This window comes from Propithecus coquereli, unplaced genomic scaffold, assembly GCF_000956105.1.
Source record: "Propithecus coquereli isolate 6110/MARCELLA unplaced genomic scaffold, Pcoq_1.0 Scaffold220, whole genome shotgun sequence".
Classification (NCBI taxonomy): domain Eukaryota; kingdom Metazoa; phylum Chordata; class Mammalia; order Primates; family Indriidae; genus Propithecus; species Propithecus coquereli.
The window spans coordinates 2,180,503-2,310,279 of record NW_012147190.1 but is presented as its reverse complement, the minus strand read 5'-3'; the positions used below and the strand labels follow the sequence as shown (position 1 = coordinate 2,310,279).

The window sequence follows — 129,777 nt, the reverse complement described above, 5'->3', positions numbered from 1 at the left end:
AAAAAAAAAAGATAATATCTTCATGGCTAGAGTGTGAAAGAGAGATTAACAAAAGATAAGGCTGGAAAGAAAGGCTGTGTTCAGTTCATGGGGAGAAGGAGTTGTAGACCATGTTAAGATTGTGGTCCTTATGCTGTCTGAGGGAAATGAAAGCCAGATAGGGTTTTAAGCAAGGAGATGACATTAATGAATTTACTATTTGATAACATCTTCTGATTTCAACATGGAAAACAGATTGGAGGGGAACAAAATTGGAAGCAGGAGGACAAATCGTGAAACTGTTCAAGTAATCAAGGCAAGAGATGAGGGTGGCCGGGACAGGTGTGGTGGCAATGGGCCCAGAAAAGCATGGATAGAACCAACCATATGTGTGAGTTAAAATCAACAGGGCTCCATAATTGATTGGATACATGAGATGAGAAAGAAATCAAAGGGTTGGGCAATAAAAAGGATAGCATTGCCATTTCATGAGAGAGGAAATAGGGGACAATAGAATGTGTAGGGTTAAAGGTATTGAGTCTATCTGGAGGCAAACTGAGATTGATGTTCTTAGGAGACACCCAAGTGGCAATGTTCAACAGGCAGTTGCATCTTTCTTGAAATTTCTCCCTACTTTGGGACTAGAAGTTTGAAACATATGGAAGCCTTTTGAGAACCTTATTGTTCTATTATTCTAACACAAGACAGAAAGTAATAAAGATGAGAGGGTTCCATTATTTCTCTGGAAATGTAAGAATGTCCAGCCCAAAGCAAATATGAGAGAGCAACTCAGTCCAAAGAGATGAATGAAAATTCTCCATCTCTGAACAGAGAAAGGATCAGCCACTTAGCAATTATGTTCTCAGAGATCACTTACCTTTTACAGAGAGTCAAGGCTGTCATTTGAGGAGGAAATAATTTGCCCTCTGGAAAGACTTCTGATCAGGGTCAGTCATCCTCTTAACTTCACATCAGTCAAGGTGCCAATTAAACCTGAGACAAAAGTGCTAGAGACGTATATGGGCCCTAACAACCACCTGGTCCAATTCCCTCATTTTATAGAGGAAGGAAGTAGGGTTCAGGGAGCTTAATGACTTGTCCACAGCCACGCAGCTGGTAAGTGGGATGGAGGAGCCAGATGTCTTGGTTTGGCTTGCCCTGCCCTTTAAGATCTAGATAAAATCCACTTGAATATCCAACCCGTACCCTAATGAAAACCCAGTGCCCCTTCCCCCACAACTGCTGCAACTCCTATGGGGTTTATGTTTCTCCCAGTCATCTCTGGTTCTGACTTCCAGCATTTGGTATATTTCTCATTCTCCACTCTGTTTTATCTTCTCCCTTTGACATTGAGCCAAATAATTCGGACAGCCTCTTTTTCTTGACTTCTAGACTTCGGCTCCCAATCAAATCATACCTTTCCTAGTTGGCAACTCTATCTTGTAAACTTTTACTAACAGTTTTAAAGTAACATGGAAGAATATTATATCATATTACAATATTATATATTTTTCTAAGTAAATATTTGACTTAAAAAAAAAGTCCTTGGTCCTTTTCTGCCAACACAGGCACCAACCTGCTATCATTTTAATCTCAATTTCTTGTGCTTTTGCCCACTAATTCTCCCTCCTTCTTCTTCTTTTTCTTTTTCCCCTTAATTCTTGTCCCCTTGCCTTTCACTCCAAGTGCTGATAAAGAGTATATTCCTCCTCTAAGGAAACTCTGGGGGAAGCTATTCTAATATCAGTTTTTCTCACCCCACTTCACAAATCTGCCCCCCCACTCTTTGCACTAAACCAGGTGCCTAGTCCATTTGATCTTGAGGCAGCTGCTCCCACATTTCCGGGGTCCTGCTCTCTGCCTGCCCTGATTCGGTTTTTCCCAGGTGTATTAGTCAGCATGTAGCTAACGTATGGTACCATGCAAATGTCTGAGTGAGGTGAACCGAGCCAGTCAATGTGTGCTATTGTCTTTTAATTGCTTTCAGCCCTATGGACTTTGAACAACTTTTTTCACCTCTCAGCTCAACACTGATTTATTCAGCTTCTGTGAGCAATTTATTTACTTTTAATTAGACCCAACTTAATTATTTTGTCAGTAAAACAAAACAAAAGAATCTATAAAACAGTTTTTAAGTGAAATCGCATTTCTGCCTAGAGGGATAGTAAAAATGAAATTATGCATCTTATTTTACCTGTCTCTTGCAAAGGAAAGATGGCCTGCCTTGTCTTTTTATTTCCCAAGATCTTTTGACTTTCATTAGGAAGATACCTGGGAAATCAGGCTTGGAATAAAGGGGGAAAAAAGGGAAACAGTAGTTGCAGTTTTCAATGGAGAGCAGATAGAGTGTGTATAGGGCAGTGTTTCTCCAGGTGCGCTGTTTGGCAACCCTTACTTTAGCACGACGTGGGGGCTGGTTAAGAATGCAGATTTCCCACACCCATTTCCAGAGCTTCTGATTCAGGGGGGCTGATGTGGGGACAAGAGGTGGAGACTCTCACTTGCCTATTCTTGCACTTTGTGGACTCCCGCCTGCCTCTGGCTACCCAGTTCAGATTCAGTAATCACCACTTCTGCTTCTCCAGGATGCTGGCCTTGTCCTTCTCAGTCATCTGTATTTTCTTTCATCTCTAAAACCTTCTGGTGCTTGCTGTATGCCATTTGTTCAAATCCCCATTGATAGCTCATCTGGTTACCTTTCTGTATGTGTATATCTCACCTCCCCAACCACTTTATTAGGTCACGAACTCTACATCACTGCTCTTCCTCTCTGCACTTTGCCTAGTACCCTGCTTTTAGCACGTACTGTACTGCACCAGCGTGAACAACCTTTCAGAGCCCAAAAATCCCTTTTGTCATCAAAGAATTCACAACTTCTGCTTGCAAGTAGGATGATGTTAGTATTCATGGACTGAGGAAACTGTATTATTGCAAATTTTACCACCAAATCAGTAATGCCTTTGAATAAATTTGCAATATATCAATCTCAACAGTATGCTTAAAAATAGTGGCTCCCATATGCATGAAGCATATAACATGTTCCATCTACAGACTATATCAGGAGCACATATGAATTCTCTGATATCCTGCCATCGGTAGCCTACCTCAGGGCAATGTGTCGGGGCCAGGGTTTAGGGGCAACTCTCTGGCCTCAAATTTGGAGTGAGGCACCCAAATAGAAGGGTGTCTGTGTTTGGAAATTATTGAATACGTTTTTCAGTTAATAAGCCAATAATGACAGGTCCAACCATATCCTGTTGCCAAAAAATTACTCCAGTAGACCTCACTGGATTAGTGCTATACCCAACCCTCTGAAGAAATGTCATTTAATCTGGGACCTGGAGAGATAATGTTCTGTAAATATTCTATGTTAGAAAGACAAATACTGCATGTTCTCACTCTTACAGCAGAGCTAAAAAAGTTAACGTCGTGGAGGCAGAGAGTAGAATGGGAGGGGTGGTCAATGAGTACAAATATATAGTTAATAACCTAAACATCTGTACCCCCATAATATGCTGAAATAAAAATATATATATATAGTTAGACAGAAGTCTAGTGTTCAATAGCACAATAGGATGACTACAGTTTACAATAGTATATTGTGTATTATAAAATACCTGGAAGAGAAGATTTTAAATATTCCCAACACAAAGAAATGCTAAATGTTTGAGGTGATAGATATCCTAAATATCTTGATTTAATCATTGCATTTTGTATGCATGTATCAAAATATCACATGTAGTCCATAAATGTGTATAATTATTATGTATCATTTAAAAATGTTTTAATAAAAAGATTCTGTGTGCTTCCCACATAGCCTAGCCCCCATGCAGTTGGGATGAGGCCATGAAAGTAGTTCTGGACATTAGACTAGGAGCAAAGCGGTGCAGTTCACTTCTGGGTCCCTGTATGGCTATATTTAAAGCCACATAGTGAGATTATGAGGTGGAGGAAGCCTGGATCCCAAAGTCATTGGATGGAAGAGCGTCACCTACACCTGCAAACTCTTCGTGGGTTGTTCTAAGTCACTGAGATTTAGGGCTTTGTTTTTACAGCATAGCCTAGCCTACCTTGACTAAGACACTAGGCAAAGAGTGAAGAAAGAGCTTTTAAAGGAAAGGAACTATTAAATGCCTACAAGGGTGTGGTGGGGAGAGAGAGAATGCTTGCATGCTTCAGAATCTGGAGAATATTGAAGACGAAGGAAAGATGTAGGCAGGGCTCGGTCATACGAAGCAATGCAGGCCACAGTGGGAAGTCTGGATTTTATACAAACACAACCATAATCATTAAGAACATTAAGAAGAAGACTGACATGGTCTGATTTCCACTTTAGAAAAGAATAATTCTGGCTGCTATATGAAGACTAGAATGGAAAGGAAGCAAGTAAGGATGCAGGAACCAGTTAGAAGTCTATTGCAATAGTCCAGGCAAGAGAGAAAGTACGTTTTGTTATATTTGAAAGCAATAGAAATGTTGAGAAGCAGATGGATTTGAAAAAATATTTAGGAGTCAAAAATGGATAGAAATTAAAAGAGATAGGTTATAGTAAATGAAGGAGAAGTCAAAGATAACTCTTAAGTCATTCAGGTAAATGGGGATGCTATTCATAGAAATGAGACTACTGGAATGAAAGTGAATTTGGGAGGGAATCAAAGCATTTTGGAAATGTTCAAATTCAGCTACCTAGAAAACAAGTAGAGATGCCAAATAACCAGTGGGATACTCTGATGCAAAGCCCATGAGAGAGATCTGAGCTCCAAATACACCAAATGGGAGACCAGCTAGCCAGGTAACTAGTGACAACCTAAACTCTCATGAATTTGGGGGGATGTTGAGGTATAACATGGCAGACTAGAAATATCTTCTTGTCTGTTTAAAAAATATTTGTCCTTCAAAATCTATTAGAAGGCTCTTATGGGATGGGGAGCTAAGAGAAAACCAATCAGAGCATTAGCTCAAAGGCTAGTGATGGAGGTTAAGCAAGGCAGATTGACGATGCCAAGGCACGAGAAGGTCTCCCCTTCCATCATTCCCTTCCCACAAAGGCCCATTCTAAAGGATTTCATTTGTCATGTGCTTTAATTATCAACCAAAGAATTGTATCCTTTGATTAATGTTATTTAAAGTGATGCTATTTCTTTCTCACTCTCCCATTCCTTTCCCACTCTTCATAGTGGGGGACAACAATCTCCATCCCACCCCTGCACACGTTTCTTACTCAATATTTTTTCCTCTCTAGAGGAAGGCAGCATCTGGCATCCTAACTGTAGGACAGGTTCTGTAGTCTGTTAATGAGACACAATTCCAGCTCCTGCTCTTCCCATTGGGAAGGACAGGGCACTTTCCGGTGCTTCTAAGAACTGCTTACATACAAGCGCTGGATGTAGACTCCCGTGGCTGAGTGCAATGCAGATGAGGATTCTGAACTTCAGCCTTCCCCGAGGTGTCTCGCCTCTCCAAACCCCACTGCAGAGTAAGGTCTCCCCTTGGACTAGTCCTTTCCCACCAAGGCCTTGCTGAACTTTCCTGGAGAGGTCCCAGTACTAGAAAACTTATTGAGAGTCTTTCAAGTGGTGATTTCTGTTTTCTGGCACATGTTTCTACAACTACATGGATTTTCTTGAATCTAAGATGCCATCAGTTTAATAATACTTTGAGTGTGTAAAAACAATTAAATAAATAAACACTACCATATCATATTATGTGAAATAATCGAGGTTCAGAATATTAAAATGTGAATAAAATGACATCTTGGATTCTAGTAAATATAGCTTTTATTGAAAGGGAGTAGGAAGACATTACGGGCTCTGTAGAGAAATCATCCTATTCCCCCAACATTCATTTCTTCATCTGTAAACGGGTTTGTGTAAAATCAGTGAAAGACTACATAAAAGCAATGGCCATTTCCTCAAGCAAATCCAATCAAGATAAGTAGAAAAAACAAAATGGGTAAGAAATTGATAATAAGATTGCTTTATTCCAAATCCTTCCTTGATCTACCAGAAGGTTTGCAAATGGATAGGCCATGTTTTTGGACCGAGTTCCTGCACTAGGCCCCAATAGACCAGAATAAAAATCAAAGTGGAGTCACTCATACTAAAGTTCTGTCACCAAACTGAAACTATGTTGTTATCTGACCTTGCAAAAAATCAGGAGAGAGGGATAATAGCCAAATTTCCCAAACAGGCCAGTTTCAATCAGTATAATGAAGTTCCCTCTGCCTTTAATCCTTACAACAAACAGTAACCTGAAGTAACCATCAGTTATTTTTCTGTTGTTTCTCTGTTCTGGCCTTATAAGAAAAGTAACTTTGAAATGACCAATCCACTTTTTATTCCTTGTTTCTGCTTTCTTCAGCCCTTTCTGTCTATAAAACCAATTTCCTCTGCTCAGCTCGTTGGAACACTTACTCTGTTTTATAGAATAGGTTGCCCAATTCTAGAATTGCAAATAAAGCCAATTAAAATCTTTAAACTAAACCTGTTGTGATTTGTCTTTTGACAGTGGGATTTATGCCTGTTGGTGAATATATATTAATATGTTAATATATATATAATTAATATATTAACATTTATTTCTAGGAGTGTGTATTTAAAATCTCTCAGCTGCACTACGTAAGCTCGGGTGGAGAGGGATGTCTGTGTAGGTTTTACTCACCTGGTACAAACAAGGGTTCAGTAAGTATTTGTTGATTCAATGAACAACTAGTTGTTTGACTCCCTAACTGTGAAAATGGAATTTGCTAAAGATGGGGTGTATTCGGGTTCATAAAAATGAAAAAGAAAGGAACTGGAGTCCATTGGAAATGTGAGCCAGGCAGGGAGGAGAAAACGTTTGGGAAAGAGAAACAAGCTTCCTCAGAAAATTGCAGTTAACACAGTATTAGGCCATGGTCTACTATATAGAATTGTCCCCTCCCATCTAAAAGACATTCTCCCCAAGGACAATAAAGGTGGTGCTTGAGAGGATCACTGCTTCTAGCCAGAGGTGATCTGAGTGCAACTAGCAAAACTAGGCAACCAAGTTTATTTTTAGTAGGAGGTGCCATTTCAGAAAAACTAGAGTGAGAGACTTTACAACTGAAAGGACCTTGGGGAGTTGGTTTAGGCCCCTCCCTACAATTTCTGAAACCAGTAATAAACCATACCTCAGATAAAGGATCCCACAATCCCCTTTGTTTCCTGCTCCACTGCTGGGAAGAAATACTTTATCTGGAGGAAGAAAGGGCAGAGTGTTAGAGAGCTGCTTTCTGGCCCCTATGCTGCCTCCCTCCAGTCCTTTTAAGTGCTTCGGCCTGAATAAGTGACATCATATCACTTCCCGGCTAAACTCTTCAGGGCTCCTTGCTTTCAGCATAGTAGCCTCACCAGGCTTTCTGAGCCGGTCAGTCTCTCCAGCCTCAGCTGTTGCCCGTCTTCGTCCCCGCAGTTCCCTGTACTCTATTAGCGTAACTTTCCATTTCTGGAACTGATTCCTCCACCTCCAGCACCCTTGGCCAACCTCTCTACCTAGCTAACTCTTACGTGTTTCTTCAGGTAACTGTTTAAATAAATGTTCCTTTTTCCAGGAAGCCTTTCCTGACTGTGTCACTGTGTGTGTGTGTGTGTGTGTGTGTGTGTGTGTGTATGTGTGTGTGTGTGTGTGTACACATATATACGTATACATTTTTTTCCTGAATCATTGAGACATCTTGCTATTTACCACTAAATACTTAAGTGAGGATTTCCTAAGAACTAGGATATTTTTGTATGTGACTATCATATAATCATCAAAATCAGGAAATTAGACATTATTAAAATACCATGAACCAATCTGCTGCTCATATTCAAATTTTTCCCATTGTCCAATAATGTCTTTATATAGTATCTATTTTATCTCCCCCAAGTCTAGGATTCAATACAGGATCACATTTAGTTTTCACATATTTTTAGCTTCCTTTAATCATAAACAGTTCCTCTGCTTTTCTTTGACCTTTTCCACTTGAAAAACACAAGCTACTTATTTTGCAGAATAGCCCTCAGTTTGAGGTTTTTTAATGTTTCTACACCAAAGTGACTTGTGTTCTTCTCAGCACATCACACCAGAAGGCACAAGGTGTCAGCTTATCCCAATATGGGTGATTCTTACTTTGATCTCTTGGGTACGGTGGTGTCTGTCAGATTTCTCCACTACAAAGTGATTCATTTTAATCATTGTAATTAATAATATTGGGGAAGGATATTTTGAAAACTATGGAAATATATAGTTCCTCATCAAATTTTCATCCACTAATTTGGCATCCATGTTACATCTGCTTTATTTTTAAGGAAGCTTATTTTACATTGTTAAAAAAGAAAAATAAAGATTACGATAAATGATCTTTTAAAGTATCCCACCTGCATTTCTCATATCAATCCAAGCTCTTCATTTAAGATAATCTTGCCACCTAAAAGTGAGAGAAGTCTGATATGTATGGTGTTATCCAAGGCAAGATTTCTCGTTTGCATTTTCAACTCTATTTGTGAATTATCTTTTCATTTCATTTTCCTTTGCATTAAAAAAAAGGAATCCATGAAGGGAGCATATTTTTTATAATGAAAAAGAAGATATAGGATATTATTTCTGGCTTGCTAAATGTCATCATATTGCTTTTAGTCACGTTATGATAGACATCGTAATTGCATTTATTTTTTCATGCTTGCTACAAGGGCTTACTTAGGCTCTGAAGAGCTTCCCACAGCGGTGGGATCTGTGGATTGAAAATCATTTGGATTGATTAAAGCCATGAGGAGAATTATGATGAGGATCAGATCATATGGGCATCCAGAAGATAAAATATTATCATTTAAAGTAGAAATAAAACTCTTTTTCCTAAGTGATCGTATTTACAATTACAGACTGGGTTGTTCATCGTAAGATTAATAATACTCGACATTCTCTCATCCACTTATTCAAAAGAAAATCATCCTATGAGCTTACTAAGTGAGAAGGCCCATTATACCCAAATTCTAACTTTACAAAGTATGTCTTCGAAGAATACCCTTCTGGGTCTTTAAGCAAAATTTGGCCAAAAGGAACTTCTAGAGTTTCCTTGTAGGTTCCATTAAAAGTGCTCAGAAACTGGAACATCCTAGATAAAGCAGCACTCCTTGTCATCTGGGAGGAGCGTCTGCTTGACCAAGTGCTTGGTTTCAGAACCTACCAAATGGAGTGGAGAGAAAAGAAGGGATCTCCCATCCCCACCCCCAGCCAACCAGATCAGAAAGAGCCATGGAATGAGAGTAGAACAGCCCAGTCCCCTGAGGCCCAAATTTCCTAGGAAAGGGCCTGTCTCCTCTAGTCCACGTCATCACTCTCCTTTGAGGTTCTGAGTCCACATGAGTTTCTCCAAAATGTCACCAGTATCAGAAAATTTGAGAGCTGCAGAAAACCTAAAGAATAAATACTTTCCCCTTAGTTCCAAGATATGTCCCAACATATTTTTATGTACTGTCCAAATTGTTCCTCGCAAAAATCTTGTGGAAAAAAAGTATAGTAAGAATAGTTTTTCTCATTTCAGGGTGGAAAAACTGAGAAGAGAGAGTTCAGTGTTAGGAATGTACCAGAACTAGAATTCTGATTCGAGTCATAGCCCACTAGGCCACGCTTCAGCATTTCTCTGACGGCCCCAGCTAGGCCATCAACACCTTCCACCCCACTTACATGCTTCCACGGCACTTACCGCAGTGTGAGTTGTTTGGTTATTTACGTGATTATGTGACTGATGTCTCACCCTAGATTCTGAGTGTGTGGATTACAGGGATTGAGCCTACTTTTCTGACACCATACCCCAGTGTCTACCCTGCGTGGATGGGAACCAGTGAACAGGCCGACGTGTCATACATTTCTGCAGACCATAGTGACTTCACGTGTCTGTTTTCAGACCTTAGCCTGCTGCCAGGAATGGCCCTCTCAGTGGACTCCTCCTGGCACCGGTGGCAGTGGCGGGTCAGAGACGGGTCCCTGCAGTCTCCATCGGAAACCACACCACTGATCTCTCCAGAGAAGGGGAGGCGGAGCTACAACCTGACACAGCAGCGGGTCGTGTTCCCCAACAACAGCACCTTCCACCGGGACTGGGAAAAGGTCTCCAGGAGCTACCCTGGCAACAGAATCTGCACGACCAAATATACCCTCTTCACCTTCCTGCCCCAGAATCTCTTTGAGCAGTTTCACAGGTACAGACCCACCTGTTCAAACAAGACACGTTTTAATCAAATATTTGCCATTTAAATGACCTGAGAGCCACCCCTTTCCTTTAATATCCAAATACATGTACCTTAAGAAGTTTTCATCATTCATTCATTCATTCCACAAATATTTATCAGGTCCTACTCTGTTTCAGGCCATGTGTTGGATGCTAGGAATACGTGAGAAAAAGAGTGAGAGAGAGAGAGAGACTGTCCTCATTGAGTGTATGTCTAGTGAAAGAGATAGACATTAATGTTTTGAATGATATAAATTGATATAAAGTTATAACTAGAATAGATACTTCCAAGGAGAGGTATATGGTGTTAATATAGTGAATAATAGGGAGATCTGGTCTAGTTGAGGAAGTTGGGGAATTGAAGTATAACCTGAAAGAAGAAAATGTATTAACTGGGTGAAAAGGGGCAGAGAGAAGTCATAGAGGGGAGGCAGGAAAATGTTCTTGCAGACAGACCTGCATGTGTAAAGGCACTGTGGCAAGGGAGAACAAGATGCACTTTAAAACCTTAAAAACATAAACCACTCTTTTGCGATAATATATGGGATCATTTTTAATTAAAGGTCAAAATATGTGCTTATATATCATCCTAAATTTTGTAATTATTATTATAAGCTACCATTTATTGAGCAACTAATATGCTCCAGAACACTCTACTATGTACCTAGCAAATATTATACCATGTAATATTTATTTATTTCTATATATTTATTTATTTTTGAGACAGAGTCTCCCTCTGTCACCTGGGCTAGAGTGCCGTGGCATCAGCCTAGCTCGCATCAACCTCAAACCCCTGGACTCAAGCAATCCTCCTGCCTCAGCCTCCCAAGTAGCTGGGATTACAGGCATGTGCCAATACACCCAGCTAATTTTTCTATTTTTAGTAGAGACGGGGTCTCACTCTTGCTCAGTCTGGTCTCAAACTTCTGACCTCAAGCGATCCTCCCTCCTCGGCCTCTCAGAGTGCTAGGATTACAGGTGAGAGCCACCACGCCCAGCAATACCATGTAATATTTATAAGATCCCTTTAAAGTAGGTAATTCTATCCCCATTTTACACAAGAGGAAATAAGCTCAGGAAGGTCACAAAACTATTAAACAATAGGAACAGAGTTTAAATATAGATCAGTTTGGCTTCAAAGCACTTTCTGTAATGTTTGAGGTGACATTGAAAGAAGAGTGTCATTTTACTTGATAAGGGCCAACAGTGGGGAAGAATCAGAGGAGAGAGTGTATTTTTCTTCTCCATGGATTTTACACACACCATCCTTGCCCCTTCCAGATGGGCTAACCTCTATTTCCTGTTCCTGGTGATTCTGAACTGGATACCCTCCATGGAAGTCTTCCACAGGGAAATCACCATGCTGCCACTGGCCATTGTCCTGTTCATCATCATGGTCAAAGACGGTGTAGAGGACTTCAAGAAACACCGCTTTGATAAAGAGATAAATTGTTCCAGCATTCGAATATATGAAAGGTAAGGGGGAAATCATCTCTCTGTGTTCTCTTGTGCAAAAAGGTAATGCACACTCACCAGCATGGTTAAAGGATTGGTCTCTTTTCTTTCATTATATTTCCTTAAATTCATCTAATTCAGAGATTCTCAACTGGGGGAAATTTTGACCCTAGTGGTCATTTGGTAATGTCTGAAGACATTTTTGGTTGTCATACTGGGAGAAAAGGTGCTACTGGCATCTAGTGGGTAGAAGCTGGGTGCTGCTAGACATCCTACAACACACAACACAGCCTCCCCCCGCCCCCAACCAATTATTATCCAGTCGAAAATGTCAATATGCTGAGAGTAAGATTAAAACCTCGTTTTAACTTGTGTAAACACTCATATTATTAAGCACAAGGATGTTACATTATTAAGAGTGGATTGAAAAGCTCAAGAATTAAACTCTAGAATGACTGAATCATCTCAGGAGATTAAGTTCAGGAGAAATTCTTTGAAGGATGTCAAGCAATGTCACCCAAACAAGAAAATCTATGCCATTTTTAAAGCCTCTGAGTTTCTTGGGTAAAGATAATGCTTTTAAAACTTAACCAGGTAGGTTTTAGGACCCAGAGTTAGTACACCTGTTCTTGGCTGCCTGCGAGTGGAAAAGGAAGATACCTGTGGGTGACGTCTACATTCCAATAGGTGGAGTCTCAAAGAAGTAGCAGGAAGTGGCCTGGTGGATACACACCTGTTCCCTGTAAGCTCCTTCCTTGCCCATTTCTCGCCTGCTGTTTGTGTGCTGGCTTTTCATTTTTAGTTTCCTTTTAAAAGAAGAGAGATAAACTGTCAGCAGAGAAGGCAAGTAAAAGATGAGAATTAAATTATGAGAATTAAAGAGACAGGATTGAGCAGAGATGAGAAAGGAAGGGAGGAAACGGCGGAAAAGGAAAGAAGACAAGAAACGAGTGGTGGTCTCCAATCTGCCCTTTGAAGGAAGGTCCCCTAAAGAGAACCCCAACAGACATCACTGTGGGAATCAAATTAAGACCAGCAAGTACACCGTGTTGTCCTTCGTCCCCAAGAACATCTTTGAGCAGCTACACCGGTTTGCCAATCTCTATTTTGTGGGCATTGCAATTCTGAATTTTGTCCCTGTGGTCAATGCTTTCCAGCCTGTGGTGAGCATGATACCAATCTGTGCCATCATGGTAGTCACTGCCATCAAGGACGCGTGGGAAGACCTCCGGAGGTTCAAATTGGATACAGTCATCAATAGCCAAGAGTGCCTCTGCTACAGCAGGTAAGGCAAAAACTCCGGGGAGGACTCACTACCCCAACTCAGTTCTTCCTGTGGTTGCTACCACTGCAGCTACTGCTTATAAAGGGATGAAGTAGGGAAATATCACTCTTTTATCTCAGGGAAGCTGTCAATTTTTTACAGTGAGGATCATTGTCTAAAATTTAAAACAAAAACAAAAAAGCATTGAGTCTGTCTTTTAAAATTAGGAGGTCTTTGTTATGTGGTTCTTTACTGCTTCAAATTTGTCCAACATCTAAGAATTTTACGTGAATTCTCATCCCTTCTTAGTACAGTGTCGCCACGAACATATTCGAGCATGTTTGGGGATGCTGGGAGGGAAGAGGCATCTCTGCTTTTAAGGGGAGCGGTCGAGTGTTGTGTTACGAGAACCAGGGCAGGAGACGCACTGCCTGGGTGGAACATGGTTTCCAGCTCTTCCTAACTGCATGACCTTAGGCAAGCGAAGTAAATTCTCTCAGCCTCATTTTGTCATTCTTAGAATTGATACATTTCCTGGAGTGGTCGTGAGAATTGCACAAGATAATCCTTAGAAAATGCTTAGTACTACACCTGACATAATAAATGCTCAGTAAATGCAACCCGAGATTGCTTTATTTTTAGAATCTAAAACTCATTTTCTTCATCATTAAGCCCATCCTTGAGAGTTCCCTCCGGTGTTGTACCAACTAAAGCAAAGACTGCCTACCACCTGTCTTGTCACCTTATTTAATGTAATTTTATGCATGCTGTTGTTCTACAAAGGTTCGACTGAGCAAATAATTGAAGTGAACCCATGGCTCCCGTCCTTATTAGAATGAAAGGGATTTGCTTTGAGCTGTGCACTCCAGCCATTTAGAGACTGCTTACTTCCAAGGAAGAATTCTCTTCCCATGCGGAATGAAAGGTGACCAAGTTGGAGCTGGCAGCTGAAAGGGTTTATGAGCCAAACTCTACTTGGAAAGCTGTAGCCAGGGGAAACCTCCAAGGAGTATCTGATACGAGGACTTGACTGTCTCTAAAGAACCCCTACAAGAAACATCATGCTTGTCCCTCAGTGGCAAATGAGCTTCTGGCCTCTTTGCTTGGAGGGCCACAATTGCACATCTAGAAAAATTAATCTGAAGGATATTTTTTCTTTAGCTAGAGCTAATTGTCTTGAATGTTGTAAGCAGGTTGGACACCCAGACTTAAGATTTAATCATTCCTCACCTTTAAGTAAGAAAATTATAAGGAGAGGAAGAAATGACTGCTGGGGTGTGACGACTTTCTTTGAAGAGGAGATTTTTAAGAAAGCACCATTTTTCTTTTGGCACCAGTACACCATCACTTTTTGTTTTCTACCTTTCTCCTTTGTTGTTTTTTTTTTTCATAGAAGATGCAGAATGCCCAGCCAGGAAGCTGGTTCCTTGGGGAGGAATGCATGTGTGGGCCTTAATGAGCCTGGTCCTGTTCTCCCCGCTCTGCCAGAACATCTTAATATAATGGACCTGTTCTTGGGAATAATCTCGGTGTGTATCAGACCACAGACTCACCTGTGCTGGGAGCTGGCTGGACCAAGGCCAGGCTATTGTTCTGTTCTCAGAGTAGCTTCCAAGGAATATTAAGAAAGCTGAGGTGATAATAATCTCAAAAAAACAGACAGTCCGCCAGCTCACTGGCAGAAAGGACATAAAGAGTTTTCCTGGCAATATTTCCCAAAGTGTATTCAGTAGAATAACAGTGACAAAGAAATGTTCTCTGAAAAAAGATACCCATGGCCACAAAATGTATACCAGCCTTCCTGACTGGTGGCCCATAAAGAAGTAAGGAAAGATACATAGTAAAGAAATCTATTAATCTTTAATTAACTCAGTGTTGCTCTGAACTTACTGGGACTTAGAAATTTTTTTTAATACCTAAGTTTGGGAAATTTTACTTTTTCAAATATAGCAAAACAAGTGGCTACAGGAGCCAGATAGATAATTAAGTGAAATTAACTGAATATTTTTTAAAAGCAATATTACTCATGTACTTATAAATGGCAAACGACGCTTGGTATCAGTGTTGGGACAGTAGGGAATGGTGGGGACTGTGGCAAACTGGGGAGGCACAGCTGGCCACTCAGCGCCTGCTAGTTGTTATCATGTGGAAATATAGGACTAGTGCTGCCAGATTATCTGAGATTTATTGTAGCAACTAGAAATTAATATTTTTATTTTTATTTGAAATAACCTGATTTTAACTGATTTTATGTTAGTTGGTAACTGATGTGATTTTTTTCAAACACTTCAGACCTATTTTATTTGACCTAAGTTTCTATTTTGCCTATGAGCACACTAATTTGCAAACTTTACTTTAAAATATCTTAGAAATCTGGAGTCTCTGCAAAAGAGGGTTCTTCTTTTGAAGTTTGTCCTCAATATGGGAACCTCTTTACACATCTACATGTGCTAATTCTCAAAGGGGAAAAGAAAGATATTTCTGGTATTCCTCTTCGAAGGTTAAGAAAGCTTATACTTTAGATCCTCCTCACATCTCAGTGGCCCCCAGTTGGTCACTTGCCCATCCCTGAACCAATTCCTAGGGGGAGGGGATGGGATTGTGCTAATTAGGTTATACCTGAGCCACAATCCCCACCCATAGAGCTCAGCAAGAAGTAAGCTTCCCTGAAAGCATATGGGCCATTCAGGGAAGATGTAAAATCCAATGGAAAAATGAGATAGTTTCCAAGGGGGAAGGGGGAACAGATGTTGGAGAGGCCACCTCCATGTCCTCAACACTAAAATCTTAAAATATTTTTGAGCCTTGACTACTTGTAAATTGGTTTCCACATATTAACAGGAATATACACACTTTGGGACATACTATACTATATGTCCCTGAAGTTCTTCCAACTCATTGATTCTATAAAAGACCCCAGCATAGGAAGCTGGGAAATTCTAGATAAGCAAAGTTATTATCTTAACTGATTGATGCTAAAGGGCATGTCCTCTTGCCACATATCAGTGACACATGACGGATATCAGCAAAGAATACAAGATCTGAGAGGACAATTTTTTTTTTCTGAGAAGTAACACAAAAGCTTATATCTCACACACTGGCTTTATCCATTTCATCTCAGATTTACGCATTTGAAAAACTGATGCTCTTTGTTTTTCATTTGTATGCAATTGAGTACTAGAGCCCTAAGAGTTTTGCTCCTGTCCTAATCCCATGCATCATCCAGCCTAGGCTTGTTTATACTGTGAGAAAAATGTCTTTCTGCAAACAGCAGAAGCCTTGTTAACAGAATTACCATCCCATTAGAGCATTTTCTTTTAATATAGCAAGTGTGCTTGTGGTCTAAAGGTGACCCATTAATCAGATTTATGGAATGACTTCAAGGAGAGATTAGCTTCAGAATTGTATTAGTTCAGTTTCTCCCAGGGCTCAGTTTAATGAATCTAGAAACCATACCCAACCAAGACATTTGTATTTTTCCATCCAGCTTAGTAAATTTTCATTTGTATTCGGAAAACATGCAGTATGGAGGGAGGTATGGGAACCAAGGGAAGCCAGGGTTTTGTCCCCATATTATAGTGAAACAAAAGCCTTCCGGAGTTGCAGCAGCCAGTCACTCACTTATTCATCTGTTCAGCAAATATTAATTCAGGACTTAGTGTGTGCACTGCCATGGCAGACCCTGAGTGCCCTGAAGGGACTCTCAGTCCAGGGGTCACGAGGAATTTATAAGCAGCTACAGTGTCCCATGTGCTTTGGTAGCCTACGTTCAAAGGGACACAGGACTGCAGAGGATGCAGCAACTGGTCTGCCACCAAGAAACATCAAGGCTGAGGACAGTCTTCCCTGAAGAGGTGACATTTCGGGAGGGCACGGAAGGAGGAGCCACATTCAGCCAGGCAGAGGGAACACATTTCAGCTCACCGCTTATTCACGTGTCAATGAAAAGTTGCATGTGTGGTTTACGCTGGTGTCAGAAAGACCAGGACCAAGAAATATGAGAAATTTAGGAAAAAAATTACACAGATTAGAATTTTTAAAAATCTGACTTTTTACCAAGACTCGAAGAGTGTCCCTTCTGTAAGTCAGGTGACTACTACAAAGTAAAAATAATTTCCTGTGCTGTGGGAGAACAGCCAGGCCCTGACAACATGGCACTGGGGGCTTGGTCTGCCCTGTGACCTATTCCTATTTTTGTCTATGAGTTGCCTTTCGTGCCTGTGTCCTCAGGAAAACCTGCCGATGAGGAAACCAGAGGTGCCAGTCTTGGCTGTATCACTAATTAACTGTATGACTTAAATGAAGTCACTTAAGCAGTCAGAGCCCCATGTTTTCTCATCTTTAAATAGTAATCATAATCTCTCACTGGTATATTTTGTGAAAAGATGTGCAGATGACACTCAAGAGGGCTTGAAAACAATGGAGCAATGGAAACAAACAATAGAATACAATGCCACAGGAGGGGACGTAAAGCAGTCTCAGCAGTGATCTTCCTGGATGCTTGGCATTGAGAGCTTTGACATGGGACCTCGGCATCTCAGAGCTGCCACTTACCAAATATGTGGCCGCATGTAGTTATTTGATCACTTAAGCCTCCATTTCACCATCTATAAAATGGGGACAATCCTAGCACCCATCTCCCAGAGTCATGTGGATCCAATGAGATCATCCTTGTAAATCGCTTAACTCGGTACCTGCACCAGAAGTAGCGTTAAGTAATATTTTCAAATTTTCAATCATCTCAACTCTAATTTTTTCAATGCCAGTCCCAGCCTGAGCCTTCATCGTTCTTGCTATGTGCCCCACACATACAACAGAGAAGTTGCTAGTTTTATTGGTGAAAGCCAAGGACATTCACTGAGCGTCATTTACCAGTGGACAGGGTTACAATGATTTAAAAGCAAAACCTGTGCTGTGCTCTCTCATTTTTGTCTCCTGTTCTCTGTGTCAGGATTTTAAAACCCAAATTCAGGAAACCTCTCTGGAATCTGGCCCTCTTTCTCCCTGCCTACCCACAGTACACCTGAGCACACCGCCACCAAGATTCAGATTCAGAGATGGGATATAGGTGGTTTCATCTAGCCCAGAGCCTAAGCAGCTTGGTCCAACCCAACTTCTAACACAGAGCGTGCATTAGAATATCATGTTTGTGCAGCTGTAGTAAAGCAGCTATTTGGTTCCCATTCTTCCATTATTTCCTCTGAATAAGAGCTCTCTGAGAAACTCCCAAAAGGAGATGAAGTGACTGACAGTGCAGAATTTAAGCTTTGGCAAAGCCATCCTAAGATCCAAATACAATCATAAACCCACCTTTGCCCTAAGTCTACATCCTGGGTTGCTACAGGTGTTAAATCAGTTGATGTACAAAAAATGCTTAGCTTGGTGCCTGGTATTCAGTAGCACTCAGAAAATGTTAGCTAAAATATTGCTAAGGAGAGTTCTACATCCTTGATGACCAGAAATCACCATGAGCTTGGCCCAAGGGGAGTAAGAATGAATGACCACTGCCGGGAGTTTGGGATGGCATGAGAGAAGATAAACATCTTTAACCATAGAACTTGACTCCAAGCTCTAACAACACAGCAAAATGAGCTTTGGGGAAGACTCTGAAAAATGCACGCCACAGAGACTCATGTGAAGCATGGCTATGAAAAGTGTCACTGGCTGGAGTTTGCAGACCAGCAGACCATTGTGTCCAGCCCCCAGGTCTTTGCTCTGCATTTGGCACCAGCAAAGCGGGCTCCTCTCTGAAGCATCAATTTTGCAAGTGCTGATGCTACTCCCACTGCCTCGCCCTGTGCTCACAGAAGGCCATAAACCATTTGGGCCAATTCCGTTTGTCATTTCAGGAGAGAATGCATTATGTCCTCCCCCAAACTCAATGGGTGGGAGAGTCATAAAACAAGAATTCAAGTGTCCCTGAAGCTCTGCACTCTTGTCACCAGGCATGATTTTTATTTCAGCACGTGAGGATTTATAGGCTCTGTTTTGCTGTTAAGGAGCTCAGAATTCCAAAAGGGGAGGCTCCTGTTCTCAACCCGGCCTCTGCTAGGTTTACATCACCTTCTCTGAGCCCCCATATGCTTTGTGCCACATTCACAAACAGAACCACCAGGCCACATTGAGCCACGACACCCCCACATTGTCACTCGTGTGGCCTTGTAGACACACCCGTGTGACCTTGTGCAAGTTAATCTTTCTGAGCCACAGTTTCCTCATCTATAAAATAGGGATAATAATTATAATAAAAGCTATTTCATTATAAGGCAGCTAAATGCTCATGTAGGTTAAGTTCTGGGTTCATTGTAGGCACCTAGTACATGTAAGCTAATAATACAGGATCATATCATCATTAGAAGGCTCCACTAGGGTGTCCATTATAACAAAAGATAGATTAGATGCCAAAATGTCTAAAGGTTAGGAAAAGCTTTCTTTCGACTGCCTTGTGTTCAAGACAAATCTACCAAGAATCTATAAATAAATATTTACTGGACATGCCCCATGTGCTAGACATCGTACTCAGCCCTATATAGGTACAGAAATACAAGATCCAGGATAATCCCAGCCCTTAGAAAGCTTCTTACATTGTTTAAAATAGAAGATACATGAAACAGTTAGGAAACAGGACAATAACATGCAAGGAAATGTAGCAAAAAGATGTACACCATGGATGTCCCAGTGCCCAGGAATGAAAATAGAAAGGCAGCATTTGGATTTTCAGAGGTTAGAGGAAGAACATTTCGGGCGGCATTGTATGCCTCTGAGTACCCCCAGGCTGCTTCTGCATGACCTGTGGCCATGACCTTGTGGACAACGCCTGTGATTTCTGTGTCCTCTGAAGCATGATGTTTCCATGCCATTGCTGCTTGGTGACACATTCCGTGCTCAGTTCTGCTTTCCATATGTGGCAGCCACACAGTGAAAGAGGTCAGGGTGGGCTATCCCCAGACCTGGGACTTCAACATCCTCCCAGTATAAAGAACTTTCTACTGTACCAATGTTACCCAAATGCACCAGGCCTCACGAGCCTCTGGGTAAGAATTAGGTCTCATTAATAAAAATATCCCAGTGACAATGCCACTCAGCCCCAACCTGCTGACTTGAGACTTCAGTCCTCCCACCCTACTTCTCAAGCCTCCACGGATATATCTGGGATATATCAGATATGGTAAATATCAGTCATGTCCCCCAGTGTATCCAGCCCAGCCAGGGGTGCTGGTCCCCTTCTGCTCCTCTGACCTCAGCTGTTCCCTCCTGGTGCTTCCCTGGGCCCTCCAAGTCTAAACATGCCCTGCCCCCACAATGTGGTCTGCATCAGATAGGCAGAGGCAGGGGGTAAAGAATAGCGACATGGGGAGAACCCAGTGCACCCGCAGCCCTCTGCCCCAGGCCCAGGCTGTCTTTAATGTAACTCCTTCAGCTGCTATTCCATTTCCCAGGGCCAGGTCAGGGGCTGAGGCCTCACTCCTCTCTCTCCCTCCTACTCCCTTTTGCCAGCCTCCTCCTCCAGCCAAGACATCCCACACCTCCTTCCTACCAGCTAATGACAACAGCCTTAGCAGTCTCCTGTTCGCTGTCTCCACGGCAGCCATCCTGTCTGCTGCAAGCCAATAATAACTACAATGACAATAATAGCAGCAGTAAGTGCCATTTGCTGCAAGATTATTAGGCACTTTTCATACACTATTGTAACTCTCACTACAACCTGTAGGTTTATCCCATTTAGTAGATGAATAAACTAGAGAGTGAGAAAGTTAAGCAGGTCCAAGGTCACATTACAAGTACGCAGTAGTTCCAGGTTTCAAATGCAGTTCGCCTGATTCCAGAGCTCTTAACCACTCCGCAGCACTGCCTCTACCTCAACACACCACTGCCCGAACAAGGGGCATCACGAGTATTCCGGAATCAGCCCCCGGGCCCTCGGTTCTCCTCCTGGGAGCCATGAAGAGGGCGAGGCTCCAGCCTGAGCCTTGCTACTGTGCAGCCCGGCAGGGTTACTCCCCTTCTCACAGCCTCAGCTTCCTCGTCTGAATAGTGGGGGTTGAACTGGACAGGTACCAAATCCCCTCCAGCCTGGATTTTAAGAATACACATTTCTGAGAATTTGTCTCAGTAGCCAGAGTTTTCAGTCTACTGAATTTGGATCCCTCTTTTCTGGGCTTGGGTGAATGGTTCGGATTTTAGAGTTTCTTGTGTTTGCAGGGTTTGTGTGCCTGGGTTCAAGCCATAAAAGGTAATCATGATCATAAAATAGCATGAAGAAGAAAAGAGGCCTGCAGAGTGGTGGTTAGCTCTCACCAGAACAAGAGCAATCGTTGTTTTCATGGTTATCGTTATCATAAAAGCTTGCATTTATTGAGTACTTACTAAGTGGAAAGTCCTGAGCTCAGTTCCTTACAGGCGTCATAACACCAATCCTTTCAACAACGCTCTGAGGCAAGTGCACTTACTGCCTTCAACTAACAGATGAAGAAACAGAGGTTCTGAGAGGTTACGTGATTTGCCCCAGGTCACACAGGTCGTAAGCTGGGAACCTGGGATTCCAACCTTCTCTTAATCCCTGCACTGCTCTCATTCTCTGGGGCATTCCACTCCCTGCCCCCTCCCCCCCAATCCCCACCATCCAGGCTAGGACACTGGGCACTCCGGGCCTGGCATTCCGGCCTCCTGAAGGACAGCGCAGGTGAATAGCAAGTACCACAGGACAACTACCCCTCCTGACAAATCTCCTCTACTCTAGTGCCCTGAAATTCTTTTCATGAAACCCAGATACTTGAGAAATGCTGCCTTAAGCATCCTCTCCTCCTTCGTTTCCCCTCTTTCACCTGCTCCCCCACGGCATCCAGTCAGCTTCAAACCTCTCTTGCTGTTTGTTTACCTCTTAATAAGCCCTATCTCCTCTCGGAAAGCCGTTTAGCGCTGCACCACTTAATTTCTCCTCCAGGCGGAATCTGCCAGATGGAGCCTTCTTCCCAAGCCATGTTGATTTGTCTTATTTTTAAACAGCAGTAAACATCGCATGACACTGAAACAGCAGTCGGTTCCCAGGTGTGGACTCACTGAGCAGGGGGACAATCCAGAGTGTGTGGACGCGTCCACCTGGGGCAGCTGTTCCAAACAGGCTGAATTAATGGGGGAATGACTTCCCCAGGCGGCTCCTGGCCAGCTGCCGGTCGCGTCTGCGTGTCGCTCAGTGCAGGAGCACGCTGCTTTTCCGCTTCAGCTGGATTCAGCCAGTCATCACCTCCCCAGGCTCCACCCCCTTGGGTTATGCATCCCTGGCTTTTCCGCAGACATGCTTTTGACAGTTGAGCAGACAAGTGGACCCCAAAGAATCGAGAGACCAGCACAAAGTGACCCAGTACAAGAAGGAAATGTCCCTGAGGCCTCCATGTTTTATCCCTAAAATCCCTATAAAATTTCCTCTGATTCCATAACATAACTATGTTTAGGTTACTATCAATGTCATTCTTCAAATTTTGTACCAGGTGAATTATTAAACTATGTGCCCCCCAAAAAATCTTTTTTTAAAACAAACACACCAAAATGATGTTGACCCCATAGCTTCAGTATTTCTGGACACCCAGCAGGGTATCCTGGACGTCTGTGTGCTTCTGTGTGAGGAGCACAGCCCTGAAGACGGACAGTCTGTCTCGGGGAGGGCAGGCCCATGACAGGGACTGAGAATGTTCCTTTACTGCTGCATGTCATCCTGAAAAAGAGAGGATTACATCTAAAGGAAACACAGGCAATTATTACCAGCATGGCAGTGACCTCCCTGGGATCCAAGAAATAATATTAATATAAAAGAGACAGAGTCTAGTCTGCCTCACAGCTTGTGGGTGGCTCCATTGACCTTGTGATCCTACATCATAATGGGATTCGACAAGACAATGATCCAGCTCAACTCACAGAAGGGATTGTTCATAAAAATACATACGCCATAAGCTCATCTCCATAGCTCTCCACCTTCCAGCACCTTCATAACCCACATCCCATAATAAGCAATGGCATCTTTTATTAGAAAGGGGAAGAATGAGACTCTCACCTTCTTGTCTTTGAGATGCCTGTGTATGCAGGTACTAGCCGACTAACATTTGCCAAAACCTTCAGAACCAATGTGCTCTGGACGTGTTGGCAATTAGGATATTGCTCAAAGGTGTTCTCTCCCTAAATCCAATCTCAAATACTAGGTAGAATGCTGAGATTGTAGCAAGCAACTGATATCCTATGTTCCCAAAAGCATTATCCAATGGGACACAAAAGCCAAAGGAGGAAAAGAAGGCGAAATGCAGACAAGATGAGTAATAATGCCTTGATCCTTGGGGGAATTTTGCTGTCATATTTAATATTCTCTTTTTTAAAAGCACTCTCTCAAAAAGAAAAAATAAAACAATAGAAAATCAGTCCCTCCTTCACTCTATGAGATTCCTTTTCTCATAGTGCGTACGAACCATGCCAGTGTCAGAGCCTTGTGCTTGGATGGGTAGCAAGCATTCTCAGGGCTGCTTTGAAGGAAAAAAAAAATCATTCCAGCAGAGAGACCATAAAGCATTTGAAAGTTACAACAGCAATCTTGGTGGAGGAATATTCACCCTAAATATACACATAAACAAATGTATTTCCAAAATGACACAGGGAAACAAATCTGGGGTGACTGCCCCTATTCTTCATGTAAAAAGACAGAGATTGGGCAGACCAGAAGCACAGAATGACTGATTGAGTGAAAAGTGCTTGGAAATCTGTTATGTGCTTTTGAACACAAGGAAGAATTATTACCAAAATGCTACAGATGCGTTTTCTCCAAAATTCTCAGAAGTGGTCTCAATAGCTGTGTGGATAATATTGTCCATGGATTCATTTAGCTGTGGCTGCTGCACTGAGCACCCAGAGCCATGGGCACTGCCACGGAATTCTGTGGTTCTTCCGTGTCACAAGGCTGCTCCCCAGTTCTCATGTCCCTGTTTATTTTATAGACTCTGATCGGGTCTTCCCTTGGCCTTGCAAATGGAAGCACCTTTATTTCAGGGGGCTGGGGGAGTCCTCTGGGAGGAAATTTTATGACCAGGAAGATGGGATCTTTGGAAGACTTGTCTGGGGATCTCCAGAGGGTCCGCGGGAAGGGAGGAAGATACCAAACCCCACATCCCCCTCAGGGACTTTCGTGAAGTCAAAGCAGAAAAGTGGAATTCTATTCACATCTCTTTCTCTGTGGCAGAGTGGACTTGTCATGCCCAGGGCAGCTCAGATTCCAACAGAAACAATAATATGCCCAGAGGCATCCGTGGAGAAGCACAGCACAGGGAAGCCTGCCTCTCCAGCCAGCTGGGCTCAGTTGAAAAGACCACATGTGGAATACTGGTTTGGTTCTGAATCCCACATATACAGAGGGACGTTTCCTAATACAGACTTAGAAGACCCCAAACCTTCAGGACAGATCTGGAGACTGTGTCATGCAAGAAATAAATGAGGGCACGTGGAAAGTTACATTTGGCTTGACATGTCCAAAGCCTTCATGGAACACCTGATGAATGCCTTAAAATATTTAAAGAATGACCATATTAGCCAGAAGAGCAGAACCATTTAAACATTTGGCCAGGGAGAAGGAAGACTTCCTGAAATGAGAGCTCTTTGAAAACGGAAAGCATTGCCTTGGGAAGTAAGGCGTTTCTTTGCTGGAAGTGGAAAAGCTGAGGCTATGATACCACCTGAGGGGAGGTAGTGTACCTGAGTAGTGAAAACTGTGGGCGTTGGTGTCAAGCTGGACGCAGGCTCAGGTCCCAGCTCTGTTTTTGTGAGACGTAGGAAATTGTTTTTTGACCCTCAATTTCCTCATTTGTGAAAAAGGTATGATAATATCCACTCCTGTGGGTTATTTTATGCAAGTAAATGAAATGTTAATTAACACTAGTGCTTGGCAGGTAAGAAACAGTAAATTTGCTAACGTTGCTGCCACTGTTATTATCTCAGCTTGATAAACTGGATGGGAAGATAAAATACCTAATTTCCTCAGATTTCTTCGGCCTCTGATTCTACAGTTACTGTGGATCCCCCTCCACCAACATTCCTCGTGCCTTCTTCCTAATTCCCTGACTGTCCAGATGTTTCTGTTTTAGCTCCAGGCCAGGTCTTCCTAGACAATGGTGATATCCTCACCTTTCCTATTGCCACTCTTCTCCCCATAATCAAAAACAATCTTGCCTCTATCCCAGTTCCTTGAAACCCTGCTTTCTTTGGGGATAACTGGCTATTCTAGTAAATAATGCATATTAAGAGTACCACGTTAATACGACAGTGCAGTTACCTTCCTCTTTTAGATGTTTCTCCTGCTAAGAAGCAAGGGCTGAACACAGGACCTGACCAAGACCTGGCGGTCAATCAAAATTCTAAATGATCCTGAGGACAGCTCTTTTTCTAGCAGGATTCTATAGCTCATGCCTAGCTGCACTAGATAGATCATGATGGTGGTCTTCGGGGGCAAGGTAGAATACAGGACAGTCTCATGACGGGCTGACTTGGATGATATTAAGGTTCAGGTGGGACCTTCCTCTATTCACCCATTAATTTTCTGAGGAAACTTAAAGCTCACTCAGACCCCTGTCTTTCTCCCACTCAAGGAAAGAGCAGAGCTACGTGAAGAAGTGTTGGAAGGACGTGCGCGTGGGAGACTTCATCCAAGTGCAGTGCAACGAGATCATCCCAGCAGACATACTCCTCCTCTTTTCCTCGGACCCCAGCGGGATATGCCACCTGGAAACTGCCAACTTGGATGGAGAGACGAACCTCAAACAGAGGCGTGTTGTGAAGGGCTTCTCACAGCAGGTAGGGCTCTTTCTAAGGTCTTCAACTGCGAAGGCAAGGGGAGGAAGCAAGTCAACTCCACTGGTAAATTTGACTTAATTAACCTGGTGGGTAGAGGGGAAAGTAGTGGGTGCTTCCTGTCCCAGGCACTTTAGATACATTTAGTCTTCCCAGGAGCCCCCTGAGATGTTATTATCCCCATATTGCAGATGAGGAAACTGAGGCTTAGAAAAGTTAAATAACCTGCTGAAGACCTGAGGGTTTCTAAATGGAGACCCACTCGGTTCAACTAAGAAAATTATACTCTCTGTTCTAAACCAAGGAGTTCAATCTGTTCAATCACCCTAGGGACCACCCCCTTTCTGCACTCGTCCCATCCCAGGTCTGGTACTTCTCTCTCCATGAATCCTTTCTAATACTCCTCTGACCCCTCCTAAACTGCAGCAAGGTGTGATTAACTAGTTTTCTATTTCCGTGTGCCTTAGCACCTCAACAGTGTGTAAACATGATCATTGACACTTTTGTTTGATCCCCACCCTTGCGTAAACAGTATCTGAGAGCTCATGGAGAAATCATTACAGTTTGGTGGCTAAGAGCTCAGGCTCTGGGGTCTGACACAGCTGGGGTCAAAGCCCAACTCCCACCACTGATCAGCTGTCTTACCTCGGGCAAGTTATTAGTTCCCTCATCTGGAAAATGGGGGCAAACATGGCACCCTCTCCATCGGGTAGTTTTGAAGACTGAATGATAGGTACATGAATGCTTAGCATGAAGGCAGGCATGTTGCAAGAGACCAGGAAGTAGTTAGTATTAAGAGCAGTGGCTTTTGTAGGCAATATGTGTTGACTGAATGATGTGTGATATTCCAATTTGCAATTAAAATTCCCCTTGGAAGTGTTGATTTCCAATATGGTGTCTTTCTCTAAACATGGAAAAGAGTAAAATTCTGCCACCTTTCTTCATTCTGCCAGACTTTAGCTGAGGAGAAACTGAATGAGTCAGGGTATTTAGGAGAAAGAAGGCACATGCTTCATTCCTCAGAGATTTTCATGAGCTGGAGTTCAGTTTCCTAGACTGAAACTTCCCAAAAGCAGACAGCTCATGCTACCTCACCCTGTACTGCCTCTCTTCTCAAAAGACCCTTTTTGTATGAATGACTCAGTCCTCAGTTCTCTCATCCTTCCAATGGGAATAATAATGCTATCCCATAGTTGCGCTGTGAAATTCATATGGGATAAGGAAAACAAAGAACAAAATACAGGGTTTGGTACATAGCAGATACACAATAAATGGGAACCGTTGCTGCCGCAGGGGCTGCAGCGCCACCCACCACTGGAAACAGAAACCGCCATCACACCCTGCCGTCGCCAGCATGGCCCCCAGTCTCCAGGCTCTGAGTCAGTCCCTGAGCAGGGCCTGGCCTCTGAGTTTTCTCTCCTTTGTTTGTCACGACTATAGTCGCTGCATCACCCTGGTGTTCGCGAGAAGGCAGGGCGAGATCTAGTCGAAGTTCACAAAGTCATTCTAGACAAGCAATAACAGTCTATTCCTGGGCTCTGGGCCCTGTGGCCTGCCCTTTGGGCCACAGGTCTTCAGATCTTTTGAACTGTGACTCACAACGAGAAATACATATCACACACACACACGTGCATGTGTGTGACAGTGTGTGAGACTGGCGCCTTAGCCTTACCACCTGCAAGGCACCCTGAGACTTTCTGTTCTGTTTCTCTTTTGTTTAAAGTTCTAGGAGCAGGGAAGCTTGTATTTGCTGACAAATCTCCCCTTCAGCCTCCCCCCACCGACATCCTCATTCAATCCTGCATCATTTTTACTCTCTCGGGCAGTCATTCCAGTGCTGTTGCATTTCAACCAGTGACTTTTCTTTCTGTCTTTGGCAGCAGCTCCCAAGCTGTTTCTTGAATATTAATTAGTCAGGTAGTTTGGGATTTAACTGGAAGGAAGAGTCAGACAAAAGGGTCATTCACAATCCAGCGCAATAGACCAGCCAATTTAATAAGTCTCTCGAACTCTGACCCCGAATTCTCACAGGGTACTGGGTGTAATGATTTAAAAAATAAAAATAAAAAAGAGGTAAATGTATATGTGAAAGGAAGGAGGTTTATTTGAGCTCAAAGTTTTTCAAAGTTCTCTGTTCTATTCTGTCGCAGTTCTTGATTTTCTCCCTCATTTTTTCCAGTGTGTTTTTCCATTTCAATAATAATAGTAAACTTTTGAGCGCATACCAAGGGCTTTGATGGTCATCTCATTTGTCCTCACAACAACCCAGTGAGATGGGTACTATTATTGTCTCCATTTTACACATAAGAAAACTGGGGCATAGAGAGGTCTTGCAGCTTACCCAGAGTCTTGAACCGGGAAATGCTGGAGCCGGGATTCGAAGCCGGCTTTGCCCTTGAAGTCCGCAGTAGCTCATCTCCCCGGCCCTTGGACTGTTTCCTTGAGTTTGCCAAGAAACGCTTACTTTCGAAAGCATGCATTTATCATTTTCAATATTCTCGCCACATACATGTAGCAGGTGGCAGGAGGAATAAAAGTGGGCCCAGCCCACTCCCCGGGGCGGGAATCGTGACTGCTCTTTGCTCCGCTGCTTCCCACCTGTATGTTCGGTGCAAACACATTTCTGAATGCGGGTGGAACTCACTTCTGGCTAACTCTATACCACAGAATTTCCCAAATGTGTTGAGCAAAAATGTTGATGAGAGTTGCAAGAAATATAAACGCAAGGCCATATAAGATCAGAAGACAATAAACTATGAGTTTTTAAATACTGTGTACTGTAGAACTTCTCTGATACTTTAATAAGCCCCAAGGAGGAGAAGCGGCAGGTACTAGTATGTAGCATTTCTAAATATTTAAGCACAGACACCTTTTATTCCAAGGAACATACCCCAGAAATACTGCAGGAGGGGTGCGATCACCACTTAGGGATTTTCTGCAAATACATTACAGGTGTTTAGAGTGTATCATCATAACCACTGGGGAAGTCTTTTAAAAATATACATGCATCCTTCCCTATAACCACCACTAAATTATGATTCACCAGGACTGAGTACGGACCTCATCCTACATATTTTGATGACCCCTTAGATGACCTTGGGATGAACTTACCACCACCTCCTTGAAAATCCTTCACAACAAAAGGAAGGCAGCATCTCAAGTACTTCCAAAATCCCACTTATCATATTGAGAACAAAACTACCATCTACATGCCTCTTACTTGTGGCCAGAGCTGTGGCATGCATTTTCTCTTTTAGACCTGACAACCACCTTGAGAGGTGAGCATTATTGTCCCCATTTTACAGATGAAAACTCTGAGGCCGAGAAAAGGCAAATCTCACTGTCTCAGAGAAGATTTTGAACCCCTACCAATATGGTTTGTTTGGAAGTTTAATGTCTTAAATAATAAGTATTAATGGCTTTTGTTAATTTATTCTCCATCTGAATCACTATTGTCTGTGAGACCTTCACCTCGTTAAAAGGTTTTTACTAACCACAAAGATTTCTAGAAACTTCCCAGCCACACATACACCCACATTCATTTTCACTATTTGTGGATGATGAGAGATTACTATATTCTGTTAATACAAAGTCAGCAAGATGTACTTTGTCCCAGGTCCTTGGATCAACATTTCTCAAGGTAGACTCTGCCTAACACTTATCCCAAGAGACAGTTCTTGGAAAACATGGGCAAGTCAGATTGGAAAGCTTGTGAGCTGTGGACCCCTCTTGAAAGTTCCAATGTTCATTAACATATTAAGGTCTCTGAGAAGGCCTGGAGCCAATAGATCTGTTAAACTTTCTTTGACCCTGAGCTCTCCAAACTTATTTAACCTCAGAATTACTTTTTCCACACAAATATTATTAACATTCCCATGGAACTTTTGGGGAAATATTAACCTGGATTATGGTACAGAGAAGCCGACAATTCTCATGGCTTAGGCAGTTCATTCTTCTCTTTCCTGTTCAGGTTCAAATGAAATTATAAACATGAATGGGCTTCTTAAAAGAATCTTCCTCCAATGACATTACAGATTATTCTCAAGGTTGCTAAGGAGTTCAAAATTTTTTTATCAGAATTCATTTTGGACCAACTTTTTTTTTTAATCAATTGAAGCTTTTAACTCAATGGGCCCTCTTTGAATTTATAAAATTATTGACCTTTTTTGTTTAAATATTCCTTCTCATTTCCCATTGCTAAGAAAAGGAGATATTCAAAATTAGGAGGTATTCAAAATTAGGATTATACTAAAGTCCACCCAGCTGGCAAGAGGACTTTATTAGAGAATTAAATTGTATGGTTTTCTCTTTGGTAACATTCTGATACCTGAAACGACTTCTTTAAAGGGGTTTAACCTAGGGATTTAACACCTGAAAAGGAGTATGTGCCATTCACTTTGATAAATGGAACAGTTACCAAAGCCAAAGAGTCAGAAATGAGTTCTTGCAATTAGTATTTCAGATCAAACATGTTCTGGTTATCTATTATCCAAATCATTGAAGCCTAAGTCCTGCTGTCAGATCATATTCCAGTGCCACCCGGGAACTTGCTACGCCAAGTGTGACCTGTGGACTAGCAGCTGCAGTCAGCATCACCTGACAGCTCATCAGACACGTGGAATCTCAGGCCCCACCCCAGACTGAACCAGAATCTGCATTTTAACAAGACCCACAGCCATCCATGGGCACATTAAAGTTTGAAAAGCACTGGCCTTGGCCATCCCTGATGACTGTAATCATCGTGTTTATCTGTTCATTGCTCAAGTTAATTCTTCATGGAGTCTCCCTTTAGACTGACTTGCTTTCCACCGGTGGTTAGTGCTAATAAGCCATTTGCTCGGTTAGGAACAGCGGTGGTAGTTTGGATCCTCTGCGGTGAAAAGTGTGCACTGATTTAACGTATCTAGACAAGGGAGCATTTTGCTGACAAAGAGTTGAAGTCTGGTAGAGAGAAATTTATCACCATCCCAGTTCAGTAATGACAAGCCTCAAATGAAGCAAAAGGTAGCTGCCTGGCCTCTAACCTTGCCCGCCCTTGAGAACCAGAGAAAAGTCCTCTTTTCTGGTAGATTTGTAATGGGACCTGCTCCAGACAGGTTGTTCCAAATTTCCTTTAAGAATGATACTTAGTGCTTTCTACCTGTTGATCGCGGCTTAAATGTTGAACACAGATTACATTTTCTAGGATTCTTTTAAAATAGGGCTACGTAACAATATATAATAATAAGTAATAACAATAGATAACTGCATTGAGCACCAACTATGTGCCATAGGCAGTTCTTCTAAGAGTTCTATACCTATTATCTCTTTCTATTCCTCACAAATAACCCTGCGAAATAGGTGCTTTTATTATCCCATTTGACAAATGAGGCAAGAGCAGTTAAGTAACCCGGTTACTAGGTTGACTGAGCTAAGATTTAAACTCAGGCAGAGTTGGGTTGTGGTTTTTTTGTTTCTTTTGTTTTGTTTTTTACTTTTTATTAGGGAAATTCTTAAGTATGTACAAAACTACAGAAAATAATATGACAAATTTTTATAAACTCATCACCTAATTTCAACAATCGACTTACGACCAATCTTGTTTTATCTATGTCCCCACACTCTGCTGTCTGCAAATTATTTTGAATTTGAATTATTTTGAATATCACATTTCATCTGTAAATATTTCAATGTGGATCTCTAAAGGATAGGATCTTTAAAAGATATATAATTATACCATTATCATACCTTAAAAGTTAGCAATAATTCCTTGATATCAACTAAAAGTCAGTGACCAATATTTTCCAGTTTGTTCGAATGAAGATCCAAATAAGTCCAAATACTGAGATTAGTTTCATTAATCTCTTTTACTCTATAGGTTCCCCATTTAGCTTTCTCGTTTTAAATGCATATTTAGTTTTTGTTGCTTAATGAACCAGATTGTTTGCCCTGTAAAATTTCCCATAGTCTGGATTGTGCTATTGCATTGTCTCCCTGTGGTATCATTTAAGATGTTTCCCTGACCACTATATTTCTACAGATTGGTGTAGGAGCTAGTGCTGAAATCAGATTTGGTGTTTGTGCATGTGCATGCCAATGTTACATCACAGGAAATACCATGTACTACTGTCTTGAGGCACAACGTCTGACTGTTTTTCTTCGGTGTTAATAATCATTTATGATGGTTGTTTATTTTTTTTATGATGGTCATTAAGATCGATTAATTCAATGGGATTTACAAACTGCTGATATTCTAATTCATTTTTAAAGAAAAAATTCCCCTCACTATTTGGTTCTTCTGAGGTTTCCTCTAGAAAATACAGGGTAAGTGTTTGTTTCTTTCCTTTTATTTATCAGTTTTCAAAATAATGAGTTGGTTTCTCTAGCATCCTATGAAAGTGCCCAGTGAGTTTTTCTTTTTAGCATCAATATGAACTCCCAGATTTAAACATATCTGATGTATGTGAAATGAGTGCAGTTGTTATCTTTCCTGCTTACTCTGTCTCTAGCCAGTGGGAACTTCTCAAAAAGAGGCAGCTCCTTAGTTCTTTCGATGACCTCAGTAGTTTTTGACAGATCTGGTTCCTTTTAATAGGAAATGATATTTAGAAACCATAATAAGTACATGCTAGAGGTGTTCATTGCTATTGGGTTGACCATTATTTCTATGCCATTTAAATGAACAAAACTAGGACTTTTTTAAAGATTAAATGCATTAGAATTCATGCTGATATTTCAATTCCAATTTAGGACTAGAGGTTTTTACTCCACCTCATCAATATTAAATATGTAAGTCCTTCTCCCACATCAGGCAAAGTCCTTAACCACTGTGCTACACCATCTCCTTTTGATATTTGACACTTACAGGAATTTTTTGAGGTAGAAAATCAAGGAACTAACAACATTTTAGAGATAAGGAAACAATTTCAGAGAGATTGAATTTGTCAAAAATTTCCCAGATAATGTGGTGTTGAGCCCAAATGAGAATGCAATTCTAACATACCTTATTATTTTTCCCATCACTAAAGTAATTCTTACATGCCTTTATGTGTATTTTTTATTTCTCAAATGGATACAATTTTCCTATATATGAAAATACTAAAGCTATGTAAGTTTTAGGTTATAATTATTTATAATAATAATAACAGTCACAAAAAAAAAAAAAATAACAATCACAATGGAGTGACCCTGTGAAAAACTGTTACATTTCTTTTTTTACAGACTTCTGGCTTCCTTTTGGTGACCTCCTCCAGGCCTTCTACTAGGGTGTACACACACACACACACACACACACACACACACCAGACCCACACACACAACATCCACTCTTCCCAATGTTTAGCATTATTTTCACACTTCCATTAAAACATCTTTTTTCCATTTTTATCCCTTCAGGGCCTTATAAGAAAGCTCTGCTAGGTTATGTGAAAGATGTACTCATGCTAAGGTGTTAATAATGGATGATAGCTTAAAGTTTTTCTCCTTCCTACTACCTTGATATCCCAAGATAACATATTTATATTTCAATATTGGCATTCACCACCTTAAGCTCTAAGGATAATTGTGAGTATTTAATGTCAATGTGGAAAATATTTGGTGTTTCAAATGAGAACCATATCAGTCTAATACAGTATATGGATTAGTCAAAGCTCTTGGTTGCATGTAACAGAACCCTGATTCAAAGTAGCTCGGACAAAAAGGGAACTTATTGGAAGAATTCATGGGCCTTAGGGTCATGTGGAACAAGGAATTCAGAATCCATGAGTACAACGTTCATCTCTTGTCTTTGTTTCTCATTTCATTTGGCTTCGATCTCTCAAACCAGCTTCCTCCATGTGGAAGGAAACACGGCACCAATAGTACTTGTCTTGCAGCTTAACTTCAGAGAGGGACTAGCAACCTTCCCACATGGCCAGATTGAAAAGCATCCCAGGGAAAGTACGCACTCCTACAGCAATTAATTCTGGCCAGAAGGGAAGCATTCCGTGATTGTCATCATCCACATGAACTTTAACTTCATGGACAAAATTGGTCTATGGGGTAGGAGAGTTCTGAGCAGCACAGCAAGAAATATTCATTACATCTATTACACATCAGGGGTATATAAGCCTGACTTACACGTGACCACAATCATCCATCCTTGAAGAGAGGGATACCCTCGTCCTCTGTCCTATGGTCCTAGTGCTCTCCCTCTCCCCTGCCTGGCCTTGCTCTGCCAGGGCAACGCTCTGTACAGTGTACCCAGAGGGGATCACTGCTTTCTCTGTGCTCCCATGCGCTTTGTTCTAGCCACTCTCAGCTAGTATAGTTCATGCAATAAATTCACTTATTCAACCAGCATCTGGTGAGGTCCTCCTCCAGATACTGTGCTAGGATTTGTGTTATTGCTGTTTATCAACAGAGGTGACACATTATAATCATATCTTCTGTGAACAACTTAACATAGTTTCTCAAACCAGAATTCATACTCTCTTCTTTGTGACCTCTTCTGCCGAAAACATGAGCTACAAAACATTGGATCTCATATCATTTTCTTGTATCTCTGTTATCCACAGCCAGAAAAAAATTTATATAGAAAAGATTTGTCCATGCAACACTCCCTGAAGTCACCACTGTCCATCTGGTGGCACCCACCCATATTTCAGGCATCATGCCACTCACTCATTCATTCATCAAATATGTATTGAAGGCCTTCTATGTGCCCGATGCTATAGCTCAGGAATAAACAAGAGAGATTCAGGCTGTGAATGTATACTCTAACAGGGAATTACACAAGCGATCATCAACAAACAATTCCATCGACAATTAATTTTAGAAATGGCAGAAGAAATCATCCTTTTCGTGTTTGCATGGCATGCCAAACTCATGCCTTATATGTTAGAGAAATTCCATAGCAAGATCTCAAGATTACATTTAGTATGCAGAGAAATTGTTGGATGGAAGTATTCCAGGTGGGGGAAGAGCAGGGAAAAGACTATACAGAAGTCTGTTTGGGGATCAGCAAGAAGCCTGAGGAGGTGTGTGCATGGTTTTCAATGTTTAAACAAGTGCCAGTTATTTGTTCAGGGGGTGATGACATACACAACTTATCAACTGCTCAGAATGTTGAATTCTGCCTCTCCTGTACTTGTAACTGGGCTTTTCACAGAAGCACAAATCTTCCTATCAAATTTCTATTGCTATTGTCATGCTTAGCTATTGGCTTTGGTACCAGGAGGAATTAGTTACCTATCTATGTACACTTTGCAAATAGTAAACATTTATTATAATAAAATAAAAATAAGTTTATACTGGTCCCAAAAAAAAGATTACATTAAGTCATCCCTATGGAGAAACAGAGTATTTTTCACTTGATGAAAGAGAATTTAGACTGTAAGGAATCCTTAAGACAGAGTCTTCCCCACAGCGCCCTCCAGCCCCGATCAATGTGCTTTTGTGGGAGATTCACCGGAGCAGGCAGGGAACTCTGGGGTGATTGAAAATGCAGACCATTTCCTCACCCAGACCCACAGGAAAGTCACTGCCAGTCACTCCCTTGTGGGTTGTCTTGAAAAGAACCCCCACCTACAAGGAAGCACAAAGGTTATCAAGTGCTGGTCACTGTCATTAGTTTTCAGATAGGAGATTCTCAGAAATCTGGGGGTTGCTTAATTTGTATGCCAGGAAGAAAACCTCAATCACCTAGATCAGCAGCTAGGGTGTGAAGAACATTTGCTTTCACCCTTTAGACAAACTGGTAAACTCAAAAACAAAAACAAACAAACAAAAATCTTTAAACAGTATCCTTATGAGTCTGTAGCACACCCCCAGTGTGCCTTCCCCGGTCAGCACGGTTTGCCTACCTCTAACCCCTGCTCCTCGGCCTGGCCCAGGTGAGCAGTCCCCACCAGAGGGTCATGGTGGCTGCTTTGCCATCCCCATCCCCAGGCGGTGGTGGTTCTCCTTTCTAGTCCTCTACCCTGACGATCATGTAGGAACAGACTCTGAGAGTTGCACGGAAGCATGGTGATCACTGGTCCAGCTCTTCTTTTCCACAAATATTCTTGGCTCCTATAAAATCTCAATAAGTAAATGTGTTCTGTGTTTGAGGAAAGAGTTTAGCTGTTTCTCTTTCTTCAATCAACAAAATCTTTTTTGAATGCCAGAGGGGTTTCAAAATGGTCTAAGATGTGCTTCCTGTCCTCTAAGAACTTAGGAATAGGGTCCCTTTTTTTTTTAGCACAAAGACTTTATGACTATCAAAAAAAAGTGGTTGTCCTTTCAGTGTTCATTTTTAAGAAAATACATTCAAACAAAAAGCTACTGTAAATTTAGTAACTTTTTAAATGAATTTTTCAAGTATTAATCTCAAGAATTCCTACAGAAATTTGAAAACTAGTGGTACGTGTGTGTGTGAGACTTATCTTTATTCTGTCTACAGATAGCATTTTGGTGCCTATAAGAGGATTTGTAGACAAGTTGCAATAGCTTCATCTGCCAGTTGGGAACCACTGGTTGACAAAAACAGCTTGGTAGCAGGAATTAGTTGATGGTCTCATTTTCTCTTTTCCTTCCTTGAATCATTTCACTCAAGTCAAAGTCCCACAGTGGGTGAGTCTAATGGGTGGGGCATCTAGACACAGTACTTTCCCAAAAGGAAGTCAGAAGGCTGTTATACAAGAAGGCTGGGACAGAAGGTGGGTATCCAGAAAACTAACCATTAACCACTACACACAATCTCAAAAGATCATTCATACATTTATCGAAACACATGTATTGATGAATTTGATTATCAATTGTGAAGAAGAGTGGAAAATAAGTCTAGAGAAGTAAACCTTGAGGCAAGTACCAAGGAAATGGCTGATTCTAGCCGCCGGAATCTATTCCAGTTCGCCTCCCCAGTGGCTCTGGGAGGGAGCAGGCTTGCCGCAACTGGGACACAGGTCAGCAAGGAGTACCTCAACCCCAGGGATTTATTACACGCTGGCACGAGGCCCACTTTCCTTTTCTTTGAAAGATACTGCTATTGACACACCCGAGCTGGACTGTGAACCTTGAGTTGGTTGTCTTATGGCTGTAATCATTGATTTGTGTCAATAACCCTTTTCTTCCCTCGGATTCTCTCTTACTTTCCCACATGGCTCATCTATCACAGGTATTCAATAAGTGCTGGAATGCAAGAATAAATGAATGGGAGTCTAGACTGGCCCAAGTCGGGATCTAGGACTTTGATGACAATTTTTATTAGTTGAGCCAAAGAATTCCCATGAAAGAAGTGGTCCTGTTCCCATGAATCAAAGTTAAGATTGTACCTGAAGCTTTTCCTAGTTACCTGGGTCAGTCTGTCCAGTGAGGTCTGCTTTGTATCTCCTCATCCATCACCTTTCAATATGCACATTCCCAACATCACCCCCGCCCCGTGCTAACCTTACCTCAACAGATCTTTATGGTGTACCTGCTAAAACAAGGCATTGCAGGAGGTGCCCCAGAGGAAGCCAACAGTCTACTAGAGGATGCACAGATCTAGGCACATAAGTGTTTGACGGAGGTGTAACAGTGTGGGTGGAAGCACATAAAAAGGAGCAATTAATTCTGTCTGGCTGGAGGGAAAAAGTCTGTGGAGATTACAGTAAGCTTCATAGACGAGGTGGCCAAAAAAAACTGTTAAATGCTAAAAAATTTAAAATAAACTAAAAATCCTCAGAAGAATATCCTCTTGGCAATTTAGTGCCTTAACCTTTACCCTTACCCTTTGTGGGTACCTTACTTTAAAATGCAAACATACTTGGAAGAGGTAACACATTGCATTGGCTTAGTAGTCTTAGTAATCTTGATATATTTCCGCTGTGTATTAGAGAATGAGTACATTTATTATATCAGGTACTTCAATCATAGAAAGTGGGAAGTGAACATAGAAAGGGAAATCGGGCCAGGAGGAGAGCTTAGAGGCTAATCTTTCCTCTGTGCATCCGAATAACACTGCAGTTAAGAGAACAGACTCTCAGGGAGTCAGTGGTGCTAAGGTCAAAGCCCGCACTGCTGGCTGCATGGCACTGGGGGAGTCATGAATTCTCCCTAGGCCTTAATTTTTTTCATCTGTAAACTAGGAATTATAATGGTACCTACGTGATAGAGTTGTTGTAAGCATTAAAAAAGATGGCACGTATACAATATTTAGTTGGTTCTTGCTACATAATAAGCATTCAATAAGCGCTATAGCAATAATAACAACAGGAAGAGGAAAATGAATAAAGATGACGATATGATGATGATGACAGCAACAGTGACTGGTTTTGGATTCTGATGATGTGAGTTGCAATCCTGGCTCTGTTACCTACCAACCGTGAGACGATCGCTTTACATCAGTCTCCATCTGTACATCTGTCAAACCTCTTAAGGTGACTGTGAGAATTTAATGACAGGTGCCTGGCACATAGTACGTGCTCAGGATAGATAGGTCTGGCCTAAAGAACTGCAGAGACATAACTCTCCTCTGGAAAGAGCTTGTCTTTTCTTGTACCCTGATGACTCCCCAGGCCTTATTCCAGTTAGTGCGGCTTTCATCAAAGTGAAATGCCTTAGATAAAAGGTCAAAAGAAATGGTCAGTTAGGTGAGCTCCAACCATAAGCTAAGAAAAACTGTTAGGGTGGTGAGGGGACCCCACCCCATCTCAGGAAGGAATCAGAAACTCCTGAATAAGGCTAAAATAAGAACCTTGACAGAGTTGCAAGGCCAGACAATTCCCTCTGTCCTTGGAAAGCCCGACAGCTCCCCTGCAGTGAGCTACGGCAAATCCTTAAAAGCAAGCAGGCCCTGAGTGGTGGTCTTTGCAGTGAGTAGGTCTCATATGCCACTCTGCACAGCCCATCTTGGGGAGGGAAGAAAGGAGCCTGCAGGACGGGTAGCTCAGAAGAGCAAGGTCACCCCCTCCATGAAGAGAGGAAGACAGACAGAGGACCAAAGGCCAGCACCCAGAAGGAAAGGAGAACTCGGAACCTGGAAAGGTACACTGCAGGAGGAAGGTTGCTGGGAAGCCCCAACAGAGGAGCAAGAGAGTCAAACTTCACCGTTGCTGGGGACACGGGGGATATGATTAAACTGACAACAGGGCTCAGAGGCACTGCAGAAAGATGATTAGCTCTCAAACCCCACCGCCACTCGTGTCTGAAATGAGTTTGGATTTAGAAACCCAGCCTTGAGAGGAGCTGTGCAGAGCAGGAGTGAAGCGCACGACTTCATCAGGAACACGAAAGCAGCTGACAAATTACGGTGTGATTTGTCATCATCTCAGAACTCGGCAAGTGTTTGTCCCTGAAAGAATCAATACCTGGAGGGAAAAGGGCCGTATTTTTAGAAACTCCTGGATGGGAAATTTATTTCAAGTGAATAGAGAATTTATTTATGCTGGCACCCCCACAGATCCGATGGACAGTATATTTACACGAAGCCAGAAAATGCTATCATTTCTTCAAATCAATTTGTCCCTTTGAACAGCTGTACCTTGAAGCTCTCAGTGATAAATTCACTCCCCGTGCTAAAGGCTCTACCGAGGAAACCATTTCCAAGCCCACCTTTAGCAGTACTACCTCCTATTTGCATAGCATGTTACAGGTTTCAAAACTTCTCCACATAGATTCTGTTTTCTGAGGCACAAATGAGTTGGGCAGGGCAGGAGGTGTTAGCCCCATTCTACAGATGAAGAAACTGAGGCTTAAGGTTTGAACATAGTCGATGTGGAGGACAGTTGGAAGCAATATCTCCCCACCTCTAGTTGTGTTTTATCCCCTTTAGACTCTACGAACTTGTACAGCTGAAACACCTTTAAGAAGCAAAGAGTCAAGGATGGGTTTAAAGTATTTAGCTACAAGATTGTTCACCCGGAGGCAATGTGTTATGCAAGTAAAGAACAGAGGGTCTCCAGTTAGACTTGGATTCAACTCCCAGCCCTGGTATTACCATGGGCAGCCTACTTCAACCTTTCTGAGTCACAGATTTTTCATTTCTAAAGAAAGGGGATCATTAAAATTCCTACTTCATAAAATAATTGTAAGCTTGAAAATAAATACTATGTATAAAGTTCTCATCACAGTGTCTGGCAGAAATGAGAATCCAGCTAGTAAATGCTATTTATTTTGTTTTATTAGCTACTATTTTCTCGGGATTTTTACAAGAGCAAAACAAATTGAAACAACGTAAATATTCGATAGTGAAATGATTAAAGGAAATATGGTGCATTGGTACAATAGGTTTCTGTGCAGGTGCTAGTGGTGATGTAGAAAAATTTAATAACATGTAAAAACGTCCAAGATATCTGAACACTAGATCTTATTTTTGAAATGCATAAATGTATACATGTATAGTTACATAAATATATGTGTGTGTGGATATATGCACACACCCTAGAGATAGCCACAAGCATTTACCTGCAGATATCTCTAGGTGGTGTGATTTATAATCCCTCCTTTTTCGTCATCTATTTCTGTGGTGTCTAATGTGGTAGCCACTAGTCACATGCAGCTATTTAACGTTAAATTAATCAAAATTAAATTAAATGAGAAAACCTATCTCTCGGTCAAACTACCACAATTCAAGTGCTCAATAGCCACCTGCGATGAGTGGCTTCTATATTGCACAACGCAGACTTAGAATATTTCCATCATTGCGGGGAGTTTGATAGCACCACGCTGGGCTGGAGCCCCAAACCCAGACCCACCAGAGAAATGCAATCGGGGAAGCGACGCCCTCCACCCTGCATCCAACTTCTCATTTGCATCTATTTTCTCCTCCTTAATGAGGATTTAACTCTTTTAACACATTACTACTATCACTGTGTGACAAAGCAGGGATTCCCTTATTTGCAATGGTTCTAACAGTGATTAGCTCTCCCCATGATCCTATTAAGACTAGATTCCTCTGAATGAATAACCTCACAGAGTCCCCTCTCCCACAGAAGGTGCAGTTCGAACCAGAACATTTCCGCAATACCATCGTGTGCGAGAAGCCCAACAAGCACCTCAACAGATTCAAGGGTTATATGTAAGTATCCGATGCACCTATACTGCTAGGGAATGTCTCCTCTGTAGCTAGAAAATATATTTTCTTGAAATGATCTGGATCCTGAGGAAGTTTGTTTCTTTCATATTTATTTCTGTAAAGAAGGACTAGAGAAATCTAAGTTGGGAAACTTTTTCTATTGTTTTTTTGTTTGTTTGTTTGTTTGTTTTGCTGAGTGATAGTTAATTATATTTATCTTGCAAGGCTAAATTCAATTCACCAGTGGTTCTTTTTTAGAACATTTGTGAAATAGCATCAAAATCAAGATTGTGCTCTGATTCATGGGAGGCAACTATGATTTAATTAAGATTGGTTTTCTAAAAGGGCCTGTATTGCATTGTAGGTAAGAACAGGGATTTTGAAGTTTGACAGAGCTGGGCTTGAGTCAGGGTTCTACCAATTACAAGCTGTGCGACCTTGGGTAACTTAATTAACCTCTCTGGGCCTTGGTTTCCAAGTCTATAAAATGAAGATTATAACGTCTACACCATAAGATGTTTCTTTTCTAGAAATTAAGTTGATTTTTCATATGCAGAGCCCTTAGCACAGCAACCTGCAACAAGTAAATACTCAGTTAACGGTGGCTGCCGCTGTTGGGAATATGGTTATTCTTACTCCTCAACTTTGGTTCAGACTAAGAATTTTACTGTAATTCTGCTCCCACATCGAATTACTGGTCTCCCTGCAAAATAAGAGCAATAGTAAGAGATGTGAGTCAATGCCCTAATACAATGCTTTAGGAGTTTCTAGAGTCCTTCCGCAGAACATCTCATGTGATCTTCCCAACAACCAAAGGAAGCGAGTGTCATGATCTCCATTGTTCAGACGGGCATTCTGATGATCTAAGACCTTGCGAGATTCTGCCAAAGTCACACAGCAGGTACAAGACAAAGCCAGGACTTGAATCTGGGTCTTTTGACGCCAGCGTGTTTTCCATTGCTGTGCAGTGCAAAGCTCGGCCCTGTTATGCCAACTTCTCCACCAACGGGGCCTAGAAGGGGGCTTACGAAGCCGCCTTGGAACGCAGATGTCTCTGCTTTCCTCCATTCTCAGGCCATATGGGATGTCATGAGGAGGAATACAAGAGGGGAAAGAATAAGAACAAGACAAGAGAAACAGTAGTTTTAAAGGCAAATGACTTTTAAAATGCTCAGAGAGAGCAGATGGAGACAGGCAGAGAAGGGCACAAGGTCCCGCGGAAGAGGAGGATTTCACTGCAGGCATCTGGCGAGGTAGAGCTGGTCACTGCCCATGAAAGGAGTGCACTTCTCATGCCGAGCTTTGTACATTTGGTTCATCCCAAACCACCCGTGCCTTGAGCCATCCTCCTTATCCTCTGAGAGAGCAGCCTCATTGCTGGGTTTCTGTTATGACCTTTCTCCCGGCAAACAGCTCATGCCAGCAGCCGGCCTTTCTCAGCTTTCAACCTGGGCTCCAGCCTCCCCCTCTCAGGCAGATTTCAGGACAGAACTTTCCCAGCTTCACTCAACCACCAGCACCTCCTCTTCCTGGTGGCTGCTGCTGGAGACCTGTCTTTCCTCCACCTGCCAGGGACTCACAGATGAGCCCTGAAAGTCCCCTCGGGCAGCCCAGGAGCCCCCCCATGCAGTGATGGAGAGCCCTTCTCTGTGGTCCTGCAGCCTCACTGTGCTCAGCAAGGAGAATGCCCGCAGGCCCGGCCCCCACAGGTGGTCTGCACCCTCTTCCTGGGCAGACCCACTGGTCTGACACCTCTGGCTTTCCCAGAAGTTTCTCTGGGTCCCATTAATTTAGAAATTCCCTGAGACTGCACAGGCCAGCTAGAAGATGAACAGCTTTTAACAAACTATTTGAAGATTAGGGGTGTCAGATTTGAAAATGCAACTTTTAAACAAAAGGATCACAGTAGTAATATTCTTTGGGGGTAGGGGGGTTGAGGGTGGGTAAACGCACAACTAATGGACGTGGTGAGCATTGTAGTGGGGGAAGGGCACATCTCAAATCATGGCTGGGACATGGCAAAGTCATAACATGTAACCAAAATGTTTGTACCCCCATAATTTCCTGAAATAAAAAAAAAAATCTTTAAAAAAAGGATCTCTATAGAGCAGACAGAGCAGTCGTTGTCAACCAGAGGCAATCATCACCACCACCACCCCAGCCAGGGGACATTTGGCATGTCTGGAAACATCTTGGGTTGTCACACTGGGGAGGGGTGCTGCTGGCATTGAGTGGGTGGAGGACAGGGATGCCGGTAAACACCCTACAATGCACAGGACACCCCCTAACAGAGAACTGTCCAGCCCAAAATGTTAACAGTGCCCAGGTTGAGAAATGCTGCTCTGGAGTCAGTTAAATAGAGCATCCCTGTAAACCAAGAGCACCAAACAGAACAGCAGCTGTGAGACAGCTAATCCTTTTCTACCATCCAGTGAAAAGGGGACATTAGGACTGGGAGAAGGAGAAGCCTCTATCTTGTGTTGTCATCTCAGAGTATCATAAAAACGTCTGACAGTGAAGCACGCAAGACTCCTCAGCCCAGTGTTCAGTCCACGGCCAGCCTCCTCCTTGACAACAGGGAGCCATGTTGGATCCTGAACTTCAGTCATTCTTGGACCACCTTTATGATGTTTATCATATTCGTAAAGATCTATGCTTTTATCTACCAACATTTTTAATTGCCTTATTTTTTCTTAAATGTATTTCAAAAGGAAATTTTAAATCACTTGGCCCTGTGGGAAACCACTATCACTTGTTATACATAGCAGGTGACAGTAAAAATTAATACAATGAAATCAAAACAGTTATCATTATATTCTAAATTCAGATTATTATTTGCCAAAGCCACCTCTGTGTTAAAAAGTAGAATAAACAAGTGTTAGAATAGGGTTAACAACATACCAGCGTGAAATGGAGACTTTCTCCTTGATAGATACAGCAGAATTGAAGACAGAAATGACTCTCTGATTCAGTGTAAGTGGATGGGGTGGTATTTTGGGATCTCTAGAGCAGTGAAAATCACAATGGGGTTTGTGTCTGTGACCTGGATTCCCCAGTCTTAGGATGTTCCAGGCACCAGGTGTGTGGCCTTGGAAAAATCTCTCAGACACTCTGAGCTTCAGCTTTTTCGTGAGTAAGCACAGTCGCCCTGCTAACTTCCCAGAACTACAAAGGGTCAAATACAATCATGTAATTAAATGTAGTTTATAAACACAGAGAGGAGAGACATCATGTTCATTCACCACTTCATATTTTGAGAGCCAGTGTAGAGGTGTGTGCTTCTTGCAACAAACATATACTGAGCCCCTACTGTGTCTAGCCACTGGCAGCATGGAGAAGCCACCAAACTACCCCATGTTTTATTCCTCATCCCCAGGGAGCATCCTAACCAGACCAGGACTGGCTTTGGCAGTGAGAATCTTCTGCTTCGAGGCTGTACCGTCAGAAACACCGAGGTGGCTGTTGGCATCGTCATCTATGCAGGTCATTATCTCTGGGTGGTTTTTTTTTTTTTTTGTCCAAACTCCCCTTTCTCCACCATCCTCTCTCCCCTCCTCCAAACCCACGTTCAGGCAGTATAGAGTCGTGTAACTTCCCATTCCTCAGCTCAGCACACTGAGACAGGAAATCACAGCGGTTCACTCAGTCCACAGGAGACAAAATGCGATTCCAAGTTGATATCACTCACCTGAGCAAGACAGGGAGGGGGTGCACACTCATTCACCCCAATGGTTTTGTGATGCTAACTAAAGGCAGGATGAAGAGCATCTCCTTGATCCAGTGGAATAACCTCACTGAACTTAACAACTTCACCTTTTGTGCCTCCATTTCCTCATTTGTACAGTGGGAAGAATATGCACGAGGATCAAATGATCCAACACATGGAAAGCAGCCAGCACTGTCTCTAGTGAAGTCAGCGCTCAGTGGGTTTCAGCTGCTGGTTTTGGAGTTACGTATTCACTGTTATCCTCGTTTATTTTACGGCTCCCGATATGGAAGCCTAGCTCTCCTTTGCACCTCGATTCTGCTTCTCAAAGAATAAGAGGTAACAGTCACACTTCTCACAATGACATCTAAAGTTTTGGAGGGCAGTCTTGAGACTGTTAGGTCTCCAGAGCCTAATGCCAGCCCTCGGGAGATGTTTAATAAGTAATATGAAGAATTGAAGACTTCTTCCACCGCAGAGGAAACACAGACTGCCTGGAGTGTCTGCTCAAACTGGAAGACTCTAGAATATGTTACCCTCTGAGTCTTCCACTCACTGGGACACTTGGGAATATTTTTTTTTTTTTTTTTTTTGGTTGGCTTTGGTTTGGTCTGAGTAGAATCCCAGTTCTGATGGACTCAGAAGAATACTTAAATACCCATCTACCTTAAGATTCACTTCTTGGGATTGTCAAAGAAAAAAAGATCTTTTTAAAAATAAAGTCACAATTTAGCTAGCTTTCCCTAATTTGGGGGAGGAGGATTATATTTGCCAGTTTACATGACTTCCTTCAAGGGTCTTAAGCAATGGAGTTCAACGCCATCTGGTAGACCTACTAAAAATGAACTCTCCAGCAATCTCCTCCCTACAAAAAAAAAAAAAAAAAAAAAAATACATAGGTGTAGAGCTTTGCTTCTCCACCTGAACAGAAACAAAGAAGAAACCCCGAGTGTGTGATTGGACTGATGTATGACGGGGCAGATTTGGGGAGAGTGTTAACCGTGGCTCTGGGGTGGCAGGCTGCCTAGGGTAAAATGCACTCGTGCTCTGGATGTCTTGAGCAAGTTGCTTAAACCTTCGACATGAGAGGAACTAATAGTTCCTTCCTTGTAGGGTTATAAGGTTCAAATAAGATTATCTGTGAAAAGGGCCTAACAATGCCAGATATATTAGCCTAATATATTAGGCTTTCAAAAATGTGAGCAAAAATAACACATTGTTTTTAATATTATTATCTAGAGCAGGGCTTCTTGATCTTGGCATGCTTGATGTTTTGGTCCAGATTCTTCTTTGTGGCCAGGGGCTGTCCTGTAGAGTGTTTAGCATCATCCCCGGCCTCTACCCACTAGATGAATTAGCCACCCCCCAACCTCAAGCTGTGTTTGCCAAAAATTTCTCAAGACATTGTCACATGTGCCCTAGGGAGTAAAACCACCCCTGGCTGAGAACAGCTGGTCCAGAGTTATCATTTTTCTCTTGATATTATCAATGGACAAAATAGCAAGACCTCAAAGTCAGAGGCCCAAAAATGCCAAGCTGAGCTTTCCAGAAGGAAGAGAGCCAGTGTAGAGGTATGTGCTTCTTGCAACAAACATATACTGAGCCCCTACTGTGTCTCAGAAACTAATTTAAGTACTTTGTGTATGTTGATTTCCTCCTGCACACACATGACATTCTCTCCCATTTTTCAGAGGAATTAAGGCACACGGGGATTCATTCACCCAAAGTCACATATGACCTGAAAGTAACTGTCTGTAACCCAAGATCAACCATCTGCAGAGCTGAGCTCTGTCTGCCTCTAGAGCCCACATTCTAACCACTATACCATACTGCCTCCCCCTTGAACCCAGCTCTTGCCAAAGGAGCAGAGGGTCTCAGAAGGCAAGGCAAAGCTTGGTGAAGGGGGTGGTCCCAGGACCCCTTGTATGGAGTGAGCATGAGAGGCAGGCAGAGAGGCTACGGGCCATCAGTGCAGTTGGTCTGTGCCCATCGTGCTTCTGGAACCCCCTCCAACTGCAGCTACTTGTGTCTTATTTTAAAAGCCTGGAGTTTGTTCACTCCTACTGTTTTTTTGCTACTTTAAATCCACAAGGCAACCAGTTAAACAGCATTAAAGCCATTTGCTTCTAGAGCTGTATTGGTTTGCTTTAATTTTGCATAGAAAATATATGCCTGGCACTTTCTTTTTTAATTTGACTGCTGAGGAGTACAGCACGGTAGTTAAAATTCAGCAGCCCCAAATGAGAGATTCTAAAGACAAAGTCTCAGTTTGACTCTTAGCTCTTAGCTGTGTGGCCTTGGGTACCACGGGTTGGTGGAAGGAGAAATTGACTGGGAAGCAGAATCTTGGGTCCCCACGGTGACTCTGATATATTAATTTATTCTTTCACTTTGGGCAGATCCCTTTTACTCTCTGGTCCTTAGTTTCCCCAACCAGGAAAGGAGGTGACCGTAAGAGATTGGTAGTTTTGAAACTTTGTCACCTTTTCTTTGAACAAAATTTTATGCAGAAGTCCAACACAGGAGTGGAGCTGCTCAGAGTTAATGCTGAGGTGGGGGCCTTTGGTCCCTACTACTCTTGCATAGGCGACACCAACACCTTACGCACAGCCAAAGAAACAAGTATGGTAAATACGGGCCCCAAGTACTGTCCTACCACAGGGCCTTTGCACATACAGTTCCACTAGGCTAAAACTCTCTGCTCCTAACTTTTCTCTTTCCCTTCAGGTTTCCCCTTAAATGTCTTCTCCTCAAAGAAACTTTCCCTCATCATGCTCTCTAACACTATCTCTTATCTGCCTTGGCCTTTTGTTTATTGTTTGTTATTTATTTCATAGAACTTATTAATAAAAGTAATTATCCTATTTATTTGTTTCCTTGTATCTTCACCAAAATGTGAACCATCTGTCTTTCTGTTGTATCCCACCGCTAGCCCGTAACAGCCAGAATAGCACCTTTGTACAACTTAGAAGATAGCACTTCCTCAAGACAGCCTACTGTCATTTGCCAGAAAGTTGTCATAATAAACTTACAAATCTTTGACAACTTCAAAATGAAGGGTACCCTCCAGAGTTGTGCAGTGCACAACCTGTGCATGCTAGCTCCGTCAGTGCCCACCACGGTGCTCGGCACGCAGGGGATGCTCAGTGAATACCTGCTGACACATTATGTGAGGCCTCTACAGCTAGTCTCAGCAACCTCCCAGAGGCAGGACTGGTTTGGGTTAAAGAAGGAAGCCTCTCTTTTATCACAAGCTCCTGTGAGAGGAGCCGAGGGCGTGGTCTCAAACGGAGGCAACAAAAGCCAAGGATCTGATTTCCTCATTTTCTCTCAAAGGCCATGAGACAAAAGCCATGCTGAACAACAGCGGCCCCCGGTACAAACGCAGCAAGATTGAGCGGCGCATGAACACCGACATCTTCTTCTGCATCGGGCTTCTCTTCCTCATGTGCCTCATTGGAGCTGTAGGTATGGAATGTTCTGGAAAGAACAAGAACACAGTAATCTTTCTCTTTGGACAAGTTGCTTCAATTCTCTGAGCTTCAGTTTCCTAGTCTATAAAATAGGGCTAATATAAAATAAAGCCTACCCCACCTCTCTAATAGGATGCCAATGAAAGGAAAATGCAAGTGAAAATCTCCTGAAAGCGATATGTGCTCTTTAAATATTAGGAATATCATCTATCACATATTTGTTGAAGGAATATTGACAGGACCCAGGCACTGTCTTAGCATGGAAGGATAACAAAAGGAGTCAATCACAGGACCAGTCCTCAAAGAGCTCCTGTTATAGTCTAGCAAGGATCAAACATGTGGACAGAACCGGGAGTATAGTCTGCCCCACTCCATGAGGCCATACACAGGAACTGTATTTGTTCTCCACGCTGCTATAAAACATTAACACACACCTAGTTGTTCAAAACAACACCAATTTATTCTGCTATCGCTCTGGAGGTCAGAAGTCCCAAATCAGTTTCCTTGGGTTTAAGTCAAGGTATCCACAGGTCTGTTTTCTTCCGAAGTCTCAGAGGGAAGAATTGTTCCTCGTCTTTTTCAGCTTCTCGTGCTTGCCTGTACTCCTTGGTTTGGGCTCCTTCCTCCATCTTCAAAGTGCGCCACTCTGATCTCTGCTCACATTTCCTTCTCCTCGTCTGCAGCGGCCTCTCTTTTATAAGGACGCTTGTGATTACATCATCCAATTGATTTCTTCATTTTCCATCTGGTTAATCCAGGATACTCTTCCCATCTCAAGATAATGACTTAATGGTATCTGCAAAATACCTTTTGCCATATAAGACAGCATATTCACAGGGCCCAGGGATTAGAATGTATCTTAGGATGGGAGGATTATTCCACCTACCACAAGCATTATGGGAGCACAAACAAGGGAAGTCTTTCTCGAAGAGGTAGCTGCTAGAACTGTGGGAATATGGTGGAGGCTCTCTCCAGAGGAGGTAAGTGGCAGGGGCAAGTTTAGAAGCAGGACAGGGCGAGCAGCTATGAAGAGAGACAGCAAAGCCATGCTTAGCCCCAGGGATGGTGCAAGAGAAGCACAGAGGTAGGAGAATCAATTTGTGCAGAGGAGCAGTTGGCTGTTCACTGTGGCAAGAGAAAGACCAAGAATGGAGACCTCAGCAGAACAGGAGGTAGAGACAGGAGTGATCTGGATCCATTTAAGCTGATCCTTAAAGTGTAGGCAAAGAGAGGTCCTCATTGGAGCTCTGACCCCTTCTTCCCCTTTATACTTAACTCAAAGGATGATTCTCGGGATGTTAAAGGAGACCCCAAAAAAGAGCCAGTGACAGTCAAGAGGAAGAACTCATGTGCTGAATCCAAAACCCCCAATGCACAGCAATGATGTTTGCTCTCTACTTATCCTAGTCAGAAATTGTAGCCATTGCTGTTGTTAATAAAGAAAGGTAATGTCTGAAGGATAGGAGCGTCCTGGGGCTCAGAGAGATTTTGCGTGCCACTACGATGAAGATGACAGGATTTAGTCTTGTGGGTGGCCTGGGATCTTTAATTAACATGCTTCCCAGGCATGTCTGCTAGCATTCCACTCGAGGCTGGCTCACAGCTGAAAGGAGAGCCCCCAGAAAGCACTTAGAAAACGCTGCCTCCGCCCCATCACCCCAATTTTCACCCCTGCCCACGTGGCCACCTCTGTGTCCCCAGAGACACTGCAGCAACTGTTGCCTCTGCTTCAGGACAGGTTTTTCAGGGCATATCAGAGCTGAAAGGGCATTTTGGAGATCATCTCACTGTGTTTCCAGAGGAAGGAAATTAATGATTGAAAGGTTGCAGAGTGAGATAAGGCACAACAAGCCAGAATCAGCTTGGCAGATTCCCCGAAATAATAAAGAAAGGAAGAAAGTTCATAGGGAGGGGCAGAATTCTATTGTGTCTGAGAATAACCACTTACGCATCCAACAGGATTCTATTGACACCTCATTAAAGCAAAGCCCTGTAGGAGGTAAAAGCTCTAGAATGAGCCATTCCACGGTTCTTGACCACATGTTTACTTTGGTTTTGTAAAGATGATGTTTCTTCTTACCTTGCCCGGAATATCCTCCCCTGCCCTTCCTGACCACCCTGCCTGGGCTCCAGGACCCCTTGAGTCCTCCCCCTCCATGCAGCCTTCTCTGGCTTCTCCTGTACTCTCATCTTGCTCCTCCGAAGGCCAGTGGCCCTTAATCATTTGCTCTATAATATTACCTTCAAATACCTTCATGTCAGTAACTCTTCTTTCTTCTGCCACTTACGTGGCATTTGGCCCAACCTCCTGGGTGAGAAAGTGTCTTTGGCAGCACAGTATTCCCTATGGGTTTTATTCCCTAAAGTTCTTACCCTGGAGCTGAGAGCATTTTACACATTAGGTTATTCTATTCTCACAATAATTCTACAGGGAAGATATTATTACTATTTAATAGACAAGGACACTGAGGTTCAAAGAGATCTGTAGCAGGTGCTGGATGCACATCATCTTACATAATCCTCAGATAACGGATGTTGTTATACCCTTTGCAGATAAGGAAATGGAGAGTTCAGTCTGCATCGGGTGCTCTTCTATGGGCTCTCAAAGCATTCCAGGCTCTGGCATAGCACCTCTCATACTGCATGTGGTTTGTCCCTTTATGTCTGACTCCCTAATGGAAAGGAACTCCTCAAGGACAAGAACTAGGATTCACTCCTTCTTGAATTAATAAATGTTGGATAGAGGGAGGGATGAATGGGTAAACAGAGATGCATGGATGGTTTGTACATGGGTGGATGGAAGAGTGGATGGATAGGTGTGTGGATAGATAGATGAGTGGATGGATGTGTGGATGGATGGATGGATGGGTGTGTAGATGGGTGGATGGAAGGGTGGATGGGTGGGTGGATGGATGGGTGGATGGATGGATGGATGGGTGGGTGGATGGGTGGCTGGATAGATGCATGGATGGATGGGTGTGTGGATAGATGAATGAGTGGATAGATGGGTATTGGATGGGAGAAGGGAGATTGGGGAATAGATCTGTCAAAATTCCCCAGCCATGCACTTTCTGCCATACAATTAAAAAGAGTATATGTCCCTTTCTCTCTTTTCAAACCCTATCTAACAGAACTTCATGAAAACGTAAGTAATACTCATGTGCATCTCCCCTTGTAAAACAGACTTAATGCCTAGGCATTGAAATGTAGGGTATATGAAGGACCACTTTAGAACTAAATGAGTACACACACACACACACACACACACACACACACACACACAGAGCTATGTTGTATGGAAGAAGGCTGGGTCCTCCAAAGCACACTCATTTCTAGGAATGGGTCAAGGGCCGATGTAATTGACCAACTTCAGGACTAAGTGGAGATTCTGTCTCGCCCTTTGTTTTGCCTCCTCTCAGGTCACATCCTCTGGAATGGGACCTTTGAAGAACACCCTCCTTTCGATGTGCCAGAGGCCGACGGCAGCTTCCTTCCCTTTGCCCTTCAGGGTGTCTACATGTTCCTCTCAATGATCATCCTGCTCCAGGTAGGAAGCCCTCCCTAACCAGAGGCCTGAGAATATATGTGGCCAATACCCCTATAACTATGCAAAATAAAGAAACATTGGTACTGGCCCCAAGAAGAACTAACTGGACTGAGATGAGGAGATGCTTATTGCTTTGAAAGTATTCACATTTGGGGTAATGTCAAGATCACCCTGCATTATGGAGGAGACCCTGCCCCCAGATAATATCTAGAGGAAAAGAGTTATCAGGCTTTTCTGTTTAAGATTACAGCAATGACCCACGTGTGTCTGCCCCTTTTTTCAGATATAGAACAGGTAAAACATTGATGATCTAGGAACAAAAGAAGATGAAGCAGCACAGTAAGCTAAAGAGAACTCTTATGCTCCAAACATTGAGAGAGAGAAACCTCCCAGTTTGTGTTTAACATTTGATAGATTGAGATGGAAGAAAACAGACTTGTCCCTATATAAAAGGAAAAAAATAACAAAACATAGAGAGCATCTACAAAATGTGAGGCAGTAAGGGAAAAGGAGATGAATAAAGAATCTTCATTCTAAGAAAATAACCATCTCTGAAAAGGTGAAGAGAGTGCAAATTTGCTTTAGTCAGGCTCCATCTACATTAGATTTCTCGTGGTATTTGAGAATGTTTCACTGCCCTCTTATCAGTGAACCTTTTCCCTCCATTCATTCATCTAGCAGAGTAATCATTTTTAAATGTGAATCAAATTATACCCTTCCTGTCCACAGAACCCTCCAATGATTTCACATCTGCTCAAAGTGCCCTTCAAAGTCCTTACCGTGGCCAACACAGCCCTAAGTGGCCTGGACCTTGACCCCCTCCCTAACCTTGCCTCCTAGGCCCTCCTCCTCCTCTCTCACGTCCAAGGTCTGCTCATTGTTACTCCCCAAACACCTGCCCGCCCCCAGCGCCCAGGCTTTGCCTGGCCTTTTCCTCTGCCCGGAACCTCCTCCCACAGATAACCTCGAGACTCACACCCTCATTTCTTCAGGTCTCTGCTCAAAGGTCATGGCTTATAAAAGAGCTCCTCCCGGCCATCACTCTACCCTCTTTACTTTTCTTTGTTCTTTCTCACGAGACTCACCACCACCAGTATATGTTTATTTATTTGTTTACTGTCACTGGAATCTGAGTTCTTCAAGGGCAGGGGATTCTGTTCAGTTGACTTCCATTTCCAGGACTCGGAACAGCATGCAACACACAGCAAGCACTCGACAAATATTAGGTGTCAAGTCAGTGGGATCTGAGTACCCATAAAAGTGGGTGGCAGCCCTCAGTGGCATAGAGATCCAAGGGGAGTCAGGGGGCTCTGGGAAGAGGCTGCTTCTCTCCCTCCCAGCTCAGTCACTGACAACCAGTGGTGAGTGCCTACCTCCCGCCAGGCACCCAGGGTGAAGAAGACATATTGCTTTTTCAGATTCCCCCTAAGAATTCCAAGGGAAACGTGAAGTCATTGACCTTTAGTTTCTCAGAGAAAGTCCATCCTGTGTTCCATTAAATGCCTTTCCACCTGCTAGGGAGGGTGCTGAGGCAGGAAACTGCCTGGTTTCCGACACGGTGGGAATCCGTCTTTCCACAGGTGTTCATCCCAATCTCTCTGTACGTCTCCATTGAGCTGGTGAAGCTCGGGCAAGTATTCTTCCTGCACAATGACCTCGACCTGTATGATGAAGAGACCGATTCGTCCATTCAGTGTCGAGCCCTCAACATCACTGAGGACCTGGGCCAGATCCAGTACATCTTCTCGGACAAGACAGGGACCCTGACAGAGAACAAGATGGTGTTCCGGCGCTGCACCATCATGGGCAGCGAGTACTCTCACCAAGAAAATGGTACGAGGGCTCCCAAGGGCCTCATCCCTCTTTCTAAAAGGAAACATCTTGCTCTTCCAAGAGAATAGGAGATGAAAGACACTATCTCAGCTCCCCATAGAGGCTGTGTGGCATTTTGGCAAGTTGCTTCGTATATCCCTGTGGTCTTCCTTGTCGCAGATCAGTGCTGCTGTAATTACCTGTAAGCTTTCATGTGTTCACAAAGGCTGGAAGCGATCCCATACATGGTGCCCCTCCAGTCGATCTTTATCTGGTACCATATACAACACAGGATTTTTACTTGTGAGCAATGAATTGGACACATTTCCTCATTATGTGCCAATCATACAGCCAAGGCTTAGGAATTTCTCAGGTCGCCTTACCTGACATGTCAGGGCAGGTCTAGGGCAAGGCACATGCTCAGATTTGACAGATTCAGAAAATGATTTTCCCTGGTGGCAAAGTTTTGATTTGGGAGATAGGGCTGTAAAATACCTGGACTGTTATCTTGCATGGACTGAAGGTGGCCCATAAAGGTGACCTGATACCCTCAGCCACCACCACCATGACCCGACATACAGAACTTCCTAAAAAAAGAAACTCTCAAGAGAACAACATTCATACTTTTGGGTAGGAAGGATGGAGAAAGAGAGAAGAGGGAATATTATAGACGGCCCTATCCCCTTTGCCGTGGTAATAGTTGGCCATTTACGTGGGAGCTCCTGATCTCTTTTTAATAATAATAACAGCTACCATTACCAGTACTTAGAATATGCTAATCACTTTAACACATTATATCATTAAATCTTCAAAACAACCCTATGAGTTGGGTACTTTTTTAAAAACCCCTAATTGGGGAAATAGAGAATTGAGTTAAGTCAAAGCTCAAAGACACATAACTAGCAGGTAGTACAGCCAGGATTTAAATCTGTGGGACTTGGTGGCACCCCTCTTTCTCCAGTCTCAGTAGCTCCATTGCCAATTTTCCCGAGCTAAATGAGTACACACACACACACACACACACACACACACACACACACACAGAGCTATGTCATATAGAAGAAGGCTGGGTCCTCCAAAGCACACTCATTTCTAGGAATGGGTCAAGGACCTGTGCTCTTGCCCAACCCCAAAGTCAAGGACCATCCAATTATGGCCTGGCCAACTTATGACTGGTGCAATAACAAGACTCCTTTCTTGTAGCCAAGCGACTGGAAACCCCAAAGGAGCTGGACTCAGACAGTGAAGAGTGGAACCAATATCAATGCCTGTCATTCCCAGCCAGATGGGCCCAGGGTCCAGCCACTGTGAGAAGTCAAAGAGGAGCCCAGCCCCTGAGGAGGAGCCAGAGTGCCCGTGTGCCCATCCAGGGCCACTCCCGACAAAGGTCCGTGGGGCGCCGTGAAAGCTCGCAGCCTCCGGTGGCCTTCAGCAGCTCCATAGTAAGTCCTTGCCTTTCCCCCTTTGAACTGCAAGTGTCCCATGGCAGGAAGAGGCAGGAGAGAACTCTGGGATGTGAAAGAGAAAAGATTATACACACACTCAACAGCTCTCGAAATGACGCCCTTGGTCTTGCATGTAGTCCACACATGTGTTTCGTTGGCATAAACAATTTCTGTTAATTTGAAATGCCCAATGTTTAGAAATCAGGAGATTTCATATAAACATATAGATTTCTTGCTTCTGTTTAAAAACTTGAATTGCAGAAATTCTACACACTAAGTCAGCATTTCCTCATGGTAACAATTGGTTTGAGTTGAGAAATCCATACCACTTAGACTGAGCATGAAGTCTTCAGCTCATCACAGCCCCCTCCCCACCACCTTCTCTATTTATCCCACCTCTGAGCTGAGAGCCAGAAGCATGTTAGTTGTGTATGTTTTTAAAATTATTCAATTAAGACCTAGCTCATGCCTATAACCCTATCACTTTTGGAGGCTGAGCTGGAAGGATTGCTTGAAGCCAGGGATTCGAAACCAGCTTAGGCAACATAGAAAGACCTCGACTCCACACACACACAAAAAAATCAGCCATGTATGTTCACACATACCTGTAGTCCTAGCTATTTGGGAGACTGAGGCAAAAGAATCATTTAAGCCCAGGAGTTTAAGGCTCCAGTGAGCTACTATCGTGACACTGCACTCCAGCCTAGGCAACATAATGAGATCTCATCGCTTTAAAAAAAAAAGGGGGGGGTGGAGAGAAATTATACAATTAAGAGAAATGAGAAATATTTGTTATGCCCATATTTCTTTTTTTTTTTTTTTTTCCTGGGCGAGGGATATCACTAAAGGTTCTTGTGCTATTATACCCATATTTCTACAAAGTGGAAAAACAAAAGATAAGCTTGTACTTTTGGTGATACTTTCTGGTGATAATCAAAAATTAGCCTTAAATAGTTATAAAGCAAAGAATACCTATGTCAAAATTATCCAGTCTACATCATTACCTTAGGTTAACTGCCTGGCCTTTATGGGCATTTGAGTGTGTGACTTTGGTCTGTGGCTTTCTGCATGTGGTCCTTCGATCCATTAGGACAGCCATCAGCAAACATCCAGGTAGCAAGTGAAAAAGCTGAGTTCCTCCCCCGAGATCACACAGCATCCCTCAGAAGTCAAGGCAAGAACTGGGCCTTCTGATTCCTGTCCTATTCCTCTTTCCTCTGCATGTGTTCTTTCTCCCGGGAACATAAAACCACATCATCTGGAATCTCTGCACTTGCAGAAAAGGCCACAGGGATCCCCGGTTATCTTGAACAAGAGACACATACTAACAGATGGGACCTAGATTATAAAAATGATCCTTTTGGTCAGTTTCCTTTCAGTCTTTTATTTCCTCCATGAATACACACACACACACACACACACACACACACACACACACACACACAACTATATATGTTAAACATTATTTGCAATCATGGTACATATCGATTATAGGTGCCAGGGGTTTTTTTTGTTTTGTTTTGTTTTTTTCTTTCTTCCTTGCAAGGTTAAGTAGCACAGGTTTTTTTTTTTAACCGAATATGCCATCAAAAGTATTTTTCATATTGCTACTTAGTATTCATAACCTAGTACTGTGTTTTTTGATGTGTGACAAAGAAAAATGCTGTGAGTCTGTGTTCTGAGTTGTTACTCATCTGACTTTGGGTGAGTACAAACTCTAGTTAACTCTCTTGCCTCATTGTCATGCATAGAAATGCAACATTAGCAAAGATAAAACAAAAACAGGGTGTTAAGACGTATGGTCGTCATAAACACACAAGTGAAATGGTCCATAGGTGCCTCTGGGAAGACTTCCGTGAGGTTTTTTCTTTTTGACATTCCCAAATGAGATAACAACAGGGTGTGCCTATTATCAGGTCTTTCTCTTCTTTAATTTAATTCTGCCCCCTATACATGGAATGCACTTCCCCCAGCTCTTTCCCTAAATATTTGTAAAATGACCTTACTGAATTCTCATTAGGCATAGATTCTACGTCTCTTTTGGCATCTTCCGGTTCTAGGTACCACTGGCATCCCATGTGCCTGAGAATGTTTTTCCCCCGAAAAACAAGGAGAGAAAAAGGAAACTTTCCTTTGTGGATCTCAGTTGGGACACACCAATTCACTGCCTCTTGTTCAGCCTGAAAAATCTCAGCATCCCAGAAAAACCACATCCCTGAACCAGGCAGTGTAACTTTTATTCAGGGCCCTTAGCTGATAGGGACACACTAACCCTAGAGCTACCTCCAGATCCCGGATGTCATCATCCTGACCTGGCTGGCAGTTCCAAAGGCAAGTTCTGGCAAAATTCATTCAGGAGCAATAAGGAAATTGACACAAGACCCAATTTTGTTGCCTGGGCAGGTGGAGATGGTGATGTGCTATTTTTATGAGCACTAAGTACACTGTTCTATAATCAGGTCACTTGAAAATATGGGGTTAGTGAGGTGATAGCTTCCTTGGGTTGTTGTTAGGGAGGGCACTGGTCTAAGTGTCAGGAAATGTAGGCTCTGGTTTTAGTCCTGCTACTGGCTTGCTGGGAAACCTTAGCAACATGTTAAACCTCTTTCTAGCTCTCTTCCATCGCATGCAAATACTTCACTTAAAATTCTTACGAAACATTCTAAAGATCAAATAACATCTGCAAGATCACTCCCAGCTATGCATAAGGCATATTTGGGGTCCAAAGCTCCAGGTTTTCATCTCAGCTGCACCATGTGTTAGGTCTGTGGCTGTGGTCAACTTACTGAACTGGAAGCCTTAACTTCCCCATTGCTAAAACGAACATGATTGTTCAGGCTTATGAGTTTATTTTGAGGATTTGATCTTAAAATCATGTGTTCCAGGCAGGTGGATACCTAATAGAAGTTTTAAATGATCTTTCTAAAGGCAAGCTGTCTGCCTTATATAAATATGGACGTCACAGAGGGGAATAGGGAGTTTTCGTAGAATACAATGGTTGCACTCTCTCCCCTGAGATGCTGGTATATTTGGCCTAGGGTGGGGCCTGAGTATTCTTATTTTATTTCTGATAGTTCTAGTGAGCAGCCAAGATTGAGAACCTCTGTAAGCAGACCTATGTTCCACCAGGAAACAGTCTTCATTTGGCTCAAATAGGCACCTCCTACAGCTTGGAAGACATTAGTCAAAGGGTGTGATTTATGCCACCTAAGGGCTCTCATGCCAGCCCATCAATTTCCTCTGGCTACAGCCAGATCCTTAAAATAATCCCAGAGAGCTTCTGTGGCAGCCCCAGGAGGGTCCCATGGAGCCCACCCCTACCCACCCCTGGCAGGTCCTGAGCTTGCCGCTCTCCCTCCTGCCTTCCACGCCTGCCCTCACCTGCCCATCCAGCATCAGGTCCGACCAATCATATCTTGGAACCACCAGTGCTTTACCTTCCCTTTGTTCACTCGGGCAGAACTTGCTGAAACCCCCAGGGAGCATTCCATCACATTCTAAAGAAACCCATTGTTGGATTCCTTGGCACTTTGCTCTCAGCCAAAAATAAAACAAGAATCAACAAGAGCAACAACAACAAAACCTAGGGTTGTTTTTTTTTTTTCTTTTACTACAAAAAACAAGGAAGTGTCAGTGATTGTCGCCTAATTGCCTGCTATAAACTCTGTGGCTTTAAGGTGGGAGTAATATCCTTATAAAAATGGTGAGTTCTGAGCCAATGTTTAATAGTACTGGCAGATGGAAAATGAAATGTTTTTTTTTTTTCCTGGTCTGTAAGCAACTAAGATTTGAGCAGATAGTCTTGGTTTAAAAATGTCACTCGCAGAATGTTTTTCAGAACCATCAGACCAAAGAATATCTTCCTAATTGTAAACTTTGTACTGGGGCCAGCTAGGCTCCTCCAAACTTCCCCACTGCTCCCTTCTGTGGGTATCCCCCCTTCCCCCACAGAGAAAATGCAATAGAGAAGAGCGAAGGTGATGTCATTGGACCTCTGCCTCCTTTCCCTAACCTTGGCCCTCCTTTCTTTCTTTGGAAGAGATTTATGCAGCACTCTCCCAGTCTGCTCCAGATTGGCGGGACAGCCCACATGCACACGTGCCCACTGTCGGGTTAGGTAAGAGTCCCGATTTAATTAGCCAAACACACAAAATCTTTCTGGAAGTGATGGAACCACACAGGACAGTAACAGGTGAAGCCAATCTGTGCTTCTCTTGGCCCCCAGTGTCCCAAATGGGGGTGAGGGGGTACAGCTGCAGTGCCACTGTTCACAAGAGGTGGGGTCTGGCCAGATCTGGAAAACTCCCTTCTCGCTGAGTTTTTTTCCCGTGGGTTTATGTCCTATTTGGGAAAAGTTTACCCCAATAATCCATGTGCTCCTGCTTGAGTGAACATTTACTAACATTGGGCTTTCCCAGTTCTTTATTCAAACCAAATATCATCAGATGACAACCTCAGCCCAGGCAAAAATATCACTGCCCTGAGCAATATTTGAGCCTCCAGCTCGCCAGCAACCAAGAAAATCTGTTTCCATGATAATGATACACCACAGGGTTAAATACGCAGGAGGAACCAGAGGCCAAATGGTGGAAAAAGTGTGTCCCCCACCAACGCCGCCCACCTCTTCTGTTCCCACCACTCGGAGACAGTCATTATTAGCAGCTCTTGTGTGTCCTCCCCAGAGGGGTACAGAGGCCCACGAGTGTGGCATACACATGAGCATATCCCTTACCACAGGTAGAAGCATACCATACACACTGTTTTGTACTTTGCTTTTTTTTTTTAACCTAGTGAATCTTGGAGAATATCTCCTATGTGTAGACAGACAGACAGGTAGATATTCAATAGAGAGCTGCTTTGTCTTTTTATTAGTGGCTATTAGAAGTTGTTGGACGATTGAGCCATCATCATCTGTTTATACATGCGTGAGTTTCTCCACAGTATTTATCCTTAGAGCATAATTGCAAAATTAGCTAGTATGTACATTTTTTATTTTGATTGATTCTTCTGAAGACGTCGTACCAGTTGAGACCCCCACCAACAATAAATAGAAGCGTCTGCTTCCTCCCAGTTCTTTAAAATAGGCTTTAATTTATTTGGTCAGTCAGTCATTCAACAACCACTCAGAGAGCATCCACTCCATGGCATATACTATGCTAGACCCTGGGGATCCTAATAGGACATTGACCCTGATTTCATGAGCTTACAGCCCAATGAACACACAAGAAGAGCACCAATGGCTACAGCACAGTGCTCTCTGCGCTGGGACATGTGGGTGCAGAGGTGCCATGGGAGCTTAGAAGAGGTGCAGCTACATCACCATACTGGGGCATCAGGGGGGCTTCCTGGAAGGGTCAGCACCTAAGCTGAATTTTAGACAAGATAAAAGGTTAACCAGGAGAACAAGGAGACCATCTGGTGGGGAGGAGGTGAGGAGTGCAGGTTGTTGCAGGAGGAAATAATCTATGTAAGCAAGATGGAGAACTGGGGTTCTTAAGAGTAGCTGGAATGAAAGCTGCACTTTGAGGAGAGGAGAAGGAGGAGATGGAGACACAGGAGGAACTATGCCACAAAGGGTTTTCTTCCAGGCCCAGGCACCAGGGTTCCTGCTTATTTCCATGGTTGGCTCTGTGGATTCCTGCAGCAGCAAACCATTGCACCCAATCAGTGATACTCATCAGTGTAAACTCGAGTGAGTTATTATTAAAACTGAGAGCTCAACAGCAGAATGGCGTGTGGCCTATTTTTCCCAGCCTTCAGTGTGGGAGCACATCCCAACCAGAAAGGAATTGGGAACAATAGGGTAGCCATGGAGCATAGACCTTGCTACTCAAACCGGGGTCCTTGGACCAGCAGCATGAACACCAACTGGGAGTTTGTCAAAAATGCAGATACTCAGGACTTACCCCAGACCTGCTGAACTAGAAGCTGCATTTTAATAAGAACCCCAGTTTATTTGCATGCATGTTAAAAGTTTGGGAAGTGCTAGCATAGTGTTTAAGGGTTCAGGCTTTGGCATCAGGCAGAACCGGATTTAAGTCCCTGCACATCATTCGTGACTTTGTGACCTTGGGCAAGTTACTTAACTTTGATGAGCTCCATTTCCTTCATGATTAAAATGGAATGTTAGCACCTATATCAATGCCATTATGATGATTAGATGATGGACGTGAAAGCACTTAGCCCAGTGCCTGACTTTGCTGTAAGTTCTCGGTAAGTATTCTCTAACGATAGCAATAGGACCCTCGAGGGTGCAGTTAGAGCTCAAAGATCACCTTCCTCAAAGAGGGTGTGTATGAGTTTTAGGTGTTCTTCTATAGAAAGAAATCCAACCTGTTGAGTATTTGGCTGCCACAAAGTTCTAGTTTGAAAACAGGTGGCCCTACGAATCTATATTTCTTTTCCTTTACAGAAATAGGCTGGACAAAGGGCCAGCAGTGGGCGAGGGTGCTGCTTTCTTTCTAGTGTTCTAAGGGGCAAGTTCCTGAATATCAATGGACCATATGGGAAACCAGTGGCCCGGAGCAAAAGGAATCGTGAAGAGCCTTGTCCCGCAGCGGCAGGTCTATGGTGATTCAATAAAGGTTAGCTGACATCTGCTCCTGGAACCTGTAGGCTGGGCTGGCCACCAAGGCCAGAGAGGTGGGCCCTCTGCAGAGAAAACTTTTTTTTAATGCATTGCTGTATATTAAAGAACAGTTTTAACAAAGAAACATCAAGAGTTAATCAGTGGTGAGGTAGCATCCTAGATAGCAGTCAGTCAACAAACATCTTAAGTGTCTGCAATCTGCCAGGCATCATGGGCCCATCAGAGACAGTCTCTGCCCTCATGGCACTTATAGACTAGAGGGTAAATGAACATGACATAAACGACTGTTAAATCATTTTAACTGTGTTACAATTTGGAAATACATGATGCATAGCTTGGAGCAAAGCAGGACATTGTAAGAGGCTGGGAGTCAGGTGGTGCAAAAGCTGTCCCAGCTCTGACCCTAAGTCAGTGCACTATCTCAAGCACTTCCCTTACTTCCTCTCTAGCACTCAGTTTCATCATCAGAAAAAAAGGGGGATTTGGCATTGATGGCCTCCAAGCTTGTTCCCCAACTTTGGGTGTCTGTGTTAAGGGTTAACAGCATCCCATTCATACATCCCCCTAAAAAAAATCTATTCTCTGAAAAAGGAAGATTTCCAGAATCCCCTTTATAATCTTGGGGACTGTCTGCTGAGGCTTAAAGGTATACAAGACCATTTATTGTGTGTGGGTTGCCAGATGCTAAAGACCCTGGCTGGCAGTCTCAATGTCTGCTTCCTTCTCATGACTTGCCTGGCATGGGGGTTAAAGAGCACAGATTTTGGAGTCAGACTATCTGGAATCAACTGAAGAAATTCCTCCCACTCACTGTGTGAGCTTGGGCGAGACACTTAGCTTCCCCAGCATCAGTTTCCTCCTGTGAAAGACAGAGGTGATTGGGAGGCTAGCAGCACTCGACAGATGATGTTGCTGCAGGGATGTAACGAGACAGTGGGTGTCCCGGAACATAAGAAATACCACGGGAATAGCTCTCTTACTACTATGAGAAGTGGGTTCAGAGTTCCTGGAGTGGTGTTGGGGAACTGATGGCAGGCACCGAATGGACCCTGGAATCTGGTTCAAGGAGTTTGCAGAGGAGTATTAATAAGAGAACATAGCTATTTTACTGTGACCACAGAAAGGAAAAACTTTAGACTAGCAGTCCAGGTGTCTGAGTTCTGAATGTGGCTTTACACTGACACACTGGATGACATTGGTTAAATCAGCCTATCTCTCTGGGTTTCAATTCAATTTCGAGTTAGGATTAGTTTCATCTCAATTTGGGACTGTGAGAATCTGGTGAGATCATATAAATGACATTGCTCGGGAAGGTAGGAAGAGCTTCACACACGTGAGCTCCTGTCGTGAAGACTGCACTCAAAGCCAGAGAGGATGGATAACGCATGCATCTTTCCCAAGCTTTCCAAAAATAATGAGTCCACATGGTATGGATAGTTCATCATTGCTTACAAGGCAATGGAAGGAAATGCAGATTTGGTGCAGTTTTATTATGAATAGCACTCTTCCTTGTGATGAGTAGACTTTTGTCCTGGAAGTTGTCTTCTTAAGATGGTTTGAGCAAGTTGGGGTGTGAATGTTGACTCGTGGGGAGCACCCCAAGTGGAGGCTGGAACTCTTGGAGAGTATGTACTCCATCCTAGCGGTATGTATCTGTTTCCTCCCCTCTAGTAGCAGCTCCAGGGAGGACAGAATCACACTTCTGGAAGTCACTGCATTTGACAGTCAGAAAAAACAGTCTGAGGACTCTTTTCCTGTGAGATTTTTTTTAATCTGAACTTGGGTTCTTATTTGTACAGCTCATTGGCCCTCAGTCTTCACCTTGCATGAATCAATCAAGATTCCCTCGGTCTATCTTTTTCAACCATTGACTTTCTTCTAAGCTATAATTTATCTGTGAACTCTGAACACTGACAGAAATGGTCTTATGTGAAAGCTTCTTTGCAAAATGGCTTTGTCATATCGAACTATTGAGAGCTGGTGTTTGCCGAGCTTCTGCTTCAAACAAAGCTGTCATTAGAGCTCTAAAAGACACAGCCTCATGGAAAATTCAATCTCTCTATCTTCGAGGCTCTTACCTTATCTCTAGGGAGATTAAACATGGACATAAGAAAAGTGAATTTAAAATATAGGTCAAGTCAAGACGCCGGTGGGGAGGTAGGCAGAGCCTAACTCCACTGCTGCCGCTGCCGCCACCACCTCTGCTCCAGTTGTTTCTGGGTCTTCAAGTTCTCACCACTTGGGAGAAGCTGTCAGAGCATCAGATCCCTGGGAGGAATAGAGAAGGCAAAGCAAGAGAAAATAAATAAACAAACAAACAAATAATAAAAAAGATATAGGTTAATATGCGGAGAATTCCAAAGGGATGGTTCTAGTGGCAATTTCTACAAAGATGGAAAAAATTGGAAACCCATGAGTTAGATCCAGCCCAGAGAGAGAGAGAGAGAGAAGAGAGAAAGAAATAGAAAGAAAGAAAGAAAGAAAGAAAGAAAGAAAGAAAGAAAGAAGAAAAAAGAAAAGAAAGAAAAGGGTTATGCATCATGTCTGCTTTATCTTGAAAAATCAGGAGATTTGGCCAACTAAACCAGCATTGGAGCATTTCACTCAGCAAAGCAGTTGCCACCCTTTAGATAAGGTAGGACCCAGATCTCACAACTCCCCCCACCCGCAATGTCCTTATTTGTACCTTGACCCACTTCCCTCATTCACTTTACATGCCTGACTCCCGTGGACATTCTGAGTTCAAGAACCTGCCATTGTGGTTCAAAAAAAAAGAATTCATTGTGAGCTGAATACGATCCCATGAACAGGTGGGATTTCTCATGGTTATTGAATTCTAGGTAGGATTTTGGTAGATAAAAGAGGATTTTTCAAACAGAGTGTGTTCATAGAGGGAGAGGTACATTCAGACAGCAACAAGCAGACCACTGGGCTGAGCTGAAAGTCCACATTGGGAAGTGCTGGAAATAAAGAGAGGAGATGCAAACTGTGAAAGAATCTAAATGTCAGGTGAACTGATTGTGTTAACAAGGGGAGCTCCTGAAGGTTTTCTGAGGTCAAGGAGGAAAATGGAGTTTTAGAAAGATTGCACATACTCATGAAAGGTTAAAAAGAAAAAAGGTGAGAGACATCAACATTGGTTAGAGGCTGGTGCAGAAGTCCAGGATAGAGGGTCTGAGCATGGTAGGAAGCAGCAGGAATGGGCAATAAATCGTGGGAAGATATGGGGAGGGAAGAACCGGCAGTTGATGGACATGTCGGGTTGAGGAGCAAGAAGAAATCACATAAGAATCAGCAACGATCTGGTCTGCAGGAGAGGGGAACATGCAGGATGCGAGACTGCTGTGTAGACTGTATCATCCTTTTCCCGGCCGTGCAAAGAATCTGCTGCAGGGGCCTTCCTCCCCAGGCCCTTCAGGAAAGGCTCTCATTCAGGCCTTTCTCTTCCAGGAGAAAGATGTGACTCCAGATAGACACCTACTGACCAAGGTTCGAGATGCTGCCCTATGGCTGGAGACCTTGTCAGACAGCAGACCCACCAAGGCTTCCCTCTCCACTGCCTCCTCCATTGCCGACTTCTTTCTTGCCCTAACCATCTGCAACTCCGTCATGGTGTCCACGACCACTGAGCCCAGGCAGCGGGTAAGGACTGGTGAAGATTGGAGGTGGAGCGGAGGAGAGATAGGGAAGTAGAAGGTAGGGTGGGGGCAATGTGGGAAGCCCTGATCAAGGAGACATGATGCCTGGGTCCTGGCCATGGTGTCACCGTTCCATCCCTGTGAGAACTTGAAAAGATCTCTTACCCTCTCTGAGTCTGCTTCCTCATTTTTAAATAAAATGGAAGACGTTATCTATGAGCTCTTTGTCTACCCTTCAAACTTTGTCTTTCTGTTCGCAGGGTAGCTATTAAGAGTTAATATTTACTGAGCACTTAGCTATGTGCCAAGCTTCATGCCAAACACTTTACCTGCATTATCATTTAATTCTCACAGCCCAACAACTCTATGAGCTGATATGTTCTTGGATTTAACAAGCAAAAAAATGACGGCTCAGAGAATTTGAGTAACTTAACAAAGGACATACAATTAACACATGGCAGAACCGTCCATGCAACTCTGTAACGACTCCTAATAGCACTGTTACACTGCTCTCTGCTTTTATTTATACACAGGGGCTCCAAATAATTAATACTGTGATGTTCTTCCCATGGAAATAATGTAGCTAGATGGTCATTTATGTAGAGTTATACTTTGACATCTACTGAAGGTAGATTTGTCTTCAATTTTCCACAAACTCTCAGCCAAGCTGCTCCCTTGTGGAGTCACTGACAGGAATAATTAAGTGGTACAACTTGTGTCTGTGAAACCAAGACAAGAGGGTTCACTCAGGCTCGACACCACAGCCTTTCCTTACTATGCCCAGATTCTAAACCACTCTGAAAAGTCACCAAGTTATGAGAGCTCTTCAGGGAGTTTGGGGAGGCAGGAAGCATTATCTGAGAAATTAACTATATTTTTGAGGGGTGAAGAAGTGACATTTTAAGGACAATACCCGACTCTCAATTTCCAAGTTCCCTTTAGCTGGCAGAGAGCTCCAGAGCCCAGTCTCTGGGGCCAGGCAGACACAGCTTTGAGTCCAAGCTCTCCTCCCTGCACACAGGTGATTGTGGCCAATTTATTTAACTTCTTTGTGCCTCAGTGTCCTCATCCAAAAATTGGGATAATGATAGTATCCCATAGAATTGCTGAGAGAATGAAATGAGATACTGCACACAAAGATGAACTAGAAAAGGTTATGGTAAGTATTCAGGAAATGTGAACTCTCATCTCCTTTTCTTTCTTTTGCCCAAACTCAGAATAGGATGATCAAAAGATAGAGGAAAATGAGCACTGTCAACCCCAAGAATGTCAGGGCTGGAAGGAAACATCTGCCCTAACTCTCTCATTTTGTGGTTAGGGAAACTGAGGCCCACAGAGGAGAAGAGACTTGCCCACGATCACAGAAGGCCCAAATAGTCTGCCTATTGCAAAATTGCCTTCATATTCTGCATAAGACAGCTTGATATTATCTCCAACGTTGAGAGTAATGTTCTACTTTCCTCTTTTGGCCACAAGGTCACCATCCCACCCTCAACCAAGGCTCTGGCCATGTCCCTGGAGAAGATTCAGCAGCTCTTCCAGAAGTTGAAGCTATCAAGCCTCAGCCAGTCATTCTCGTCCACTGCACCCTCTGACACAGACCTGGGGGAGAGTCCGGGGGCCAATGTGCCCACCCCAGACTCGGATGAGAGAGACGATGCATCTGTGTGCAGTGGAGGCTACTCTACCGATGGCGGCTACAGGAGCAGCATGTGGGACCAAGGCGACATTCTGGGTTCTGGGTCAGGCACATCCTTGGAGGAGGTGCTAGAAGCCCCGGCTCCAGGCCTGGCTGGGCCCGAGCTCTGTTATGAGGCTGAGAGCCCTGACGAGGCGGCCCTTGTGCACGCTGCCCATGCCTACAGCTTCACGCTGGTGTCCCGGACGCCTGAGCAGGTGACCGTGCGCCTGCCCCAGGGCACCTGCCTCACCTTCGACCTCCTCTGCACCCTGGGCTTTGACTCCATCAGGAAGAGAATGTCTGTGGTTGTGAGGCACCCGCTGACTGGTGAGATCATCGTCTACACCAAGGGCGCTGACTCAGTCATCATGGACCTGCTGGAAGACCCAGCTTGCGGTGAGTCCTGCCTCACCAGGGCTCCAGGGACAAAGGGCTCTGGAGGTGAAGAGGCAGTGTGCAATGGGAATCGGGAGTTCAGGTTACAGTGCCACCTGGCCCAGCAGGTCCCAACTGCAATATAGGCCCACAAGATGCTCTCCTCAAAGCAAGATCCTTAAAGCACACTGTATTTTACATCTCATTGGCCTGGAGAATCGCAGTGTCCATTAGCATATCAAAGACTACAAAGTCTTATAGCAGGGAAATGTCTTTATCTTTATTGATCCCAATTTCCAGTTTTCCAAACCCATTTAAACATGGATTATTCACACACAATCTTTTGCACAAGAATGTCCATTAACATACACTGGAACACCCTGTGGTCCTAACTCTTCACTTTGGCGAGAATCCAAATCAACCCATAAAGAGAAGTGACTTAGAAGAGGGGACACAGCTAACAGGTGTTAAATCCCAGGCCCAGGTATCCTGAATTTCTGTTCAGATCTTGTTTCATGCTGCCAGAATCCTGCACCGGGCTCAGGGCACTCTGGGAAGCCTCAGGTGTCCTTTCTCATCCTTTCCCCCCACCTTCCCCAGATGGATTTTTCATAAACTTGCAATGAGCCAAAAAAATGTTCCAAAGTCCATACCTGTCATTGTCCGATTTTGGAGCAGCATGAATTAGTGTGCAGCAGCTTTCTGATGGCTAACAAGGCAAAGACAGTTATGGGGCTATGATTCTCCCAGGATAGTAGATTCTAGCCAAGCTTTAGAATCGCCCAGGCAGCCCTGTGCCTCCTGCATTATCTGCTGTGGATCAGGGCCAAGAAGTTCATGGGGATTGATTAGTGTTTCGAATGGGAAGGGAGCTAATTAGTTCTCTTTATCCCAGATTCTGGCAGACAAGTAAATTTGGTACTTTTGAGTTAAGGGGCCTATCCCTGGGCAGCAGCCATTCGAGCAGCTCTGGAGATGTTTCTTTATTTGCTCCTCATCTGATTGCAAAATAGATTAGAGACGTTTCCAATAAAAGGCACATACACAATGTTACTCTGAGAATTAAGAAGCAAAACTTTGAATGGGGGCTGGGGGAATAACCCCAGGTTTAATAATATTTACGGTGTTTGAATATTTGATTTGACGCGGAGGTTCCTGACAGCCTGAGTGAAAAGGTAAACTCAAAGCGTGGCAAATAGAAGACAGAAAAGGTTTAATCTCGGGAGCTGGTGTCTTTCAAAATAAAACATTGTAATAGCGCTCAACAAGAAAACTCACAAATGAAGACTGTGTTTAAGGCACCAGGAAAACAGGAGTACCTGAAAAATGAATCATGGTATCCATTAGCATATTGAATAAATAATATCATTATTAAAACAGTCTTTGAAAGTATTTTTATGTTACGTAAAAACAGCCTTAGAGTAGTACCATGGGGAAAAAAATTAGAATTTTGTTGGACTTACCTCGTTATTAAGAATTATATTTTTAATTTTTCATTAAATTCCAGGATGATGCACAGATTCGGTTCACTACGAGGCCTTCTAAAAATCGCAATCCAGCCCTAGTTAAATAAAAAAAATTCTAAAGCCTTTTCCAAGCTCAGCTTTACAAAGTGCTGTGATTGATGAGTGATACCGGTGGCAGCTTAGATAAAGACAATGGTTGTGACATCGATTCCCCACACACAACAGCCAATGCAGGCTTAGAACTGTTTGTTATAGAATTAGATAGATAAAAGAACTGAAATTTCAAGAGAAATAAACAAATTACTTCTGATAGAAACTTATGTAGAACTTCACAAAGGGGACTTTGAGCAACACACTGAAATATTTTTCACACTAGATTTACAGGAAATGCAAAAAAAAAAAAAAAAAAGTTTTTTCTAAGACCATTTCTTGCATAGAAAAAAGGCTAACTCAGCAAACCCAATGCGGTGAAGAACTTAGCTAGTGAGATTCCGAAGTCAGGTGGCCATCCAGGGCTAAGGTGGTGACACAAAACACCGTAGGTGACAATAAAGGTTCAGACTTCTGGTGCCTGATTCTGCTGGGCTTCAACTGGACCTGAGAATCTCTAGTATTTGATTAAGTTCCCAGGCGACTCTCATGAAAACAGGTGCTTAGGAGAAGTACCTTAGACCACCTACCTTCCTTAATAGCATTTTTCTCAGGCAGGCTTTTGATGACAAGATAAAGAGAGCGGGCAATGTCAGGACTCCTGGAGTTGTCACCTGCTAGGGCAACCTGACAGCCAGGAGAGCTCCTGTGTGTTTCTAGGGTGGGCTGTGAAGGGAATTCCTCCTCTAAAGCATTTGTAGCCAACTGGGAAGATCCCGGGGTGTTGGGGATGGGGATCTCTAAGCATCTGTACATGGCTTCATGGGGACAATGACTATTTCACAGTGACTAACATTGATGTGGAAAAGAAGCTGAAGAAAATCCAAGCCCGGACCCAAAAGCACCTAGACTTGTATGCAAGAGACGGTCTGCGCACGCTGTGTATCGCCAAGAAGGTAAGAACAAAGTCTTCCGAGCATGCTTCCGATGTCATTGCTGAATGGCCTCAACCCTGCTCTGTCTTATTTTCTTTATAAAAGATGATTAGAGTTGGTTGTTTTAATATTTTCAAGATTAGCTATTCTGACTCACCACAAAAACCCATCACTGACCATTTTCCTGGAGCAGAGGTCCCATACCAGTGTGGCTAGATAATTTAAGTCACAATTTTGTCTTCAAAGGATCCTTTTAAAATTTGCACTATTTGCCTAAACTTAAATTTCGGGAGCTTTTTCGTATTCACATAAAAATCTAGATTTCTGGTTTCCCTTAAAAATTTAGAGGATCTGGCAAACTGTCTCCATTTTTGAATGGCAGCGATCAGCTACAACCGGGCAGGAGTCAATTCCTTTGATGAGAGATATGTTCAGGTGTGTTCTGCACTTGGCCATAGTCCCTACCACTCCCTACTGCATTGCCCTTGGCCTAGGTATAGTCATGTACATGATCCACCTTATGTTCTGCAGATCTTTGACTTTGTAGCCCCTGTAAGAGAGACAGGCAGTGAGTGCTGTGAATCACAGAGCAGGGGCATCTAATGAGGCACCTAAAATCTAGTAGGGGTGCTATGATGGGCATACATTTCTAGATAGCTAAAGTGGTTTCCCCTCCATAAACTCCCAGGGCTCTGCATCTCTTTTATAGTGCTTGATACAGCATTGAAGTTGAGCACCCACTTTAAAGCCAGACCCACCTGGGCGCCAGTCTCAATATCACTACTTTTAGATATGTGACCTTAATCAAATTTCTTCATCTCTCTGAGTTTTATCTATAAAATGGTGCTAATCCTCCCTACTTCATGCAGTTGTCACGGAGAATAACTAAGATAACACGTGCACAGCATCTGGGACAGCGATGAATCCTTACTACTACTCTATGAATTGGAACTATACCCTTACCACCTTCTACTTTCCATTGAAGTTATTTATGCATGTTTTGCTCCCCTAAGATACTGTGCATTCCTCAAAAGCAAAAGGCCTACTTTTGTCCCTTTGGTTTTCCCTATAGTACCATGCAGAGGGACTCAAGAAATATTTTTTTGCTTGGACAAAAGAATCCTTCATTGCTATAAGAGACAGTATACATGCAATGCCAACAGAAGGGTCTGAGAGTGCTATGGGACTGCAAGGGAGGAAGATGTGGCCGCGAGCTGCATTCTGCCAGCCCTCAGGCACCTCCAGTGTGTGACACCATGCCTGCTGGGCTGGTCAGCAGGCTGTGCAAGATCTGGCTGCTGCTCCTCTTGCCAGCCTCATTCTGAGCCTTTTCCACCTTGATTTCCGTCCTCCCACCACCTGATCTATTCAAGGAACAGAAAGAAGGGCAAGTCCATCGCTGTTTCACAGCCTTTGCACTTGGTCTTCTCCAGGACTGACCCTCTTTTGTCTTTGAATCTTAGTTTGCATGTCACTTGTCAAGGAGACCTGAAGATCCAAAAAGAAAGCAGCCCCCCTCCCTGAAGTTATTCCCCCATCCCCTTACACGCCATCATAGCACCCTTATTTTCTGCATAGCACTCGTTGAAATGATCTATTCTTTTAAATTTTATGCTTGGATATTATCTCACACCCTCCACCAGATATGAGCCCAGACATACAGGGACCTTGTTTGTCTTGATCATCTCCAGTGCCCTGCACACAATGAGGGCTCAATGGATGCTTGGTGGTAATGGAACACAAGGATCAATCTTCATTGATTCAGGCATTCAAAAAAAAATCAAGGAGGAGAAAGTCCCATCTAATTATTAATATGTAGTGAGATTCAAACAGGCCCATGGGAGGCCCAGCAGATAGGGACGGGAGAGGGAATTCTCTTGCTAACCCACCTGAGATTGCTAAAGAGCATTTTCCTGTCCCATAGGTCATAAGTGAAGAGGACTTCCGGAGGTGGGCCAGTTTTCGGCGTGAGGCTGAGGCATCCCTCGAAAACCGAGATGAGCTTCTAATGGAGACAGCGCAGTGTCTGGAGAATCAACTCACCTTACTCGGTAGCTAAAAATAAGTCATCATTATATGAAAAAAGGAAAGCGGCAAGTTGGGAAGGAAGTTCTTGGCCTTAATTCTGACACTGCTACAAATGTGTCTCAATGAGCAGCCTTCCCTGGGGTGCCCTTCCAGGCATTTGGCATAAATGGGCTGCACTGATACCCAGTCCAGACACCACACACAGCTTCCTTAGGATGCTCCGGGAGCATTACTATGCTCCCCGCAGGAGGAAGCCTCTGAATTTGGCTCCTTACCCAACAGCACACTCCTCCATTCATTTAGATGTTTGTTGAGCACCTACTATGTACCAAGTAGCATGCTAGGCAATAGGGCTACAATAAGGAACAGGAGCCACAGAGTCTGTTCTCCAAGAGCTCTGGGAGGAGGCTGGACAATTAGGCAAGTGATTTTAACAGAGTGTGATGAGAACTGGGCTAGAAGATGGACCAGGTGGGGTGAAAGCACAAAGTAGAAGATGCCAACCTAGCCCGGGGACCAGGGCAGGCCTGGCTGTTGACTGAGAGGAAGAAGACAAGCTTGTCAGGCAGAAGGAAGGGCCCAAATGAAGGCCGAGAGGTAGGAGCCTGGACTGGCAGAAAACACAGGGATCTGCCGTGGCTGCACCGCAGGGTGTGGGGAAGAAATGATGTGAGGGGACCCAGATTACAAAGCACCGTATAAATCGTAGGCTAAAAGTTTAGAGAGGGCCAGGGGGTGAAAGCAGGGACAGGTTGTGCGTTGCAAAAGTTACTCTGGCTGCTGCTGTGCAGGAGTTAGGTTGCTGTACTGGGGGAAAGATGAGAAGACAGAGATCAGTTAAGAGACAGGTTGTGTGTCTATGGGATAAAAAGTATTACCAAGGGGAAAAGGGATGCTTTATTGATTAGGATTAATCTCCTCCTACCTTGGGAGCAAGATCTAGATAAATAGTGCCCTAACAGCATGCTCTAACCATGTAGCAAAAGCCTTCTTTCATCTCAGTGGGCAATGCTGGCCTGGGGGCGAGGCTCAACTTCCAGCCCTGTCATGACCTTGCTGTGTGCCCAGGAACATGCCCCTGCACCCCTCTGAGCTTTGGCTTCTCCTCTGGCTGAATCATACTGCTTGAGCTGCCCAGCCAGGGTTCAAGGGGAAAGACCCCAGGTCGCTGTCACATGGTGATACCTGTGCATATAAAAGGTACCAGCAACAAGGTTGAGTTGCCAGGATGGCTGCAAGGCAGGGAGAGGGCCACTTCCTTCAGCCTTCTGTTTCTTATGTCTCGGCTGCAGAGGCCTTTGCATGCCGCCCCAAAAGGCCCCCTTTCAGGCTGGACACGAGGAGTCATTTTATTAACAACAAGAACCAGAGGGTGGTTAGGCCAGACAACTCGATCCACCACACACGGCCACCAGAAAGTCATCCCATTAGGGCTCCCGAGCCACTTCTTGCCCCTGGGAGGGCCTTTGTTTCCGTGCAGCACTCCAGTGCCCACCCGTGGGAGGTGTTCATCAGCTGGTTCTGCATGAACAGAACACACTTGTCAGAACCTGCCGCTTCCCCTGGCTGGGAAAGGCTTTCACGACCTTCCTGTTTCATTTTCTCTTTCACACAAATAAATGTGTTTTTCCTCGTCTCTCCTTCATTCTGCCTCGCTGTCATATAAATCAGCCTCAGCATCTCACCTTCCGGACTAGCCCAGAAAAGGAAAGACGAGGCTCGAGCCATCACTTTCCATGGGGCTGTTTACCTGCGCGTTTGAACCTGAAATGCAAGACACGCGCGCTTCCGGGTAGAGAGGTTGTTTTCCTCCCCCGAGGTGGCTTGGAAAGGAGAGGACTGAGCTGAGAAGAGATTTCATCTTCACGCCAACAAACTAGCACACCATTAAAACGCTGCTTTACCTTCGCGCGATCTCAAAATATGAAATGATCTTCTCAATATGCATCCAATATAGCTGCTTTGCCAACCTATTGTCACTCTGGATTATCAAAAGAAACAAAATGCCTCGCTCCTGCCCAGAGTGAGCTGGGCATAGCCATTAGTCTGTGGTCTGGAATGAATCTCAATTGAAATGCAGATTTATTTTCGCTTAATCTCTTAGCAACTATTCAATACTGGGGTATATATTCACCAGGGTTGATGCTAAGCTTGAGATCATTCAAAAATTATGGAATCTAAAAAAAAAAAAAAAATTAGGGAATCTGCATGTTTAATTCCCTCCATGAATATTATCAAAAATATGAGCCCCTATTCATTCCGTGATCAGGTTGCAGGGCAGAGATGTCAGTCTCCCCACTTCCCTGTTCCTATTGCTCCAGGCCGCTGTCATTGCTCCTCTGCACGCCTACCCAGCCTCCTAAGTAGGGGCTAGCCCTGAATCTCATCCCCTTTCTCCAATTTCCAATCTATTCTCTAGAATGAGCTTAAAACTCAAAACTGATTCTGTCACTCCCCAGCTTGACAGCCTTGAATAGCTTCCTATGCTACCAAAGAAATTACAAATCCCTTAGGCCCTGGCAAGGCTCTGCATAATCCCACAGTCTTTACCTCCCTCCCAGCCTCATCTCTCACCTCACTCTGCCTCCCTTTCTGTGTCTTCTACTCTAACCTCTGGGCCTCCATTCATGCTGATCCCTGCACCTGGGATTCTCCTCTGCCATCTCCTGGCTTTGTCTTCCAGGTCTGAGCTTAAATGGCACTTCCCCAGCAAGGCCCACCCTGGTCTTCTAGGTGAAGTTAGGGTCTCCTGACATAGAGTCACATGGCAACCTGACCTTCTGTCATCATATAGGGCAGTTATAAATACTTATTCAACAACCTTTGAGCTCCAACAGGTTAGAGACCAGCTCTCTCTAGTTCACTGTGTGTCCTGGGTGCCTGGCACAGCCTAGCTCAGGGACCATGTCTACTATTGCCTGGCTTCACAGAGCTTTGGAGGAATTAAGCAGCTACTCTTTGACCATAAACGAGAGCTCTGGTGTCTTTGGTCACTCCAGGAGCGACTGGGATCGAAGATCGGCTGCAGGAAGGAGTTCCAGACACAATCGCTGCTCTGCGGGAGGCTGGCATCCAGCTCTGGGTCTTGACTGGAGACAAGCAGGAGACAGCAGTCAATATCGCCTATTCCTGCAGACTGTTGGATCAAATTGACACTGTTTACACCATTAATACAGAGAATCAGGTGAGGCCAGTAGGGACCAGATATCCAAGTACAAAGCAGCCCCTAGGCCAACAGGAGACAGGCTTATGGTGGGATTTGGGTACACTGGGAAAGCACTCCCACCCCCAAAATATCACTGAATCTTGGATTTTGGAGGACCCTGGAAGTCATCCAGCCCAATATCTTGCACTTCATCCCCACACATGGCTGACTGGTGTCTTTTGTATTACTTCTGGCACTACTTAGTAGGAAGTTTTACCTCTCCCAAATTCTACTCTTGATCCCATCTTCCCATTTTATAGGTAAGGAAACTGAAGATCACTGGGGCCAAATCACTTGCCCAGGTTCACCCTGATAGTTTCTGATAAACAGAACTAAGTCTAGAGCTCTGTCCTCCTGCCGGACTGGTGCTATTTACATTCTACCACATTATTCGCTCATAGAACTCAATTGTCAGTTTCTTGCTACTTAACATCAACTCATGCATTGAAAAAGTCCCAATTAAACTGAAATTATTCTGAGTTTAAAATTTCAGCACCAATTTCTATGTCACATTGGTCTGTCACATAGCAGAAGCCTGAAGGGTATAATACACGAGGCCAATACATTTTGATGGGATGGGAGGGAGAAAGAATGAAGAAGCCAAGTCCTAAAACTGCAATTTTCAATCAGAATCGGGCATGGGTGTCCAGGAGTGAGATTTGGAGACAGGACTGTGGGAAATCTGAAGAAGCATATTCAAAGCTATGATACAATTTTGGATTTGGAAGGAAAAGTGTGTTTTCACCATGCAAATTGTAGAAGGCAAAGTTCCACCATCTTCTTGGCTGATGAAGATGGGAGGGGCAGTGACACGTGTGCTCCTATCGGAAGGGAGCAGGGACTGGGTTTTACGGAGGAGACTAATAAGGAGGGCACCGTACTGCAGAGGTGGTGGGCAGAGGGTACCTGGAGCCCCAGGGATACCACGGGGAAAAGGACAGAGAGGAGGGAGGAAGACAGGAAAAGGGAAGTTTCCAGAAATGGAGGCAGGGAGAACACTGCAATCTCCCTCTTTTTTTTTTTTGAATAGAGTCTCTCTTTGATGCCCTATCTAGCGTGCAGTGGCATCATTATAACTCACAGAAACCTCAAAGTATTGGGCTCAGGCGATCCTCCTGCCTCAGCCTCCCAAGTAGCCAGAACTACAGGTGCACACCACAACGCCCAGCTAATTTTTCCATTTTTAATAGAGATGGGGTCTCACTCTTCCTCAGGCTGGTGTCAAACTCCTGACCTCAAGCAATCCTCCCACCTTGAACTCCCAAAATGCTAGGATTACAGGCATGAGCCACCACGCCAGCTAATCTAGACCCAGAATAGAAGTTTAGGGGGGGTTATATTTGGGTTTTAATCCATGAAGAAACCATATACACATAATTTAAAAAAAAAAAGAGTAGTATAGACTGAAAAATGCCTGAGGCCCTTTTAGATGAATTGGAAAAATCATTTACTTTCCTATCAGCTGCACAGATTATGCTATGATTAGATTAAACCCCAGTGAATTTTCAAAATGAAAATAATCTCAGAGAAAAAAAGACTTTGGCTTTAATATTATGATTAGGAAAGAAAGTAATTTTCAGCTTGCTCGAGTGCTTGATCCCTACGCCTGCCTGTCCTGCTTGTGATGGAAATTCAGTTTGCAGTGATTCTTTCACTCCAGTTAATTCTGGAAGGGAGGACATCTGCAAACCAGGGAGGCAGCCAGCCCGAGAAGGGTGGAGTGGGCTTCCATGGATTCTGTTAAATGCCGTGCATTCCTGTAGGAAGCTGAAGATGTTTAGTGGTTAAATAGCCAAAGTTCCTAAGGAACAATCAGCCACACTCCATCTTTAATTCGGTCAATGTCAATTCTTTTAATACTGTCCAGGACCCTCCAAGATGGTGCCTGAATCCTCAGCCCTGCCTACACCCCGGGGCCCACTAAACCTGTAACATTAGTCTTTCTCATCCCTTTGCCTAGGAATAAGTTAGAGATGCATAAATATGTTAAGCCAGAAACTGGGGAAATACATTCTAAATCTTAAATTTATTTAAACCCCAGTTTAATGTAATTACATATTCAGTGGATATTTCCTCCAAGGGTTTTAATTTGCCTAATTCACTATAAATTGATTTAAGGCTACTGTCTCTTTGCTATGTATCCTAAAGCAATAAGCAAGTTATGAGACCTACCTAGACTTCAGGGTTCCCATCCACAAGATGAAGGAATTACTAACTCATCACTGGAAGTGTTGATCTGTCGAGGAGTTTTAAAAGGGACTGTATTAGATAAGAACGAATAATAACAATCACTATTATTGTTATTATTAACATGTATGGAAGGCTTAATGTGGTCTAAATACCATGGTTTTTGCACTTCCATTACCCTCATCTGTAAAATAGCGGTTAAAAATAATTATGTCACAGGATACTGGGAGGATTAAATAAAATCATAGAAGAAAAGTTCTTACTTATCACAGTACTTATATTAGTTATCTATTACTGAATAATAAATTACCCCAAATCTTAGCAGCTGAAACAATAGACATGTATTATCCCATGGTTTCTGTAGGTTAGGAGTCCAAGAACATCTTAACTGTGTGCCTCAAGTTTAAGGTCTCTCTTGAGGTTGCAATCAAGCTGTCAGGGCTGTGGGCTCACCTGAAGGCTCAACTGGGCAGATGATTTGGGAGTGGGAAGGAGTTCTGCTTCCAAGGTCACTCACATGATTGTTAGCAGGCCTCAGTTCCCTGCCTGTGGGCCTCTCCATAGCACTGCTATACAACGTGGCAGGTGGTTTCCCCCAGGACAAGGCATTCAAGAGAAAGAAAAAGAACCAAATTGGAAGCCACAGACTTTTTATAACCTAATATGGGGAGTGACATCCCATCACTTTTGCAGAATTCCCTTCATGAGAAAGGAGTCACTCGGTCTAGCCCATACACAATGGAAGGAGATTACACAAGAGCATGAATACCAGGAAGTGGAAATCACTGGGAACCATCTTACAGGTTGCCTACCACAGTACCTGACATATGCTAAATATTCAGTAAATGGTAACTATTATGATTATTACTCTAAAAAGTTGGACATAAGTAAATTCAGAGACTTAATTTTGAAGCTTATATCTCCAAAGATTTGCTGCAGTCATCTATTCGAGGAATTTATATATTTGGTACTAATCCCAACTTCCAGCAAGGACCACCTTGATCTCTTTCCCAGATAAGTGACTGTGGTACAACCATTTGCTCCTGAAACCACTTCCTGTGGCCCCTCTAGGCTCTGTGCAACCCTATTGCCTGCAAAGCTCAATTTAGCATATAAAAGGAAGACTCAGGAACAATGAGGTGTGGCTCTGTTCCTTCCAAAAGAAATTATTCTAGACATTTCCAGACAGAAATCTCTAGATCAGTGTTCCTCAAACCTGTCCCTTCAGAACTACCTTCACAATTTTCTCCAAAATCCACATATGATCTGTACTGTTTTTTATTTAATGATTTTAGTTAAATTGACTTGCTTTGAACATTGTTTATTTTTAGAAGAAATTTTTAGCACATCAATAAGTAAAAAGTCATCATCTCTTGCTGTGGATAAAAGAACACTGTAAAATGAAGAGCATGTGAAGAAAACAATACTGTTAAAATTGATAATACTTTTATGTGTTGCAACTTTATCTTTATTAAAAAGTGATGTTGGCCAGGCATGGTGGCTGTAATCCTAGCACTCTGGGAAGCCAAGGTGGGAGGATCACTTGAGCTCAGGAGTTCAAGACCAGCCTGAGCAAGAGAGAGACCCTGTCTCTACTAAAAATAGAAAAATTAGCCTGGTGTGGTGGCATGTGCCTGTAGTCCCAGCTACTTGGGAGGCTGAGGCAGGAGGATCGCTTAAGCCTAGGAATTTGAGGTTGCTGTGAGCTAGGTTGATGCCACGGCACTCTAGCCCTGGTGACAGAGCAAGACTCTGTCTCAAAAAAAAAAAAAAAAAAAGTGAAGTTCACGGAAGTTAAAAGAGATACTAAGAATATACTTAGAATCAAAATCTGACTTTATCTTTGATATAAAAAAAAGTAATAGAAGAAAATTGCTAAAAGGAAATAGCTTTCCTACTAGGCTTCAGGGTAAACACCAGAAAAAAAATCAGTAAGAAGAACTACAGTTTTTAGCACCCTTCATGGAGTAGACAATGTATTTTCTTTTATTAGGAAACCACAGTTCAAGTAGTAATGATACTGCCTCCACTACTGAGTATATATGACCTTGGATGAATTACTGAGATCTTATTTCCACTTCCTCATTTGTAAATTAAGATCTTCAATAAACACCCTACCTATCACACAGGAATGTTCTAAAGAACAAAGGAGAACTTAAATGACCTGTGAGAAGTAGAAAGCACCACACCAGCATGACACATTGTCATAATTTAACATCATATTAGTGTTATTTATTGTCTTATGCTGTCCTTGTATCAGTCTCCATCTTGCTGAGCTGTTTTCATTCCCATTCCCAAAAAGTGTCTCTTATTTTGACCATTAATTTGGTTCCAAATTATAATTGCTTTGATGCTATTTAAAATACCACAGAGAAATGTAAAAATTGGAGAATAACTCCTAAGTAGTCTCTGTGGCAGTAGAGTTTTACAACTATCTTACTAAAAAATAAAGTGAAACAGTTAACATCCATTTCCAAGGTTGCTTACTAATACTAGATTATTATAACTCTTTACAGGAAACCTGTGAATCCATCCTCAATTATGCATTGGAAGAGGTCAAGCAATTTTATGAACCACAGAAGCCAGACCGTAGGCCCTTTGGGTCCCGCCTCTGTTCCAAGACACCATCCACCAGCTCAGGGGCTGTGGTTCCAGAAGTTGGATTGGTCATCGATGGGAAGACACTGAATGCCATTTCCCAGGGAAAGCTGGAGAAGAAGTTCCTGGAGTTGACCCAATATTGTCGGTCTGTCCTGTGCTGCCGCTGCACCCCACTCCAGAAGAGTATGATCGTCAAGCTGGTGCGAGACAAGCTGAGCGTCATGACGCTTTCCATAGGTATCCACTGTGCTGAGACTCAGCTGGCAGCTTGGCAGGGATGATCTGACAAGAGCCCTGGGCCAGAGGTGGGAGGACAAGTATCATAGTCAAGATGCTTAGCCTACGGGTCATTATCTCAGAGGGAGAGAGTGCAGAGGACAGTCAAGATGTGGCAACTAGGAGATGAAGCAGAGGCTGAGTAGAGGGGGAGAGCGCATCAAAGACCTTTGGACTGGCAAGTCAGCTAAAGAAAAGTCAGGACTTAGATGGAGGCGAAAACCAACCAATTCAGGACATCCAGGTAGCTCAAGAAATGTTACCATCAACAATATACATACTTGGGCCATCTCAACTCTGGGATGCAAAGCATTTCCCCTTCAATACTTTACACGTGGCACGGCCTCAGGTGTTTATGGATTTGATATTCTTCTGAGGGTTGATGGCTGGTGGGGATATTTTAAAGATCAGGACCATCCCATGTTTAATTTTGTAAGTTCATTTCTAAATACAAGGCCAGCACAAAGCATATTCCCAACAAAGGCTAGCTAGTTGGTTGGTAAAGAATTGCTCAGAAGGGGCTAAACTTTAATAATACTAAGGCAGAGAACTAAAAACTGCACTTATTTAGCACCTTCCAGGAACAACCACACCTAGTTTACAAGAATCTTCATGATCTGGTCTTCATGACCCTCCAGCCACATGGCTGCCTTCTTCTTCCCAACACTTGGCTCCCAAGTGTTCCAACCTAATGAAACTGTTTACCATTTTCCATGGACCCTATCCTCTCTCACTTCCAGGTCTTGGCACAGGTTATTTCCTCTGTAAAACATTCCTTCTTCCAATCCCACCTAATTTTGCTTTCCTCTAGGTGCTCCCACAGCACCCAGTACTCATAGCTCCAAAGCACTGTTACACCTCCTATGATGGCCTCTCCGGGGACCATGTGTTCCTTGAGTATAGGAGCAGTGTCAGCCTTATTCACTGTTTGATCCCAGGCCCAGCACATACCAAGCACATAGCAAATATTGCATTCGCTTAGGGACATTCTCACAGATGGTGCCCATTCTCTTTCTGCTGCACAAACATGGAAAGAGATTTTCTTCCCTGACATTTCAAACAAGAGGCCTATGACACATGATGGGTTTTTTTCCTGGTCTTCAGGTAAATACAGTTCAGAACAACAAAAAAGTGGAGGAAGAAAGCAGAAAGAATGCAGGTAGCAGAACTTTAGCAACTGCATCCTACTTCTATACCCTCAATTGTCCTCTTTAGAAATTCAAACACACACAAGGCAATAGCCCAGGACGATTCCCTGAGGTTGGATATTGGCTTCACTTCCATAACAATAGAAACTAAACCAGCAGGGCGAGAAATAACATGGTTTCACACTTCAACTTCTCCCAGTTAGCTAACAGAAGAGGTCAAAGGTTGGATTTGTTCTGCCATGGGGAAGATTAAAATTATATATGCTGGCCGGGCGCGGTGGCTCACGCCTGTAATCCTAGCTCTCTGGGAGGCCGAGGCGGGCGGATTGTTTGAGCTCAGGAGTTCGAAACCAGCCTGAGCAAGAGCGAGACCCAGTCTCTACTAAAATTAGAAAGAAATTAATTGGACAACTAAAAAAATATATATATACAAAAAATTAGCCAGGCATGGTGGCACATGCCTGTAGTCCCAGCTACTCGGGAGGCTGAGGCAGGAGGATCTCTTGAACCCAGGAGTTTGGGGTTGCTGTGAGCTAGGCTGACGCCACGGCACTCTAGCCCGGGCAACACAGTGAGACTCTGTCTTAAAAAAAAAAAAAAAATTATATATGCTATGTGATCAAAAAAAAATTATGAGAATAGAGCCTACTTATAATCACAAAATTTTTAAAATCAATAAATTTGTTATCAAATAATTAAGGGAAGAACTATTCTTTCCCTCCAATCCATATTCTCTACGATGAATAATATAAATGTAATTGGAGCTTATGCTGAGAAGCTACTGGGAAAAGAGGTGGGGCCGGGAAGAGGACAAAGGCCATGTGGTCTACAACAGCGGCTGGCACGCTACAGCCTGCAGGCCAGATCCAGCCCACTGCATGTTTTTGCACAGATGCTAAAAACAGTTTTTCTATTTTTTTTCTTTTGAGACAGAGTCTTGCTTTTGTTGCTCGGGCTAGAGTGAGTGCCGTGGCGTCATCCTAGCTCACAGCAACCTCAAACTCCTGGGCTCAAGCGATCCTCCTGCCTCAGCCTCCCGAGTAGCTAGGACTACAGACATACGCCACCATGCCCGGCTAATTTTTTCTATATATTTTTAGTTGTCCGATTAATTTCTTTCTATTTTTTTAGTAGAGACGGGGTCTCGCTCTTGCTCAGGCTGGTTTCGAACTCCTGAGCTCAAACAATCCGCCCGCCTCGGCCTCCCAGAGAGCTAGGATTACAGGCATGAGCCACCGCGCCCGGCCAGTTTTTCTATTTTTAAATGTAAAATTTATAAAAGACTAATAGCCTTTCAGCAATAATAGCTGTTCGATTTTCCTTCTTGGCTCACAAAGCCTAAAATATTTACTATCTGACTCTTTACCGAAAAACTTTGCTAAACTCTGGTCTAAAAGATAAAGCCCTGGGGAGAGTCCGGCCTCTGGGGAGGGCCTCACTGTACAGAGCTGGCTGTGGCTACTTGAATTTAAAGTTATGTGGAATTTCGCCAACCTGGTTTCTACAGCCACATGTGTCAGTGGTTTCTGTACTGAACAGTGCAGATACAGAACATTTCCATCATCACCGAAAAATCTGTTTAACAGTTCTGGTTTAAAGAGAAGCCGTGTCTGTGTGTGCATGTGTGTGCATGTGCATGTGTGCATGTGTGTGCGTGCGTGTGTATGTGTGTGTATGTGTGTTTCCATGGCCTTACCTGCAGCTTCCCAAAACAACTCAGTTCATTGAATGGGAACTCAACGTGACTAAATGGATCTCAACAAAAAGATTCATCAATCTCATTTTTCTAAATTCAGAAACAAAACTGAATGCTGTCCTCTCCTTGGACACCATTAAAAATCTTTCATGTCCAAACCCTTCAGTTGTCTTAATTCCCTCAGTATTTCAAGTTTGACTGAGTCAGGGAAGCACATGAAAGATCTGAGCTCTGATTCTCCAAGGTCCCCTCCCTGGCTGGATTACCCTCAACAATCTCTGAATTGCTCATATTCTACCTTTGCTCATCAGTAAAGTCCATTTTGTAACATTCGTGAAGGCCCTTCTCTGTAAACTACAAAGCACTGCCCACATCTCTCTCGATCACCATTGTATCCCCAATACCTAGCATTGTGCCTAGAAAAAAAGACACTTAATCAGTACTGCGTTTGTTAAATGATAAAGAAAAAAGTAGGGCTTCTTGTCCAAAGAAGAAAAGACATCTCTCAGGCTAAGCACTGTAGCAGTGACTTTCTATGGGACTATTCAGAGCAATGTTAAAAGGAATGGGGACACTTTAGAGCCATCTGATTGTCACTGAGCACTTGGACCAGGAATAAAGGCATCTCATGACCTCTCTTCTTTCAGGTGACGGAGCAAATGATGTAAGCATGATTCAAGCTGCTGATATTGGAATTGGCATATCTGGACAGGAAGGAATGCAGGTATTGTCCCTCTCAACCGTTCTTGTTTCTTCCTTACTCTTCTTTATCCTTATTGGAGATTTAAGGAACTCCCCAGAGTGTCGGAGGAACTTCCGTTCAAGAACGTCCACCTACATCCACAGTTGCAGTGCCCTCTATAAGCAAGGACAGACATAAGGACGTTTGAAAACATTTTTCAATTGCCATTTTAGTCCTGATGGCTAGTTTAACCCCTAAACTGCTTGGTACACCTTCATGGAGTATCTAATTTCGTCAAAATTCAGCTTGGAATAAGCATCCAAACTTGACTGCTAGCTTTTCCCATTGAAACAACCCCATTTTGTGCTTTTTGAACCATTAACAACAATATTCCCACCACCAGTGCAGACATTTGGCGTTGCCTGAATTCGTCGATGAGGATAAAAGAGCATTGACCGGGAAGCCACAGATAGCTCTGAGTAGTACTCTTGAGTATCCCCCACATGCCCACACTCTGTTAGACACTTCACATTTAGTATCTCACTGGAATTTAATAACCACCACGACCCTGTGTGTTAGGGATTGTTACTCCATTTTTTTTGGATGGGGAAACTGAGGCTCGGGAAGTTTAAATAGCCAGACCATGATTCATACCAGGATTTATGACCAGGCGTGTGTCTAAACCTGGCTTCATGCTTTAAAAGCGTATATAAACTATGTCTGACTCTGAGTAATCCAGAGCTCCACATAGAGGAAGAGCCATCTAACCAGTGAAGGAGCCAATGGCCTGCCTCAGGAGATGGTGAGGGTGTTCAGAGATCTGGGAGTTACTTGAATGGAAGCCTCTACTCTCTGGTTGACATCACATCCCCGGTGCAGTGCCTGACACATCCAGGGCCACATAAATGCTTGCTGGGTAAATGAATGAAAGACCAGCCTAAACATTGGCCCTTCTGATCCACCCTCCTTGGATTCCAGTGAGGTTTCGATTTCCCAGAGGAGAGGGTGGGGTGTCAGAGTCCAAAGAGCCACCCAAGAGTGAACACATAACGACCAAGGGGTCATTCAGACCCTGCCAACTGTGGACCTAAAAACAAAGCGTCACCCTTGAGGGAGCCTCTTTGGGCATCAGTGGCCACGGATGGAAGCTGACGTGTCTGCTCTCCCCTCGCAGGCTGTCATGTCCAGCGATTTTGCCATATCCCACTTTAGGCACCTCAAGAAGCTGCTGCTCGTGCATGGTCACTGGTGCTACTCACGCCTGGCCAGGATGGTGGTGTACTGCTTCTACAAGAACGTGGTGAGTATCCCCATGGTAGCCTCCCTCCCAGGCCCGGGGAGTCCTCCCTGTGGGGCCAGATCTCCCCACAGTATCTCAGCATAAGGGAAGGAGTCAGGCTGGCCTGGATTTCAAATCCTGAAACTGTTCCTTACTAACTCAGTGACCTTGGGCCAGACTATTCACTTCTCTGGGCCTCAATTTCCTCTCTGATACAATAGAGCTAATACTTCTTATTTTTGTGAAATTACTGTGAGAATTGACAATACTATATGGAAATCCCCTGGCATGTAGGGGGTAGCCTGAATGTTTACGAGCATGGACTCTGGAGTCCAACACATTGGGTTCAAATCCAGACTTGCATAGGTGGTGATGTCCCTAAACCTCAGTTTCACCATCTGTAGAATGGGGGTGGTCATAGTACCTTTCTCATATATTTGCTGTGAAGATTAAGTGAGAGCTGTATATAAAGTAATTAGCATGTAGCGATCATCCTCTAAGGTTAGCCATTACTGTTTTATTATCATTGTTGTTGCTGCCATTACTCTTGGAGTTAAATTTCACAAATGATATTTAGTTTCTGATTGCAAGGAAGAATGATTTGAAGAAAAACTAGCCTGACTTGCATCTTAGATTTCCTCCCCAAATAGGGCCCCCCAATGTTAAGGGCTACACCCCAGGCCTGGGGAAAGTAAAGGTGACAGTTCCTCACAGAATGTAAGACTGGAGCCCATGGCTTCAACCTGTGACCTGCATGTCACTTCGGCACCACCAGGCTTCCGTACAAGGGAGTTCCTGGGGGGCAGGACACTAAATAAAATATCGGCAAAATATTGGCAAAGATGTTTGGGGTGGGGAGATCATCTGGATTGTAATCTCACATGACTCTAACATGCTGTGTGACACTGGAAGGCCACTTAATCTCTCTAAGCCTCAGTTTCCTCATCAATAATATGGGGAGACTATGACTCTCTCTGTCCCTAGAAGTGTTATTAAGAGGCTTTAGTGTCAGAGCTCTGGGAAGCACATAGCATGATACAAACAACGTTATGGAGATATTGTTGGGTCTCCTTTAAAATGTGTTGGTTTCTGTCATGTTGATAAGGGCCCAAAGCAAGCATGCACCAACTGAGGTAGGTATTAAAACTGTCAGAAGATCTCCTTTGAAAAGCCTTTGATTAACAATGGATATAAGAAGTCAGAACACTGCTGTGCAAAGGGAGGGAATGAAGGCCTGCGTTTTTCATTATCTAGTTCAAGTCCCTTTCAGTAGTCCCCGTAAGTCTCCAAATAGAATCTGATTCCTCTTCGCATGAGGAAAAGGGAAGGATTAGACCAAGGTGATGGAAAAGCGATATATTAGCCAAGCAGTATGACAAAATTGCAATTTTTTTTCCCTCTTGCTTCATTCTTGCAGTCTTCCTTTTAGGTTCTGACATAGTCACTCTCGCTCAGGAGTGAGATAAACAGCACAACAAAAAATAACGTAAATTCGATCATCTGGATGGTAATGTTATCTCAGCAAGTCTACGCAAACAAGTGACTCCATTTGACTTGAAACTCATTCTGAGCATGAAAGACTGTTTACTTAGAATTCAAAATGCTTGTTTAATTTTTTTTCTTTTGGTATCCAAAGGAATCATTTTTTTGAATAAGCACAGCCTCTTCTCTGCATTAAATTTGTGAAATAGAAAAGAAAATGTTCCCAGCCAACCACTTTTTCAAAGCTTAAATGATATTTATTTCTAGCCCAACACCACGCTCGAAATTGCGGTACTGATGCCGCATTATCTCCCCGTTGCAATTAGAGGGTGGAGAACTATGACTTTCACATCCGAAACCAATTTCAGAGGGGGATTAAAACCCTGCCTGCTCTGAAATTTGAACATTGAATTAATTACTGCACTGTAGCTTCTCGAGAGGAAGAGCAGGCATCCAACCTCAGCGATGTTGTCACGGGGTTCAGCGCACTCCCCGCGAGGCGCAAAGATTCCAGCTAGGCAGAAGTAGAAAACAGGCAAGATCCTACCAGGGCACCAGGAGGAAAGAGGCATCCTGTAATGTTCAAACTCCAGGATGAGTGTTGGAACAATAGAACTAAGATTAACTTCGTTTGCTCCTATAAGTACAGAATGTCTGCTCTGTGTCAGGAACAGTCTTGGGCAACGGGTATAGAGCGGGAATGAAGCCAGACACGGTCCCTGCCCCCGTCAGTTTTACCATCTACATCAGGGCTCAGCAAGCTTTTCTGCAAAGGCCAGATAAAAAATATTTTCAGCTCATTGTGTAAGCCAAAGATAGCACTGAGAAAGGTCGGGGGTGGTTAAAGAACTTTGAAAATTCAGATGCTGGTTGTACCACTTTCTAGCTCTGAACTTGGACAAGGGGCAACTGCATAGCTTGGACCCTCAGATTCTTCATCTGTAGAGTGGGGCAAATAATATTAACATTATTGTTAATACTATTATCAATTCATGATGTTATATTAGTATAATATAAAATATAATACTAGTAATATTATTAGCAACAATATTAATCTTGCAAAGTTGTTAGGAAAAACTATAGTGTGTATTGCATGTCTAATAATGTACTATATATTAATATACTGATATGCTATAATGCACATCACACACCTGGTACATATAGAAGCTCCAATAAATATAATTGGTGTTACCACTAGTGACAATATTTATGTGCTAATATTATCACTATTAATAATAATAGTGAATAGAGAGCTTCTTCAAAATAACACAGGCCCAGCAGTTAGGAAATGAGAATTCTAGTTTGAACACAAACCTACTGAATGTTTTCTTGCAAGACCCTTGAGGTCCCTGTGCCTCAGTCCCGCAGAACTGAGTTCTAGTCCTAACTCCAGGACCAGCTGCTTAGGTGACCTTGGTCAAATCACCAAACCATATCACAATACGGTAGGCAGTAACAGTGACCCAGTCCACCCACAGGTGGGGAAATCTTAAGTGAGAAAGAGCTTTAGAAAAAATAAGCAATATTTAGGCAGAAGATGTTCTTGCTGGGAAGGAATTGGAAGGTGAACCTCCTCACGAGGTCGTCTTCCCACCAGGCCTCTCGCTCATGGTTCAGTCTTTCTTTCTATTGTCACTTCCTCGGTGACATCCCTTTCTGTTACCACACTACTGCCATTTTCATGTTTCATATGACCTGGTCTGAGCACTACTACTCCCCTCTGACAGATGACAGAATTATGTTCGGAAAAGCTAAGCAGTGTTCCCAAGGTCACACAGCTACTAAGTGACAGAATTGGGGTTTCAAAACCAGCCTTCTCTGTTCTTGACACTATCATACAGTAAGTCCTCACTTAATGTCATCAGTAGGTTCCTAGAAACTGCAACTGCAAGCGAATTGATGTACAGCAGGACCTCAAATAACATCATTTCATCCAATGTTGTTTTGTTATAACGTTGATGAGAAAAAAAAATGGTGGGGTTATACATCATTTTGCTTAAAGTTGCAGTTCCTAAGAGCTTATTGACGTTAAGTGAGGACTGACTGTATACTCACCTTAACAAGTCAGTGGAGCTGCCTTCAGTTCCTGAAGAACATTACTAGTCATGTAGGAGGAGGGGGAGGAGCAGCAGCTACTGCTGGAAGGATGAGAATTACCTCTAATCCTGACACAACCCTGCACATTACAAATGAGGAGACTGATTCTCCAGCCACGTGGGAGCCCCCAGGCAGCCGCTGACGACCGCCTGCACTCGGGGTCTCTCACAAGGCCACGCTCTCTGCCTGCAGTGCTACGTCAACCTGCTCTTCTGGTACCAGTTCTTCTGTGGTTTCTCTGCGTCCACCATGATCGATTACTGGCAGATGATCTTCTTCAATCTCTTCTTCACCTCCTTGCCGCCTCTCGTCTTTGGAATCCTGGACAAAGACATCTCTGCAGAAACCCTCCTGGCATGGCCTGAGCTGTACAAGAGTGGCCAGAACTCTGAGGTAAGAGGCTCAGACAGCCGGAGGGAGGTGGCCTCAGCGTCTCCGTGACCTCTGCCTTGTCCCTGAAGGCAGCAGAGAAAGTGCCCTGGGCCAGGGGTCAGGAGCCTGAATTCTGCCACTGTGCTGCCACTTACCTCTCCTGAGACTTTGAGTAACTCCACTCCCCATTCCTGGCCTGTTTCTCTTTTGGTATTAAGAGTATTGGAGCAGATCGGTGGGTATTTTTCTTTTTAATCATTTCTTTATTATATCACACATTGATATATGGGACAGCCCTAGTTGAAGGGGGAGAGGGCAGGCAGAAAATCCCATGCCTCTTAGCGGGCCCCTTCAGACCCTGAGGAGTACCAAAAGCACCCTGTTTGGGGACCCGTGCAACTGGCAGCTGTAATAGTTTTCTTATCACTGGGTAAGGCACACATAAATGAATGCTTCTGTTCACATGAGGAAAGGCAAAGCTTAGAACTCAAGATTATGTATGGTCTAGAACTGGTTGGTGTCAAGTAGACAAAAGAAGGCCTAAGAAACCATCATGGGGCTTCTGAGAAGGCCCAGAGGGGCCACACTGCAGCCCTGACTAATTTAGAGATGTCAAGGGCAGGTGCTCCAGGCCCAGCAAGGAGGTGGGATGAAGGGACCACGGCCACCTCAAAGGGGGATCACTAGGAAAAGGGACTTCGAAATTCTAGAGAGTATGTTTGCACCTGGGAGAAAGGAGGGCAAAGCCAGATGTGGTGTTTGAGAACAGGCAATTGTTGTGGACAGCCAGCAAGGAAACAAGCCCAGTGGTCACCCAAAGACAGGAGGACAGCGACACAGCAGCCCACGCAGTTCAGACAAAGGAAGCGTGGGGTGGGGGTGGACATGTACATCTTGGGCTCTTCTAACTCCATCCTTCCTATCAGCACGCTGCCTGCGCAACCAACTCCTGGAGTATCTACCATTAAAAGAGGTTAACATACCAAACACCAAAAACTGTAAAGGTTTCACGTCTCCCAGGGAAGGCACAAAGAGCGAAGCATGAAATGAGAAGGCTCATCCCTGAAGCCGTTGAGCTCTGTCTCTTGGGGCCTATGGTCCCGGGCTGTGATTGAAATCTCCCTTTCAGATGCCACTTAGAAACCTTAGAATCTCTCCACTTACCAAGTTTGCAGTAGCACTAGCAATAGAGCTAATGAGTAACTGGTAACTTGCTACATACTAAGGCATGATTGCATTTAGTCCTCTCGAACTCCAAGGAAACAGGCGATGTTATTTTTGTCCACATTTCATGGAAGAAGAAATCAGTTCTCAGAGTAGTTTAGTAATTTTCACAAGGTCACACCGTTAGTGGCGGAGCCGAGACTTGAACTGAGGTCTGTCACCCTCAAGCCTGTGCTCTTAATCGCTGCATTCTATTAAATATTGCCACGAAGATAAGAGGCACTGTAAGTGCCATATCATCTGCCCCAGCCACACAAGAGAAAGCTGCAAAGAAAAGAGGCTTACTTGGATGGGGGTAACTGATGGCGTATTCTTTTCTGGCAGTGCTATAACCCGTCGACTTTCTGGATTTCCATAGCAGATGCGTTCTACCAGAGCCTCGTCTGTTTCTTTATCCCCTACCTGGTAAGTAGTATAGTCCTATGCAAACCATACAAATCGCTGGTAGAACTGGGTCCTATTTATATGAAATTTCAGACTGGTAATGTCTTTCTGGACACTTCAGAACGGAGGCTCCAAATAAGTGCCCTGCAGGCCACATTCAACCCTGGGTGTTTGAAAAGTAGGAACCCTTTACCCAAACATCATAACTGCTGGTGGTTCTTGAAAAACCAAAAGCTATCTTTTCACTGAGTCAGTTTTCCCTCTTGGCAAAAATCTGGAGTAGATTTGTAACCCTGCTCAGATAGGAAGCATGGTCTCCAGTTTGCCAAAGTCCCCACCACTCCCCTTTGTCTTACACCTGGCCGTCTTCATTCATTAACTGTTTCCTACTTGACCACTGCAGGTATTTGAATTTACTGTTCTTGATTTTTACACAGATTTGTGCTTCCAAGGTCAAGGTAGCGAGTGTTCAGGCAGCAAGTTCTGATAATAGGAGATACTATATTATCTGAAATAAATAGCAAGAATGCAGATAGCCCAATCTCAATTTGATTTCCCAGTTTAAATAGAATTTAAATAGCAAAGAATTCCTGCATTCTTCTGGGACAGGGGACCGGGATATGGGGCAATTGCCACCAGGTAAACAGTGGTGCTTACCCAGCCTCTAGGCTCATATTCTTTTGCAATTAGCAACACGACGGGGGTTAGGGAGACAGGCATTTTGTGTTCTGTTTGAATTTCCTGGCTTACAATACCCTCTCTGGCCAGGCCTCTGCCTACCTTTCCTGCCGTATCTTTTGCCCCTCCATATGCTCAATAGACCCATTGCGTAGGACTCTGGAGTTCTACAAACCCACCGTGTCCACCCTCAGTTCCTGTGTGGGAACTACATTTCCCCCTCTTTCAAATGATTAACTCCCCTTATTCTGGTTTCTGCTGATATGTCCTCTTTTCTGTGTTTCCAGGGTACCTCGTACTTGCCTCTGCTATAGCACTTACCCTCTTAAATTGTACATCTGCCCTGCCTAATAGACTGTAATCTCCTTGAAGGTAGACAGAAGTATCCTTAGCAGTTAACACAGTGCCTGGTGGGTGCTTGATAAATTCTTTCTTCATTCATTCCACAGTGGTTTTACAACCCCCATTGTCGCTTCCTCTGACAAACATGTTGCTAAATAATTTAATACCATCAACTCGCTTCTCATCTTGGTCTGTTTCTTGGGTCAGTTTCACATGGATGGGCAGCTGGATACCTTTTTCTCTCCCTGTCCCTTCCCTCCCTTGCCACCTGCCTTCACTGATGCTTTATAATCATTGTGTCAAAGCGAAAGCCTTAAGAACACGGGCACAATAGACAATGCCTGCTTGTTCCCCCTCTGCAGACCTACAAGGACTCTGACATCGATGTCTTTACCTTTGGGACACCGATTAACACCATCTCCCTCACCACAATCCTCTTGCACCAGGCGATGGAAATGAAGACATGGGTAAGGGTCCCAGGGCCCCTGGGGCTTAAAAATTGTATTCCTGGTCATTGGCTACATTTAGATTTCTGAGTTGTTTCACTCTGTATTATTGATACGCTCAGTAAATACACACTGAGCTCATATGTCCCACTGGTACAGGGATGAAAGAGGTAAAAAAGGTAAAATTTCTGGCCTCAACTTGCTTGTCATCTAGCCAGGATGATAAAGCTAACACACATAGAACAATGAGAAAGTTAGTTGCAAAAATAAATAATATTGATAAAAAGTTCAGGAGTGTTTCAGAGACAAGGAAAACATTAGACTGACCATACCTGAGGCTGTGTTACGGAGAATGCTCCCCATTTAATTTCAAAAGACTAGAAGACTGCCTCCAGGTAACCACATCTTCAGCATGTTCAAATATCATATTTGGATATCTAAGACGGCTATGCCAGCTTCTCACTGGATTCTTCTAGTCAATGACAATTACAAAAACAAATAGCTTAATAGCTCAAAGTTTTATGTCAGGTATCTATCTATATGATTTGCATGCATTATCTCATCTAACCTCCCAGATCCCTTTTTATTAATTGTTTTTATATCCGCATTTTACAGATTTAGAAATACAGTAGGTGCAATAAGACTAAAAATCTTGCCCCACGAAGTTCAAGATAGAAGCAAGTTTTGAACCCTGGCAATCTGGCCCTTGAGTTTTTAAACACTATGCTAATAGTGTGAGGAGAAAAGATTGAATAGTACAGGAAAACCACTTTGCAGAAATATTTGTCCTTAGCCAAGCTGAAATGGCTCACGCATTAAAAGCACATGTATTAAAAGTACATGTATTAAAAATTTGGAAAATTGCCCCAAGGAGGCTCAACATGTTCCCACATTCTGCAATGGAACTCCCCCTGACCCCCACGTCCCACCACCATGCCAAGCTTAACCAGGCCCTGAACAGCTGGGCAGTAGCGGATAGCAGAGCCACTCAAGGGAACTTCTGGATCACAGAGTTCCCATTTTGAAAACCCCCTCTGCTCCAGTGTGTGCCAACGACAGATAGAGCAAAGTGATAAAACCAAGAAGGCGTAGCCAAGCTTAAGTACAGGATAAATTTCTTCACAGGCTACTGACACCAAAAGAGGCTGCAATGTGACAAAGAGAGGGGTTACTGAGCCAGCTCAAACTGCAGGTTTTTCTGGGAGCCAGGACAGGACACAGACCATGGCAGTGAGAAGTCTGGCTCCTGCAAAGTGGGGGACACTGGAGCCCCATTTATTGCCAGGTCCAAGTTCCCCACTCAAGAAAGAAAGCTAAAGAAAAGATGACAATGATAAGCTGTTTGGAATTATAGTTTTATCAGAAGCTGTAAACAAGGGAGGCAAGAATCAGAAACATAACTTTGATCCTGGAAGTTTCACCAAGCCAAGGAAACATTTAAACTCTGGAAAATGAAAAATTATCATTGAAATTAAAAATGCAATCTGTGGGATCCACTCTAGAGCAGACACTGGCAAAAAGTAAACTGCCGAATTGGAGGGGAGGATTGGGAACTCATCCAGAATGACAGACAAATATGAAAAAGTAAGAGGAGTGGTGGCTAGAATACATCCACATAGTAGCATCTACATAATAGGAGCATCTACATAATAGGAGCCATAGGAGAGAAAAAAGGAAAGAATGATGGAGAAGAAATATTCAAAGAAATAGTCATAGAGAGTGAAAATTTATGAAAATAAATCTGGAAGTATTGCCTAGATATATCATAATGAAACTATACAATCTAAAAGACAGCAAGACAATTTTTAAGTCTACCAGAGACTATGGACAAATTACTTGAAAAGGAACAACAGTTATGCTGACTATCAAACAATAGAAGGCAGAAAACAATGGAGTAATTATCTTCAAAGATCTGAAGGAAAAAAATTGGAACGGCCACACTATCGTTTAAGAGTAGGTCAAAATAAATTCTATTTTCAGATACACGAACACTTTAAAGTTTATCATTCATAGGCCCTACTAAATATTGTACTTTTTCAAGAACATAAAAGCTAAAACTATAAGAAACAACCCGCTGGGGAAGAAAAGCTATTGAATAGGTAACTTATACTAAAGCCTTCATCATGGAAAGGGAGGTGAATAGAAATACACATTTAACTACACATTTTTCCATAAAAGTCCACATTTATTTATATCTTGAGAACTTCAGGTTCACCACTACAAAAGTGGAAAGAAAAAAAGAAGTATAGAAAACTATCAATTCTGCAGAATGTAGGAAAGATAACAAGGGGGATAAAAACAAAGAAAATGATGGTGAACAAAAAATGTAAATGAGATGTTCAAATAAATCCAAATATATCAGTATTCATAATAAATGTAAATGGATTAACTTCTCCCTTTGAAAACAAAAATTACCAGATTGAACAGTTTTCATCCAGCAAATTAAGAAAAAATGGACAAATTCACAATCATAGTGTGAGATTTGTATACAATTCTATCAGAAACTGACATAGATCAAATAGAAAAAAATAGAAAGGATATAAAACCTTTGAATAAAGTGTCACATTTGATCTAATATATAAAGCTCTGCTCCAAACAAATAGTAAGCATACATTTTTAAAAGCAAACACAGACCATTTACCAAAAAGAAAAGACCAAATTCTGAATCACATAGGAATTGGAAAAAATAAAATCATAAATACCATGTTCTCTGACAACTAAGCATTTGAATTAGAAACAAGCAATAAACAGGTAACCAAACAAAACCTACCATGCTTGAAAATTTCAAAATGTACTTCTAAATAACTCATAAGGTAAAGAGTAAATCATGATGAAAATTATAAATACCTCTTGCTGAATGACCACAAAAATACTACATATGCAAACTTGAGGGATGCAGATAAAGCTTTTACTATCAATATTTTTTAAAAGATAAAAAATAGACAAGTTAAGAACTCAACTCAAGTAACTTAAAAAATTACCACATAAACCTAAAGACAATAGAAGGATAAAAAGATGAAAAAAAAATCAAGGAAACAATGGAAATGATCAGTAAGACCAAAAGTAAGCTCCTCAAAAACCCAATGAAAACTAATCCCTAGCAAAACTGACCCAGGAGAAGATACAAAAAGAGAAGACGCAAAAGCAGTATTAGAAATGGAAAACACTATAATTGTAGATATAATCAATTCTTTATTAAAAATTCTTTTAGAAAATTTAAACCAAGTTTATAATTTCTTCCAATGTAAAATTTACCGAAACACAGTCAAGGTCACTCAGCAAACCTGAATAAGCCAAATCCTGTCCCCAAAAAATCAGACTCAAAGGATTATAGAGGTTTGACCAAACTTATACAGGACGAACAATCTCTGTCTTATACCAATTTGTTCATGGAATAGAAAAATAGAAAAGGATAAGTATCTTAGTCCATTTATGCTGCTATAACAAAATATCTGAGACTGGGTAATTTATAAAGAATAAAAATTTATTTCTCATAGTTCTAGTGGGCAGTAAGTCCAAGATCAGGTGCTGGTAGGTTCAGTGTCTGATGAGGGTGGCTCTCTGCTTCCAAGATGGTATCTTCTTGCTGCATCCTCTGCAGGGGCAGGGGGACAAATGGGATGAAAGCTATGTCCACACGTGGTGGAAGGGCAAAAAAGCACTAGGAGGCTTCCTTCAACTTCTTTATAAGAGCACTAATTCATTGATGAAGGCAAAGCCCTCGTGATTTAATCACTTCTTGAAAGGCCCCACCTCTTAACGCTATCACATTGGGTATTAGGTTCCAACATATGAGTTTTGGAGGGGCACATGCATTCAAACCATAGCAATAAGCAATTCATTTTCCATGGCTAGAATAACGCTGATACCAAAATGGGCATGGACAGTTCAAGGAAAGAAAATTACATACCAATCTCACTAATTAACATAGATATAAAATCCTAAATAAAATATTGGCAAATCCTCTTAGCAGTGTGTGAAAGACAATAAAGCACAACCAAGGAACCTTCATATCCCATTAGTAGGCCATATACTGATACCACCACTCTGAAGAGCAACTTGGAAATAGCTAGAGGAGTTTAAGGTACTCATATATTATAAGACAATTCTACTTCTGCATATGCAGAAATACCCTTGCATGTGTATATAAGGAGACATGTACAAGAATGTTTGTTACAGCATTGCTCTTACTAGAAAAAAATTAGAAAGAGCCTAAATGTTTCATCAACTGGAAAATAAATAAATTTTGGCATGTTTATACAATAGAAAGGTTAAAATGAATAAACTAGAGCTATATCTTTCAACTTAAAGAAAATCTCATAATATCAAGTGGGAAAAGCTGCGGAAATGTCTTAGTCTGCTTGGGCTGTCATTACAAATAGACTGGGTGGCTTAAACAACAGAAATATTTTCTCCTAGTTCTGGAGGCTGGAAATCCAAGATCAGTGTGTAGCTGATTCAGTGTCTGGTGAGGGTCCTCTTCCTTCCTAGACAGCTACCTTCTATCTGTATTCTCACATGGCTGAGAGAGAAACATCATCTCATGTCTCTTCTTATAAAAGCACTAATCCCATTCATGAGGGCTTCACTTCCATGACTTAACCACCTCCAAAAGGCCTCACATCCAAATACTATCGCATTGGAGATTAGGGCTTCAACATATGAATCTGAGGCTGAGGAAGACAGAAATATTCAATTCGTAGCAAGAAGAATGCGTATATAAGATAAAGTTTAAAAATACCCATAAACATGGATACATAAACATATACAAATGTATGAAACATGCATAAGAATGATAAACACTGAATTTGTGTTCAAGATTAAAGAGGGGTCATTTGCAAGAGATGTATGGGTGCTTCAATCATGAAACTTAATCTTTTCATAAAATCTGAGGCAAATATGGTATAAGGTTAAAATCGATGAAGTTGGATGTTAGGTGTATGAGGTTTATTGTCTATATGCTTAAATATTTCATTGTAATTTAGTTACATTTTTAAACTAACCCAAGATATTTCTCAAAAGGAACTCTGGTCTCTATGACCCTCTTTGTTGCTAGATTTTTTTACACACCTGTGCTGTCAGATTTTTTTTTTTTTAACTTTCAAAATGCCTTACAAAGTTTAATCTGGCCTCAATTGTATATTAAATGGGTGGTGACATTAAAGATTCTCATCTTCTCTGATTGGTCACTCGGCCATCTTTCTCAAAGCACTGCACTCATCTGCTTTGGAAAAAGAAAAATATTCTTTTAGCATTATTAATCCACCTAATGCACTTCTAGACTAGGTATCCCCATAGTTACCAGTGATTTCTGGTGCTCTTAGGAAAGGACTCAGCTACTAAAATCATTATGAAAAATTTATTTCCTTTTTGAAAGTACTTAAAGCAGGAAAAGAGTCTATTTCTTCCCTGGATAGAAATATAAAACAAATTTTAAGAGCTGGGTCAATTTTCATAATCCCACCAAAGTGATTGAAAGGGTTAGCTAACTGCTTTCTTCTTCAGGAACAGGGGCTGGGTTATTCAGATCACCTCTCCCACTGAAAACACTAAAAATACTGGATAATATTTAAAAAAAAAAAAAACTCCTTAAAAGCATGAACAAGCTGACAAGATAGTAATGACCAAACCTCAGGGAGAGGGGGATTCTGGAGAAGCAAGCTGAAATAATACCTCTGTTTTCTTGAGGGTATTTTCAACCCTGCCCAAAAAGAACTTTGTTTTTGGCAGACTTAATTGAGTAAAAGTTCAGATATCAAAAGTCAGGCTTCCAGGGTAGGAGTCTACTAAGAGACCACATTAAATTAGGATCCGAAAGGCTATACCAGGGTAAGGATATACCCTAAAGTGCACCCATATGTCAGCCCCACCCATCACCTCTCCTTAGCAGAGACCGTAGGGATTTTCCCTCTCTGCTAAACAGAGCAGAGAGAACATAAAGGACCTGCCCTGGGAAATTATGGCCGTGGCTGGCCTCACATAGATTTGTAGCCCAGATTCATATGACCTGGGTGAGCCAAATTTTGACCTATGAATTCAGTTGAGTGACTCAAGACTGGCAGTGCCTAAAAGCATTGCAAAACACATATATACCCTTTCTGGACAAAGTCATCTTTATCCTAAGCCTCAAATTGTTTCTATTTATTTTTCAAGGACAATAAGCATCACATATTCAAAAGTAATGAAGCTCACAAGGAAACAAGAAGCCATGAGCGAGGATCATAGATATCAGAAACAAATACTTCAGATACTGAAATTATCAGATATAAATTATAGAAAAGCTATGTTTACTATGTCTAAAGAAATAAAGAATAAGTTTTAAAATATCTGCAGGAATTGGTAAACTACACAAAGCAACCTAACAGATTTGAAAAGAGACCAAATTGAACATTTGGAAATTAGAACTACTATAACTATAACTTAAGTTTTGATGGTTGGCTTAATAGGAGATTAGACACAGCTAAGGGGAGAATTGGTGAATTGGTCAAAAGAAATTATTCAGAATATAAAACAGAGGGAAAAAATATAAATTATAGAAGTGGTATTAAGAAACATAGAAGATAGAATAGAATCTGAAAAGGTCTAGGAAACACTTTGTCAGCATCTCAGAAAGAAAAGAGAATAAAACAGAGACAATATTTGAAAAGTTTACAATGAGAATTTTGCAAAAGTGAAGATTCAAGGTCTGCAAAACCCAAGAAAAATAAATAAAAAGAAGCCCACACTTATTCTATCATATGGAAATTATAGAACAAAAAAAGGCAAAATAAAAGATATAAAAACAGGCAGATTTTAAGACATAAAGATTTCCTTATAAGGAACACCTGTTAAAGAGATTGTTGACATCTCAGTAGCAACAATGGAAGACAGAAGACGGTAGAATGCTATCTTAAATATGCTGACAGAATAACTACCAAACAAGAATTCTATATTCATCAAAATATCTTTCAAGAATGAGGATGAGATAAATCATTAGAGAGTATATCACCATCATACTCCCATGAAGGGAAATTTTAAAGGATGTTCTTAAAACAAAAGGAAAGATATCTCACATGAAGATCTAAGATGCAAGAAGGAATGAAGGCGTGGAAAGTGATAAACATGTAAGTAGATCTTAGTGAAAACTCACCATATTAAACAATTATTAATAGATCAATCACTCGGGTGATTTTAAAAGATGATATAATTAAAATAAACAGCATCAATAGCATATAAGTCAGGAGTGCGATAAAGAGAGTTAAAGTGCTCTAAAACTCTTGTGTTATTCAGGAGGAGGGAAAACTAGTTGCGAACTTTAAACTGTAGTAAATTAAGATTGCTTGTTATCATTTATTGAAACATTATTGAAAGAAATAGAAATGGAGTATATAATTTCCAAACTAGTAAAGAGGGAAAACAAAATTAAATAAAATAGTCAATATTTTTAAATGAACAGTAGGGTGATTTAATTAACATTAGTCAATCGTACATTTCAAAATAGCTAGAACAGAATAACTGAATCTTCCAATCATAAAGAAAAAAATATTTAAGTTGATGGATATCCCAATTACCCTTATTTGATTACATGAATGTATCAAATTCTCACATGTACTCCCACAATAGGTACATCTAATATGCATCAATTTTAAAAACAAAATTTTAAAAAAAAATAAAAATAAAAGAACAAGAATGGAAAAAGAGAAGCACAAAACAAGCAGGACAAAATGTGATCAGACAATAGAACACTGAGCTGCTTTGAAAATGAATAAACTTACCACCACATATGGAAAAAATGGACTCAGCACACAAACATAATATTGAGGGGGAAAAATGTGATTCTATTTATCCAATATTTAAAAACAGGTTATATAGGGAAACCTAGATAGGTGGTAAAACTGCAAAGGATTGCATGGAAATTATCACCAAAGTCAGGAGTGAGGCAGAAGATTTAGGGGTCTTGGGGATATGCATGTTCAGATTCTTAGTGGCGGCAATGTGGGTGTTTGTTTTATAATGATCCATTAAACTATGTACTTTTTTCAATTTTTAAAACAGGTGTTGCATTTTTAAAAAGTTTAAAACAGTGTTAGCCAAGAAGCATGGTTGCACTGCACCCTAAGCTGTACCTTCAGCAGTGTCTACTTCTTCTTTCCCTCCACAGACCGTCATCCACATGCTAGTCCTCCTAGGCAGCTTCCTGATGTACTTTGTGGTATCCCTACTGTACAACGCCACCTGCATCATCTGCAACAGCCCCGCCAATCCCTACTGGGTGATGGAAGACCAGCTCTCAGACCCCACTTTCTACCTCGTCTGCTTCCTCACACCAGTCGTGGCTCTTCTCCCAAGGTTTGTGCACTGGGGCTGTTTCATCCCTGGTATTACCTCCTTAATAAGCTATTTTCATAACCCAAGAGTCATGAGTTTGATTTCTGCTAGGATCCTTCAGGCTATTGTTCTAGAGAGAGCGTCCTAGGACAGAAAGAACAATGAACCAGGAGGCAAATAACATGGACTCTGGTCTCAAGTCAGCCACAGAGTAGCAGTCACCAAATCTGGTGTGGCCTCAGTGGTAACTTCTGTAAAATGGGAGTAATAATTCCTACCCTCTTTCCTTAAAAATGCTATTATGTGATAAGGAATCATTTTGAAAAGCTCTCTGGGTCCTTCATGTATTAGCTTAAGCATTTCCCACTCAAATGCCTGCAGGGATCGGCATGCAACCGCAGCAAGCCAGAAGAAGTGCAGATATTGGAAGAAAGATTTAAATATTACTCAAATTTGTTTAAATACACACAGCCCATACAAAATCTGCATTAGTCAAATAAATCATCCATGCCCACAGACTATTTCTGCCATTTCCAGGGTAAAACCTCTGTATTCACCTTTTCCAGAAAAATAGCAACAGCAACAACAATGCCTTGCCTTGCCTTGGAGCTTGCTCTGAACATATGCTCTCCTTTCTAGCCCCTCATTTTGCTTTTGTCATCAGCTAACAGTTGGGCAGAGCAATGGTTCTAGTCCCACTTGCTCATGGGACAGCTCAAGGCCCAAGAGGGACCACAATGTGTCCCTAAGCCCACCACAACTCAGAGGCCATTTCTATTCTGCAGACCACACTCTCCCATCAAAGCCATCAGTGAACTTGACAATGATGAGCCCATAGGCGAGACTTGGCCTGTCTTCATCTCCAGACTCTCACCACTCTGAGCATCGCGATTGAGCCACTTTGTCATTCTCAGCTATAGTCAACAGGCAATTGTAACATTGTACAGAACTTTTTCTATCCCCAAATTAGGCAGAGACCATCAACAGGTCTTGCTTCCTTTAATAAGTTTAGTGGCTTGCTTAACCTAGTTTGGTCTCCATTTTTCTTAAGCCACTTCAGAATCTCGACCTCCAATGCAGGGTTGGAGGCTGAAAATATGAAGACAGCAAATACCATCGCAGTCAGTGAACTCCGTAAGCGTTGGCTGAGTTCTAAGTATTTGCTGTGTGCACAACCTCCCTGCTCAGCCCCTGATGGTCTCCTTGCTTCAAATTTTGGGCTTCATGCCACCAAACTACTTAAACTTCCTTAAAGGCCCCAGGGCCTCTCACCTCCCTGCCTTTGCTCACACTATTCCTTCTATTTGGAATTCCCTTCCCATCACCAAACCTCGCCCTTTGACATCATGTCAGGCACGACCAATTCCAAAAGCTCTGCAACTTCCTCGAGCTGAAACACATCCCTCTCTCATATGTCCCCATCATATGCGTGTATCTCTGTCCCTACCTCTTTCCCATTTATTACAAATTATTTATATCTCCTCTGTCTGACCATCACCTCCTGGAGAGAAGGTGTCTCCTTATCTTTATTTAACCTTCACTTGGCACAGCTCCTGTGACGTAATCTGCACCCAGAGAGGAATGAGCAATAGATGCCAAAGGAACAAAAAGATGAATAAAACAGGGCCCTGGCTGTTAATAGCCTTCTCTCCGGTGGATGATTTGGATGTAAGTCTGACCATGACACAGGCAAAAGTGACTGGTATTAACAGAGGCTCTGAGGGTAGAAAGTGGGACACAATCAACAACAAGCTCAAGTCCCCCCACCCACCCCAACACCCCCTTCTTCAGCCCAATCCCTGGGGGGAGAAGAACCTAGGAGGGGCCGTGAGCATCATGCCCTCATTAGAAGGGGCATCACACATGTAGGTTAAATGTTTTGTCCCCACCTTTAAGGTTAAAAGCAGTTGTGATCACCACCGGCCAAGTGTGAGCTCCTCTATTCTGTACCTTATCTGGGGTATGGAAAGAGAAATTCATAAGCCCCACATTCTCTGTCTCTGCCATGACTAGAAAACATACCTGGAGCCAGAGTCTACAAGGATGAAGCAGGAGTTTGATGAGAGGCCTTAAAAATTAAGCAAAGACAGTTGGCACATGTGTTTTGGGAAGACAAGCACTCCACCTTGCAGCTTGTTAAACTGATGAGGAGCAAGTTAGGAAAAAGTTAGCAAATATTTACTTGCTATAACACATAAGTTAAATCTTTGCTTATTCTATAGTATCATAATATAGCTGAATTTCTATTTACTTCTGTTTACTAAGAAAGGCAAAGAGATTTCCTCTGATAGTGAAAGGATTATTCTAATAGTTCTAAAGATTGCTGGCTTATAACCTTGGAAAATGACTGTTTGTTTACAGAAGACTACATGATAGAATGTTTGCTGTAGAAAACTGTCTGTGCTCACTGAAAGTTGTAAGCGATATTTATCATAATGGAGATTGATTTTATTCATCAAGTGATAATTATCCCACTAACCATGACCTCACCAATCTTGGTCTAATTAATTCAACCAGTATGAAAGGACAGAGGAAACGCTCTTAAACTAGAAATATAGATTCATGTAAACTATTTTATAGATAAAACAAAAGTAACTAGTGTACTAACCTTAAAACCCAATGCAGCTTCTTAATTAGATATAATAGAGAGTAACAGTCCTTGGATACTCCTATCTTGGCTTTGGTGACTCAACACACTCTTGGTTTTTCTCCTCCTTCTTCTACTTTATTTCCTTTGCTGACTCATGTCCTTGGCATGGTGTAGGTCAATCCTCTGTCCTAGGTTTTCTTGTCTTCTAACTTTATGTTTTCCCCATAAACACGGCAATCACTACTATAGATTTAAAAATCATTTTTAACAGATGAATCTCCCCATAAATTCTTAGCCCAGACCTCTCTTCTGAATTCCAGACACATCTTTCCAGCTACCTATTCATCACCACTACTGGGCATATTTTATTTATTTATTTTTTTTATTTCACCACTGGGCATATTAAGTCTGAAGAAACTGGAAGACACCTATAATTTTTCATGACTCCACCCTCTCTCACCACCACTATCCCGGAAACCTGAGTCTCTTCCAGAGTTTCCTACAGCAGATGCCACCCATTCAGGACCAAAGCAGGACCCTGGGAGTTATCCTTGACATCACCTGCTAACTCAGGCCCATATCTAGCCCGTCACCAAGTCCTGACAGTTCTACCTGCTATGTATTTCTCAAATTCATCTGTTATTTCCATTTCCACAGCCACCACCCCGGGTACACTATCAAATACCCTTTCACCCAATTACATGAGTAGTCTCCCATGGGGTCTTACTCTAGTGCATTATCATTGTATCAAAGTGCAATTATGTCACCTATTTATAACTCTATAAGGGCTTCCCTAAGACCTTTTCGATAAAGCATGAAAACCAAAACCCGGCCCACAGTTCTTGCCAACCCCTCTGGGTCCTATTTCCCTGCTCTAGTCCTTAATCGCCACACTTTGGTCATTGTTTCTGGGTTTTGGCTCTCACCCCCTTTGTCTGGCTACCTCCTGTATTTCTTCCTTAAGGAAGGTCTTCCAGACGGGATCAGGTGTTTGACACTGTCATTGCTCACTCCATTTATAACTGTATTCACATGTTACATGAGAGCAAGAGCCTACTCTTACCTCCTTGGGGCCTGGCCCATTGTGGGGACTTGAGAAGTATTTGTTGAATAAATGGGTGGAAGAGGAAGGTGGAGGCTTGGAGGAAAGGTTTACACTAAGGAAATTCCAATTTCCAGGCAAGAAGTCAAATCTTCCCTGGAACACATACGTGGCCCCGACTACCTCACTGGGTGAGATGTGAAAGAATGGAGAAAATCTTATCTGATGCCTCGGGATCTATTGTAGTCTTCAGAAACCTCTTGCCCACTGTGGGGTCACCCTGCAGCTTTTAGATATTGTGGGAGAATGGGAGCCTCTCTGCTTATAAAGCTTTAAAAACAAAAATTTTAAAGAGACTGTTTTTGGAAATGACCTTAGATGTCCTCTGGGCTAAATGGATTACTTTTTAGATAAAGCCACTGACACACAGAGAGCGGGGTAGTTGCCCAGTGTCACAAACTGCTGTATGCTTTCCTCATAGACTACATAGTTTTATTCACCTTCTCACCCCTCCCCTGACTACACGTTGAACAGAGAGAAGATTCTAGGCACAGATAGAGACTCCCAATTCCAGAGTCTACTACAGGATTCATGCAGCTTGACAGAGGGACAAAAACCCCGGGCCAGTCAATAGGGATCTCTCTTAACTTCTCAGAGACCTCTAGAATCCCACCTCACCACTTGGGACCTCAGTCTCTTTATCTAGAAAATAGTGATAATACTATGACCTGTCAAGTCAGCATGGGCTACAGATTCAAGAAAAGAATATGCACTTTAAAACTACTTAAAAATTACTAAGCCTTTCCACAAAGGCTTAACATTACAAAGCAATTGAATTTGCCTAAATTCGAATAGCCCAAAAATAGAATGGACTGCATTGGGCATGGTAGATAAGAGACAAGCCTCTGGGTCTAGAGAGCTTGTTCCTGACCATAGCTTGACCACTGTGTGGCTCTGGACAAACCATTAAATCTCTTAGTGCCTCAGTTTCCTCATCTGTACACAAAGGGAAACTAAAATACTAACCACATGGGATGGTCCAGAAAATAAAATGAGTTAATGATATGTAAAGCACTTAGAATAGTCCTGATACATAATAACTGTTGTTACATTTTGTTGTTGTTGTTGTTGTTGTCATTGAGCTCCTCAACACTAGAAGTGCCTGGGCATAGATTTGATAACCATCAATTAGTGCAGTAAAGGAACGTGCCCTGGGCAGGGAGTTGAATTCTAAGACCACTTTCAATACTGAAATTTAAAAAGTCAACAGGAATCAGGAATTATCTATCTTTTGTTATTTCCCATCAGGTACTTTTTGCTGTCTCTCCAAGGGACCTATGGGAAGTCTCTTATGTCAAAAGCTCAGAAAATTGACCGACTCCCCATGGATAAAAGAGACCTAGAAATCCAGAGTTGGAGAAGCAGACGGAGGCCCGCCCCTGTCCCTGGTGGGCCCACCCACCATCCAGCGCCACCTGGCCCAGAACAGGCCTTCAGAGCCAGCACCCCAAAGAGCTCCAGCTCTCCCAAGCAGCAGCACATGGAGGACTGCGTGTTCCATGGGCAGAGAGGCAGCAGAGAGAACATGAAAGATGACCCATGCTCAAGGGACTCCTCTGCTAAAGGCGAACACCTTCTGGGGCCTAACAGGACAATGGCACCAGGAGCCTACCCAAGTGGACAGACCAACATGTCCCGGCGCTCAAAGAATGGCAACCATCGCCGATCCCAGAGTTCTCTGACCATATGAGGGGGCTGCAGAAATCTGAAAACTCAGCAAAAGCTACCCAATCATGGGCCCAGGTAATCCTTGACCCTTCCTCTTTATAGAGGAAAGAATGTGCCAGTCTTAATCTTTTCTCCCCACCAGGCTTGACTTCATTGGAGGAAGTACTGGCCCCTAGGGCTTTGACACAAAAAGACTGGAAAACCTGTCGGTCTCTAGTCTTCTGCTGCTTCCAAGCAGCCCATCTTGTAAACAACAGTTTGTATGAGGAGACTATGTTTCTGTTTCATTGAGTTATCATATGTTTTAGCACAGAGACATTCTGCTGACCCTCCAGATGAGTAAAGCTTATGACCCAATGCAACTGGACCATGAGTTTCCAAGGTCCTAAGAAGTGTATCAACCCAGGCGATATCTCAGGATATGGAAGTTACTGGGCTCATCAAACCGTCACTTCACCCCTTGATGCCAACAGTTAAAGTTTCAGAAGAGACCCACTCATACAAGGGCTTCATCTAAAGTGTATGCTGTGATGGCCAAGTCAGTGTTAACATCCCTTCCACTCACAGAGAGTTGGGTCTTCTTTTTGTCTCTAAGCCAAAGCAAAACTATATCTAAAGATGAAAAGTGGATTTGAACTCAGTGTCACAGACACTTCCGAGGCTTGTAGAGTCACTGCTAGTGTAAGAGGCAAGAAGAATAGACGTGCTGAAGGGAACAGGTGCACCAGATACCCCAGTTTTAGCTAATAGACCGTATGTCTCACCATCTGGGAAATCTGCCAAGAGGACATAGGCAGCACTCTTTTTTAAATCTATTTATTGTATTTATTTTTAAATAAAATTACCCATCCTCATTCAGTTCTTAGAATTTAAAAACCTCTAAGATCAGGAGATCTTAGCACATCTGCGCCCAGAATAGGCCCGTATGATGGAGCAACTCCGAGCTCAGACAATGACATCTTCAAGGGTAGGGCTAGCTTTAAACCCCATTCATTCAGCTTATCCCAGAACACCAACTCCTGGAAGACGCTGGCACATGCTTCAGTTAAATTAAGGAGAGTCAGAGTTTCACTTCACAGGGAGAGAAAGATTACATAGACTTCTTATCCTAGAGGTCATAAATGCCAAAAATGTAAAAGAGTTCAAAACAGTCTTTAAAGAAAAGAATGGACAATAGAATTCTAATGGGCTGTCCAGAGAAACCAAGTCTCCTGTGGGCAGGAAGAGCCTGTCCCTCGTCTTTTACGATAAGTCAGGGAGGGTTACTGAGCCCTCCTTGTTTAATGTAGAGCTTATAAGGCAAAAGGAAAAGGGATGGATACAAGTGTGGCAGGTCTTTGAGCCCAAGAGTCATACCCACCAGCCACGAGTTGGCCAATCACTTGGGTAACTCCTCAGCAAAGGTGCCAAAAACCAGTCAACAATCCAGTTGGCAAATGACAGACTGGGCTGGCCCTCTGACCGTCTTCCTGGCAAACCTGGACTGGAGGGGCTATTTGGAGCATCATCCTGGAGCCAGTGCGCTTGCTCTCTCTCACTGCCTCTGCCATGCAGTGATGCCAGCACCAGCCGGCTGGTGGGTGTTCAGGGGAATCCCACGTGAAGGTTGCCAAGGGAGGCACAGGGAAAACCACCAGGCAAAGCAGGGACGATATGAATTGTTCCAAGTGAGGAGACTGAGTCAAATCTTGGATCTTAGGGCCCCCCTTTCCCCAGACGATTCCTGCCTATTACCAAAAGCCAGTAAGAGCCAGGTAGGATGCTTCAGAAAAGAACAGAACAGCAGCCACAGGAGACCTGAATTTGCGCCTTTGCTCTGCCTCTGTTCTCTCTAGGATCCAGGATCCCGCACCCCCGAATTAGGTTAGAACTGCCCTACCTCCCAGGCTTGGCATAAGAATCAAGTCAAAATTACATGAAACCCAGTGGTGAAAACCCTTTGAAAGCTGTAACATCCTCAGTAATAACACAAGGGATTTTTATTTCAGAGTTAAGAGAGAGAAAGAGGTGATGGGAAAGTTGAAAAAAATGTCTGATCCCTCTTCCTAAATTCCAAACTACCCAAAATTCTGATGCTGCTCTTTTTCTTACATGACCAACCATCCCAGTTTCCTGGGACTTGCTCACTTTTACAAAGTTCCACATCCTGGGAAATTGGGTCAACTGGTACAACTGGTCACCAACTCTTGCCCCTCTTTGTAAATCAACTGTGACCATCCAATGCACCATCTTAGGGGGGGAAGTTATAATTATTTCCCTATAACATAATGCTAATGATTATACTTAGAACATTTTTATACTTTTATGATATTTTACTGATTGGAAATAAGTCATCCTTTATTAAAGAAATAAAATAAACATGGTTTTTCATAGTTGCTTTCCAAACTAAAGTTCTTATTATTTTCTTATATCATTATCACTTTTTCTGAATATGCTCTCATCTGCTCATCTTCCTTTGCGTTCATTTATTCTTCCATCCATTTATCTATTCAATAAACTTCCATTGAGCCCTACTAGATGTTTGGCAATGTGCTAGGAGCTGTGAGGAGCTCCATCCCTGTCTTACAGGGGCTCATAGCCTTGTTGGACAGCTCGCCCCCATGACAGAGTATCAGGAACACACTTGATCCAATGTCAGAGTGTGACACAAACCAAAAGGACTGTAAGAATCAGAAGCAGCACACACACTCTGAAACTCTAACCCAGCTACTCCCCCTTCCTGGGAGCCTGGCTCTAACCCCAAACCCGGAGAGATTCAGATGCCTGTTTCTTGTGCTCATTCAGTCAGCATCAGTTGAGTGTGTGCTGTCCCCAGCATGGTGGTAGGCAGCAAGGATGAGATAGGGAACAAAAACAGACCAGCTCCTGCCGTCTAAGAATTCACAATCTACAAGGGGAGACAGACAATATTCAGGGAAGCCAGTAAATGTGGTATTACTCACTAGGAGAGGAAGCAAGAATGGAAAGAGGGAAGAGAGTGGTTTCCAGGATGGTCAGAGAAGACCTCTCCAGGAAGGAGACACTTCAGCTGAGAACTCAACCATGAAAACAAGACGGCAAAGAAAGGCCATTCCAGGGAATTAAGCACAAAAGCCCTGAAGAAGGAAAAGAGTTTATATTCAAGGAAAAGAGATATGGCTAAATAGTGTGGCTATAACCCAATAAGCAATAGGAAGTGCCTCATGATCATATTAGTAGTAATAACCTATTAACTCACTGTGCACTAGGTTATTATTATCATGTAAAGTTCACAGCAACCTTACAAGGTAAGGACTGTTACTCTGCCCTATTTTAGTTAGCTTCTGCTGTGTAACAAACTACCCCCCAAACCTGGTAGATTAATACAGCAATCATTTCTGTGCTCATAATGCTATGTGTGGGCAACCTGGGCTAGGCTCCACAGGGACATCTCATCTCTACTCCACATGATGTCAGCTACACTTGCTTCTGTATGGGGCCTTGGCCAGGATGGCTGGGATCTCTCTCCACATGGTCTCTCATTCTCAGGGGAGCCAGCCTGGCCCTGTCACATGGCAGCAACATTCTGGGAGTGAGAACAGGAGCTGCAAAGCCTCTTGAGACCTAAGCTCAGAACTCACGTGTCATCACTGCTCACCACATTCTATGGAAGCAAGTCACAAGGCCAGCCCAGTTTCAAGGGTGTGGGAAAATACATTCTGCCTTTTAATGAGAGGAACTGTAAATAAATTTGAGGCCATTTGCAAATTCCTCATTTAGAAAGGGAGACATCACAGTCACTGTGAACTGAACTTCCAAAGCTCTTTGCACATCACTGTGGAACCCAATACAGACTTCTTTCTAGTTACTAGTTTCCAGTTTCTAGTGGGGTTTTTTTAATCACTTCTGCTGGGATGACAAAGCCTGAAGTCACAGGCCATGAATGATTCAACTTTAAGTCTTCCCAAGGCTAGCACCATGCCTTGGCCAATGATAGTAGAAGACGAGCTTAGAAGGGTGTTCTCTCATCTGGTCCTGACCACCAGCCCAGGAGGCAGAAGTGCAGAAAGACTTTTCTCTTGGCTTTCTGCACACCAGGAGGTCTCTGTCTCAGTCTCCCCTTCTTCTTTTCTCCATAAGCAAAAACCAGACAATGATGCAGTGATCAAAGTTCCAAGGAAATCGATGCTTCTTGTCTGGTAGGCGTGGCTCGGGCAGCTGCATAAACTGTCCAGCGTCCTTCTCTCCCAGCTTCTCTATAGCTGGCTACTCCCTCCAAACACAGATACAGAGCTGGGAGAAGGATTGGCGCCCTGGAAGACATGTTGACATTGGCCCAGCTCTCATCATGGCTTCAACAGCCTGAGCCGTGCCTAGTGGACAAACCAAACCAGAGGCACATTAATTTCTGCCCCAGCTGGTGTCCATGATGGGCCAGCTCACACTGGCTTACTCCAAGGGGCCCTGCCTGAACCATGATGCCAGAGGAATACACTCTGCCCTGACTCTCTTCTTATTTTTAATTAGAAGTTCCCATTAAAACCACTACAGCAATGAGGCACACACCAGGCAGCATACTTCAGGACGATTAGCACACTCCTTAGGCGGCTAAAATGGCCTGGCCCTGGCCCGGGGCTGACATAATTGCACCAAAACATACAGCCTACCAGGAGGTTCCCATTTTAAGTGGAAAGAAACAATTAGTCACACAATCTATTGGGCAGTTAGATCTGTAGGAAATTATTCAGTATACATAATTTAGAAGTATTCCAGGGGTTGAGATACATGGAAATCATCTCTCGCCTATGGCTCAGTACATCCATAAGCAAATCTCTATCTCTGCGGCCCCCCCAACCCCATTCTACTAATAGTCTGTGTGTTTGTATACAGACACCTACTGCACAAAGCAGGGTTATTGTAATTATGTGTCTGGATTACTGGAGACATGAGCATTACATTCCTGGAATGTGGGAAATAATTAGTGGGGCAAAGAGGTTCTGGAATCCTCATCTGCCTTGCTATTTTCTGAATCCCCAAGCCACTAATTAAAACGTGCCTCTAAGATCGCTGCTGGCCAAGTCATCCTGGTGATTCTGAGGAGTAAATAAGAAGAGCAAATTAGAAGACCAGAAAGACCTCTCTGAGCACCAGGAGAGCTGCAGAAAGCCACCCTATGTCTCCCTGGGCTCTGTATGAAGCCACACTCTTCGATTCCATGTGCAGGAGCAACTTCTCCGCATTCCATTGCCCTCTTCAGCTCTCATTGCTAAACCATTGCACCCTCCACAGACCAGCAGCGCCGCTGTAATTAATATTCAACTCGCATTTCCACTGCTCACTCAAAGCCCGTTCTTTCAGCCTTTTCAAATCCAATTCAAACCAAAGTAATCTTTGCCCTGGCATTTGGTTGAGGCAGCAGGGATCGTTAGGATTGCAGATTATGGTTTATTAGCATTTATGGAGCAGCAAAGAAGCCCTGCAAGATAGTGGTTGTCACTAAGTGTCCGACTCCCAAACTAAAATGAACAAGCCAGCAGGACACAAATACTGAGGCAAGAAGGAGGCTGTTTCAGCGAGAATTTTCATTTATGATTTTTCATGTAACACTGTAGATGGAGGGGAGGGTTAGGAGGCTTTGAAGAAAGGGGTAGTCTGGCTAAGAGGAGGCACCCACTGGCTGATCACTCCCTTCAAAGTCTCCATTCGCCCTTCAGGCTTCATTATTTGTGGATCCGGAGGATGTGGTAAAGTGTAAAAAGGCCTCGATTCAAACCCTGGACTAATCCAGTGTGTGACCTTGAACAAATTACTTTCCCTCTTGTAGACTCAGTTTATCTTCAAACTGAGAGTAAACAGAACCAGTGGTATTCAGTGGTGTTTCAACCTTGTTCCTTAAACCCCTGGGTAGATGCAAGCAGGGTGCAGAGGGTCAGGTCCCCTTCCCTACATTACCAAAGCTGCTCTCATCTTTCTTGCTTCACATTCCAGGCATTCCTCTAAATTTCGTGTAAAGAAAATTCTTCATTTTAATTTGTAGAATGCATGTTTGGAATCGCTGGATGATCTCTAAAATCCTCCGTAGCTCTAGAGTCTATAAAGTAGTAAGAGCTGAGTGGTATAAGGAATCCGCCATGCTAGCTCAGAAGCAGCTGTGTGAGTGTATTTCAAGTGGCAAAGAGATATGAGAGAGACAGAAGGAGGAAGGGGATTAACATGAATCCCAGCAAAGCAGAGAAAATACCCAGTGATGATAATAATAAGAATGACCATGTGTATATAAACAGAGTGAGCAGGAACTGAAAATGTGACTTTGGGGGTGTGTAGACTTTTTTTCATAACCGACGTAGCTCAGTGGGAAAGTCCCTCTGGTCCAGGCTGGTAGGTCCAGATCGATGAGACTTTCTGCCCCCTCTGTCTGGAAGGGATACACTGCTCACCCACATAAGCTCCAATAACAAGGAAGGTATCAGCATCTTCGGTAAAAATCTTCTGAAGACAAACTCTGAAACCTAAAAGAAATCTCCTTGAGTCTTCCAAGATGAAATCAAATGACTCTAGTTAAGGAAACCCAGGTCAACCCAAATACCAAAACTGGCAGACAAAGTTATCTTTTGAAACACATGATAAAATGAGAACATCAGCTCAACTTCCAGGTAAACACAGTGGATTGGCATATCACCTATCTCTACTTTCTCCTAAAATCCTACTAGAATGTGAGGTAAGGAATGATAAAGATATAAACCCACCAAAGAGTAGGCATACTCTTTGGAGCTGTATCTACTTGGGTGGTGGATCAAATTTCCAAGTCCTACTTTGGGGGAGGGTGGCATCAGGAGAGAATGAAGACTGCCACATCTAGATGCCACAACAGAGGCACCCAGTTATCTGTCTGCCTCCCCCCAGTATGTCTTGGTCTTGCTCACTTTTTATTTATTTTTTTCTTACTCACTTCTTAATTGGCCAAAAAGACCTGACCCCCAAATGAAACCACCTGCAAATAAGCACCAAGGAAATACTGATGTCTTTACATGCAATGTATTTTTGTTCTTTGTGGCCTTCTCTGAGGAGAAAATTCTACCTTCTCCCTTGCACTTTAAATTATAAATGTGCAAATGATTTCTGTACTGACACCCTAAATGAAAACCCTTTTGACACTATGTCTCTTAGAGATGGCTGTAGGGGAAGTAGCTTGCTCAGAGCACAGCAACTTCTCCAGAAGGCCTTTAGAGATAGGAGGTGGCATTGGAGGACAATGCTTGATCCCATCAGGATGCACCATCTACCAGTTAGAGCCAAGGCCACTGTGCACCCTTTTCAAACACTGACAGCCATGAAGCACCAAGTTCTCTGGGTTGAGAGGAATAAGAGTGTCCATGCTGGTAACTACCATTTCTTGAGCATGCACAGTATTTGAGGCCCTATACTGATGCTCTACCTACAACTCTTCACTTAACCTTTATGACATCTGTACCAGGTATCACCATTTCTGTTTTATAGAGGAAACTATGGCTTAGAGATTTCTGTTATTTACAAATGGCCGCACAGCTAGTATGAAGCAAAGCTGGATTTTCACTTTAGTTCTTCCAATCCCAAAGCCTGTGTTCCTACCCACAAAATTCTGAATTGTTCTGACTCATTCTTAAGCTTCTATCACAGAAGGAGATATCACTTACCTGTTTAGAAAGTTTCAGTAGCACCTTACTGCCTACAGCAGTGGTTCTCAAACCCAACATTATACATCAGTCAAATTCAATGACTCCCTGTTGCCCAAAAAGTGGCATATACTCCCTACCTGTGTGTTTTATGTATGTCACTCCCCTAGCTTTGAAGGCTTTTTGCTGCTAAAATGTATAATACATTTCTTTAAGAGACCAGCCAAGGTTACACGTCCTCTGGAGACTTCTGTGAGCACTCCAGCCCCAAAAGGTTTTGTAGAGATTTTTTTTGTCCCCTGGGCTCTCAAAACCCTTATTGAGTGTCATTTATTCTGTCTTGATAATATGACACCTTACAAGTAACCATTTTATATGTTGTATTTGTCAAGATCCCAGCAAGAAGCACATTCAAATTAGAATGATTTGAGGAATATTTAATAAAGGGTCTATTTAAAAAGTTTTGAGAAATTATAGGGAAACCACAGGAGCCAGTATGAATCCCAAGTCTGGGAACAGAGTCTCCTGTAACCACTCCTAGGCCTAAAAGGGGTGAGAGGAGGGAACAGCTGTGACTAATGGAACCAGATAAAGAGAAGGCAGCCCAGAGAGGGCCACCTGACGGATGAGACATTAAATACCCATAGGGTGGTAGACAGTGAATAAATACCTTAGCTTCCTCTCTCTCCTCCCCTGGTCCCCTCCCCCCACCCCTGCCATCTCTTGCCAATGCTCCCATTGGCAGAACTCAACTGGAGGCTAAAGGGAAAGAGAGCTCATCGCCATAGACCAGTGGGTCTCAAACTTCAACAAGCATCAGAGCCCACCTGGAGGGCTGTGAAAATAAAGATTCCTGGGCCCCACCCCTAGAGATTCTGGTTCATTTGGTCTGGGGCTGTACTCAAGAAGTTTCAGCAAGATCACAGGTGATACTGGCATGATGCTGACCCCAGGAGCACACGTTGAGAACCACCATCATAGCCCCCACACACAGGCCAGCCTCCTTGGGTGCAAAACAGGGTGGGAGGGATGGACAGTTGATCTAGCGGGGCAGAAGGAGGATAGCTTACACACATGCATGTCTCGAATCTATACCCTTAGACCAGGGGTCAGCAAAAATTTTTGTAAAGAGCCATCTAGAAAATCTTTTAGGATTTGCAGGTCATACTGTCTCTGTTACTACTATTTAACTCTGCTATTATAGCGCAAAAGCAGTCACAGACAATACATAGATGAATGAGAATGGCTATGTCCCAATAAAGCTTTCTTTCTTCCTTTATTGAATTTTATTTACCGGCAACTCATGTAAGTCATACTCACCTTTGTATCTCCATGGTGTTCAAAAAAAAACACTGCAATTATTCCCTGAGTATCCACATATAAAAGCCAGGAACTTTGCGTACATTATCTCTTTGCTTTGAAGAAACCTAGATTTAATCTGTTCCAATTAGGATCAGCACTTGGGTAGCTCTCAATTTATTTGTCAAGCAAATTTTTTGCCTCTACTGTGTGTCAGGAACTGTGCTAGTCACTCACGACCCAGAGGTGAATGAGACATCCTTGGTTCCCTGGCTTCTTGGAGCTAACCTGCTAATAAGATGTCAGTTAGAGTTTTCTGGTTGCCAGCAACAGACATGACCCTGAGTAACTTAAATAGAAAGAAATGTTTGGACCAGGTGCAGTGGCTCATGTCTGTAATCCCATCACTTTGGGAGGCCAAGATGGTAGGATTGCTTGAGGCCAGGAGTTCAAGACCAGCCTGGGCAAGATAGACCCCCGAATCTACAGAAAATAAATTAATTACCTGGGCATGGTGGCACACACCTGTAGTCCTAGCTACTCAGGAGGCTGAGTTGGGAGGATTGCTTGAGCCCAGGAGTTTGAGGTTGCAGTGAGCTATGATTGTGCCACTATACTCCAGCCTGAACAATAGAGTGAGATTTTGTCTCTAGAAAAGAAAAAGAAAAAGACAAAGATGTTGGGTGAATATTGGAATGCCGATTAGGCTTTAAGGGCAAACAGGCAAACAGGTCAGCAATTCCTTGGGAAGGACAGAAACCAGATACCTCCCATGAGAGCAGCCAAGGCCCGGGCTCTACCCCCTGGATTCTCTTTCACTGTGTCTCGTACAGGGCCCTGACTTAACTGGTTTTAAAATCTCCCCCAGATGATTCTAATCTGTAGTCATGGCGATGACTACTGCTCTGGTCTCGTCAGCAGAATTGTTTTGTTTTTCTCCTACGGCATTCTGGTTTTTGGTAGATCACTGAGTCCTGATAAAGTTATAACACACTTTTAAAAATCCACCTCAATTTCCAAACTCCTCATCAAGTATAAGAGGTGGACAACAATATACTCCATGTTTATAGCACTTATTTCTTTTCAAAGCATCCTCAAATGAGTCTCATGACTGTCCTATTAGGTAGACCAGACAGCACAGATATTATTATTCCTCCTTAAGATAAGAAAACTGAGGTTCAAGCAAAGAATGTACCAAACTTCATACAAGTGAATGTCAGAGCTGGGACTAGAACCCAGGTCTCCCTAGGGCAGTGGTTCTCCAACTTCGGAGTAACTTAGATACATTGGGATACTTGTCCCAGTGCAGTACCCTTGGCTTCAAACCCAGAGGTTCTGATTCAGTAAGTCATGAGTGAGGCACAAGTACCTACATTATCACCAATGTGATTCTGATGCATTTGGCACCCAAATCTCAGTTGGTGAAACACTGCCATTGAGGAAATCGCCTTCAGTTCATGACTTTAAATATTCTTATCCTGCCCAGAAGCAAGGGAGAGAACCAGCTGACCTAATTCAAGACCATTTCCAAACCCATGGTATCTCATTTGCTTCCTCCTTCATTCTCTCTCGTTACCTGCTCATGTTATCTTTCCAGAAAAACAACAGTCAAAGACAAAGTCTAGATCAGCGATGGTCAATGAGTTTCCGTTCAGCAGGCCAACTCGAATCAACCAGCAGTGGCTTCTTAGAGCCTTGGATTAAGAAGCAATGAGGCTGCACCCAGGCACAGCAGGAAAGTATACTGTGAGCAGTTAGTCGTGTCCGTCATGGGCACAGTGAGGATTCAGGCAGCCCAGCACTTTCATTGTTCTAATCTAGACAGCACTTTATCCCCAGCTCTGTTCTTGTTTTTCTACTTAAAGAACATTTCTACAAAAAGAGACCTCTTTTCTGACTACAGATAATAAGAAAATAATTTTTTTCAAATTGCTTCCACGCTGCCTATAAACTAAGGATTCTGCCTGAGACGTTCTGGATGCCATGATTCAAATGTAAATATCCCCTGCAATCCATCAATGTCTGGGTAGCTGATTAAGCACCATGGACTATAAGTGTTCCCTTTTCTGATCTTCAGGCGTTTTTGATTTTTGTGAGCTGATGTATTACCACAGTGAGGGGACTTTCTCACACACTCTGCTCATGATAACAGATGAGGTGTGAAATTGATTCTGAACACCTAGGAGGGTTGTGATTTATCATCTTACATTAGGCCTTGTGGAGCTTTACTGGGTGAATCCCAACGACTTTCAGAATCCAATCGCAATTCTAGAAAGAGAAGGTGTAGTGACCCAAGATACATTAAATACAGATGTTCCACAGCTGACACCCATAAGGGACTCCCTTTCATTCATTCAATCAGCAAATATTTATTGAACACCTAACATGTTCCAGGTAGTATTCTAGGAGCTGCAGATATGGCACTGGACAAGAGACACAAGGTCTCTTCTGATTCACTTGCCCCTAGAGCTGGCTCCCTCCCTCATTGTAACTTACGCTCACCATTGAGTAAACACGCCAACGGCCTGGTGCCTGGGGTCCAATACTCAAGGTGGCCTGAACTGGACATCGTCCCACACTTTTCTGGACTGCAGAAACCTTGAGGAGCCATCATGGTGATGGCTAATTCCCTTACATCTTCAATGCTATTATCTTCAATACAAAGGATGAGTCAGTCCATGGAAATGTCTACCGAGGGCGGAAACCAGGTGAGCTTCTCAAGAAGTCACTCGAGGAGCAGCTTCAGGCAAAATCCTCACCTACACGGACGTATGTAGACACCTGGAAAGGATTCTTCTTTCTGCCAATCGATGCCTAAAACCATACGCTTAGCACAAGGTGGGGCAAGGGAAATGACAAGCAGAACATCAGAATCACATAGCAAAGTTTATTGGAAAATAAACATTCCTAAGTCTCTGTTCCCCCACCCCAGAGTTCTGCCACTGAAGTCTTGGGGTAGGCCCTGACACATCTGTTTTGAAAAAGTACCTGCAGGTGATTCTGATGACTCTAGAAAACGTTGCCTTCAAGTTTCACTTAGAAACAGGTCGAGCCTCTGTCAAAATACAAGGTGCAGATTTTGTCAAAGCTGGGGGGCATACATACCCACTGGACTGGGAACACGAAGCTTGAGGTCTGGTCCTGATTTCGTCTTCCATCAGCTGCATGACCTCAAACTGGCCACGTCAGCTTCTGGGCTCCAGTTTCATTATATGCACAGTGAGGGGAAAGGAGTAGGTGATTTCTTCAGCATCTTAAGATTATGTGGCTGTGTGTTTTTCACACTGGCAGGCTAATTTCAAACAGTAATTCATTAACCCCCAGTATAAATAATCACTGATAAATAGTTCTTACAGGAAAGTAATACATATTTAAAACACATTAGTGTGCCAGACCAGTCCATTGTATACTTAAATGTCTTCAGGATCCATAATTAAGCTGTGGAATTTGTATAATATAAACTCCTCCGGAGCAGACTCATCCTTGGACTATTTGTTGCCCTGCCTTCTGCCTCCTGCCTCTGTCGCCATCCTGTGGGTGTTTGCGCAGCTGGGGTAGTTGGTATTGGCTCTAAGTGGCAGCTACTGGATTTCTCTAATAATATGTCTCTAAATCTCTTCTTCTCATTAAAGAATCTGTAGTTGTGTCTTGAAAGACTTTTAATAGACTGACTTTTTGCTTAATCATTTCCATTTGATTAATATCCTTGCACTTTTTCTTTCTGATTGCCTGTCTCTCTGTACCCCACTCACGTATACCTGCCTGTGAATACTCTCCGTGCTAAGAGAGTATTCACCAAACAACACATCAGACAGCAAACATCAAGATTTTTATATCTATTCTTTCTTCCTAGAGATTATCTCTTTCAAGATAATCATGCGATTAAAATCTGACTTTCTTGCCTTTTCAAACTAGTTATCTAGTCCACAACTCTACCCCCAGCCAAGCCACAGTGCAAAATCAACAGGGATAACTCCCTGGGAATTCTTCACCAGCGCACAGTTGACTCAGCCAGTGCTCCCCTTTGGAATGGGGCTTATACTTCTCTACTTCCCTGGAATCATAGCATATTAGAGCAATGGGTCCCAAAACTGCACTGTGATAAAAATGTCACAAAATGTGACAGTTGTTTTCCCGCTTCTCTATCCTGTTCTATACTGCCTGCCCTGGAATCCTACCTGTTGCACTTCCCAGATTCTCTTGCCAGGGCTTTTGGTTAAGTTCAGCTCATGTGAATCACTGGCAGCCAGAAAGGAGAAGTCATCCTGATTCTAGCATCAGCAGAGGTGGTGTCTCTTCAGCAATTCCAGCAGTGGCGGCATGACACATCTCTCTCTGAGGCCCCAGCACTGCCCATGTGGCTCCAGATCAGCTGCTTCCTCATCAAGAGGCTCCCTTCGTCTTTTTAATCCTTAGCATACTCCTTCCTTCTATTCCCCCAGCCCTCCTAGTACCTTTATAACAATGGTAGACTATTGGCAGAAAATGGTCCCAATGAATCCCTTCCCTCTCTCCATGGTGCTTAGCAATGTGACTTTAAAGCTTCTCCCATCAAAAGGTGAAGTCCATTTCTCTACCTCTTGCATCTGAGCTGAGCTTATGACTTCCTTTGGCCAATGAATTGCAGCAAAAACACTATTGTGTCACTTCTGACTCTAGATCCAAAGAGACTTTGCATGCTTCCATGCTCACTTTTGAAATCCTGCTGGGTGCTACATGCACAAACCCAGGCTGCTGGAGGATGAGAGAGATCACAGAGGAGAAGCACACGGCCCCAGCCAATAATCATCCAGACGCAGAATCAGAGCCAGCTCGCTGACCTGATATCCGGCCGGTATATGAGGGAGCCCAGCCAAGACCAGAACAACAATCAGCTGACCAGCAGGCTTACTTGTCTACAACAATCGTAAATGATTGTTCTTTTAAGTTACTGGTCTTAGGATGCTTTGTTACCCTGCAATAGACAACTGATACAGTAACTGATTCCTTGCATTAAATCTCTCTCCATTGCTGTTTTTCTGACCGGACCATGATTGATAGAGGAAACCTGTTAAAAATGTAAATCCTCAATTCAAGCACCCCAAGCAATTTTGATACATGTGAACTCACACCATTCTGTGCCAAACATAGCTTTCAAGGGGCTGAGGAGATCATCTTGTCTACGTTCTCCTTGTCAGGCAGTTTAGAGATAAGATTACCTTCAGGCCAAAGCTCAGCCTGTTTAAACACCTGGCAGCCAACTCCAGTGTCCAATGAATGTCGCATCATTGTCGAGGATTTTCTTCTGTAATCTTTAGCCTCGTTCCCTCAAGCTGCAGTTTTTGTCTTTCCTCTTATTTCTTTCTCAGAAGGAAAAAAGAGTGGCTGATAGAAATTGTCTTGCCCCCTCCCCCACCTTTATGGATTTATAATTGACAGAAATTGTAGATATTTAATAAGTACAATGTGGTATCTTTGTAGACACTGTGAAGTGATTACCACAATCAAGATATACAGCCATGCGCCAAATAACAATGCTTCAGTCAACAACAGACCTCATATATGATCATGGTACCATAAGATTATAATGCCATATTTTACTGTATCTTTTCTATGTTTAGATAGATACACAAATACCATCGTGTCACAGTTGCCTACAGTATTATGTACAGTCACTTGCTGTACAGGTTTGTAGCGTAGGAGCAATAGGCTACACCATATAGCCTAAGTGTGTAGTAGGCTATGCCATCATTCTGTGATGTTTGCATGATGACAAAAATCACCTTACAACACATTTCTCAGAACATATCCTTGTCATTAAGTGATTCATGACTGTAAATATCTTTGTGCATGTGTAGTATGGGGATAATGCTTGAGATCTACTCTCTTAGCAGATTCCAAGTATACAGTACATTTTCATTAACTATAGTCATCGTGCTGTACATGTGATCTCCAGAACTTATTCATCTTATAACTGAAGTTTTTACCCTTTGACCAAAATCCTTCCAGTTGCCCCACCTCCTAGCCCCTTGCAACCACTTTTCTACTCTGTTTCTGTAAGTTTAATTTCTTTAAATTCTACATACAGGTGAGATTGTGCAATATGTGTCTTTCTGTGTCTGGCTGATTTCACTTAACATAGTGCCCTCTAAGTTCATTCATATTGTCACAAGTGGCAGGATTTTCTCGTTTTTTAAGGCTATTTTCTATAAATAAAACACTTTCTTTTCTTAGGTTAAATAGCGCCAGCCAGATTCTTTAAATTTTCATCTTTGGCCCATTGGAATTATTAAAAAAAAAAAAACTGACATCAGATTGATCTTGGATAATTTCAGTTCCACTATGTGATTTTTTGTAAGTCATTAAGCTCTCTGAACCTCAAATTTTCTCAGCTGCAAAATAAGGTCTGTTGTGAAAAATAAACAAAACAAAGTTTGTAAAAACTTAATATATGTTAGGTCTTGTTTTTCTCTTCTCCAAGTATGTTCTCTAAAGTAGAATTGCAGAATAGAAAATGAAACACCATGAATCCAGTATGCATCCAAATGCCCAGATTCAAACTTCTATCAGAATGTCATGAACAAACTGTCCCACAATAATGGCCAAAAAGGCCCCATTCCCATGGCAACTGATGAGGAGAGCCAACACTGAAGCCAGTCACCTGCCCCTGCTCTGGAGGAAGGGACACCCCGAACCCTGCCTCAAGGGACGACTGCGCAGAAGAGGCTGATCAATTCTTCTGAGTTCACCCATGAAAAAAGAAGGGGTATTTTTAAATACAAATTAATATGTTTTGAATAAACAAGGAAAGAAATCAAATTCCTAGTGCCCCAAAACAATCACTGTCCACACTTATTCTTCTATACTCACTGAAAAGAGCAGGGAACAGATGAGTGCAGATCTCAGAGGAAAGAGGAAGAAGGCGTTTACATCACACACTCCATGGAAACCACTCCTAATCTCCCTCCTTAGGTCTCTGTTGTCTGAAAGTCCCTCCTAGGCTGTGCTTGTGGAGAGGAGGGGGAAGAGCATGGAGAAAGAGGGTAGAAGGGAGGCCAGGGAATAATATAAAATTTCTCTCCTGTTCCTATTCATCATGTCCTGCCTTGTTGGACCCTGCTGCCCTCCAAAACACTGCTTTACTATTTGGGCAATTTAGCAGCATTTTCTGTTACTTAGGATTTACCCCAAACCACCTCCAGACCACCTCCACCCCAAGCAAAGTATTTTTTTTAAAGACATAAAGTGTGTTCCCCAAGAGAGATCCTAATGAAAAGAGCTATCTCCACTGATGTGTGTGTGCACAGTATTCTGTAATCAAAATCCAATACACACACGTGATGAATACTGTATCATTTTTATGTAGATATATGGTTCTTAATTTCATTTTTATTGATACATAATTGCACCTATGGGGTACATGTGATATTTTGATACAGGCAGACAATGTGTAGTGATTAAATCAGGGTATTTAGGACATCCATCATCTCAGACATTTACCGTTTCTTTGTGTTGGAAACATTTCAAATCTTCTAGCCGTTTTGAAATATACAACAAATTATTAACTATAGTCTCCCTACTGCACTAGCAAATACTAGAACTTATTCCTTCTACCCAACTGTATGTTCATACCCATTAACCAATCTCTCTTCACTCCTCCCGACTCTTCCCAGCTTCTGGTAACCATCATTCTACTCTCTACCTCCATGAGGTCAACTTTTGTAGCTCCCACATATGAGTAAGAACAAGAACTATTTGTCACTCTGTGCCTGGCTTATTTCACTTAATATAATAGCATCCAGTTCCATCCATGGTGTTGCAAATGACAGGACTTCATTCTTTTTTATGGCTGAACAGTATTCTGTTGTATATACATAACCACATTTTCTTTATCCATTCACCTATTGATGGACACACATTGATTCCATATCTTGGCTATTGTGAATAGTGCTACAATAAACATGGGGATGGAGGCATCCCTTTGATATACTGATTTTCTTTTCTTTGGAGAAATATCCAATAGGGAGATTGCTGAGTTTTATGGTAGTTCTATTTTTAGTTTTTTGAGGAACTTCCATACTGTTTTCCATAATGGCTATACTAATTTATTAGTTTCCTTTTCACCCCATCCTTGCCAGCATTTGCTATTTGTCTTTTTGACAATAGCCATTCTAACTGGCATGAGATGATATCTCATTGTGGTTTTGGTTTGCATTTCCCTGATGATTAGTGATGTTGAGCTGGAAATGAAGTTCTAAGACTTCCTATGACCTCCTCCCCTAGACCTCTTCCCACACCGGGTAAATTAAGTAGAGGTTAGACCAGATAATGTCTAAAATACCTTTCAGCCCTGAAAATTAATATGGTAAATTCTTCCAACATTTTGTTATATTCTGACATTTATTCTCTTTCTTACTAAGGCAACTAAAGAGCATTAGGGGAGGAAAAGAAAAAGCAGATGCTATAAAAGTGTGTTTATTAACTAATGTAGGGAAATGAAAAGGCAAGGGAGGGGATTCTATTTATATCTCCCTCAAGGATTATGCCATAATCTATACTGTTTCATTTTTTTAATGCGTTCATTCAGAGCTGAGGCCCTGTAGGGTGCTCTTTAAGCCTGATACTGAATGAAATAATTTAATTAAAATAGGCTGGAAGCTTTTGCAAGGTATTAAATTCCCTGAAGAGAAGATTTAGGACTGGCTGAAGCCAGCGTCAGCATCAGCACTGGGGAGACTGCAGGAAAGCATAAGGGCTTGGCTGGCAATGAGTGAGCCGGAAGGCATTAGAGGATGTGGGTTCCAGGCTGCTTGGAACGGGATTGCCAATGTGGGAACTACGCTTTAGGGACAACAGACTCTGCCCCAAAGCTTGCCAATGGCTCACTGGGAGCCACTGGGAGTCTGACATTGATTTTATCACATTGCCCCTGATAAAACCTATCTTTCCTATAAGGAAATGAAGTTTAATAACTATTATCTTAAAATACCATCCATTTTTGCCGTGGCTCTATATCCTAGAATTCAGCACATTCTATTCATTATCTTATATAGCCTCCACAATTGTATGAGATCAAAAATTATCAAGCCAGCCAGGCGCAGTAGTTTATGCTTGTAATCCCAGCATTCCGGAAGGCCAAAATAGGAGGATCACTTGAGGGAAAGAGTTCAAGACTAGCCTGGGCAACATAATGAGACCCCATCTCTACAAAAATTTTAAAAATTAGTAAGACGGGGTGGCATATGCCTGTAGTCCCAGCTACTGGGGAGGTTGAGGCAGGAGGATTGCTTGAGCCCAGGAGTTAGAGGTTACAGTGAGCTAGGATCATGCCACTGCACTCCAGACTGGGTGACAGAGCAAGACCCTATCTCAAAAAAAGAAAAAAGAAAAAAAAATGATTAAGCCCACTTTATAAATGAGGAAATTGAGATTGCCAAGAAGTGCCATGATTTGCCCAAGATTACACAGCTAATAAACCACATATTCAAACCCATCTCCGTGGTGCCAAAGTCGGCACTCTTTAGCACTATACCACTTAAAATGTAAGTGGCATGTTATTGCAGGAAGCTGAACTGGGAAGAGGGCCAGGGAGAAGTGCACGCATGCAAACAGATATAGACACAGTCCCTTCCCCCAGGTGCATGCAGCCTGGTCAGCAAACAGGACTCACTCAGAATCGCTCAAACTACATTACAAACGACTGAGGTTAGAGCCATACCTGAGAATAGGTTTTCACATGGGCAGGGCAGAGAGAACAGGCTTACAGGTAGAGAGGATGAGAAATGGGAGAGCTGAGGAACTGAATCATCCTTCACGCATCTGCCCAAGACCAGCACAGCTAGCCACTTTTTTTTTTTTTTTTATTCCTTGGGATTAGGAGCTGTATCTTCCTCATTCAGCTCCATATCATCAATACCCGGCACCTATATTTTGTTGGGAGAATGGAAAAATCACTGGGGAAAAAAAAAAGTACAAAATTAAATAAGCCAAAGAACAAGAAATCTCGACCCTAAATCTTACCAGTAAGAAAACAAAAGAGAGGCAGTCAGGGGACTTGAGATTCGGTGCAAGAGATACCAAAGGCCAACTGACCACTATGAATCGCTAGCCCTAGATTAGTGGTTTTAAAACCTAAGTGTACATTAGGATCACCTGGGGTGCTTGTTACATCACAGGTTGCTGGGCCCTAAGCCCCAGGTTTTCTGATTCAGTAGATTAGGAAGTTTTGCATTTCTAACTAGTTCCCAGGTGATGCCAATGCTGTTGGTTCGGGGTCTAACACTTGGAGAATCAGCAACACTCAAGCTCATTGCACATCGGAATTGCCTTGCAGAGCTTGTAAAATCACCCAGGCCATGCTCCTGTCCGATTACAATCCCCATGGGTAGGACCGAGGTATATTTGTTTTTAAAAACTCGAACAAGGTGATTCTGATGTGCAGCCAGACCACAGAGGAAGTAATGTAAGAGATATGTGGGCTTTGACATTAAGACACCATGAAATTAACAAGTAATACTGAGAACTTACATGTGACAGTCACTTTACTAAGTACATTACTGCATGATCTCATTTAATCCACATCGAAACCTTTCAAGTAGGGACTATTATTCTCATTTTACCTGTAAGGAAGGTCAGAGAAATTAAGCAATTTGACCTTAGGGTACAAACCAGTAAATGACAACCTGAGAAAATGAAATTCAGGTCTATGAGTCAGCAAAGCCTTGTAATCGCTTGGGGTCTTTAGCTCCCTTCACCAAGCCACTTAGTGCTCTGGCCTCTGCCTTAAATCTTCAGTATTTGGTTGAGTCCAGATGCTAAAACAACCTGAAATGAAGCAACTTGAACCAACCTCGTCTTTAGCATCATATAAGCCAATGTACACGAGCGCTGTCCAGAAAGTATCCAGCCATTGTATCCATGTATTCATCGCGTCCATGGCTGGAAACTTTCCCTACAGCCCTCAGTATATGTGTGCGTTCATAGATACATACGTGAATAAGCAAATGCAAATCACACAATGGTTGTTTTACTGAATTCAACACTTTTTCTTTAAACCCAGTCACTGTCTGGCTTATACTGCTTTGATGGCTCACAATCATTTCCAAGAAAAGTTCAAACTCTGAATGTGGCATTGGAGGCCCTTTGTGATGGGGCCCCTGTCTCAGACTCCCCGGTCCCTCATCCCTCCTCCTCTGTTCTCACCAGAATTTCCAGTTCCCCAAATCCAACCACAACACTGTGCCTTTTTCCGTGCTCTTCTGTCTCCTTCCTTCCTCCCTATCTGCCTGGAGAACTTCCAGCCATCCTTCAAGTCAACTATCACCTTCTTTTCCACCATCCTCCCCTACCCCTTCCCTTCTCTGAGCAAGCACAGCAACATGTGTATTCACGCCTCACTTGACTGTTATCACCTACCATTCCCTATACACTTAACCTATTCTCTGAATGTTCCAAAGGGATCGTTTTAACAGAATCCCAGCTCTCCCCTGAAAATGAGACTTTCCCTGAAGATCCCTCAAGTGAGAACTGTGTTCTCTCCCATCCACTAGGCCTGGAGGTAGAGTAGTAGCCTTCTTCCTCTCTTCCAGACCCTCCTCCCTCCTGTTTAACACCCCTGCAGCTTTGAGTCCACGTCATCAGGTTGCACCACCCACCACCTCACCTTGGTACAGTCCTATTCCCAGGGTCACACACTTTGTTCCTTTACCATCATTGCCATTCTCTGCAATACCACTTCTGTCTTAATTACTGGTGATTTCAATATCTACATTGTTGATCCTGCCAATATCCTGTTGACTCAGTTGCTTGATTTTGTCATCTCTGATGAGCTTGTCCTCCATCCAGCTTTAGCCACTGACTCCCATGGTCTCATCCCAGGCAGTAGACTTTGTCATTACCAATCACTATATCCCCTCCCAAATCTCAGTTTCAAGCATTTCCCTCTCCAAGCACCACTGCCATACTTCCACAAACTCCCTTTAGTATCCTGACTCCCATGATCCTTCCACCCCACAGGGATGTATGATCCATGGATTCCCACCCCTGTTCACTGGGCCTCACTTTCTCCCCCATGCCACGTCCTCACTGGCTGTCCTGGCATGGCTCAGATTCTCTGGTCCATTAAAACCAAGTCTCTGCCTGCTCTGCACCTGCACCCTGAGCTGCAAGTGGCTGGAGAAAAACATAACCTTGCCAACTGAGTCATTGCAAAGTCATGACCATGAACTTCAAGTGGCTCCTACTGCTAGTCTATTCATCCTCCCAGCCTCCTAGATGACCCTTTCATGCCTTTTCCTTTCTTTTTAAATCTCAATCTCCCACCCATTTTCAGCCACTGATTTTGCTTCTCCAAATCATTAAGAAAATAAGGCAAGAGATGGAATTTCCACAGCCCCCACCTTTACTATACTCTCCTGCATCTGCACCCTTGTTCCCTGCCACCCGCCTAAGGCTGTGACATAGACTCCAGAGACCAAGAGGTCCAACCACCCAGGGATTCTGGCCCCTGTGGCATAAAGCCAATATCCTGCTCTCTTTGTTCCCAATTCTCCAGCTCCTGTAGTGACTGGATGATGCCACTCAGACAAAAAATGAGCTGCACTGGGGGTGTGGGTCTTTTTTCTTTTCCTACATCAGTAATTTAAATTATTCCTTTGTGCTTTACACCCAAGTAAAGAATAAGGCCTTTGATATGCTATTATTTCAACAAACAAAAGGCTGGACATCCCTGTATTGTTCCTCCAATAAATAGGCAGTGGATGCCTATTCTCACTGGGTTGCTCTTAGTTTATTTCCGTAAGCATTAACTGAACTCATCTGGGTAAGAAATGATAGAGACTTAGATCAAGGTGGTAATGGTGAATGAAGATGGTGAGAAATGATCAGATTTTGTATGTATTTTAAAGGTAAAATCTTCAAAATGTAAGAAGTGAGGCAAGGTAGCCTGGGTAACCAGGTGGGCAGTGATGCCATGTACAAAGCTGGGGAGGGCTGGAGTACATTCTCAAACCAAAGAGACAAAGCCTTAGATTCACCCACCCCATGCATACACAGTCATGTAAATAGCTCAAAAAATCTTCCCTCTCTAAGATATCACCTCTGCCAGCCCAACACCTGGCCAGAGGATCATTTCTTTGGATGGTTGCACTTCCAACGTGTTAGCTTATAGCCATCCATATGTTCCTACTCCCACTCCCACTTCAATTACTTCCTTCCCTTTTCCCCTCCAAAAAAAATCTCTTCAATCCCCTGATTGATATGTGAAATTCTCACCCTTGGAGCTAGCTTCCATCACAATTAAAATGTTAATAAAATAATAATTTTAAAGTGTGTGTATATGTGAAAACAAATACAGCAAAATATTAACAACATTTATTATCTCTGGATAGTGGTATTAGAGGTGATTTACATTTTCTTCTTAATACATTTCTGTATTTCCTAAACCTTTAATAATGAACAAAAACTTTTTCTTATTAAAAAAAATACATTTCTTAAAAATTAAATATCTAGGATGGGTAACAAACTAAGATCTGCCAGTCATTTATTCCTTGGCATGAGTGAATGGAGTGTGTATCACCGAAGTGAGAGGTTTGACGGGGTGACTAGAAGACATGAAGCCCACAGTGGGGGCTGTCTGTCTAGTAGGTTCATAGGTACAGGGAAGAACATGCTCCAAACACTTCACAACATGGCCAAAGACAGCCTTGCTAGAAGCTAAGGGTTAATTTATGGCTCTTCTCTACCATCTCTGCAGATATTTGAGAGAGCGCAGACAGAGTTCAGCTCAGGGACTCAGTGAGCTGTGGGAAATATTAATACAAATAAACTTGGTATTTCCAAACTATTTCCATAGGATCGCTGCCAGTCTAAGAACAAGGAACAAACAGCCTATCTCTTAATCAAATAATTGAAGTATTTAAAATGCCAACAGAGGCAAATTCTGTAATAGGAGGTCCCAAGAGAACCTTGACTGGGGCTGATTCAACTCTGCCCCGAACTCGAAGGCAAGGCCTGGACTTTCAGCATCACCAAAGCATGTGGCTGTCTCTTGACACCGAGGTGAGAAAAGAAGGAAGGGAAATGATTTCAGCCACTGCTGCTCTATCCAAAAAAAGAAGGGGGCAGCTGTAGTTGCCCAACTCCCACCCCAATTGATCAGGCTTTCTGCTCCAAAAACTTTAAAACATGGACTTATTTCCACACATTCTTGGCTGAACTGATAAGGGTCTGTTTACTTTGGCTTCTAGCAAAGATTAGGCACCTCCTGGGCCTGAGATTTCAAATATTCAGCAGTTTGGCTGATTGGTAGTGGGAAGATCAAAAGAAAGAGACTTTTTCCTTCCAAGGACAACTTTTTCCTGCAATGTGTACATAAGAGAAATGTAGGTGGCTGGATTCTCAAAGAATAAAGGACCCAGAAAAGTCCAGAAACATATTTTCCTGCTAAATATTAATAGTAACATTTGAGGAACACTTTAGATAGATTTTTTTCATCACATCGTCATACTAATCCTTATTAAGAAAGATTATCTAAAATTTGGAAGTAAAATAAGGTGATCAATGCATGCCCTTTCAATGTCATTAATAGACTCACCAGAGGATTATTTAATTTATCAAGGACTTCATTTGATGTTGCCATTCACTACTTGCTCAGAAAACAGACATTGTGAAAATAATGCTGATTTATAGATTTCTGTCCCAAAGGTTACAATTGCACTACCCTGTAAAACATTAACCAATTTTTATCTTTTAGCAAATTCATTTCCACATTCCTTTGACTGATTTACTGGATAAATCTCTATTCCTCAAATTCTTTTATTGACCCAGCTCTAGTTTCTTACTGAATCATTCATTAATTAATGAACTAAACAAAATCTTTGACATATGTTCATTGTCTTTTGTATGGATTGTTTCAAATTTTTTTGAAACTTATGACCCATTTTGCAGATGAGGAAATCTAAGTCTCAAGGGGAACAGAAGAACCACACCACATCAGGAACAGAGCCAAACCCTGAAGCCAGTGCTGACACTAAAGTTCTTCCCACCTGCTGAAATAAGTAGTTGTGTGGCCTTGGCCATGTCACTTTCCCTCTCTGGGCTCAGTTTCCTCATACAAAAATTGGACCAAGTAGAATAAGTCATCTATACAGTTCCTTGTAGATCTGGTATTCTTTGGCAAGGTTAATTACTTGGCAGATGATAAAAACAGGCCGGACTGATCTTCAAGCCCTCTTTCCATCCCCCCAACCCTAATGATAAGAATATTTCATGAGTGAGGCCTTTTCTCCCCAGGCAGGACTCCGTAGTCCTGAATTTTCTCTCTCCCCATCAATACTGACATGTCCTATGTCCAATCCATCAGGGAAACTTTCAAAGGAAGAATCTGCTATGTTATACCATAAACTAGGAAGTCATCAATGCTAAGGCAAAAGCTATTAAGAGAGAAAAGTCCCACACACGGCTGGGCGCGGTGGCTCACACTTGTAATCCTAGCATTCTGGGAGGCCAAGGCAGGCGGATTGTTTGAGCTCAGGAGTTCGAAACCAGCCTGAGCAAGAGCGAGACCCCGTCTCTACTAAAAATAGAAAGAAATTAATCGGAC

General features: G+C 42.8%; 1 protein-coding gene across 1 annotated transcript; it reads left to right on the top strand.

Annotated features, from left to right (window-relative positions):
- The first annotated feature begins 9,885 nt into the window (after positions 1–9,885).
- Positions 9,886–105,310, top strand: ATP10B (ATPase, class V, type 10B). The gene is made up of 22 exons (XM_012644798.1): positions 9,886–10,178; positions 11,489–11,683; positions 25,544–25,748; positions 40,655–40,740; positions 44,114–44,220; positions 47,780–47,911; positions 51,336–51,463; positions 53,044–53,296; positions 54,479–54,717; positions 64,760–64,951; positions 66,424–67,024; positions 69,406–69,515; positions 71,419–71,545; positions 74,522–74,706; positions 79,431–79,752; positions 83,283–83,359; positions 84,492–84,617; positions 88,368–88,568; positions 90,096–90,176; positions 91,538–91,642; positions 99,762–99,949; positions 104,869–105,310. The coding sequence occupies exons 1-22, from the start codon at positions 9,904–9,906 to the stop codon at positions 105,308–105,310; spliced, it is 4,377 nt and encodes a 1,458-aa protein (XP_012500252.1). The 5' UTR covers positions 9,886–9,903.
- Positions 105,311–129,777: the final 24,467 nt, after the last annotated feature.

Excerpts from the sequence above, each read along its gene's own strand:
- ATP10B (XM_012644798.1), top strand. The coding sequence starts at position 9,904 with ATGGCCCTCTCAGTGGACTCCTCCTGGCACCGGTGGCAGTGGCGGGTC. Across the intron at positions 25,749-40,654 it reads TGAAGGGCTTCTCACAGCAG|AAGGTGCAGTTCGAACCAGA; the intron begins GTAGGGCTCTTT and ends CCTCTCCCACAG. Across the intron at positions 74,707-79,430 it reads CCATTAATACAGAGAATCAG|GAAACCTGTGAATCCATCCT; the intron begins GTGAGGCCAGTA and ends AACTCTTTACAG.